The following is a 144179-nucleotide window of genomic DNA, read 5'->3' as shown; positions in this document are numbered from 1 at the left end:
CATTGAGCCCCGGGCCATGCTAGACCTGACTCACGTTCTGTGTTCATTACCAGCCAGAGAGCTCTCTTGCATTTCTAAAGCCCGGCTGAGGCTGGGGTTCAATCCCTGGGTGTAGCACACAGACGTGAGCAGCTTTCTAGAATTCTGAGCTTTCACTGTTGCTTAAAGGGCCACCTCCATCCCTCAACCTGGAGAGATTAAAATGCCAACCAGTTGCTGCAGATCACTGATTTCTAGTTCCAAACCTGAAAACAAGAATTAAGGAAGAGCACTGATACACTTGAGAGAAAGGCACCTAACCCCATGCATAAAACAGTGTGTGGGAGAAAGCATCAGGTAAATGGGCAAGCTATGGATTTGGGGGGCCCTGGACTTGAACTCAAATCCTGATTCTGTCACTTCCTGCTCTCTTTGAGCCACAGTTTTCTCATCTCTTAATGAGGGATGATTCTACCTACCTCATTAGACTTATGTAACGGTTAGTAATATACAAATATGTATAGTACATAATAGGAACTTCAGAAGTATAAAATCCTGCCCCTGCTCCTTTTCCTCATATTCTGGGCCTTCATGAAATAATCTCAGTTTTAGCAAAACCTCAAATCAAGCAGATCATGTATTTCGGTTTGAACTGTCCTGAGATGAGTGTGCTTAGGGGAGGAGCCCTGTGTCAGAGTTCTTTGCCAACTAAGCATAAAATATTTGAATTCCAGAATCAGAAATCATCTTTCTCAGAGCTTGTCATAGCCAGGATTCATTCCAGAAAGTAGAGCCAGAGACAAGGGCTCGTATGCAGGTAGTCTGGGGAGTGACCTCAGGGAATGGGACTAGGGGACTAGAAAGAGGGGAAAGAGAGAAAGAAGGGGAGACAATTCATACGAAGTTCACAGTCAAGTTTGGTCCCAGCTGTGGGAAACCGGGGCCTGATCTTCCTGGGACCACCTGAGAGCCATGAGGAAAGCATCTCAGAATTGTGCACTCAGGGGACACAAGTGGGGCCCACAAGCTCCCATTCCTAACTGGCCAAGGATCCGCCCCAGATGTTAACTCCCTCACACTGTCAGGTTTGCACAAGTGCTGAGTTGTTCTTGTAGGTGTCCTAGGCCAGGTGTCTGAGAAGCCCAGGCAAGCACCTAGCAGGAGTCAGATGTGCTCAGGAAAATGGGAGTAAAAAGCGCCAGAGTATGTGAAGTGAACATGGCCAGGCCCCATGCTGGGGTCAAAGGAAATGCCAGCCAACAGGAAGAGGAGCAAGTCTGTTTCTTCCCTCAAACCTCAGATATTTTTACTGTTTATGAAAGTAGCCACTGGAATATTCTTCAGTGACCTCCCTGTGGCATTTGTAGCCTCACTGGTCTCTTGGTTTCCTGAACTCTAATTGCATGGACAGAGTCAGTAACTTAGCCCTTGATGATATATTCTCTTCCTTGTCCTCCAATTTCTTTGTATCTTTGAATTGTGTCCCTCTTCCCCTCAGTCTCCTTGGGAAGCTTGGGATGGAGTCTTCTAATTCTTTTTTATCCAATCAGCACCTAACTGTGCTCATTAAAAACCCGAAAAAAAAAAAAAAAGAAAAAAAAACCCCACAAAAAACCGTTGACTTGAATTCATTTGACAGATGATAAATCCTTTCTCTAGAAGCACAGTTATCCTTTCAGGGGCCTGTGGAGTCTATTTCCTAACTATACTGAGACCCTCGCCAATTAATGGGTCTGGAAAGCAACATCTTTAATGAGGGGCAGGGAGCTGGGAGCACGATGCTAGTGCCTTGGGGTGTTGTAAGGTTTTCATAAGCAATTCATTTTGCACTCCTTGTATTTGGTTTCATTCCAATTGTTTCACAGCCAGTGGCACTCAGAAGGGACATCTATTTTGACTAGACATCAAGCCTCTTGTTGAAGCTTTCTGTATGTAACAAAACATAGATGCACTGGTTCTTTCTCTGCCTGTCCTTTTCCCTCTGCTTCAGCCCTTCCCAACTGTAGATGCCCAGTAGATATGAACAGTGACTAGGACTTGGGGTGGGTCAGCAGGGAACTAGTATTTGCTGGATTCTTTTAGACAGCAAAAAGGGAACGTATCCAAGTTACCTTTAATATTATATTTCTTAGTGTGAACTTGGAACCACTTATATGAGAATTATGGATAGCTGCCATGTTTAGCTGGGCAAGTTGTGCACTGCACAACTCTCAGGAGGCGCACACATCATAGTCAATATGAATGTGTCCCCAGAGGAGTGCAAGGAATAACTCGTGTGGCCACAAATAGCGGCCCTATCTGAGGCCCTACTCCAGTCCTGCTGAATCAGAATCTCTGAGGAGAGGGCCCAGATTCTACATTTTAACACATTTCACAGGCTCTTATTAACACTAAAGTTTGAAAATCACTGCTTAGGAGGTAGGTTTTTTTTTTTTTTTGTGGTACGCGGGCCTCTCACTGTCGTGGTCTCTCCCGTTGCGGAGCACAGGCTCCGGACGCGCACACCCAGCGGCCATGGCTCACAGGCCCAGCCGCTCCACGGCACGTGGGATCTTCCCAGACCAGGGCACGAGCCCGTGTCTCCTGCATCGGCAGGCGGACTCTCAACCACTGCGCCACCAGGGAAGCCCAGGAGGTAGGTTTTAAGACAAGCGTACACCAAAAGGAAAAAAATGTGGGAAATTATCTCAGCACATATGCCATCCCTAGATCTTCTGCTTCCCAGGCTTCAATGTTCAGCTGGCTTCATGGATAACTTAGTGAATCATTGCCATTCAGAATATGATCACCTCATCAGTGATCTGGTCATCTCTTCAACTGCTTCCAAATAGACCCCTATTGCTTTCTTTCCTGTGTGCTTTTATATCCCAAGTTTCGGAGAGAGAAGTTCTGATCAGGCTGGGTTGTCACCACCCAATATGGAGTGCTCCATGTAGGGAGCATCTCAGGTCAAGTCATCTCCTGGGCAACAGGTCTTACTCATGTGCATCTTACATACACATGTATTGCCTTTGGCCTGGGCACTCATTTTTGACTCAGTAACCATTAGCTTTAGTATCTCTCTTTTTTTTGGTCAGGCCACGTGGCTTGTGGGATCTTAGTTCCCCGACCAGGGATGAACCCGAGCCCTCGACAGGGAAAGCATGGAATCCTAACCACTGGACCTCCAGGGAATTCCCTAGCTGTGGTACCTTCATGCAGAAAGAACTGCTCATGACAACTTTCCTCTGAAGGGGGATGTAGGTGTGGCCAGAATCCAGTGCTTCATTGTTTGTTAGGACAGGAAGGGGATACACTTATTTAATACACTATTCACATGCCATGTCTCATAATGATAAGAGCTAATATGCATTGAGTACGACCTTAGGCCAGACATTTTTTCTAAGCACTTGATTAACATTCATAATTGAACCTTCAAAAACAACTTTTTCTGGTAAATGCTATTATTATCCTTGTGGATTAAAAAATTGAAGCATAGAACTTCCTCAGCAGTTTTTATATCGTGGAGCTACAATGGAATTGACACAATTTAGCTCTGAAGTCATTTCTTTTTATGACTATTTGGGGGTCATGACAAAGGATCCCTCTGTGTGTGTGTGTGTGTGTGTGTGTGTGTGCGTGTGCGTGTGTGTGCTTGGGGTGAGACAGTTTTAAGAGAGAGAATGAATGCAAGGCACAAATTAGGTCAGGAAAGCAAGAATGTGCAGAAACCTCCACTGGTGCGTGTTAGGGGAAGTATTTGAAAGACATGACAGACAGATGTAACAAAGCAAAAAGACACAGCTGGGCTTGCCTTGAGAGCCAGAAATGATTCTGGCCCAAGACGCTGAGGGGTTTCTCTTACTCACTTCTTCCCTTTTTAAGAATAAAAAGGAGTAGAAATGGCGTCTAAATGTCCATGATTCCTTTTAAAAATAATAGCATATTAAATACTTCCTTTGGAGCCATAAACCTCCATCCTAGCCAATAGCCCCTGGGTCCTGATGCTACTTGATAGACAAGATTCGAGAATTTTGGTTTAGACAGGAAAGTTTGGATTTGAGTGTATTTAAGGAGAGAAAGTGGAGGGTGGTTACATGTACATTGCCCAGGAACATGAAGTTGGCAGTAGGAATGTGGAGATGGGAGACTCCTCCACCATGAAGAAGTCTCTTAAGGTCCAAGCCAGAGCAGCTACCAAGCAATAATTTAGTTTCCACTAAAGACTGAGGCAATTATTCCAGTGATTTAGGAGGAAGGGGAGCTATTGAATTACTAGAATAATCATCTCCATTTCCTTTCTTTTTTGTTCACGGAGAGAGATGTGGTCTGCTCTTGTCGATGTGTGCCACCTTGCTGGGTGAGGGCAGCCTCCTCAATCCTTCACTTTTTAGTAAAACACAGTAATCCTTGAAATATCATCTTCTTGGGGCTTCATGGGCCTTGACGAGGTCTCCTGGGTGCTTCGGAGACAAAACCTTTCCACCTTTCATTAGTTACGTTTCTCTTCCAATCAGTAGCTTAGGAAGTAACAGGGGATACTTGACTTGAGAAGAAAAGGGCTATTTAGTATCTCATATCATTTCCGAGTCACAGTGGGGTTCTTGTAGGTCAGGGGTGATTTTGCAAAGTTCTGACTGAAGGCAGGGGAAGGACGAGATGATCCTTGCTCTCCCAAATTCTGAGCAGGCTGGAGGGCTGTGCGAGGCGTGGGTTCTGGCCAGTACTTGGCACACTGTGTGACATGGGGATTTATACATCCAAACCAATAGGTCCTGGGGCTGAGAGCAGTATTTGAAGGACGGTCAGTTGTTCCTCTGAGAAACACTCACAGAGATGTTCTCTGTTTCAGGCACAATGATTACTCCAGAGACTTGAGGAGTTTCAAGACAACTGAATGCAAGATAAGAAAGGAGATAGCTTGGGGAAGATAGACTGCTTATCCCTACTGGGACTCTTCTGGAAGGCACATTATTGACTTCAAGGCAAGAGGCTATGAAAGTGTGCCTTTCCTTAAGACAGTAAGCTCTCTGTTTTCTGAAGCGAATGGAAAAAAGGGGGCGTTTTGGTTCCCTATATCAGTTTCCAGAAATGAGTGTATTGTACAATGTACTTGAATCTACAATGCTACCGAATATAACTTATTGTTACTCAGATGATTCAGAAGACCCTCTGGGATCTCATTAAGATAAACAGCAAATATTTTGTGCTGCAGCTGTATAGACAAGCCATTTCCCAGTGACTTCTAGCAATGAGTCAGAAAAATAAAAATAAATGCCTTTCTGTATTGTCACGTATTCTAAGCCAATCATTCAATCAATTGGAATTTATAGTTTACCTCTTAACTGTCAGGGATTATACAGGTATGTGGGGAATATAAAGGAATGTCAGTGGAGGACTCATTGGTTGCAAATAGAGTTACATCTACATAGGTTCTTTGTCGGAGCTTAAGACTAGAACTCAGTATTGGGATTTTGTGATGGGTTTGGTAGATCTGCCCCCAGTGTCCACCCCACCTGCCTTCTGCCACTTCCTGCACTGTAGTGGCTGGAGAGCCAAACACCCCATTTCCCAGACTCCCCTGACCTCAGGATGTGCTCTGGATGTGATTTAAGTCCAGCCATTACTTGGCACCAGTGTAAGGTTTGGAAGGCAGAAATGAGCAGAGGCCATGCCTTTGCTGCTTCTGCTTTTTCTTTTAAAAGTCTGGTTGTAGAGGCATTTGCATTTTCTGTGGCAGCATTAGCAGAACTTTGTGGGTGACAAGAGCCAGGTCACAGAGGGCCCATCGTGCAGGTGAGGATTGAAGCATGTCTGGTTTGGAGCGGAGCCAGCTTCCTGTCCCTGAGGGCCTCCACATTGCGGTGGCTTCCTGACTTTGGCTGTCATACTGTGTAGAAGATGGCAGGTTCCTAATCTTGGGATAACCAAGAGCTCCCTTGGTGACCCAGTTTGACTACATGGTCTGGGGAGTCATTTCTGAAATCTCAACCTCAGTCTGTTACACCACCTCTCCCAATGACTCAGTGAGCTTTTTAATGCCCTATGATAAACCCTTTCGTGCTTCAATTTGCTAGGATGGCTTATGTTCTCTGCAATTAAACCCTGCCCATGACTGTGACTGGTAGAGGAGAGTTACAGGCAACAGACTCTAAAGAAATTGGAAATCTGGATTTATTTTTTCTGACTTGATTAGGTTTGAGAGGAGCAACAATGATGTTAGCATTAGAATATGGAATACTGGCAGTGCGTGACATGGAGTGGTGAAATCGTTACTTAATATGTGGGTCACTTGGAATGAAGTGTACAGTGCAGGCAAGGCTTTGGTGCACTGGGTCCCTGCTGACCACTATGGTGAGAATAAGGCATACAAGCACTGTGGAGCTGGGTGGCTGTTTTCACCTACATTAGAGAACTTAAAGAAAAAATGATCTGCTTAGGATTTTAAAGTTACTGTTGTAAGGCATGATCAGAGGACAAGAAGTGCCTATGAATTTCTACAAGAATCATTTATTTCATGTAGCTGCAGGGCTGATACATTCTAACATCAAATGCAGTCTGATCCTGTGGGTTGATGATTGAAAGATAATCTGAACTCACAGAATCACTAGGTCTCTTATGCAAAAGTTTGAGTATTGATTGGAAGAGAGTGAGACCATATGAATTGGGACCATTTGGGTGGGTTCAACTGAACCTGAGTACAAAGATCCCCCAAACTCCATTGAACCTCTGTTGCCAGTAGAAGCATTTCCTCTGGCCATGATGTTTGATGAGGCTGGTCCAGCCTTTCTTAGAGACTCTGTAATGACCTTGCTGAGGGAGTTCCCTTGCAAGGGAGTGCCAGTTTTCCTCTTACCACAATTCCTATCACTCATTGGTCTAGATCTATTACTAGAGTCAAACACCATCATGAATTCAGAAGAACAAGTACAATGTCTATCTTAGGAGGCAAAAGTTTACACACCTAGGGAATGGCAAGATTTTCTCACTTATATCAGTAGAAACCTAGGGAATATATGTGGGAATAAATTATGAGAATCTAGGCTAGAAAATAAGAAACATAATTTTAAATCTGGCTTACTTTATTGGTGTGGTTACATTTTCTAGAGATTCTGGATTGTTCTAGTTGGGGCAAGCTGGGGTTGTAACTCTTGGCCTGACTGATTGACTGGAAATGGAGCTCAATGGTGGCCTACTCGAAGGAAATTGAGGTATCAGAAACCTATGGTGTAACGTAGGGGGAGGAATCCAAACACTTAGGAGAAAGGACTATCGGGGTAGGTATTTCACATATAATCCAATAACCCACTAAGAGGGCCAGGGGACTGACTTTTCACCAGAGCACTGAGAAACAAAACTGTGAGAAGTACATCCTTGAGAAGTGTTGCAGTGAAGTCATCTGTAAGTCAGGAAGGTGAGAGATGCTGCTTTTGAAATGGACATTTTGATTGCAGTGGGTCTGCTGAGAACCTGGAGAGGCAGAGAACAAGTAGCAATACTTAAATGTTAGAAGCAATGTGGAAACATCTTCTGGCAGCACAGCCAGAGCAGCAATCTGATTTTTGCTGGTAGTTAATTGACCATCTGCCTTTTAGGAATGAAGAGACGGCCGTTCTGTCAGAATCCACTTGTTGATATATATAATCAAAAATACTGTGCATCTGGAAAGTCATAGGCCTTCAAGCCATTGAATGAAGGGGAAACCAGAGCCCTGAGATCCTATCAAGAAAATGTACCATAAATATTTCTCCTATTCTTCCTCAAAGAATCCTGTAGCTATTTAATAACTTAACTCTGCTCTAGGAAAAGAGAACCACCAAAACTGATGAGGGCTGATTGGATTCTAGCTTTCATTAACATGAATCACCTAAGACTCCAAATACTACTGTGGTCCTTTAGAGGTGATAAATGAAATTTGGGTCTGAGCTTGTCTCTCAGTGGTCCTACTGAATTTGTAACGCCCTCTTGTAATTATTTCCCTTACTCTTAAATGTGTAGTTGGAGTATACATTTCAGCAACTGAAGAGTAGCCACGTTGGTTTTGTGGAGTAAAAGCTATTAACTATGAAGTGTCCAGTGGAAGCTGGAGTAACCCCTACCCATAAAAATAGTAAACCAAACCAATCCCCCCCCCAAAAAAAAACTACTGCAATCTTGAGGAAATCACAGAGATTAGTGTCATCATAGAAGGCTTAAAATAGTGCAGGGATGATGATTCTTCTCATATCTACATTTAACTCATAGTAGATATACAAGAAAACTACGGGTCTTGGAGAATGACAGTGGATTACTGTAAACTTAATCAGTTGGTGATTCCAATTGTATTTGCTGTTCAACATGTCAAATTAACATAATTTCTAGCACCTGGAAGGGACCTATACATTTAGCAAATGCTATATTTTCCTTCTAGTTGGTAGAGAACACTAGACTCAGTTATATTTTACCTCACAGAGATAGTAGTATACTTTCCCTGTTTATCTCTGGGCTAGGTCATGCATCAGATGCTCAGACATGTTTTAGTTTTCAGGGAAGTTGATCACACCATGCTACAGAACATCATACAGGTCCACTATGTTGATGACATCATTCAATTGAGCCTGGTGAAAAAGAAGTAGCATGTGTTCTTGGTAAGATGTATACATGACAGGATATTTAAAAGATCATAAAAATACAAGGGTCTGTCACTTCAGTAAAGTTTATGGAAGACCAATAGTCTGGAGCATTTTGAGATATCCCATCCAAAGTGAAAGACTAACTGTTGTACCTTCTGCTAAGAAAGAGGTTCAAGCTTGACAGCTTTCTTTTGGCTTTTGGAGACAGCACATACCACGTCTGCAGGTGCTACCTGGACTCATTTACTGAGTAACCTTAAGCTGCCAGCTTTATGGGGGGCCCAGAGCATAAAAAGGAACAGAAGCAGACTGCCACTTGGCCTAATAATCCAGCCGATCTAGTGGTGACTTGTAAAGGAAAAAATTCAGCTTTTTTCTACTGCTTAGGGAAAACCCCAGTTCTTCCTGACTCTGTGTTTCTTCCCTGAGAGTTTCCTTTTCTTTTACATAGACACTTCAATTCTGACACTTCTCATCACCAAATGGATGGAAGTTTCCCCCCACACCAATCAATTCTCTGCAACACCAGCTGCGTATCCTACCATTTAACTCAATTCTTACACTATCTCAGTTCCATAAGAACCACCCCCCTTCAGATGCCAGTTAACACCTGTGCTTCTGACCAACGGGCTATAGATCAGAGGCTCCAAAACCCCCCCCTTGGGTTTGATTAATTTGCTAGAGCATCTCACAGAACTCAGGAAAACACTTAATGACTAACAGTTTATTAAAGGATACAGATGAACACCCAGATGAAGAGATACATAGGAGGAGGTCTGGGAGGGTCCTCAGGAGAGGACCTCGGGGACATAAGCTCTGGCGCTGGAATTGGGGTGCGTCACCCTTCCAGTGCGTGTGTGTGTGTGTGTGTGTGTGTGTGTGTGTGTGTGTGTTCATCAACCCGGGAGCTCTCTGAACATTGTACTATTGAGATTTTTGGAGGCTTCCTCACATAGGCACAATCAATTATTAACTCCATTTCCAGCCCCTCTCCCCATTTTGGAGAAGTGTTGGAGGGGGAGAGGTGCTGAAAATTCCAAGCTTCTAATCATGGCTTGGTCTTTGTGGGTGACTGGCCCCCATCCAAGAGCCATCAGAAGCCCACCCAGAGTTGCCTCGTTAGAACAAAAGATGCTCCTACTGCTCTTACTACTTAGGAATTGACAAGGCTTTAGGAGCCCTGGGTCAGGGTCTGGGTCAGATATAAATACTAGAACACGAGATGATCCTAGTGTTCTTATCACTTAGGAAGTTACAAGGGTTTTAGGAGCTCTGTGCCAGGAACCCAGGGCAGAGACCAATATATATATTTTCAACTATCTCACATGACTGGAGTGTCTTTATCAGATGAGGATGGTGCATGGAACCTATAGGAGTATGGAGCCTCTACAGGAGAGATACAGTACACATCCCTAGAGTTTGGAGCAAAGTTATCCTCTATTTGTCAATTGATTACTCTCTCTTTGAGAAATAGGCCTGGCTTGCTTCTCATGGTCAAGTGACCACGTGACCTGAGCTGTCCGTCATGGGCTGGGTGTTACCTGATTAACCAAGCTATAGGAATGGGTCTTCTCATTCTTCATTCTCCAACACTTTATGATTATGTGGTCTTGAAGGATGAGTACATTGCATGAACAGAGGGCTCACACTGCCAGGGCATCACCCACTGCTGCATTGCCCTCTCCCTCAATCAATACCTGTAGATCCTTGGGGCGAGCCCAATGAAGAAGTTACCCTAGAAAGAAAAAAAGTCAAGCCTGGTTTATGAATGCATCCATATGATGTGCTTGCATCAGCTGAAAATCAGCTTCTGTAACATTACAGCCCCACTCAGCAGTGACCTTGAAAAACAGTAGGGAAAGAAAATCTCTCTGTGGGAAGAACTTGTCAGTGTTGCTTGAAAATAAAGATGTTCAGATGTCCAGGTCAACATAGATTCATTGGTAATAGATTCATTCTGGATTAGCTGGATGGCCAGAGATTTGGAAGGAAAAAGATTGGAGGACTGGTATCAGACTGGGGTGGAGGTGTGCAAATGAACTCTTAGGATGGGTACAAAGAAGGAAGATATGTGTGAGCACATGTTTGTTCAAAATAGGGCATATTTTGACGAGGAGTTGCTGAAAAATAAATTGGACACATTGACCTGTTTTGTGGATGTCTGTAAGCCTCCTTCCTCAGTCTGATGGATTGTTTCCTCATGATTAGATTCAGGTTATGCATTTTCAGCAGGAATACTGCATAACTAATGTTGTATCCTTCTCAAAACATCAGGAAGCACGTGATATCAATTTGTTCTGTTAAATTGGAACTTTAGATTGCTATTCACCATTTTGGCCACCATGTGCAAATGAACCAACAGGCAAAAGAGGGGTCAGTACTATGTCAAAGGAGTGTTTCAGCCCAGTTATCAAGAGGAAATAGTGTTGCTGCTTTACTATGGGAGCAGGGAGAGGTATTTTTGGAATCTGGAAGATCCTCTGGGACACTTCACAGAAGTGCCATGCCCAGTGGTAAAAGTTAAATTAAATTATATATTCAATATGCATTTTAATTTAATTTATATATTTAACGATAACTTTTAGTGGAAGACTACAGAAATCTAGTATAGTCAGGATCCCTGAGGGTTTAGATCCACCAAGAATGAAGATCCGGCTCACTCTACCAGCTAAATAACTTGGCCCAGCTGTTATGCTGGCTGAGGACAAAACAGGCTGGGGAGGAAATAAGTTGTAAATACCAACTGTAGACTTCCAGCTGCCTCTGGAACTATCATGACCACAAATGATTTCTTCCTTGTTCTGTTATGTGCTTTTATACACATTAACCATTTTCCCTCCTCCCTTTCTATTTTTCTCAAAACTTTATAAATGGTCTACTGATGGTGGTTAATTTTACAAGTTAATTTATATAGCATGGAATATCATGATGGAATTGTTACTGAACTAGAGAAGGAATAAATATCACCCAAAGATAGATACGGAGACTTATGGAACTTTGGGTGTTCCCTTTTGAGGGGAGGTGAGTACATTTGTTTTTTTTGTTTGTTTTTCTTGGTACAGGGACAATTATGTTATTGTTTGGAAGTTTAAATATGGAGAGAAGGTAAGTATGGATGTTGAATACCCAGAGGAAGGGTCTACGGCATTTATGGTGGATTGGTGCTCAATATCCATTTAAGTTTTCTTCTGTGAACTTTCCCAATCTGCAGAAGTTAGAAAGTAAAAAAAGTTTCTGTTTTTTTTTTTTTTTACCTGGACTCTCTTGCAGCTAAGGTTTTGGAATTTGTTAGGCTGGGCCAATCAAATACACTTGTGCAAGATTTGGAAGGCAGAGTGGAATGGAGGCTGTATTTCTGCTGTAATTGCTTTTTTTTCTAAAAAGTACAGGCATGGAGGGATTTTTTTTTTCCCCTGAGGCAACATTAACATAGGTACCAGTGTCTAGGAACTCAGTTGGTTTGAGTACTAGAAGGCAGAGCATGAGGCCTCCCTGCTGGTGTGTATCACAGCAGGGATGGTGCAACTTCCTGATGTGGCAGGTTCCTCATTGTAGCAGCTTCCTGCCATAATTCTGGAGCCAGCTTCTTTCTGACCACAGAAGAGGCAGAAGCTCCTTTGGTGACCCATTTCTGCACTGAGACTTTTTGTTCTTGAAAGCTTGTCATGGAAGTTCTTTCTTCTGCTTTCCCAATGATTCAGTAAGCCTTTACCGTAAGCTTGTAATAAGTATTTTTCCTGCTTAAACCAGCTACAATGGATTCTGTTCTTTGCAAGTAAACCCTGATCAATATAGGGGCTTAGGAGCCCACTGTCCTGTGCCAATAGTTTACATGAGGAGCAAGCAAGGTTCAGGTGTAGCTTCTCCACTACTGCTTGTTATGCTTCTATTCTGGAGAGAAATCTATCACACCCTCTACGACAGCAATTCTTAAGCTCAGCACATTAGAATTATCTGGGGAGTTTGAAAAATTCCTGGTTCATGAACTGTCCCCAGAGTAATTAAATCAGAAATCTCTATGTGTGGGGCCCAGCATTCAGTGCTTTTTTTTTTTTTTTAAAGGTTTAGTGTTATTTATTTTTGGCTGCGTTGGGTCTTCGTTGCTGCGCGCGGGCTTTCTCTGGTTGTGGCGATCAGGGGCTACTCTTCATTGCAGCGCACTGGCTTCTCATTGCGGTGGCTTCTCTTATTGTGGAGCATGGGCTCTAGGTGCACAGGCTTCAGTAGTTGTGGCTCGCGGGCTCTAGAGTGCAGGCTCAGTAGTTGTGGCGCACGGGCTTAGTTGCTCCGCAGCATGTGGGATCTTCCCGGACCAGGGCTCGCACCCATGTCCCCTGCCTTGGCAGGGGGATTCTTATCCACTGTGCCACCAGGGAAGTTCAGCATTCAGTATTTTAAAAGCTGCCCAGGTGATTCCAATGTGTGTCCAAGTTTGGAGAACCACCGCAGTCTGGAAGAGAGAGGGAGGTGAATTCTCAGGTTATGTATGAGTTGCAGTGGAGGAGAAATAAAACACCAGTAAAGTAGCAAATTTACCATCTCACAGTCACAATACTGAAATAGGTCTCACTGGGCTAAAATCAAGGTGTCTGCAGGGTTGGCTCCTTTCTGAGTACTCTAGGGGAGAATCTGTTTCCTTGCCTTTTCCAGCTTCTAGAGGTTGCCTGCATCCCTTGGTTCTTGGCCCCCTTCCATCTTCAAAGCCAGCAAAGGCTGGCTGAGTCTTTTTCACAATGCTGTCTCCCTGGTTTTGACTTTTCTGCCGTCCTCTTCTGCTTTTAAGAGCCCTGTGATGACATTGGGCCCACTGAGACAATCCAGGTTAAACTTCCCATCTCAAGGTTAGTTGATTAGCGGCTTAATTCCACCTTCAACCTTAATTCCATCTTGCTATGTAACTTAACATAGTCACAGGATCTGGGGTTTAGGATGTGGATATCTTTGAGGAGGCGTTGTCCTGCTTTTCCTAAGGAAATAAGGAACAAGATCACTGGGGAAGAGACACCCCAGGGATTCCTTCCCCACACTTTTTGAATCAGAGAGGCAACTGGAGAGGCCAAGGAACTCAAAAGCTATTACACTATTAATTTAGACATAAGTGGGAGCCTGGTACACTGTATATTCATACTTCTGTAAGAAGCATGGCTAGCCAGAATGGACTGCTAAGACGTTAGATTATAATTTGAGATTGTTTAGTCTTGCCACTTTTCTCCTATTTGCAAAATTATGTTTCAATGATTTGAAGCTTCTTTGCAATCCCCTGGTTGCCCAACTATAGATAATGGGAAAATACAAACAGGTAAGCCTTATAGTTTGTTGACCTCTGGTTAGGAACCAAGAGGCTTACCACAAACAGGTGGTCCTGCTAGCTAATTGTTTCCCCCTCTTTAAGAGCCATTCTACAGTAACCATTCTAAAATAAAAAAATTATGCTTTTGGCAGGTGTCCTTCAAAATTATTGCTTCATATCTGGCAACCGCTGCGGCAGCCTAATTCATCTAGTTCCTCCAGGGGCACACTGTGCAGCTAATTCATCCAGGCAGGTTCACTGGGAAGCTGACAGTATTTCTGATATGGTTTTTTATTTATTTTTTTGACCTTGCTGAATGATTGGTCACACTTGCTTTAAGCGTAGTCCATGCCAAGAGCATTGGAGCCACGATCCGTAGTATAGAATGCCACAACCTTAGCCTTTGCTTGTTGCCATGCCAGAGTAGACCCTGGCTCTCAGGAAAATTCCTGGCTTTGTCCTTGGTACCCTGCAGGTGCTGCCTTAACCACTTGCTCGTCTGATCTCAAAAGCACCTGGGTCCACTTTTAACCAGCATCTTGAATTATCTGCACACTGGGTCCTTGACTGAAAACTCATAATCTGTGCTTCCCTGGGGCCACACTAAATAGGAATGGGCGTGGAGTGAGGTTGCAAAAATGCAAACAAAGGTGGGCATCTCTGGCTCACTGTTTTCTCCCAGTCCAGACTGGCAGGCCCGTCAGCCTCACCCTTGCCTGCAATTCTCTTTGTAATTCCAGCGGCCCCTGACATTCCCTCCTCTCTGGGCCTGAGGTTGGCCTCATGGGCCCCGGCTCCTAGGTTGCTGCTCTAGCTGCCTGGAAACTTCTCTCTCAAGCTAAATTTGAGGCACAATTATAGGCCCTATAGAAGCTGTCATGGGCTTTCCTCAGTCTCGACTTTCTATTTTTATTTATATTGTCTCTGCTGCTGATTCTTTCTTCTAACTTTTATTACATCACAATGTTATTGTACGGGTTTTGGTGAAAAGCTCTTCAAATCCTCCACGGACTGATACAGAACACAAATTAGTATACAGAATAGTAGCACTGATGTCCCTGTCACCATCGAGAGACTGGGGATGGTGTCAGCCGTGTATTTTATGTCTCTACATTGAAAGGGCAGAGGGGATGGTGCCAATGTCGCCTACTCCACTATGTGGATCAAAGAGGTCTTGGTTGCCTTGGTCAGAAAAGGGGAGCTTTACCCAATCAGGCAGTTTTTCCAGATATTCCAGATAGACAATGATCAATGAAACTATAACCCACCAGGATTTAATCTCGGGACTGAGTAGGTAGGAAAAATGATCACCTGGGCTTTTCATTTTTGTGAAACAAACCCACAAACCACCCTCCACCCTCAACAAAAACAAAAACAAAAACCACCTAAATATAGCTAACTGAATTTTCAATCTTGGGAAAACGTTTTTCATAAATAAAAAGCATAAAATTTTGGCTCAATTGGCAGCATCTAATAATCAAATTTAGGAAAAGTCATTTTGGGTGGTGCATCTAGGGTAGAAGCTATCCTGAGGAAAACTTGGAAAACTTGTCTGTCTGACTCTTGGTCTCTCCTGGTCTCTCCCCTTTCTCTCCCTCCCCACCTCTTACTGCACGTTCCTCCTCACTTCTCCTCCCTTCGCCTGACACTGGATGGAGTTTCCATGCGGGCCCCACTGTGGTGCTAATAATAGCGATAGCTGCTGTTTATCAAGCCTTTGCCACTTGTCAGGTGCTGTGCGAAGCGCCCTAGATACATTACCTCACTCATTCCTCCCGCAGTCCTCCCAGAGGATGGGCATATTTGTGTAATGAGCCTGGACAGACATGGTGCCTAATAGCTCCATTATATCCTTTGTCAGCACTCCAAATAACAAAGTTATTGGTATTCTTGACTTTTTCATGCTTGGTTTAAAATATATTGGTAAATATGATGCTGGCTACAGAAAGGAACTAGCAGGCAGGCTATAGGGAATTGGGGTTAGGCTTTACATATTTTTTAATCCTTTCTCTGAGCAGTAATTACTGGTGGTAGATGAGAGTACTGGGAGCTGTTGTTTCATATTGAAATTTAACTGCTTCCTTCCCTGCAGTAAAAAAAAAAAAAAAAAAAAAAAAAATACTGGTACAGATGATTAAGAGCCTAAGATGTAGGAAAGTGCTAAGTTTTGAACTCAACCTCTCCTGACAGGCTCAGTATTAACCATTATTTTCAACGCTTTGTCATATGAGAACAAAAAGTACCATGTCTCCATGCTGTATATTTTGCAGGCAAGATGTTCCAGGCTGTCTCTGGAGGGTCTGACCTTTTGGATTGGAGCAAATGAGTCTGGAGAGGATGGTAGGTCAGTAGAGGCTGAGATTTTTGTTTTTTCCTCCTCCTGGACCGTATATCACCTTCCTACCTTCCTCACTGTCCTAGTGATCCCACCAGAGTACAGAGTTTTCCAGAGTTCCTCTGCTTCACAGGTAAAGCCCTACAGATTGCTTTTAAAGTCAGAATCTTTGCGACTTCAGGGACTGGCAAATGTTGCCCAGTCAGGCAGCCCTGTTCTCAGACAGGGGCACAAAGTCAACTTGTTGGGGCCTGAGGACGCCAAGGGAGCACAGTCTTGCATCAGATGCTGAAGATCTTTCATCATATTGCTCTGACAGTGAGGCTAGAAAACCACAGTTGAAAACGGATGCAACAGGATAGAAGGGGCTGGTAGCACTGGGAGTTAAGTTACCCTTGATAAAGGGAAGACAGAAAGGAAAATTAAAAACAGTATCTTGAGACACTGAATTTAAATGACCAGCTGCATATTACCTGAGACCATTCCACATCTTTTAGGATGACCTAAGGGAATATAATTATGTCACTTAGAAGGAAAGTGATGAGTTATGTTAGAGAGTCATCAGAATGTCAGTTTTATTAACATGAATAAGGTGTAGACAGCAGTTTTGTTCTTGTACTTGTCATTCGTGAGTGAAAACTTCAATTAAAAAAATAAATTACTTCGGGGCTTCCCTGGTGGCGCAGAGGTTGAGAGTCCGCCTGCCGATGCAGGGGACACGGGTTCGTGGCCCTGTCCGGGAAGATCCCACATGCTGCAGAGCGGCTGGGCCCGTGAGCCATGGCCGCTGAGCCTGCGTGTCCGCAACGGGGGAGGCCGCAACAGTGAGAGGCCCGCGTACCACAATAAATAAATAAATAAATAAATAAATAAATAAATAAAATAAATTACTGTAGTGGGCTGAATAATAGCTCTCAAAGATATCATGTCCTAGTCCCTGGAACATGTAAATGTTTCCCTATTTCGAAAAATTCTTTGCAGGTGTGACTGATTAAGAAACTTGAAATGGAGGAATTATCCTGAATTATCCATTGGGCCCTACGTAATCACAGTGTAATCCTTTTAAGAGGGAAATAAAGGGAGACTTGACATATAAGGAAGAAGAGGAGAAGGCAATGTGACCACAGAGGCAGAGATTGGAGGGATGTGGTCACAAGCCAAGGAATGCTGACAGCCAGCAGAAGCTACAAGAGGCAAGGAACAGAATCTCCTCTAGAGCCCTTGATATTGACTCAGTGATGCTGATTTGGATATCTCACCTCCAGAACTGTGAGAAAATAAATCTCATTGTTATAAGCCCTCAAGCTTGTGGTAATTTGTTACACCTGTCATAGGAAACTGATACACTTAACTTGAACCTAGGGAGTTAGATTCTTAAGTCATGAACATAGGTCTCTCTACTGAAAAATATGTCCATACCTGTATGTGCTTGTAGAGAAGGAGACATAAGAAATTGGCAGCAATGTTTGCTTCTTGGAAGGGGAACCAAGAGAGTAAGTGTCTAAAGTAAGAGGCAGACTTACTGTTCATTTTATATACTCTGATTCTATTTGAATTTTTTCAAATGCATATATTTCTTTTTTAAAAAAATAAACTTTTAATTTTAGGATAGTTTTAGATTTACAGAAAAATTGCCAATATCGTACAGAGAGTTCCCATATACCTAAACCCAGTTTCCCCTATGATTAGCATCTTACATGAGTATGTTTCATTTTTCACAATTTGTCACAGTGAATCCATATTGATATATTATTATTAAGTAAACTCCATACTTTACTCAAATTTCCTTAGTTTTTACCTATTGTCCTTTTTCTGTTCCAAGATGCCACACAGAACACCACATTACATTTAATTGTCATGTCTCCTTGGGCTCATCTTGGCTGAAACAGTTTCTCAGACTTGCTTTTGATGACCTTTCAAGAGTACTGGTCAGTACTGGCTACTAGTCAGTAGAATGTCTCTTAATTGGAATTTGTCTGATGTTTTTGTCATGATTAGACTGGGGCATGTATTTCTTTTTCAATTAAAAACTAGTTAATAAAAAAGAAAATATATTATTAGCACACTAATAATACTTATGTAGATTACTGTGAGGATTAAAATAGTGTGTGTGTGTGTGTGCATGTATCTTAGGTAGGATAATATATACAAATATATATATTTTGGGTAGGATAATGTTGTAAAGTCAGAAAGATCAAGGTTACACTCTTAGCCCTGTCACTTCATAGTTCTGTGATCTGGAGCAATAACCTCTCTGAGCTTCAGTTTTGAAATCTGTAAAATGGTGATAATAATATATGCTTAATAGGGTGGTGATACATATTTAAAAATATGTGTAGGGCTTCCCTGGTGGTGCAGTGGTTGAGAGTCTGCCTGCCGATGCAGGGGACACGGGTTCGTGCCCCAGTCCAGGAAGATCCCACATGCTGCGGAGCAGCTGGGCCCATGAGCCATGGCCGCTGAGCCTGCGCGTCCAGAGCCTATGCTCTGCAACCGGAGAGGCCACAACAGTGAGAGGCCCACGTATGGCAAAAAAAAAAAAAAAAAAAAAAAAGTGTAAAACTCAAATGCAGCTATAGTAAATTTTGTATTGTTCTTAAGTATAATACAGGAAGATAAACTATATGCAAGGAATTGTGAGTAATTTGCTTGTAATACAGGGAATGTATAAATAAAGGAGCCAAGTTATTGCTTTAAGTTAGCTGTATGTAGCTGTATAAACATCTGTGCCTTTCTCTGTTAGCTGTATAAACATTTCTGCCTTTCTAATTGTGATGTTTTATCCATGAAGTACTTATTTAGTGTCTACTAGAGGTGAAATTTTGTGCAATACAGAATTATACAAGACACAGTGCTTGCTTACAATCTAACCAGGGCAGGAACAAAATGACCCATGAGTGCAGAAGGAGAAGGGGTATTCCTGTCAACTGGGGCAACTTTGTCTTGAAATATAGGTGGCTAGAATTTTATACTGTATCTTCTCTTGATTATCAACATATTGGATGTGCACTGCAGAAAATTTGGGAGAGTATAGAGAAGTAGAAGAAAAATATCCAAACATAATTCTATTTTGACATAGTTCCTTCCAGTATTTTTAACCATGAATTTTTAAAAAAACTGCTGAGATCATATCTCATATATATATATATATAAAATCTAATATCCAGTTTTTTTCCACCTAATATATGATAAACATTCTTTCATGACATTCAAACTGCTTCTTAAAGCATCATTTTAAGTAGTTGCATACTATTTCCTTCTGCTAATAGGAAGTAGGTTTGGCTGTTGTGAAAGAGACATGGAACAATAGTGGCTTAAACAAGGTAGAAATGTGTTTTTCTGTTGTGGCATTCTGAGCTGGTGTGAAGCCCTGTGAAGTTGTCAGAGGCTCAGACTCTTTTATTGAATTGCTCTGCCATCCCGAGGTGTAGCTCTTGTCTGCATGGTCCAAGATGTCTCACCACCATGTTTATGTGAAAATCAAAAAGGGGAGGAAAAAAGGTGGGGAAGCATGCCTCTCGTCTTTAAGGACACAACCCAGAAAGTATGCCCATCACTTCTGCTCATATTCCATTGGCCAGATCTACTCATATGGCCATAACCAGTTTCAAGGAAGGATGGGAATCATAGTATTTATTCTAGGTGATTATATGCCCAACTAAAATCCAGGGCTTCTACTACTTTAGAAGGAGAAGACAGATATTGAGGGTCAACTAGCAGTTTCTGGCACACTTTACCTGGCTGTCCTCTGCTTATATAAACCATGTACTATTGCTAGAGATTTTTGATATCTCCATTTTCTTTTGCTTTAATGATAAATCTTTATATTTTTGTGCTTACCAAGTTTCAAATGTTTGACATATCAGTTCATTTAAACCTCACAATAATCTTATAGATAAATACTATTATCCCTATTTTAAATTGAAGAGAGTAAAGTTAAGGAATTTGTTCAAGGTAATATAATTAGTCAGTGGAATGGCCAGGATTTGAACTGAGAGTCCATATTCTATAACTACCACTATGCTTCTCATTTTTTACCATGTACTGATGATTTCCTTAGAGAAGACTTCTAGAAGAGGAATTAGTGGGTCAAAGGGTATGGACTTGTTTTTTGGGGGGCTGTGTTGAGCATCTTGTGGGATTCTAGTTCCCTGACCAGGGATTCCCTGAACCTGGGCCCTCAGCAGTGAGAGCGCAGAGTCCTAACTACTGGACTACCAGGGAATTCCCAAGGGCATGGACAATTTAAAGGCTTGTGATATATTTTTCCCAATTATTTTATAGAAATTTATACTAACTGACCATTCCCTCCAATAGAAGAAAAGATGTCCTCCCACTGGTCCAAAATAAATCTTCCTACTTGGTCACATAAGTCATCCTCCTAGCATTTTCCTAGAACTGGCCCCATGAATCAACTCTTCTCTGCATTTTTGCTTCAAATGTGGTAGTTGTGCTCGTAAATGGGCAGTGGTTATTTTACACACATTTATACAACCACAGTGTCCAGCCAAATATAAAGGAGCTCATTGCATGCTTATTGAGTGGACACAGGTGACACATACTCCTGTGGAAGGTAAGCCCAGTGCCTGGCCATGGTAGGTGTTCCAAAATACTTCTTACATGAATTTACAGCCTCTTCCCATGTTGAAACGAATCTTTCCTTTGGCCCCCACTACTTCTGTAAGCTATTACCTCATCACAACATTTCTTTCACAGCTAAATTTCACAAAACCACAACAGTACAGCTTTCAGTCCTCCTTCCCATCTACCCTCCAACTTCCTGACATCTAGCTTCCATCCCAGTGGCCCCTCCCAAATGCACTTTCGAAACAGAGTTCTTGGAATCCCGATGTTAATAGCAAGAGAAGGCAGTACTGTATGTTTAATCCACCTCTATATTCCTCTAGCCCAGAGTAGATCCCCAGTAATTATTTATTAGATGAATGAATATATCTAATGGCTCCTTCCTAATTATAAAATCATGAAATCTTTGATCTAGAAGGAATCCAGCAACCCAAAACATGGTACAGGCATAAAATATAAATTGCTTCAGGGAAACACACAAACAGTTATTTGTGCTGTCAGTGGGGTGGGGAGTGAGTTAAGGAGGTGAAGCAACTTCAGTGGTTTACTCTGTATGTTTCCCTGTCATTCAAGTCTTTTGCAAGGGAATGAATTCATGTTCTATTTTTAAAAACATAAATGTAAGCAAAAGAATTTATTATATCTCTTAAAATAATTTAGAACAAGTAATGGCTGCAGAGCCTTAAAGGTTTTCTAGTGTATTTGTAGAATACAGTCTTGATTATTTGAGATTGACATGAAGAAGGAAAGGAGTCTTCCATTAGGCTGTAATGAACTGTGTGAGTCTTACCCAGTATGGCCATTTTATTGTCAAATATATGTTTATTTCAGATTTCTAACACAAACACAAGCTCCTCCCTTTTTCCTTCTTCCCCCTCTTCCTTCCTTCTGCAACAAGTGCAGGACTGGGCTAGGTACCATGTGAGATGTAAAAAACATATACTTGGCTCCTGCTTTCAAGAACATTACGTGGGCTTCCCTGGTGGCGCAGTGGTTGAGAGTCCGCCTGCCGATGCAGGGGACGCGGGTTCGTGCCCCGGTCCGGGAAGATCCCACATGCCGCGGAGCGGCTGGGCCCGTGAGCCGTGGCCGCTGAGCCTGCGCGTCCGGAGCCTGTGCTCTGCAACGGGAGAGGCCAGAGCAGTGAGAGGCGCGTACCGTAAAAAAAAAAAAAAAGAACACTACGTATTGGCTTGGGAGATAACATAAATGTAAAGGAAACAGATGATCTGTTATGGAAGAGATAACACCAGAAGCCCAACATGTATGTGATTAAGTTCTTAAACTGTAAACCCATAGGAAATGTTATGAGATGTCACTGCTGATGCGGATTAAAACAGAGCTGACCATACAAGTGTAAACAAAATATAGCCCTGCTTAACTCTTTTCAATCATTAATTGTTCTGAGTGGTCACTTCAGTATTGGTTACCTCCATTCTCAAATTGTTACTGTGATGTTAACTAGCAAGTGTTTATCCTTAACATCAGAAGTGTGAATGGAGTCCTACCAAGTGATTTTGCCAATAGTTCCCGTTTCTGCTAAAAAAGTGGTATACTCAGACTTAAGCTGTCATGTGTCCACACTCACCTGTCACTTGGGAAGTCCTCTCTCAGAATGCCATGTGCCCAATATCACACAGCCAGGAAGAGGCAGAATCAGGAGTTGAACCAAGCAGTCTGCCTGTAAAGCCTGTAGGCTTAGCCGTTGTCTTAGGGAAAGGGAAGGGAAACCTAACCCCTGTTGAGTATCTACCATGTGCCAGGCGCTCTGTTAAGCACTTTCACTTACACTATTTCATTTAATCCTCATGAAAATACTTAGAAATAGCAGTTATAGTCCACAGTTCTGTAGATGAGGAAGAAGACAGAGGCTCAGAGAAGTTAGGTAAGTTGTTTTAAGTTTAGGTAAGTTGTTTATAGTCACACAGCTGGTAAGTAGTAGAGCTGGGATTCAGGCCCAAGTCCTTCTGACTCCAAAGCACATGCATGTTCTATCATTTCAGGTAATAATGATAAACATCTTTCAAAACATAGTAGTGGGAGACTAATAAAAAATGGTGTTTGGTGATGTTGGGAATCTATACCCTCTGCTAGTCTGGCTCCATATTGGGCTTGTGTTTGTTAGCAATTCTACTCTGACATTTCTCTCCAATCCCTATAATCTCCCTCTGGCATCCTCTCCTACCCTGTGGTCTCCTGTTTCTTCCATCCTTCAGCCACTTGATACTTGTCATCTTTAATTTCCATTAATATCTGCTGAGCATGCCCATAGCTCTCTCATGATATGTCCCTTTGGCATTATAACTTGTATAAGCATAGTTTTGTCATGTGTATTTGTTGTTTTTGCCCTACCCTGAATATCCTGAGGACAGGAAATACATCTCATTTATTCATCTCTGTTTCTCTCAGCTTTGGTGCTCACAGAGTAGGCAATCAGCGATTATTTTTTGACTTGAATCTCCCTCTGGTTGCCCATAAACGTCTACTTCAATTCCTTTTCCCCGACTGTAGTCCTCATGTACCAGGTGGTTCCCAGTTCCCACCCTTCACTATCAACCTGCAGTGTCCTGAGCTCAGAGATAACTCAATAAATAAGATCTTCTGCCATGATGGCCATGTCCAGTATCTGTGTTGTCCAACATGGCAGCCACTAGCCACATGGACCATTGAGCACCTGGAATGCGGTTAGTGCAACTGAAGAACTGAGTTTTACATTTCATTTCATTTTAAATAAAATCGACTAATTAATTTAAATAATTGACTTATTTTATTTAAATTAATTTAAATAACCACCACCATATTAAAGAGCACAGCTCTTCAAACATGGAAGAAACAAGCTCCTCCGTCCGAAGCTCAGATTGGAGAACAGGCTTCTGCCAGAATTCTGTGGAAGGGTATTCTGGAAATACAGAAATGAGGGCTGTACAGTTCATTTCCAGACAGGTAGTTTCTCATGTTTGTTCTCAAGTTGTCTTGAACAAATCATCATGCAGTCAATCTGTGGCAGCTCCATTAAAATAACGTTCATGTATGTAGGGTAAAATGGGGGAGACATCTAAGTGGTCTGTTGCTGAAGGGTCCTAAAATCCCTTCAAAGGCACTGAGATGCTAGCTGGAAAAAAAATTCCCTCTTTCTCCCGCTTCTCTGTTTCTCTCAAATTTAATTTTCTTGTTTTCTTTTCCTGGAACTCTAGTGGCTGTCTAGAATGTATTGCTGGGAGCCAAATTTGTCATTTCATCTTTGGCAGTTGAAGAACTTTAATTTTTCTTTCTAGGGATAATATAATGCATCTCCATTTAGAGGATAGCTAAGTGAAAATGCACTCCTGAAACAAGATTTGTTCTGCTGGCTTCCTTCAATTTGTCAAAAAGACAAAAATCTCACCAGCCTCACTTTGTAATAATGCCCTGAAATTACTTGGAATCATCTTCCACCTACTTTTCTTGTTGCTGTTACCTAATACGTGTGGCAGGGAAGGCGAAAATGAACACATTTACCATCGAATGTTCTGCTTATATGTGTATTGTCAATGCTAATTGTTTTAGGCAAGGTGTTCGCTTTCCCAGTTTAACTGGGTATCAGTGTTGAATATTCAACATAGCTTTCAAGTCTCAAAATCTCAGCACCATCTTCAAAGCACATAAGGCATCTCCTGAAGCTAGCCTTTTGCTCACAGACCCGCTCCTTGCCCTGGCAACATGACCAACAGTTTCTTCTTTCCAGATTCCTCCTGCCTCTTCGCCCTTCATCTCTGTCGTGAGCAGACTCATCAAGACAAGGCTATTGCTGGACAGCTCACTGTCTCCCAAGAGGGTCTCAAGAGAGCCTGCTAAGCACCAGGTCCTTTCCAGAGCTGATCTTCATTCCTCACGTCAGCCCTGAGAGCAGGTGTCCTTTCCATTTCACAGACAAGGAAACTGAAGCTTAGTCAAGTGCAGTGAATGGTCTGTGATCTACCTGATAAAAGGAAACGAGAGCTCAGAAGTCCTGCTATCCTTTGGCTCTAAAGCACCACACCATGCTGCTTTACTGTTGAGAGTAAAGGTTCACTTCATGCATGTGGAGCCCAGGCCTTGTAGAGCTTCCAAGTACCGCTTTGTTAGAGAAGCAGGGCGCTAACCCGCAAAACTCTTCGTGGGAGGAAACCTGACCTGGGCTTGTGTGGCAGGTTGAAGTGTGGTCACCCAACGATGTCCATGCCCAGTTCCTGGAGCCTGTAAAGATGTTACCAGACATGGTAAAATGGACTTTGCTAACAGTCTTGAGATGGGGAAGTTATGCTGCATTATCTGGTGGACCCGATAATCACAAGGGTCCTTATGAGAGGGAGGATTAAAGTTAGTAGTAGGAGATGTGACAGCAGAAGCAAGAGGTTGGAGTGATGCAAGGAAGGGGCCATCAGCCAAGGAATGTGGACAGCATCTAGAAACTGTAAAAGGCAAGGAAATAGATTCTCTCCAAAACTCGCAGAAGGAATGCAGCCAGGCCAACATCTTGATTTGAGACTTCTGACCTCCAGAACTGTAGGAGATTAAAAACTACAAGAGAGGGGCTTCCCTGGTGGCGCAGTGGTTGAGAGTCGGCCTGCCGATGCAGGGGACACGGGTTTGTGCCCCGGTCTGGGAAGATCCCACATGCCGCGGAGCGGCTGGGCCCGTGAGCCATGGCCGCTGAGCCTGCGCGTCCGGAGCCTGTGCTCTGCAACGGGAGAGGCCACAACAGTGAGAGGCCCGCCTACCACACACACACACACAAAAACTAGAAGAGAATAAATTTGTGTTGTTTTAAGTTAGTAAGTTTGTAATAATTTGTTGTAGCAGCAATAGGAAACTAATACAGCTTACTAACAAAAAGAAAACAGTCACCCAAAGATTGGGTTGGCTGATTGCAGTCCCCATGTGTTGGCCCCAGTGAGTCCTGCCTTTTTTTTTTTTTTTTTTGGCACAACATCCCAGGAAGGCCTTTTATATCAAAAGTGTCATGAAGTCCTCAATTTTTAAAAAGTTGCTAAACTGTTCTCGTGTTAAATATGCCACCTGGTGAGGGAGCATCTTCTGCGGGCAAACTGCTTTGTCTTCGAGATCACAGGCTCGTTTGGGAGACTGAAACCACTTGAAAGTCTAAAGGAGAAGAGCGGTTAAGAAAGACCTAAGTCTCTAGAATCAAACTTAGTTGGAATGCCAACTGTAGCATTTGTTAGCTTTGTGACCTCAGGCAAGTTATTTAACCTCAGCTTTCTCATCTGTAGAATGGGGATAATGAAAAAAACTATCTTATAGGGTTTTAATAGAGATTAAATGAGACAAGGTATTAAATGGGGGGGGGTGATAATAGTTTCTATTTCAGAGGGCTAAAGTGACTTGATTTTAACCACGTAAATCTCTTAGATTTCTCTTAGAAAGCTCCGGGCACATAGTAATCTCTCCAGAAATCTATGTTATTATTTTAATTAAGGCAAGAAAGCCATGATGGGAAAGAAGTAGGACTCTAGACTTTGAAAGACAGCTAGTGAGTGCCTTACCTAAAATGACAGAGGGGGAAGAAAACCAGTATTTTTGAATGCTTAGTAAGTATCTGGAACTTAACATCAAAGGAGATATTTCGAGGCTTAAATAAAATGATACTCCCGTGCCCAGTGTAGGTTGTAGTTTTCTTATCCTGATTTTGCACCTGAGTCTTCCAAAGTTTAAGTAGTTTACCCAGGATCCCATGACCCTGGTATGTTGGAAGTCCCTGTCCTTTCCCTCCACCTTGCTGCATGTAGCTGCAGGGAGAAGGGAGGCGAGTCAAGACGGGTGTGGGGACACAAGGAATCAATTCGGCTGCAGTCAGGCTTGGTACCTGGTTCCTGCTCTGGTCCCTGGCACCGAGTAAACACTATATATACCTATATATGTAAATTTATATATATTTATATATATACCTGATGAATTCCAAATGGCCGACCGAGATACTGGGTTGCCGGCCTCTTGACAACCACCAGATGTCAGTGCTAACAAGGCATTCATTCCTCCCCTTGGTTCTGTTTCCAGAGCTAAGTGTCAGAGTGTACTTACGTCTTCATTTGGGAAGCAGCACCTCTTCAAGTCCGGAGAGTGGAATGATTTTGGAGGACTGTGTCATATATTTTAGCAGAGCCCAGAACTGAATTTGGAAAGTATATGGTGGTAGAACACTTGGGTCTTTAAGATAAAAGTCCAAATCATCACATCCTAAGGAACTCTTTGCACTTTTTTTCTTTTTTTTGGCGGCGCTGCGCTTGGCATGCGGGATTCCCCTGCAGTGGAAGCACGGAGTCCTAACCACTGGACTGCCAGGGAGTTCCCAAACTATTTGTACTTGGAAGATGAACTTTCCTCGAGGGTAGGCAGTTGTGGAAACCAAAAGGCACTCAAACCCTTAAACTCACGAGGTGAAAAAGTTATGACTGGGGACTGGTTATTGATCAGCAAAAGCTTGGAACTGTAGTTTTAACCTTTTAAACCATGAAATGTAATTTACTCATGATGCAAATCTATACACATACTTTTATAATTAAACTAAAAATTTCCCCAAACAATATTTTACTACATGTGGGGCACTCTGATATTTTCTCTTCTATTCTTTCCTTAAAAAATGCTGGTTGGGACCCACCAAACCGATGACCCACGGTTTGAAAAACACTGACCTGGGAGATTATGCCCTAGTAGGTTTTAGATGAGGTCCTGGGTTTGCAGTGCTTCGTCAGAATTAAATTCCAGGGTTAGAGGAGTCTAGCGGGGAAACCCATGCTTTGGGTTTGGATCTGGACTCAAATTGCAACCTTGCCTTGAGTAAGTTACTTATTCCCTGAACCTCTACTTTCTTGTATGTAAAATGGATATAATAATGTCTCCTCACAAGACTGTTGTGAGTGCCTGATATATAACAGGTTTTCAACATATGCCTTGCCCTTCTGTACTTGAAGGGTCTTATATTATATGTGCTTAGAGAAATTATAATTTAAATAAACCAGGGCATTCTAAAGTGGAAGGGAGGTTAGATCCTAAAACCAGTTCCTGGAAATCCTTAAGAATAGAATCATCCGGGAGTTCCCTGGTGGCCTAATGGTTAGGACTCCGTGCTTTCACTGCTGTGGCCTGGGTTCAATCCCTGGTCCGGGAACTGAGATCCTGCAAGCAACATGGGGAAGCCAAAAAAAAAAAAAAAAAAAAAAATCCAAAAAAAAAAAAAAAGAATAGAATAATCCTGTGCCTATAGTTCAGGCATAATCGTGCTCAGTTAGAAAGCTGGAATAATGCCTCTTAAAGTTTTGGGGAGAGGATGACATGCCCTGTTTACAATGATGCTTCCCTGGAATTCCCCTGTCTGACCCTCTCTTAGAACTTATCACACAAATATTATTACTCATTTAATGATTTTTCCCTGTTAGGATCTGTGCTTGGCTGGTAGACAGTAGGTGCTCAAAATATTGCTGATATTAATGCAGATTTATGACTGAGCCTGGGACTGTGGGTCAGACTTTCTATCTGGAGAATTCTAGCCAAGGAGCCCTGTGACATGCCGAGGGGGAGCTAGGAAGACTTTTTAATTTTCCACGTAATAAATACTGATCACAAGTGCACTATGATTTGTTTCCTAATGAAACTGCCTGTATAGATTTTTTCAGTCTGTGAAAGCCTCCAAGTTATGTCACCTGAGGAAGAGACTGATTTCCTAGCACTTCAGCTCCTCTGAACCCCTGGTGTGAGAATCCGTAGCACCGTTGGCAGTGTTTTCTCGGGATGTATTCATCTCTCTCCTCTCCATTGGATTATAAATTCTTTGAACCTGTTTGATGACAATAAACCTCTTGTTTGGGATTACCTGCTCTTCGTGTGCATGACCACCTACCCTCACAGCTACCACAGCAAGGTAGATGTTGTTATATCTCCATTTTACAGATGAGGGGACTGAGGCTCAGAGAGGGTATAAAGCTTCCCCAAGGTCACACAGTTAGCCAACAGCAGAGTGAGGATTCCAACTCACCCCTCTAATGCCAGAGTTGGGGTTCATAATAAATACGTGTTGACCTCATACGCTGCTGGTGGGAATGTAAATTGGTGCAGCGCTGTGGAAAACAGTATGGAGATTTCTCAAAAAACTTAAAATCGAACTACCATATGACCCAACAATTCCACTCCTGGGTATATATCTGAAAAAAAAAAAAACTAATTCAAAAAGACACATGCACCCCAGTGTTCATAGCAGCATTATTTACAGTAGCCAAGATATGGAAGCAACTTAAGTGTCCATCAGCAGATGAATGGATAAAGAAGATGTAGTGTGTATATATATATATATACACACACACACACACACACACGGAATACTACTCGTCCATAAAAAGAATGAAATTTTGCCATTATGCTAAGTGAAATAAGTCAGACAGAGAAGGACATATACTGTATGAGATCACTTATATGTGGAATCGAAAGGATACAACAAACTAGTGAATGTAAAAAAAAGAAGCAGACTCACAGATGTAGAGAACAAACTAGTGGTTACCAGTGGGGAGAGGTAAGGGGGAAGGGGAAAGATAGGGGTAGGGGATTAAGAGGTGCAAACTATTATGCATAAGATAAGCTGCAAGGATATATTGTACAACATGGGGAATATAGCCATGATTTTATAAGAAATACAAATGTGGTATAACCTGTAAAAATTGTGAATCACTATATTGTACACCTGTAACATATAATATTGTACATCAACTATGCTTCAATAAAAACAAATAAATAAGTAAAATATGTGTTGATGGTTGATGGGTTGATAGACCCAGGACTCCGAGGTCTGTGTTCCCCGCCTGTATTGCGGTGTCCAGGTTGGAACTGAGTGTTCCAGGATCCTGGACCCGGTTAGTGGGGCATGCTTCAGAGCACAGAGCCAGGGGAGTGGTGATGCAAAAGATAATGCCTTAGGGGGAATAGAAATGAAAAACTAGCAAGCTGAGTCCTTGGTCTGAGGGCCAGGGAGAGAGAGAATGAGAATAGAGGGGTAAAGAGTGGGGAAGCAGGGAGGTGGACAAGTCGTCTGAACCACAGCCCCAGACTCTCTAAACAATGCCTGAAGATTCCCGCCTGGATGGGAAGGAGCAGAGATGGAGGCTCTTTGTGCTCCGGCAACTGGCTTGTGTTACAGTTCAGTCCTCTTTGGCCTTAGTCAATTCCAGCTATAGATCATTTTCATAGACTCATGAAACTTTCGAGCTGGGAAGGACTTTGAAGATTATCTGCTGCCATCCTGTGGTAAGATCTCTTTCTCTCTCCAGATAAGGCCACCAGGGACACACAGTGTGAAAACAAGAAGAATAATAACATTAACGATAACAATAGCTGGAGGTGATAGTGAACATACATTACAGTTGCTGAAGCATGGATGCTGACCAATCAGAAAGGACACAGCAGCAAATATCTGGTGTGGCTGGGCTGGCCACTGATTTTCAGCTGTATTTCAGCCCTGGCGTGTGTATGTGCTGGGCATGAGCTAAGCATTGCTTAATTAAATCCCCAGAAAACCCCATGAGCCCAGGAAACGTTAGGTTTAGAGAAGTGACATTAGTGTCCCAGGATACAAGTGAGTAAGTGGAGGTGTCTGATTTGAACTAGGGGCTCCTGACTGCAAGGCCCATGCTAGGCTTAACAACTCTGGGGTGATACCTGTCTCAGAAGCGCATAGCTGGGACAAGGCGGGAACAGGGAAGCATCTGCTTGGCGTTTGAGACATGTGGGTGAGGGAGTTCTTTCCATTCTGCTTAGAGAGACTTCTTGATTTTGTCCAACAAGGGCCCCCGAGAGTGTTATAGACATTCTGGTCTCTGATTCCCATTAGGGCAGGAAATGAATAGAAAATGCTGACCTCTTTCCTATGTCAAGGCTTTCCCTGGCCTTTTGGGGAGTGGATTGGGAAAGCATGTCTGTTATTTTTACTTCAAGCCTCCCTTCCACTTCAAGAGGGCTCTTACCTGAGAAAGATGGCTGGGCTTGGTTTAGGCGTGACCCTGCACCGGAAAAATCCCTTGAATGAAAGAACCTCAGTGAAATTTCCCTGCCACTAGGCCTCATCTTTCTATAATAATGACTAGTATAATAATTACATAATATTTTGGCGGGAAAAGTTGGCATGATTTTTTTTTTTGCTTTTCTGAATATACTTTCTGCCGAGCCTAGCCAAGGGCCCTCATCTGCCTCAAGAAATTAGGATAATTACAGCAGAAAGAAATCAATAGTATTCGGGTTCTGATGCTCAAAACAAGATCTTGTTTCAAGGCCATAGACTTGAGAGCAGGTATTGTGAAGAGAGGAGATTTTCTCGATTCCCTCATGTCCTTCCTTAGCTTATCAAAACCCAGTCCTGGTGAACCAACCCATAGGGTTTTTGTTGCGAGACATGCAGGAAGAGCGATGGGTGGCAGAACCCCATCCCTTCCAGTCATGGGGGTGGCTGGAAAAAGAAGGGAGGCCAGGAGAGAACTATTTTCTTCAAGAGGCAGGCGTTACATAGGCCGAGGAGAACCCCGTGGGCAGAGACCTCCGACTCCCCCCCTTTACTGTGCTGGGCTGCCCTGTGCCAGCAGAGGGTGCGGTTTGCTCATCTGAGACTGCTCTCATTTCCTGTACAGTGTGGATATCAGGCTGAGAGCCAGCAGGTCTAAACACGGACCCTGCCTCGGTGCGAGTGAGTTCCAGGGCTGGATGAAGAATGTGGAGAAGGGGACTTTCCTGGTGGTCCAGTGGGTAAGACTCTGTGCTCCCAATGCAGGGGGCCCGGGTTCAATCCCTGGTTGGGGAACTAGATCCTGCATGCATGCCGCAACTAAAAGATTCCGCATGCTGCAACTGAGAAGGCCACATGTTGCAACTGAGTCCGCATGCTGCAACTAAGAGTGTGCATGTTGCAACTGAGAAGTCCACATGCTGCCACTAAAGATCCCGCATGCCGCAACAAAAAGCCCGTGTGCTGTAACGAAGACCCAGCACAGCCAAAATAAATAAATAATTAAATATAAAAAAAGAAAAAAAGAATGTGGAGAAGAGGGGAGGGAGCAGAAAGTCTAGGGAATCTCACTAAGATGCCGAGTTACCCAAAGGAGACTATTTAGATGGGCAAAGAGTGGGATTGCCAACCCGGAGGATGAACAGAGAAGTTAGAAATAAAATAGAGGATCCCCTGCCTCTCAACCCCCAGTGGAATCCCCTCACACCTAGACTAAAATCCACAATCCTCCACATGGTCGGCAAGACCCCCCCAGGCCGGCACTCCTTTGACACCTCTCTGACCCCTTTGTCTTTTTTCCAACCACCTTGGCTTCCTGGCTCTTGCTCCCACACAGCTCATAACTGCACCTGGTGAGGGGTGGTGTGGTGTGGGGGATGGGCTGGGGGGGTTGCACTGGTTCTTTCTTCCCTTTGAAGCCACAGGCTTGATCCTTCATTCCACTTAGGTATCTCCTCACACAGAGCCTCGTCAGGAAGACTTCCCTGACCAGCCTATTTAAATAGTGCTCCAGCCCCTCTCCAGGCTCTTACCTGGCTTTATTATTCCTCATAACAATGCTTACAATTTGAGCTTACATTTTAACAAAACACCACATAACAAAATACCACAGACTGGGTGGCTTAAACAGCAGAGATTTTATTTTTTCATAGCCTGGAGGGTGGAAATCCAAGATCAGGGTGTCAGCATGGTAGGGTTCTGGTGAGGGCTCTTCTCCTGGTTTGAAGAAGGCAGCCTTCTTGCTGTGTGCTCACATGGCCTTTCCTTGTGTGTGTGTGTGTGTGCGCGCACGCGCGTGCAGAGAGAAGGGCACCAATCCTGTCAAATTAGGTCCCTATCCTTATGACCTTATTTAGCCTTAATTACCTCCTAAAAGCCCTATCTCCAAATATAATTACATTGGAGGTTAGGGCTTCAACATATGAATGTTGGAGGGGACACTATTCAGTCCATGGTGCCCTTATAACTACACATTTATTAGGAAGTATTTACTAGAATAGTCTGTACATTGCTATACCTAAATTGCCCATTACTGTGCCTGGCACATAGTAGGCACTCTATAAATGTCTGTGCAATAAATAGATGATCTACTCTGCTTATCCTAGTGGTAGTGTAAACAAGTTTATGACTTCATTATGATAACATCTCAAATAAGCACCATTAATCAAGCATATACATATGCCAGTGACTTTACCTTAGTTTCTGATCTAATCCTCAAAAAAATCCTAGAAAATAAGAATGATTATTACTGTGATAGGGATGAGTCAATAGAGGCATGGCAAGGTTAAGTAAATGGCCCAAAGTCACACAGCTTGGCAAGGCCAAGATTAGGACCCTAGTCTGTCAACTCCAAAAGTCTATTTCTTTTTAGACTCTAGACCAGTGGTTCTCAGACTCTGGTGTACTTCACAACCACCTGGAGGACTTGTTAAAACAGACTACTGGGCTCTACCCTCTGAGTTTCTGATTCTATAGGTCAAGGGTTGGATCTGAGAATTTGCATTTCTAATAAGTTCCCAGGGGATACTGATAGCGCTGGTCTGGGGACCACACTTGGAGAATCACTTCTGTAGATGTACAATACTTCAAGTTCCTTTTTCTTTCAGACTTCTGAGCTATTTTCCGTCTCTATAGCCTTTGCTTGAGTGCATCAGAAATGAGTTTGCAGTAAACGCCTGGTGTTTCCGCATTGTCTCGAGTGGCCATCCGGAGCCTAGAGAAAGACCTTTGCCACAGGGTGGCAGCAGCATCCCAGGTACAGAGAGTTTGGCTTGGAGCTGGGGACAGCTCATTAGCACACTGGCCCCTGGGTTCCCACAGAGTGTGGGCCTGACTGCCTCTCCATTTCCCCTTGGCAGGGAGGAGATGGCAGGAGGGGGCCTGGCAGAAGGGGAGGTCGTTGGCACACAGAGTGGTGGTTTTGTTCTCTGGGAGACCGGGAGAAAGCTGGGTGGTCCCCTCAGAGTGTCGAATTGTGCCCTTGACAAAATCGCCACGCAACGCTGGAGAGCCGGGCCTGACAAAGGCCGGGAGGAGACTGGCAGTAGTTGCCTGTACCCCGGGCGCGCGCAGAGGCCTGGGCCCCTCCGGCCTGGCAGTTTCTCAGGATGCCCGTTTCTAGGGGTGATTGACCCTGCAAAGCCTCCCTCGGAGGAGAGGTTGGTCTGTGGCCTCCTCGGTGAGTTCCTTCCTGCTCTGGTGGGCCCAGATGAAGCTGGGAACCACTCTCCCCTCCTCCAGCATCATCCCTAGGCCTCTTCTTTTCTCATTGAGACGGTTTTGTCCTAAATGTCTTAAGAATCTTCCTAAGTGCCAGAAGCTGTGCTGAGAATTTTATATTATCATTTATTTAATTCTCGTTACACCTCATGGTCGTCTTATACCTGTTGATGTTGAGGGAGTTGAAGTCTGATCCAACACGTGCCAAGCTTAGTTGACCACAGAGCCCCATTCAACCTCCTCCAATATATGGAAACCTGATATGAAAACTGGTTTGGAGACTTCAGGTTTCAGCCAACCTTCACATGTACAGATGAGGACATACAGGGAGACTGAAGGATTAGGTCAAGGTACCACAGTCGGTTAAAAGCAAGTCAGGAACTTGAACTCACATTTCCTCATCCAGGTAACTACCATCACCACGAATCCCATAGATTATGTTCCAGAGTTAACCAAGACAGTCCAGGGACCTTGATGAAACTGCTCAAGAATTTAGGGTTAATAGGTTGGGATTCAACCACCACTCTGAAGCTGAGGGCCTTTAAGTTTCAGGAAGCATGAAGGTGCTTTTAGTCTAGCTGTGTTAGTTTTCTAACACACATGTAGACATTCTGCTTCTTTGGTTAACGGCTCATCATCAGCTTACGTGAAACAATACCTCACTGAGGCCCTGTAGTGCCAAGGCCATGGAATTTGGTGACAGTTTTCAGACTTGTGTTGCTGACAGAACTTTTGAATGCTAAGTTCTCCCCAGGGCAGACCGATCATCATTTCCTTTTGGGGCTGAGATGACCCTTGGATGGTCTTTATTTTCTCCTGCTATGTCTTCAAGTTCCCGGCTGGCTGCCTTCAACGTTTTTTTTTTTTTTTTTTCTTTCTCTTTAATGATCCCCTGGACCTACAGACTTGGAAAGGAAATCCAAAAGTTGTCATTTGACACCCGTCTTCTGTGAGACACACTGTTGTCTTTAACCTGGCTGCACGTATGTGATTACTGGGGAAGAATTTATGATTTAAAGGGGCATATTTTGTGCTCCTTCTGCAGTACCAATTGGGCCCCGCTTTTTTATATCCTACAGCCTCAGCTGAAAGAAGGGGCTTTTGTGGGAATGATGCCCATTCACGGAGGCTAGAGTTCCCTCAAAAGACTTTGAAAAATGCCTCCTTCCGAACTTTACAATGACTGGAAAATGATGGTCTTTGAGTAGCACAATATGAAAAGAATATGGGTGCATTTCTAGAAAGAGCACCCCAAATGAAAAAAATATGTTCACATTGGAAAACAATATGTGAATGCCAAATTGTTCAGTCCTGTAACGGATTACAGAAAATATTTTATGTTTGGAGTTGGGGGGGGTGGGCAAGGGAGAACAGGAGGAAGGAGTGAGAAAAGGAAAGGGGGAAAAAAAAGAAAAGAAAAACAGATGTGAGTCTTAAAATATTTCAAGCATGGATAACTGAAACATTGTTTAATCTATTTAAGATCGTTCTGTGAAGTCTTAAAGGTGATCGATCAGGCTTTTTAAATGCAGCAACAAGATTTACAAGCACATAGTGAGTGATAACGCCCCCAAAACAAAGAAATAGTAAGAAGAGTCCCAGATCTGGACTGTCTTTTAAAGCATGTTTTTGTCTGCAAAGAGGAATTAAAAATTAGGATGATTATTTTTAATAATCACACAAACTCACCTATAATAGTCTCTTCATCGAAGCAAACATAAATTGTCTTGAATTCTTCATTTTGCTTGTACGTAGGGTTGCCAAATTAACCAAAAAAATACAGTATTTTGGAACATACACTAAAACATTATTTGTTACTATTCATATTTAACTGGTGTCTTGTATTTTATCTAACAATCCTACTTGTTCGTGTATGTTCGGTAAAATGAGACTGTTTCCAAATTGAAGACTGAGACACCAGTTTTGTGGGCATGATGAGGGAAGACCAGCTAAAAAAATGTTACCGAGCCGCTTACTGAGAACCTGCTCTGTGCTTAGGAAACGTAAGTGATGGGATGGGAAGATAATTATCTAGAACAGGATGGCATCAAAAAAGGAGGTGGGAGGGGAGAGAGGCAGGGCACAGGGGAGAGGAAACAGAGAATACCCAGAAATGAAGGGGCTCCTGGGAGAGAGGACTGGAGAAGCAGGATGACCAGAGGGAAAGGAGAAATGGGGCGGGGAAGAATTTTAAACCCCTTGATGGCTTTCACATACTGATCTTCCCTCTGCACGGCCGACCTTGGAATTTCATACTGAGCTCATCCAAGCGAGTTCTCTAAGAGGAAGTTCAGTTCCTTCCTGCGGAGAGTTCCGGGCTCCCCCCGGTGGCTATTGTGGGTATCGCTCCCCCAGACCCTGCCTCATTTACCCCAGACATTTCTCATCTCTCACTTTCCCTCTTAGAACTCGGCCCATCGGCTTCCTCCGCTCTTCCTTCCCTGCTTTTTCTGATGGCTTTATTCATTCCGAGACTGCTTTCGGCATGGCATGACACCTCCCAACTGCTCTGGCCCCCGGAACAGGCCACACAGAGCTGGTCATTGTTGCCCCAGTTCTGGGACCACCCGAGCGGGAGAAGGGGCAGCGCGCCGCCGCGGAGGCCGGATGATTGACAGCAGCCTCAGGTCAAGTGCCCGGCGGGCCACCCGGAAGGAGGGCGTGTGCTCCCCTCCCCCTCCCCCTGCCCCTTCCAGCGGGAAATGAGCCCTTCCTTCAGACGCACGCAATTAACGGCACCAAAACCTCTATTTTCAACACTCTGTATATGAATAAAGGCTTACCAAAAGAAAAAAAAAAAAAAAAAAGGATTTTACCGGGAAAGGGAATCCTGCTTGGGGTGAGACAGTGCTGCTGAAGGCATAAATATGGGAAGCACACAGACCCCCAACTTCTCACAGTGTAGGATTTTAAAAAAATTGTTAGCGTATTTACTCATCAGAAACGTTAAAAAAACCCGTTAATCTGAAAATTTTCCAAAGTTCCATTTCTGAACAGATCTGTGACCTACCGCACAGAGGGATCTCTGCGGGCTTCCCCATCACCTTAGTCACACCCTGACAGGGCTGCCACGTCCCTCAGCCCTAATGGCATCACCAGATCTTCCACAGGCTGATGAACAGCTTCGCAGGCGTGACTGTGGTCATAGGGGGTGTGGAGGCAAAATGCAGCTTCGGCTGCGACTGGAAGGAAACTGGTGATTGCAGGAAGAAGCACTTCCTAGGGCTGGACTCAGTTTCTGGTGGCACCTCCCCGATTGCTTCTTTATCCAGAAAGTCCCATAGATCGGGATTTCCTCAGGGTGGTGAGAGCTGGTTTGATGCCCTCAGGCTGTGAGCGTTTCCCCAGTCAGCCAGTCCAATACCATAGATGCCTTGTAAAAAGTTAATCAAACAGTGATTGGTAAATGTTTTGGTCAAAAGATCCTTTAGAGAAATTGATGGAAATTAAGGATTTCTCCCCCAGAAAAAGGCAAATGCACAAAACTCTCCCCACACTTTCAAGGGCTATTAGAACTCACTTTCACATGGATGATCTAGGGGTTTGTGGATCATCCTTAAGAGCCCCTCCTCTAGATGGCTGTCACCTGCTAGTAGAGGGTCAGATTAAAATGTCTCTAGACACAACTTCGGTCTGGGCATTTCATGATATTGCCTCTCAGTCCTCTGTTAAAAAGCATGACAGAAAAAAAAAAAAAAGCAGTTGTCGTAACTCGTGCTTTATGAATAGAACGGTTCACTTGCACATTGGCTGTTTCTGAAATATCCCTTGAGACCTTATTCAGCTCTTTTCACAAATGGCAGCAGTAATCACATAGATAAATCTACCTACCTAATTTGAAGGTCAGACAGGAAATTACTTTTTTTGGAAGAACCAATGGTGGCATTACACTTTTCTAATTAATCCCAACATGGAAATGATTCAATTTATTGGAGAAATCTGAATCTGAGGTGAACAAGTAAATGCATGCTGTTACAGCAAAGTGCTTCCCTCACCTCCTCCTGTTTCCAGTTCTAGGAGTTGGGCAGGGAGAGTGTGTCCTTATTTATTTTCCTGTGGTTGGCTTCCCCAGCTGGGCCTTCCAAGATTTTACCTAGTAAAATCTTAAAAAAAAAAAAATATCTGCATGGCATCCTTCCCAGCATTGTCCTGAACTCATTGCAATACTTCCATGAATGAAAATTTTATTTTCCTTCAGGGAGAAGAACAATAACAACATGCAAAAGTATAATGTAAAACTAATTTTTTTCTTTATTGAAAATACATCTACAAGGTAATGCTTCTCAGTCCACACTGGGTGCATGTAATATGCAGAGCCTGTGATGGGCTGGCAAGAGGGTCATCCCAGAGGACCTGCTTTCCATAAGAGATGGTTAGTATAAAAAAGATCACATTGTGTAACAGTTAATTTGACACGATTAATTTTTACTCTACTGGTGTCATGACAGCCATGTACATTAACTTTTGTAGTGTATTTCCCAAATAGAGCCTTGACATTAAATGGTTACTCCACCACAGCCTAATGTTAACTTTTGTACACATGTATGTAATGCTCGCGATCTACATAAAAACATCTCTAATTGTATATCAGAGGATGTATGTCTAGATTTTCAATCTGTTAGCATAATTAAGTCCATTCCTCACCATTTTCAGTCAGAAACTCAAACACAGCTGGTATTGTCTGACAGCTCGCACTTCACATCTTTGACTGGATACTCCTTAGAGGGTAAAAAAATAATCTCCTCTAAACCTGGTAGCTGCCTTGCCTGAAACTAATACCCCTAGTGTTTTTTTTTGTCTTGGAACCACACTGACATGACTTCATACTGATTCATCTTCTACGGTTTCTCTCAGGGACGCAAACCAAACCAAACCAAACCCCACTTCAGCTGAAGGTTTTAAATGATTTGGTGAATGGAGTTCCAACACAAAGAAATATCTTGTTTCTGTCATTCTAAGAAATTTTGATGATAGTCAAAAACCTTTTCAAATAAGAGACCACCCACCCGGTTCATGGACCTCTAGTGGAGAGAGAGCTCATTCATTTGACTTCTTTAAAACGTATAAGAAGTGACCTTATATTTTGATCTGCAGACTTCCTTAAGGAATGATTTTTGAACTGAAAAGAAAAAGTGTTTCAGGTTAAAAAAAAAAAAAAAAAGAACCTCTCCTTTTAAAAAAAACCTTCCTTAAAGATGACTTATAATCTTGGTGTTTTAAAATCCTCTCTTTATAATGTCACCCATGCTCCGTTCTTTCCTGGCGATCTTTAGTGTTCCATAGTAAGACCGTGAGCACCCTTGCTAAGTTGCTAGTCTTACGTTTTATTTTCTAAAAGTCTATGGTCAGTTGAGGAGTGGTGGGAGATATCCTTCCCAAAGCAGTCCCTTTAGTTTGTGAAGAGTAGGAAAGAAGGGAATACTTCCCCTGTTGGGAAGAACTAAGCAGAGTTTCATGAACAATTCCACTCCTGGAAGGGCCTCCAGCCAGGTGACTTGTGTAACTGACATTTTGGACACAGGACCTGGTAAACCACACAGCCATCCTGCCCCCACTTAGAAATGTTCATTCCCAATAAATGTCTATTCTGAAAGTCTCACGCTCCATGGAATGATACTTGCTACAGGATGTTCTTTGGGGAAATGGAGGGCAGGCTCTTTTACGGTGCCACAGGATTTTTGGGTGAGAATCGACCATAAAGGCATCTAAGGAACTCGCTCATTTTACAGATGGGAACACTGAGGCCTAGAGATGAGACGTAACTTGCCCATGGCCACATGGAAATTTCACTTTCTGTGCCTCCTCACAGCTGTGCTGGGTGTGTATTTGTATTGTCCTGCTACTAATAAAATAAGGACACAAATCATAAGAGAAAGGAAAAAAAAAAACCCTTGTAATGACCAACCGATAACCCATTGCTGATCAAGTTGTTTTGTTTTGATACTAAAACTGAATTGTATTCTGAAGGATTCTTAAATTCTGAAAGTTGATTTAAAACCATGTTTTTAGCCTAGTATTTGTTTTGACTCTTTAATTTGTAAGAACTATCACATTTACAGGATTGCGTGCCACATAAACTTGTAAGATCTGATCAAGACTATTTTTGATCTCAGTACCTTATTAGATAAGACTAACATGAAATGACTTAAAAATTTCAAACATGGGATGAAAACTATACATTTTGGCCACTGCAAAATCCCCCCTTGTTTTTGGATGAATATTTCCCAATCCTATCAGGGCAGGGAGGAAAAGGGAGGTAAAGGGCTGACTGGAGAGAATGAGTTGAAATGAGATGGAAACATTGTATAATGGTTTTCAAACACCTGGTGCTCAAGGAAGCATTTCTTTGTGTTAGTCTACATCTTGGTCTCACTATCAATGGATTTCTCAATTTCGCTTTCCTGGGCAATCAGCTGATATGGTTTCTTCATTTCATTCTCTTCAATCACTGAGTTACCCATTTCGACGTCCCGGTTCTTCAGTTCATGTCGTGACAAGTGTTCAACAATGCCGGCTCCCAGGGAGTCTCCCAGCACGTTGGTGGTGGTACGAAGACGGTCCCTGGGGAAGGGAGGGGTGGAAGGAAAAGCGAGGCTCCTGTGAACATCACGGGATTTCAGCTCACGTTTTGAACCAGCTGGCTAAGTCACTGGGGGCATCTCTTAAAATTCTGCTTGGTGTAGCCACCCACTGCATCATTCCATAATAGACACATAACATTCAAAATTGTAGTTACTAATATATATCCGTATAATTAATAACTTATATAACTTATAACTAAGGATATATATTAGTATTAATTTTCAGTTACTAATTAGAGTACCAACAGTAGGAATGACCCTCCCCTTTCTCCTTTTATTTAAAATTTTTCTTTGGTTCTCTTTCCTACCACTCACTTTCCTTTTACCAGAAGGTCTCAGAAGTGTGATCTAGAGACCGCTGGGGGTCCCTGAGGCAAAAACAATTTTCATAATAATGCTAAGATGTTATTTGCCCTTTTCCCTCTCATTTTCTCATGAATGTCTGTCTAGTGGAATTTTTCGAACAAACAACACAACACAACACCAAAGATAACACAACAGATTGAATGCAGACGCAGTTAGTCTTGTATTAAGCTAGACATTAAGGAGATTTGCAAAAATGTAAAATGGTATCATTCTTTTCCCTAAATTTTTGGTTTGGAAAATGATATTTTTCCATAAAAATGTTATATATGTTAACATGTAATGAATGGATTATTGTAACCTTTAAATGAATTTAACATTTAAAAAATGCCTAAGTTTTTCTAACATGATAAATATTGATAGATATGACCCACACAGATAAAAGCTTTGGCGGTCGTCAATTTTTAAGTGTAAAGGGGTTGTGAGACTAAAAACTTTGAGAACCACAGCTTTATATTATAAAAGTCTTCACATGAGTCAAGTAGTGGCTGTGGGCCAGACAGTGAGCTGAATGCTTTCCATGTGTCAATGCATTTAATTCTCACAGCACCACCGGGAGGTAGACGACATTATTGACTTCATTCTGCAGAGAAGGAAAGTAGGGTGGCTGGGTAATCTGGCCGGTGCCACACAGGGGCAGGACACAAACCCAGATCCAAGTGACCATGGAACTCATGCTCTCAAGTAATTATCTTCCCCCCACTTATTGTGCCTTGAGAACACTGAACTTTTTGTGGCCATTAGATCTACCTCATGGAGTCTATGTAGACTCCAACACCTACTGTGTCCTTCTAGGCTGTCACCTTGGGCATCCTGGGGAGCAATTGTAAATGGAAGGAAAAGAAAAGAGGCAGAGAATGTTAGCTGGAAGGGTGAGGGGAAAAGGGCAGAGGGGTGGGCCCTAGAGGTTATGGTCTAAGGGTGCTTTTCTTGAAACTTTCCTCAGAACCAAAAATCAATTCCACTTAATGACGCCAGCTCTCTTCCCACTGTCTGCACAGCTGCCCCACTCGCTGTTGGGGTCAGATGGGAACATCTGCACTATATTATGCCATTGGAATGGGAAGACAAGAAGAAAGCCTGAGGCAGCCTGGGAGGCCCGCTGTTCGGTCCCAGCCGCCATGGGGATGTGTTGTGCAATTCAGAAATGGCTTTGCTGATTTATGTTGGCTTTGTAGACAACGGGTTTCCCAATCCCCAAATGGTTTTATAGAGCGAGAAGCGTAGCAGCCAGATGTGCCCCGAAGGCTGATAAGGGAGAGTGTGCATGGCGCCTGGGGCTTGGTGGCCAGATGATGGCAGGGATCAGGCAGGGAGGACAATTTAATTACAGGCCAAGCCTCCCCTCTTCATGGAGCCCTTTGGCAGGGGCGCCAGGCTGCCTGGTGCCCTAGGATGACAGAGGAGAGCCCCACGACAGCAAGCCGAATGCAGTCCGAGCGTACTCACAGGAACCAGTCCACTGCGATGATGAGCGTGATGTCGTCGGTGGGCAGGCCCACAGATGTCAGCACGATGACCATGGTCACCAGGCCCGCCTGGGGAATCCCAGCTGCCCCGATACTGGCAGCCGTGGCTGTGATACTGTTAGAGGAAGTCCCCAAACAGAAAACATTTGTTTAAATCTCCCGAGATAGAGAGCAGACCCTGTAAAACATGCACAGGGGCGATGTCTGACTTGCCAAGTTAACGTAAGACGACGTGCTTTAGAAAACTGTAAGTGAGATGGTGTAAAACCCATTGAGCTAATAATCATATTAACTAATATTTATCAAATGCCTATTACGTGCCTCCTGATTTGTTAAGCATGGATTACCTCATTTGTTTCTCACAACAACCCTTAGGAAGTTGGTCCTGTTCTTACAGCTGCTTCTAAATGAGGAAACTTGTGCCTATATACTTTTTCACGTACCTGGAAGTATTTTGCAAGGTCTAAAATACTGTACAGTTACAAAAACAATTTGTTTCTAATAATTCCCCTAACCAAGCAGAGGATTGTAAAGATACTGAACTTTACAGTATGGTTACTTCGGTCAGAAAAAAAATCAAATTTATTAATTCAAAAGCAAAATGATTTATGAACAAGGTTCTGTAGCACTAGCAATATATATATATATATATATATATATATTTTTTTTTTTTTTTTTACTAGCAATATTTTTTATGGAGGCAGTGTGAACCTCATTTGTAAGGCACATAACCTGTCTGGGACTCAGTTTGTTAAATATCTATTTGATAGGCTTATGTGAGAATGTGAAAATACTTTTTGAATAATAAAGTATTACCTAGATATAAAGTGGTATTCATAAAGTAATAAGTCTGTGGAAGAGACTTCATGGTTCCCCCGCATTGTTCCCCTTGTATAGAGTGTACTAGAATGTTTAGCTGGCGTATGGCCGCCCACAATGAAACTATATTTCCCAGCCTCCCTTGGAGCTTAAACTAAGTTCTGGCCAATAAGACATAGGTGAAAGTGATCAAGCAAATTGCAGGTTGTGTCATTCCTCCTCCTCCCACTGGCTAAAATTTGGAGGTGATGTTGAGCCATCCTGGACCACCTGGATGAGGGTGATACCCCGGGGATGATAGAACCACAAGTTTGGGTCCCTTACACTGTAGAACACCTACCAGCCTGGAGGGCTTTGTGGAGTGGAGCTGCTCCACATGAGAGAGAAGTACAGTTCTATCTTGTTGAAGTCACTATAATTGTTATTATTATTTTTAACTCTGACACACGCAAATGAAACTTTTTCATAATGCAGGGCTTTTCAACCAGTATGTCAAGGTATGCCCGAGAATAGGTTATAGTGAACTGAGATATTGAGCTCCCAGCCCCAGTTTAGCTAGACTGGGCCTGGGGCTCCCAGAACCTCCAGGTCCGTCACCTCTGGCCATGATCAGCCCCATCATTTTTATCCCAATGCATCCTACGACTATTATCATTTCCCAATAGTACAAAATATGTATACAGAGTCTGACATAAATTATTTCTAAATAAACATATATAGACATACGCACACAAATGTGAGGGAACTGATAGAGATTTAAAAAGACTAAAGTGACATAAAAACCAAATACAAGCCGTAAACCTGGATTTGATCTTAGTCTGTGGAAAAAGCTATACAAGATATTTTGAAACAACTGGGGAAATTTGAATATAGGCTGGATATTCCAGAAGTGTTTTTAAGAATCTTACTATTGTGGTTATGTAGGAAACTATCTTTATTCTTAGGTGATGCATGCTGAACTATGTACAATGAAAGAAGCAAAAATGGCAAAACGTTAACAGTTGTTGGTTCTAGGTAGAAGATGTGTGTTGTAATATTCTTTAAACTTTCCTATGTATAAGACAATTTATAATAAAACTGTTGTGAAAAAACTAATTTATTTTGATTTCCAAATTGAATTGTTAATAATAATTAAAACACACACACACACACACACACACACACACTAAAGAGCAGGGTCTGATCTGGATTGTGAGATTTTGTCTCCATTATACTCATTGGTCTGTTGTGCACGATGACTTTCATTAAGGAAAAAGAAGGGACAATATTCACATGTGCACATGGATATGCCTGGACTGTCTCCAGAAGGATACAAAAGAAACCAGCAAGCAACAGTGGTTGCCCCTGGAGAAGGAAACTAAGAGATTAGTGGAAGGTAGGAGAGGGAAAATTACCTTTCACTAGACAGCTCAAATAATAGTTAAAAAATAGGGCTTCCCTGGTGGCGCAGTGGTTGAGAGTCCGCCTGCCGATGCAGGGGACACGGATTCGTGCCCCGGTCTGGGAAGATCCCACATGCTGCGGAGCGGCTGGGCCCGTGAGCCATGGCCGCTGAGCCTGCGCGTCCGGAGCCTGTGCTCCGCAACGGAAGAGGCCACAACAGTGAGAGGCCCGCGTACAGCAAAAAAAAAAAAAAAAAAAAAGTTAAAAAAATAGTCCACAAAAGGAAAATTCTCAACCTATTTGTCAGTGTGCTCTGTCATACATACTGCCTAAAAGTTAACCCAAGAGAAAATGTTAATCCAGTTTTTGAAATGTATTTTTATTTTCTAATTTTTTTCAATAAAAGCTAATGAATAATAAAAGCTAAAATTTCAATGCCTTTTATTGAAGTTTAACATTTTTTAAAAAGAGAAATATCCATACTATGTATTCTACAGATTTTAAAAAGAAAGAGCTGGATATGTTTATAGATGGTATACGGATGAGTAAATCAATCAAGTGGCAAGCAGTATGTATGGTATGATTCCATTAACTAAAAAAAAAAAAATGTGTGTATGTCTGTGCATTGGAAAAGGTCTTTGTACACCAAACAGTAACCCTGGTCACCTACAGAAAGATGAGGAGTCATGGTGGCAGACAAGTTTCACTTTTCACTTTATACATTTCTGTATTATTAGAAATTCATTATTAATAAATATGCACATCTGTAGTTTAAAAAAGTAAAAATCTCTAAATATCAAAAATAACACTGTTCCTATGAAGAGTCCCCTCTCCCAGTTTCTTCACTCAAGCCCTGATCACCGGCTCATCATTTAAAGTCGTTCTTAAGAAAAGGTCGTATAGAATGTTCCTTGTACCTGATTGTAATAATCTGTCCAAAGTTCAGGTCGAAGTTGTTAACTTGCGCAATGAAAATGGCAGCCAAAGCCTCATAGAGGGCCGTCCCATCCATGTTAATGGTGGCCCCTACTGGGAGCACGAATCTGGTGACACGTTTGTCCACGCCATTGTTCTCTTCCAGGCACTTGAAGGTGATGGGTAGGGTGGCAGAGCTGAGCACAGTAAAACAGGACATGTCAGCTGACCATCCTGACAGTTCAGACTGTGCCTGTCCGTTTTGGTATTTTGGACAGAGAGTTCCTTCCTTTCCCATATCCTAAGTGAAAGGGAACTAAGTCAGCACTAGTATAAATAGGGGAACAGGGCTAGGGACAGTGGGTCCCCTCACGGGGTCATTTGGCAGCTCCCCTGCTTCTGGAGTCCTCTGTGAGGCATCACTTGTGATTACTCCCCATCCCCCAACAAGAGCCTGTGCCAACGCTCGGCCATCTCTCCCTTAGGCAAATGGCAACTGGACGAGGAAGATGAGAACGGGCAGGAAAGGATAGCTGATTTCCATTTTGTCCCCTGAAAGGGTATATAGCCAGCTCGTCTTTGAATCCCAACTAGGTCTGACTAGCATTGGAGTCAAAAAGCCAATTCCTATGTCTGGACATTTAAAACCTGGAAAAACACACCCCCGCCCCTCAGTCTGAAGGTTCTGGTTCAAAGTAAAGTTTGAGATACATTTTCTGATAGAAATAAGCCACGGATGTATGCGTACCTGGAGGAGGTTCCCAGAGCCGTGATGAGCGCTTGCAGCAACCCGCCGATGAAAACCCAGGGGTTTTTCCGTGTTACCAAGAAGTAGAGGAGGGGCAGGACAATGACCGCATGGATGAGTAAGCCCACGATGACTGTCACTGTGTACATGGCAAGCTGCCCGCCAATGACTCCCATGTCTTCCATCTCAACAATTTTCCCTGCAATCAGGAAGAGGATGCCCAGAGGGGCGTACCTATGCAGAAGCAACACACGCACAGTTGGAAGTCTGATTTCCAACAAGCTATTCCACAGAAATTACCAAGTGATAAGAAAAAGTCAGAGGGTTGACTTCCAAACTTCTCTGCGCAGAATACTATGAGGACTTGCAGAAACTATGAACTTCTTTCTTTTCTTTTTTAAAATATAAATTTAAATATAACTAGTGCATAATTAGGCTTTCCTCTCACTCAGAATTTCTCTAGGTCACAATTCTTTTCTTCTCCTAAACCAGAAAAAAAAGGCAGGTTCAGAGGTTTTGCTACTCACCTCTTTTTTTTCCTAAATAACTGTCATTTCACCACACCTGGGTCACTTTGGGGGTCCTCAGATGCCACCATCCCCCCATCCTGCTGTCTCCTGCTCCCCTGCTAAGTACTCTGAACAGTCAGAATCCACCAAACCAATATCCGGACTTCTGGGAGCATTTCCCACGTCGGAGCCTGACTCCCAAGCTAAAGCAAGATGCACACGATGGCATTTCAGTGTTTTAGATTTGCAGACAGCTCTCTTAATCAAGGACAACTTTTATTAGTTTTTCCCATATTACACACTACGTACAGTATTACTTAGTATCAATCTTTTTTTATTTAAATAAATGTACTCTAAGAGGAAATTGTATGTTACAATGCAAATGAAAAACTAGCACCATTTGCCATAAGTAGAAGGCAATCATAAAATAAATTCAGAGCTATCAAAGTTAATAACATGCATGTTTGTACTACCACAATCAGGTTATGGGTGTTCTAGTTAAGTAATTATTACCCACAGGCTGCTACTGCCATTTGTGATCTTTCGCCTGTAGACTCGAAAGAATGAACAACGGAGACATGAAATGTCTTGTACACATTGAATCAAGGCCCCGCTCTCTTTGTCCGATGTGTGCTGTAAACTACAACCCAACTCACATTACCCAAAACAGAGAAGCTGATCACCCTTCAGGAGAAGGGTCTGCTGGGAACTGTGGAGGACTTATTTCATATTGAAAAATACAATGGTTCTTTTAAAAGTCCTTTAAAAACACAGGCCAGGAAATTATAAGAGTACCTGTTTTCAGAAATGTAATAACTCAATGCTGAGTGTGCAGGCAAACGTACAGCTAGAAAAGCTACATGTGAGGTTCATTCAGCAGCCTTGAATAGGCTTCTTTCATAAAAGAGGTGAAAGGTGGAGGCATTTTAATAATATGAAGATAAATGTCCACTTTCAGCTCTGCCAAGATTTCCAAGGAGGGCCCCCAGCATTTCAATGGGGACTCCTGGGGAGACGACATTCTGATCATCTTTGTGCCCCCAAGTTCATATCCTTCTTGAACAAACTCCTGAAAAATGGATTTCTCTGGGCTTTGGGGGCAATAAAGACAAAGGATATTTTTAATCATGATGGTGAGGGCTTTTCTTAGAAATGGATGTTTTCCTGCCTCAGGTGCCAAGAGGGAGTCTGGATTTAAAACAAAGGAAAAAGGGAAAGCAACCCTCACAGGAGGCCTAAACCTATCACAGGGTTCTCTCCCTGCTGGGAGAGTTTACTTTCCAAGGTCAATGTTCCTCTGTGGATTTAGTCTTTTCCTTTGTCTCCTGCTCTCAACTTTCTTTGAAGGAAGTTGTGTTATAAATTGTGGCTTGGCCTTCCATAATACTTCCCATGAGTCCTTCAGGCTTGACGCAGAATGGCCATTTACACTTCTTTCTTAGGACTGAAATGGAGGAGAGCAGAGCTCGGTTTTTCTGATGGTCTAGGGGCTTTTCCCTCTCCTGGGAATGCTCTTCTCTCAGTACTTTGTATGGCTAGCTGATCACCCACCTCCTCAGAGGCCTTTCTGTCCCATCCAAGGCAAATTTTAAGCCTCTGCCCCAGTCACTTTTTATCACCTTACATCATATTACATGAAAGAAAACCTCATGTTTTATTATTATTTTTTTCCATAGCACTTGTGACTAAAGCACATGGATGATTTGTTTGTTTGTTTAAGAATGTAAGATCCACACAAGGTCCTACAGTATAGCACAGGGAACTATATTCGATATCTTGTCATAAACTGTAGTGGAAAAGATTTTTATGTAATTTTTTTTTTGTTGTTTTGTTTTTTTGCGGTACGCGGGCCTCTCACTGTTGCGGCCTCTCCCGTTGCGGAGCAGAGGCTCCGGACGCGCAGGCTCAGCGGCCATGGCTCACGGGCCCAGCCGCTCCGCGGCATGTGGGATCCTCCCGGACCGGGGCACGAACCCGTGTCCCCTGCATCGGCAGGGGGACTCTCAACCACTGCGCCACCAGGGAAGCCCGGAAAAGATTTTTAAAAAAGAGAATGTAAGATCCAGGACATCCTTGTCTGTCTTCTTCATTGCTATATCCATGGTACCTGGCATTAAATGCTTGGTATACAGGAGACAATCAATAAATAGGAGACAATCAATAGGAGAATGAATAACTAATTAGTTATCAAATGGAGGGATGAGGAATGGTATCCCATCAGTGCTGGAGTAAGGGAGTTGACACCTTTCAAAAACAAGGAAGCAAACTTATGCAGACAGGCTTGCAGATATGTTCAAGGCCACTACCAGCCCAGAAAGTTACTGATTTTCTTGTGCTTACCCGAATGAGATCATTGCAATTGGCCATCCTGCCTGGTGGCATCTTCCTCAGTACAGAACACAAGTTGATGGCAATAAGCATCTTCTAGATAGCATACATAGCAAATGGAAATACATACCACATTATCACCGCTACCAATCTCATGATGGCTTCGTTAAGAGAATCAAAGAACTCTCTCAGGGCCTGGCCCTGCTCCTTCATGTTTCCAATCACAAATCCGAAGCACATGGAGAAGACAACTAGTCCCAGGGCATTGACCCCATTCACAGACCCTGGCACTGGGACTAACTCCTCTGTGATCCTCGTCAGAGTCTCCATGGCCTCTGACACATTATTTATCACGGCACCCACAAGTGTTTCATTGGACTGGATGGGCACTTTAAAGCTTCTCTTCTCATAGTTGGTTTTAAACTTAAAAAGAAAAGGCACAACAGGGATTAAAGGTAATTTTTGCTTTCTTCTTTTGTACTTTTTGCTCGGATTTTCTATAATGATATACATTACCCCAAATTCAGAGAAAAGTGTTACACAAAGTATCTATCTACCCTGTCTGTCTATCTATCTATTTATCTTCTATCTATTTACTTCTCATCTATCTAATCTGTGACAAACCTCTAATACTTCCTCAGCACAGACAAACACACACACACACTCAAATACACAACAAACCATAATAGGAAAGAGGTTGAAGATGGAGTAAACAGATACAAGTGCTTCTGCTTTTTTCTGAAACCCTAATAAAATGACTGTAAATTCAAATATTCACAATAATCCCTTTACCCTCTATGGGTTCATGTTAGGGGATCATGGACAAATCACCTAACATCCCCTTGCTCATATTCCACAGCTGCGAAACAGGGGTAACTGTGCTGGTTCTACCTCACAGTGTTGTTGTAATGATCAAATTAAACAGAATATATGAGAACATCTGGTAAACTTTAAAGCACTATGCTAATGTTGGCTAGTGGCGCTCAATAACAAAGCCCTTCAGGGACTAGACTTAGTTGGAGACTTCGGTGAATATTAAACAATTTAACATCCCCAAAACAACATTCTTCAAAGTATTCCTGATAGTATTAGTTCTTAAGAATAGTTGCGTGAATAATAGTTGAGGATGACAACCCCGTTCTCAAGTCTATAGAAGAGTCTCCTCTTATTCAAGAGATGGTCTTTTCCCTATAGCTTCTGCAGAGAGGCCCCAGACAGAAAGGGCTGAGTGTATTACTGTGGCTATTTGAAACAATTAAGCCCATCTCTCTATGATTTTTAACGAGAGCAGAATTTCTGGCCTTCACATTGATGGAGATAAAGCACCAGAGAGAGTAATAATCTACGGATGTTGACTGGATCTACAGTCTAGGTGAAGAAAGCACAGCTGTACATGAAGGGCTGGGCCATTTCTCTACCAAGAGTAAATGGGAGACTTTTTTGTCCAGTGGGAAAGCACTATTCCCAAACAAGGACATGGCCAGCTGTCAATACTGTAGACATATTCCCTAAACAATCAGTGGCACTGACCGTAATTTTAACAAAGAAACTGACACCTTTTTGTCAGTCAGCTCTCCAATCTCTATTCTACTGGGGTGCTTATGCATTTTATGGATTGTCTAGGGTGAATTTTCAACCCCAATTAGCCTTTCCTACACCTCCAACTCTTTCCCCTTAGACACAGTTTGCAGCCTACACAGAAATTGCAACCTCATTTGCATTCTGATCTAAGACAAATAGATCTGGGATGATACATTTGCTTCCCTTTCAAAATCCTGTAAATGCAATCCCAAACCAAATACAATAAATCTTCCTGAGTCAGCACTTTTCCCAGCGTTGCTAGAAATCAGCATTTTTGATGTCACCTAGTGCCAGCTGACTAACTGGAATAGTCAGCTCCGTGGTGCTGGGGTTGGCTGGCTGGGTTGAAAGGGGTTTATTATTTATGATTAGAGTTGTTTTGAATAAAGAGAGTTAGATTTTGCCCTTGCAGGCTTTTTTTGTTTTTTTTAAATAAAGAAGGAATTCTGTTTGAATTTTGCAGTGCGCACATGCATTACCTATTAAAAATGGTCAATACAAATTTTAAAAAGGGAAAAAAGCACAGAGTGTAAAACCTGGTCCTCCATGAGTTCGGAGTTTGATTTTGTTTGTTTTACAGATCCCAAGCACAAGGGTTAGGGAATTACAACAAGGGTGAAGTGACACCATCTGGAGAAATGTTCGGGAGCTATTATTTAACAACTAGAATGTCTAGTTGTTTCCCTTTTAACATCTTGGGCAACAAAGCTTTTTTGTTCAGGTGACGTTAGAATGAACTTTACTAATTTTATCCCCTAATAGTAAAATGTATTTGTGTCTTCAACACAGAGAGCCAAGAGTTGCTTGGATTTGGGGCTAAAGGGAACTGGATTTCACTATGGCCTCCTGCTAGGTGTCTCATCAGCCTGGATACCCCTTCCCAGGAAGCAGAACAGAATGCAGAAGCAGAAAGAGGATGGAATTTGAAATCAACACAATGAATTTGAATTCAGGTCTGCCATTTACTACCTGTGAAATCTCACACCTACTACATAACCTCTCTGAATTATCATAGATAAGTTGTCTCATCAACGAAATGAAGACAATGATACCCGTCATATTTATGTGAAGAGTAAATGTAACATTAGTGCTTGGAAAAGAGGGGACATTCAATACATGATGGTGGCAGTGCTTTCTGATGTGGTTCCTCCTTTAGAATCTCTAAGGCCCTTAGTAGACTTTTAAAAAAACAACCCATTGATTTTTAAAATCAAACCCAGAAACTTGAATAATCTCCCTAATCTTTAAAGCAAGCTGTAAATATATCTTATACTGGAGTTTGCTTGCTTGGTGAGCTTTTGTTTATGGGCTATGGGGGAGAGGAGAGAGAGTCTCCTGATTAGCCTTCTTAATAATTAACAGAGACTTAATGAGTCATTTGTATGCAAGACATACAGTGTCTGGCAACTAATTAAGCCTTCAGTACAGGGAAGACCACCCCCCTCCTCTCCCAATTCCCCAGAAAACTCTAGTGCTTTCCATCCGCTTGGCAAGAGAAGTGTTTCTTACTACAGAGAAATGGGAAAAAATTAAATTAAATTAAAAAGAGAACCCTACTCTGTTTGGTACACCAAAGAGGAATTTTAAAGGTGAATTAGTAGCTGTGTTTACCTGTTTAAAGCAAGCTTCCACCAGATTTGGAGGGAACATATTCCTGCAAAGAAAATAATGGTCACTTGAAAAATTCCCAAATAATAAATTAGTTCCTTAAATACTTTTTCATTGTGTCTAAGGTAAAGATGGCACTGAAATAAGCAGCAAATGGAAAAAGAGAAAGATTTTGGTGGATCTTATGCAATGGGACATAGGTCATCTCTCAGTGTGGCCCATGTAGTTCAAGGAAGTCCCGAATTCAACTCATCTGTCCTCTTGTCAGACAATGGGATTTTTCATTCCAACATCAAACCCTGCTCCTAGGAAAAACCCAAGCGAGAATGGAAATGCCTTTATCATAAGCATTCTGGTTAACTGAGGTATTATTCAATAATGGCCATTTTGGTATCACGCCATGTGTTTAAGGACCAAGTGCTCCGAATCAAACGTCACGGTTAGACTGTTCTCCACAGAGTCCTCCCAAAGGCCCTCTGGGGGATGAGATATTGACTCTGAATTGCTAGAGCTTCTGAGGCTCTTTGGTGACCAACAGGGAGAGGGCCCACAAAATTTGAACTTGAGGCCCATGTGGCAGGGTTTGTTACTGCCTCAGTGCAGTGTTTGTGTTCATGATGGGGAAGAAGTAAGGGGCAACACTCTCGCTGGGGAATCTGTAGCCAGCTGTATGACCTTGGCTAAGTCATGGCACCCATGTAGGTCTCAGCTGACTCATCTGTTAAAGAGGAGATTGGATTAAACTATCACTAGGGCTCCAAGACTAAAGACTGCGGGAGAAGGAGACATGACCCAGGCAGCTGGAGAGTCTGAGATTCCAGCAGGTGTGTGTCATCAATCAGATTTTAGGGTTATAAACTCTGGTTTCCTCCTACTGCCTAGACCAGGGGTCCCCAGCCGCCGGGCTGTGGAGCAGGTGGTGAGCAGTGGGCCAGCCAGCAAAGCTTCACCTGCCGCTCGGCATCGCTCGCATTACCGCCTGACCATCCCCACTCCCCAGCCCCCGTCCGTGGAAAAATTGTCTTCCACGAAACTGGTTCCTGGTGCCAAAAAGTTGGGGATCCCTGGCCTAGACCATCCTGTTTCTTTGTCCTTCCCATCTATGCTCTATGGGTCTGTTTCTACAAACCCTGAGAGAAAAGTGAGTTTAGGAGATTCCAAGATAAATGCTCGAACCAGGTGTCTGGGTGGGGACAGGTTAGTCTTACACTTGTCACTGGGGCAAGGAGGGGCAGAAACACACCAGACAGAGAATGACAAGATCCCAATTCTTTAAATAAGGAGTAGAAATTATACAGAAAGAAAATATAATAAAATACCCCTAATCCAAACTCCCTGAGGGTAAAGTTCCTGAAAAAAAAATGGTGAAAAGCCTTAATTAATTGTACGAATTAAATAAAGTCATTATCATTGGGTGCCAGCTTGGTATGAAATAATACAGACTGACTTGTTACCTTCGGATAATTGCGATTAACTCCCTGAAAAGGGCTTTCAGGAAGGTACCGTGGGGCTGCCTTGTGCTTACATACAGATGATACAAAGTCACTCATGATAGGTGCTGCTGAAGAGACCCTTTGTTGCCCAAATCACTCTTGAATCTACCAGCCACAGACCCATTCCTTGAGATGGCACGTGAACTCAAGTCCCTAGGAGGAGGTTCTCTCAGATAGTCGGTGGGGAATCCTTAAGAGTAGGTATCTAGGATTGGTAAGCCAGTCTGCAAGTACGTTGTAGAGAAGGGAGGAAAGGGCTAGGTTTGGGGAGGACAGCCTGGGTGGGCTACTTGCTGGAGGAATGCTAAGCAGGTGGGGCACTGAGAGGTCCGTGCTGGGATATCTTCCATTTGCCTTTCTCCATCCACTCTCCATCCTGCTCTGTGCCTGGGAGGCTGACCCCTCACCTTCTGGCTTCCTGTTGGGTTTGTCCAGTGTGAGGCGCTGACAGATCACAGGGCAGTGGGAGGAGAGAAGTGGATGTATATATTCTTCCGGCTCTCTCTCTGGCAGGTTGGGCAACAGCTTCCTCCCTCCAAATTAGAGCTGTAGCCCCTATCCTGAGGGTCCTTTCCCTCAGGACACAGCCCGTCCTGACTTCCAGTAATGGCTCCCTTCCTTTCCTCAGAGCCACAGGTGGTAACAAAACAGCTTCCTATTGCTGTTAGTCCTCTAGTGTCTCACCATCACTTGTAGCTTCCCTTTACCCTGCCCACACCTTTGCAAACCCTGTTCAGTGATCCTTCTGGGCTCGCAATACGCTTCCTACGAGCAACTGACCGATGCAAAGGCAAGTGTGGAGAGAGAGCAGGCAGGGAGGTGCCAGGCTCAAACTTGGGCTTACTTCTCAGTTCTGTGTCCAACATATTCTATCCTCAAGTCTGTTTCAAGTATTAGATAAGCTAATTCGTGATCAGTGTACTGTTTGTGTATAAAACAATGCTAAAGAAGCCATCCTTTAGTCTTTTATTATTGATCTGCCAAATCCTTTCTTCACAAATAGTACAAAAGGAAAACCTTGGGACAGGTATGATCAGATGATCTCTAAAGTCCCTTCTGGAAATAAATTGTCGTGTACAATGGATGATGATACAGATCACAAGTTCCACATTAGAAGAGTCCAATGAACAGGCTATACTTGAAAGAAAAGTAGCCTTAGAGAGGAAGACTTGAGAAAAGTAGGTCAAGAATTATTGAAAGGCATTATGTTAAGTGAGATAAATCAGACAGAGAGAGACAAATACTATATGATTATCACTTATATGTGAATCTAAAAATACAACCAATTAGTGATTATAACAAAAAAAGAAGCAGACTCACAGATATAGAGAACAAACTAGTGGTTACCAGTGGGGAGAGGGAAGGAGGGGCCAATATAGGGGTAGGGGAGTAAGAGGTACAAACTATTAGGTATAAAATAAGCCACAAGGATATATGGTACAATGCAGGGAAGAAAGCCAATATGTTATAATAACTATAAATGGAAGATAACCTGTAAAAGCTGTGAATCACTATATTGTACACCCGTAACATATGTAATTGTACAGCAATATACTTCAGTAAAAAAGTCACACACACAAAAGAACTAGTAATATTGCAAGGTGAGCTGCACAGTTGAGAGGATGACTGAGTGCTCAGATTCCGAATCCTAAAAGCAGGGCTCTTAAATCCTTATCTTCTCCTTGCTCTTCTCACCTCTTTCACATGAGATCAGAAAACGGACACTTACTTCAATTTCTGTTAGAAAGAGGTAAAGATGTGACCTTCATTTCAAGCCCAGCAGAACTGGTTGAGTCAGATACCTCTTCTAGGGTTTGATCAGCTCCCCCAATAAGAGGAGTTGGGTGGTCAAAATATACCCAAAAGGATGGGCTTACAAGGACGTACCTGATCAAGTCCAGGAAGGCGTCTGCAGCTGTCACTTGTACAATTTTGCCTTCTCTGTGCATGTTTTCCTTTGTGCCCTTCCCAGGATGGATGATGATGACAATGATTATGCCAATCACCACGGCAATGATGGTCGTAGTCATGTAATAGACTACAGCTCGCATCCCCATCTTCCCTGACGCCTTACTATCTAGGGCCGCCATTCCTGGGGAAGGCAAACAGAAGGAGATTTTCAGCAAATCAGTTCAGGGAATTTTCCAGTGGAAGGTCACGGGAAGAGCATTTCCTTCACCACTCCCCTACCCTCTCCCACCCAGCAATGGGATTTTATACATGTTATGAGAACTTGGCACCAAATTTAATCAGGCCGTCAACGAAAGGTGAAGGGAAAAAGCCATGGAATGGCTAGGCATCAGCTGTGTCAGCAAACACGTGATCACCTATTTTCTGCCCCAAGAATTGATATCATGTGGCTCTCTGATGGTTTGAAGGGGCAATCAAATTCTTTCCTAGGTTGCTACTAGTTGGGGAAGATGTGAGTGTTAATTAGTGAGTTTTGTGTGTGTGTGTGTGTGTGTGTGTGTGTGTGTGTGTGTGTGTGTGTGTGAAGAGATACCTTAAAAGATTTCTGGCAGAATAATCTAAGCATATCTCAAGTTCTGAGCACTGTGCAGACTCACACAGATTAACTGTCATTAAGTTCTTTTATAAGAATTATTATTTTATGTATGTACTTGGGAGTCTTTCTTTTGGGATATATTTACGTAAAATTTCAGCTATTCTAATCACCTACTGATTTATCTTCAATTTACATTTAAAGTAGGCCAAAGTTCTCGAATAGCTTCTCTGTTGTTTCATTTTTATCTCATCTCATCACAATTTTTTAAAAAGAATCATGTTGGTGGGGTTCTTCTCATTTTTGCACTCTGTCTTCCTCCACCTTGTCCCATAGGCCTGGAGTATCTTATCTCATGTGAAACATTCTTTCCCTCATTTTTAGGACATCTTCAAAATCTACCTCAGGCAAGGCATTATCCCCTGTGAGAGAGGAGGTATGACTTTGAAGGTTTCCCTAACTGCTCTAGCCAATGGAACACATCTCCATACCTCTTGGGATGGAAAAAAATTGGAAATGACCCAAAACTCTCAAGAGATTAAGTCATCTTAATAATAATATGGGCTCTTCTGTTTCATTAACCATTTCCTCACTTCTCTTCCTTCTTCCTCCTCCCCAAATCCACTAAAACACTAAAATCCAATTATAGCATCATCCAATTATAGTTAATCAAACTATTTTCCTTACTATTTAAAATCATGATTCTCTAAACGTATTAAAAGTTTATATTGTATTTCAATGATCAGTATCAGATTCTAGTAGTGGTTCAACATGTAGGTAGTGACCCTGTTCATACCAATGTATTGATATTTAGAGTAAGGTAAAGTATTGAAAAAAATAGTGTCCATGATTGCCAGATACCTCGCTGGGTTTGCCCCCAAATCTTGATACAATGGTAATGAGCTCTATGGGAACTGAAGCCATGACCTTCAACTTATAATTTCATGTGTATTTGAATCATATCATTCATAATTTTCATAATAAGCACTTAGTACCTGCTACGTTCTTATTTGTAACAATTTATAAGGCAGATTAAAAAACAAATAAGTAACTTTCTAAGGTCTTAGTTAACACCAAGTAAAGTGAAGGGGGAACTTGAACCCAAATCTTGTGTAACTGAATTTAACGTGCTTTCTCCCCCTGAGAAAACCAACTACAGTCCCACAAACAAGGAGGCCAATTTTGACTTTAACGCATGAACTTAGCTTCTTTTATCCTTGCCCTGGGTTTCTTGAAACCCAGGATTAATACCCACTTATGGGGGAGGCTCCACTCCAACACTTCACCATCATTAAAAATGGGCTAATCTGTTCTCAGTCCAAGTGGTCCCATCCCCCCAGGTTCATTCTCAGGTCTCCATCATATCTCAAAACATCTTGGCTTTTCTGTGCTTGAAATCATTTCTCCCAGAAGGGGCCCACTCTCTTTCCCACCATTGCCTGAGCTTGTCACCACTGAAGCCTGCAATTCTTCGGTGGGCGAGTGGTGTGGGCACAAAAGGCCGGATATCTCTGCTAGGGGTACCAGGCGGCAGTATTTTCTTCCTCCGAGATGCTTTCTTTCCCTCTCGCCTTCTATTCTGTGGTGCTGTTCCGTTCTCTCGCCAACTCTTCTCTGCTGCTCCTGCCCACTATTCCCGACCTATAGCTATTCAGAGAGAGCGCTAAGTGGTCAAGGCAGAGCACTGGAAACCAACGTGGCAGACAAAGGAGGAGGCTTAAATCTCCCTCCCTCCCACCATGGGTGAGGGATGGGGAAAATTATACCAGAATCCACAGCTACAGGGCCATCGGCTCCAGGAAACAAAGTTTATAGGTATTTTTTTTTAAAGAAATAAAGTTTAAAAAAAATGAAAACCGATAAGAAAGTATTTTCTCCATATGCTCTAATTCTGAAATAGATGAAGACAAACATTGAGGCATTTTTTAGCAATGAGCCCAGGAGAATCAACAGTCAAATGAGAGGCCTCACCAACCTCTGCATATTGACCTTGTTCCTCTGAAAGAGGATAAAGCAGCAGCTCCGATCGTTTCAGCGGAAGAGGGAATGCGTGGGAGTATCTTCATTAACCGATTCTCCACGTAGGTCCTTCCCCTAAAAGGGGTCTGGTGTCCCACAGCGGGGCTGCCTGCCCACTTCTGCTCAGGGTACCCCAGCATCCCCTCTCCTCCTTCCAATTCTAACCACTCCCCTTTTCTCTGAGGCAGGCTTGTAAAACTAAAGGGACCACTAGAAGCAAAGCCACACACTGTCATCAGGGCAACAGCAGGATGGATGTGGACAATCTGTCACAACACCGGGCCTGAAAGAGAATAGCCTTGATGCTGGTGGAGTCAAGAAAATGGAGGAAGAGCTCTGGAAGGTGAAACTCCACATAAGCAAGCTGTCATTCTTCCTGTCTCTTACCCAGACTCTGTGACCATCTTCTTTCTCCCGCCTCCTGAAATTCCAGACAAAGCTCTACGCTAGAGATGACACGCGTCTGGGCACAAGGGTAAAGTACTAAATCACTTTGTAGAAAAGGGAACTCTGGTAGGAAGTGCCCTAAATGTTTGAGAAGGGAAAAGTTTGCATTGAGCCTTGTCACTTTAAAATACATGGAAGAGGGGCTTCCCTGGTGGCGCAGTGGTTGAGAGTCCGCCTGCCGATGCAGGGGACGTGGGTTCGTGCCCCGGTCTGGGAAGATCCCACATGCCGCGGAACGGCTGGGCCCGTGAGCCATGGCCGCTGAGCCTGTGAGTCTGGAGGCTGTGCTCCGCAACGGGAGAGGCCGCAACAGTGAGAGGCCCGTGTACCGAAAGAAAAAAAAAAAAAAAAAAAAAAATATATATATATATATATATATATATATAAGAAAAGGGCACTGTGGTGAGGGGGAAAGAGGTCCCTTGGGTATGTAGGTACTTGCGGGAGTATGTTATGACAACTATGTGTTCATCTAAATACGTATTTGAGAAACACATTCCAGAGCAAGTAGTAAAGATAATGATCTTGACTGGTCCCTTTTGCTTCATTTGATCTGGGCTTAGCTAAACCAGCTCCATTCAAGACATCCTGACATCTTTATTATGAAAACAATCTGTCATCAGAATTGAGATCCTCTTGAAACTCAGAGAAATACTGTATTGTCTATTGCTACAAATTCTGTGAGAGTTCTTCCAATTACAATGACATGTTTGTAAGTTTATATGTTTTGTAAATATTCAGTTAACTTTTGTGCTGGTTCACTAACTCACCAAATTCGCCCTCTGATCAATGGCACATATTCATCTAATTTCATGATAACTGTATGTTGTAGATATTGTTGACACCATTTGAAAGGTAAAGAGACGAGGCCAGAGATGTTAAGTAACTTGCCCAGTGTTGCACAGCTAGTAAACAGCAGTGGTAGGATTCGTACCCACAATCTCAAGGGAGTACCCTTTCCACTATACCTCAATTCTGATGGACAAGCTAGGAGTCACCCACATTTCACTTGCTTGTTATCCATGCTAACTTTCTTGCTTTTGAGTTCAATATTGAAATAAGCCACCTGACTGGAAGAAAATTTGACAAAGGGAGGTAACTGTGGAAAAACTCTGACCTTCCCCACCCTGAGGGGAAGTAACACTGGTCACTGGAAGGACTAGCCAGAGAGCTGATCAATCAGTTCAAATTCCTCTCTATTCCTAGAAAAACAGCCCAGAGCATGTTCTAATGGAGGGTGGAGGGTCATGGATATTTGCTGACTGTGGGCACATGGTCTTACTTTCTTTTCTAAAAATCAACCTGTCAATAACTGGTCATCAAGAAACTAATCCATCATTCATTCCTGAAAACCTATTATATGTTTACCAATGAGTATGGCATCTAAGAAAGATTGAACAAGACATTTTCTACAATGTAAAAGATTTAGACTTTTCTTCAAAATACCTGGGTATTTTAGGCAGCAGTCACTCTGAAGAGAGAGGAAAGGAAGAGAAGAGAGTTTCTTGATACAAATGGGTCAATATGTATTTACCTGATTATTTAGACAATCAGTTCAGCACAACAGATGTGCACCAAGTTCACGTTGTTGGGTGGGGTGGGGAGGGAGTGTTTCCTAAATATGTGTATAGAACTCTCTAAGTCTATTGTAAATTAGATTTCTTCTGGTATAATATTGGTATGACTTCTCAGATAAATGAAATATGTATTCAGTCAAGTATGAAAGGGTAACATCAATAATGTCAAGTTCCCAAGGCTCTATTATTTGCATGGATTTTATTCTCCCATCAGCTAAAAATCTGTCTTATACATTAATGTGTCTCAGTCTATTCCCCCAATAACTCCTATTTCTGGTTTGAAATGTGAAATCTAAAGAAGCAGCGGTCTGTTATGAATTGTCTTTCTACTCGTCCTCGTGGTGTTTCATTGTTCTTCCAGGGCCACTGGATCAGCCCAGAGAGGACGGAAAAGGGGGGATGGCAACAGCTGATTCAAGAATATTGTTCTGTCTCAGTTGTTATTTTATTTTACATATACTCCTTCTCCACCATGGGCTTCTCAAACACTCATCTAATGAAAGCCGCCTGTTCTCAACCCTCCTAGAATTTCAAGATGGGCAAACTTACAAGGAAGTCAAGGATGAGCTCTAGTATGTACCGTATTCATTTGAATGATTTTTTTTCATAAGAAAGTTAAGCTCTAGAAATACAGTATACTTCGTATTTACAGACTGAAGAATGAGCTCTTGTGTCCTAAAGCAGCTGCCCATTTCTGGAGCAAGGGCACACTGGAACCCTCAGCAATGGACAGTGAACAGGAGAGCCACCAAGCTCCGAGGAAAGGCGGTGAGGGGGAGGGAGTGAGTGTGAAACAAATGACTTTAAATCTCTGTCTAAAACTATGCGAAGGTTTTTTTCACTGAAATATTGTCTCTGGCTTCTTCATAGACTAGATTGGAAAAAAAAAAGTTCTATGATTCTAGGGGTTCTGGAACAGAAGGCAAATCTTTAAAAGTTAGGTTAGAAACAGTATCATAAGGGGCTTCCCTGGTGGTGCAGTGGTTAAGAATCCTCCTACCAATGCAGGGGACACGAGTTTGAGCCCTGGTCCAGGAAGATCCCACATGCCGTGGAGCAACTAAGCCTGTGCACCACAACTACTGAGCCTGTGCTGTAGAGCCCATGAGCCACAACTACCGAGCCCGTGTGCTGCAACTATTGAAGCCCATGTGCCTAGAGCCCGTGCTCCGCAACAAGAGAAGCCACCGCCATGAGAAGCCTGCTCACCGCAACGAAGGGTAGCCCCTGCTCGCCGCAACTAGAGAAAGCCCGTGCGCAGCAACAAAAACCCAATGCGCCCAAAAAATAAAATAAATTAAATAAATAAATTTAAAAAAAACACAATAAAGAAAGAATTCTTAAAAAAAAAACTATCATAATTTTGCATCACAATGAATACGCTGGTTATAACCTCAGAATTTCATCGAAGAGACAATATTTCAAACTACTTGAGGCCAACCTCAGGCATTTTTAGAAGCACATTCTTCTTCTTCTTTTTTTTTTTAAATCTGGCTCTTTAATTAATTAATTAATTTATTTATTTATTTTTGGCTGTGTTGGGTCTTCGTTTCTGTGTCAGGGCTTTCTCTAGTTGTGGCAAGCGAGGGCCACTCTTCATTGCGGTGTGCGGGCCTCTCACTCTTGCGGCCTCTCTTGTTGCAGAGCACAGGCTCCAGACGCGCAGGCTCAGTAGTTGTGGCTCACGGGCCTAGTTGCTCCACGGCATGTGGGATCTTCCCAGACCAGGGCTCGAACCCGTGTGCCCTGAATTAGCAGGCAGATTCTCAACCACTGTGCCACCAGGGAAGCCCCATAGAATCACATTCTTCTTAAAAAATGGTGGTGCAGTGATTAAGAGTTCCGGCCCTGAAGTTAGAATACCTGGATTCCACTTCTAGCTCTGGTAGCACGTGACCTCTGTAAGCCTCAGTTTCCTCATCTGTAGAATGGGAATAAGGAAAGCTCTCTCACAGGGTTTTCATGACATTAAAGGGACTTCTGTACAGAAAGCACTTAGCATAGTGCTTGGCACATAGTAAGCATTCAAGAAACGTTAGCTGTTATTATTATTAATTAATCAGATAAATAATAAGCTACTCTCTAAGTGTTATTTGACCTGTCTGAGCCTCCATTTCACCTAGACAAGAAGATAATAATACCCACATTGCAAGTGTAGGGAAAACTTACGTAAAGAATCTGTACAAAATAGGTCCTTGATAAATGTTAGTTATGATTATTATATGACTCCCTCTACTAGAATTTTAGTGCCAAGAGAGCAGAACCATATGTCTTATTCATTGATGTAGCCTCCTTGCCCCAAACAGTGTCTGCACAGGAAGGCGCCCAGTAAATGTTTGTTGAATAGTCATTCTTACCACCACTGCGGCTGTTATGCCCGAAGGAGGCCACACACTTTTTTTTTTTTTCTTTTTTTTTTTTTTTTCACACACTTTTTAAAAAAGCATTTAGATTAGGCTCCTGTTCAAATGGCGAGCACTAAAGTTGCTCTTGTTTAAAGCGCTCTGCAATGCGGACTCACCAATTTTCATTGCTCTTCCCGCCAATTAATCCAAAATAGTGAGGTTCCTTCTATCTTGAAGAAGGAGAGACAGACCTTGTGGGCAGCGACCCGGTATCACCTGGAGCTTTATCTCCAGAGCTGGGAGGTCATCAGAGCAGGGCAGGAGGGGCGGGAGGCTGGCACAGCTCCATGCAGAGAAGGGAATGGAAGAGGGGGTGGGGTCTAACACGTGCTTAAGTGGGTCACGGCTAGTATTTTTATCCATTAATGAAAGAGGATAGAAAACAATAGAGTGCATACATGGGGTAAAGGTATTGTTTTGTGAAACTTTTTTCAGCTCTGTGTGTGTATGTCCGTGTGTAGCCAGGTCACAGTGTAAAATACATTTGTGGGTTCTGGTAAAAAAAAAAAAAAAGAAAAAAAGGTTTGCAAACACTGGTATCTACCCCCTTTCAGTTAATAGTAGAGGCTTTAACAAGGAGCCACGGGCTATGGGCTTCCCTTCCTCTCACCTTGCTTCTGATGCCCTCGGGCTGCCCACCCACCATACCCAAGACCTCATCCCATCTCACTAGCGGGGACCTAGGACAGGACAGTGCTGATTTCTGGAATCTGGTCAACTCATTTGAACAGAAATTCTACAGACATTGTAACAAGGGAAAAAGTTTTAGAAAAGGTTTTTTTCGTGGAATATTGAGCAAAGAAAATTCTTTTACTTTAATTCGTGATTCTTTTGCTTTAATCAGTGATTCTTAGTGAAGAGAGTTAAACCATCTCCACAAAGAGCTGACAATGATTGTGTGGAATTCACAGGCAATTAAATCACAAGTATTCTCACATGGGTTTTCACCCTGGCCAACTTTTCCTTCCCGTTAGGGCTGTTCACAGTCTCACAGAACTTGGCATTTCATTCACCTATAACACCACTTAGTTTCATGAAGTTATACTGCATGAGAACGACAAGGAAGCTTCCTTACAAATTTACCACTTGTGATGGCATTTGTCAGGCAAGTTGATTTTTTAACTTGACCCTTACAACTTGTCAATGAGTCTTTTTTTGAGCTCTAGTGTGCATTAGTAGAATGCAGTGTGGAAAGGTAAAAGGGAAACTTCCTCTTTCAAAAGAGTGTTAAATAGAAAAGCTAGCAGAGCAGACACTAGTATCATTGGCAGAAAAAGTCTTATCATAAATCACCTTTTATTCTCAGTCTGGTAGGACTGAGCAAACGATCCCTTTTCCCCGGCCATAGACATCCTTGAAAATGAACTTTCACAGAAGGAAGCAGTGAGGGGAAGCAGAGGCCCAGCTTCAACGGCTGTTACCTCTCGTGTCCAAGAGCTTCTGGGTCCTTCCCCTTAACCTTTGGCGGGGGGTGGGCAGGGAGGGGGACTGCTTCTCTGGGGTACCAGCTGGTGAAGCCCTCTGAGTGGTCAAGCTTTGCTCTTCTCTACACTGGCCTTAACCATCCAATAGCCTCATCACAGCCTGACACAGCCCTGCCATGAATGGTTCCAGTAACGCGGGAACCTACCGCATCGACCTCCTCTCTCTCTCAGCAAGGTCTCAGGAAACTCTCAGAAGGGCCAGCTCTGAGTTTCACGTCTCACAGCCCATCGCTGCTGGCGCGAGCCCCACGGAGAGGTGACCGTTCACCCCACACACTAGCCCATCCTTCACTCACGGTATTGGAATGTGCCACACAATACGCTTTTTTTGAAGAGGAAGCAGGGAGTCGTTCATCTTCTTTATGTGCGCTAAGCAGAGCAAGAGGGAGAGGCGAGTGGGACCCACGATGAGCTGGGGAGTAGTGATTAGTAACAGCTGACAGCCTCAGACCGAGACCCTTTCTTTGGTTACCTCATTGTGCAGCAGCTGAGCACAAAGGAATGACTGTCTTCTCGCCAAGACTTAGAAACCCAGGACCACAGAAAATAGCAGCTAAAAGAAAAAGCGTGGGTTGGGTGGTTAGGGCAAGGGCCAATCAGACGACTCTTGGTTATACCTGTGAAGCCTGGCTTTGAAAAGAGACCCCTCTGATGTGGAAAGTCATACCCACAGGCAGTGGACCTTCAACCAGCCCCCGCCAGGAGCACTGATGTGAACGGGGAAAGTAGGTGACTTCACTCACAACAGAAAGAGCACGCAGAGAGCAGCAAATTGCTCTGGTTTAATGAGAGGAAGTTCTTTGAGGGCCAGAGCTCCAGCCCCCTCTGCCTTTGCAAAAGAATCACGATTTACAACCAACCACCGGATGAGTTGTTTGCGATTTCCGTAACAGCCCTCTTTACTTGGGGTTGTCTAACGTGCCACGGAAAAGACCTTTATGTTCTGGGCCTCGTGCAACTTTCTTAAGAAGGTGGTGAGCAAAACAGCACATTTTCTAAAATAGCTAGTGGGAAGCAGCCGCATAGCACAGGGAGATCAACCCTAGAGGGGTGCGATAGGGAGGGTGGGAGGGAGACGCAAGAGGGAGGGGATATGGGGATACATGTATGCATATCTGATTTACTTTGTTATACAGCAAAAACTAACACACCATCGTAATGCAATTATACTCCAATAAAGATGTTAAAAAAAAAAAAAGCACATTTCTAGCTGGCAGGATGCTGAATGGGACTGAGTTCTACCACTGGGCCAGACTTGTCCCAAGTTAATCAAAGGGCATCATGAGTTGACTGCAGAACATGTCAGACTCAAGGGGTGCTCTATTCTTCCCATGGAAGGCCTGTCCCTTGCAGGGAAAAAAGGAATTGAAAGCCTCATAGAAACTGAAAGCGACATATGGACATTAAAACCCAAATCCATCTGGCCCAGATTCCCAGAACAGTTGAAGCAGGAGTGTGACTCCAGGCCTTAAGGAGGCTGGGAAGCAGCAGAGATTCCTGGGGCCAAAAGTGTCGTACAAACTATGAGACCCAAGGTCCACCCCACCCCTCCAATTCCTTGCCATCAAAAGATTCTGGAACCATAACCCAACCTGAAAACTCTGCAATGAACTGAGGTTAAGTTCTGTTGCCTGAAACTGAAATTAAGATATTTTTAAAAGGTATATTTCTTAAAAAAAAAAAAAAAGAAAGAAAGAAATAGTTGAGAGTAAAACATGTTCACCTCAGCTATTTTCTGAATTAAATCCAGAATATAGAATCTTATATACTACATAAAAGAATAAATTAAAAAAAATTCAAGTCCACATAGTATGAGTGTGTTTCGTGGTTGGTAATTGCAATCATCGTTGCTTTTGTTGTGGTCATCCATTTACAATGCTTGGTGTCAGTTTATTTATCTCTTGTAAAAATAAAATACAGTGTGTGTGAGTGAAAAAAAAAAAAAATTCAAGTCCATGTTTCGACCAGTTAAGAGAGTGTACAGAATTAAGTCTTTGGGGATAGAGTTGGGGTTGAGGAGAAGAGGATGCTAGTGGAGATAAGAGAGTTGAGGAATGACAGATAAGAAAGGAGAGAGAGAAAAGAGAAGGAAAGGGAGACTTAAAGCAGAGACATATGGGATGGGGAAACAGTTCAGAAGGTGATTTTATCTCAGTCAGCATATTTCTTGGTACGGCCAACACACCTCCTTTCAGTTCTGATTAGTTTGCTCAGCACTTAAAAGTTCATCAATTGTTCTTATCTAATCTATAAAGGAATAGTTGCACCCAGGGAGTGGGAGATTATGCCCCCAACTACCTGACCCTAACAATAAAGCAGTATCACTTCGCAGAGTGAAAAAGACCGTGAACTCTAGAATTGGTTGGCTTCCCTCATCTCTGCCTTACATAAGTCAGAGAACATTCCCTCCTTGGAACAGGAAAAGCTGCATTTTTGCCCCCAGGGCCAAGGGCGACAATGGAATTGAATTATTCCTGATATATTCCACTAGAAGTGGTGCAACACTTTACAGCTTTTTTCCTTCTACACAAAGAAGTTAGTTTTGCAGCATCAGTTTCATATTTTGATGTTTTTTTCCATGGGGTATTTAGGAATTCCAAAAAATTCTCCGAAGAAAACTACAGGCAGCCCCTTATATCGAATTTCGCTTATCTTGAGTAGACTTCAAGGAGCTGGAGGATGTCAAAGAAAAGATGTGGAAATGACATTTGGTTGATTTTGAGACTGACGGTGCATGCGTTGGATTGGTAATATTATTCTTTAACTTGGGATTTAGGGAGAGGGTGGGTAACGATACAGTCACCAGTGTTTGGAAAAAAACACAACTAGTGGATGGGCACATTGGAGTAAAATTTGGTAACACAGAATGGCAAAGAGAGAGGGGGAGGGAGAGAGAGAGAGAATATGAACTGGGGACATTGTCTTTAACAAGGAATATGGGATAAAAGATTTATAAATAAAGTAAAGAAAAGCAGGTACAAAATATTGATTTCAAATGACTAATTCAAATGACTATGACTGTCCCATCACAAATAATGGAAAGTGGCAGTAAGGAAGTGAAGTTATATTAAGGGTAACTTACTTCTTTTGAAAGTGGCTATACTAATTGCTTTCATAGTTAAAAATTTCTCACTTACGTGTTCACTCACATTTCATTAAGGACCTTCTCAATGCTCTGGCCAAAGACATGATCATTAAGGCCCTCATGTATTTAGTAAGAAGACTTAAAAATATATTATTGTGAGACAGCCCTGAATAAATGAAATGCATAAAATTATCCAGCAGAATGATTTGAGATGGAATTGGGAGGAAAATAGGGAAATTTTTGGCATATCCTGGAAGGAAATGATTGTAATAAACTGAAAGGTTTGCTTGATTTGAATCCTGGCTCCCTTACTTATTAGCTTGTGACTGGTCAAGATATGCAACCTCTCTGTGTCTCAGTAAATGAGGGATAATAATAGGATTTACTTCATAAGATTGTTCTGAGAATTAAATAAATTCAGCATGTGATGCCTTAGAACAACATCTGGCACATATCTTAGCCATGATGATGGTCATTTTTTTTTGTTTGTTTTTAAAAAATATTTTAGGTCTGAAAGACTCCTTGCAACACTACTGTAAAATGTGAGATCTCAGTAGGTAAAATTAGACCTTATATTCCTAGGCACATGCTAAGTGCTTTATCTGATTTAATCCTCTCACATGACTTGCGTGGTTGGGACTTAACAATGGTCAATAACCATTTACAGATTGGGAAACGGGGAGGTGACACCACGTGCTCTGATCACACAGCTAGTAAGCGGCTATTGTTGGCATTTCAACTCAAATCTTTCTACCCCCAGAACTGCCCTGGAGATTCTTTGTAAAATAAAGTCTTCTCTGCACTGGTCTTGTATCAATTGTTGATTTGCATTTGATTCGTCTAATGGGGAATTCTGACAAAAATCTGTTAAATTCGTATTTGAAAGGATGCCTTACATCATAGTAAAAAAGTCTTGGTGCACGTGCTGAAAAGTAAAGCAGTGATGATGAGTGGCTACTGTCAAAGCAGTGGGCAGCCTGCATTAGAATTAGTCCAATACCTTGTTGAACTGGAGAGTCATAACATGCCAGCTTTATTCAGAAGTTGATATACTAACAGATATCCTAAATCAAAGAGAAAAAAGAAACCTCAACCATGGGTAACTGCACATTGCAAAGGCCTTTGGGTAATTCCTGGAACTCCCAGGTCTCTTGGTGAAGCTGCAGTATCCCCTCCACCCCATACCCTTCAGAGTGGCAGTTATCAAACCTTCTCTGACCCCATCCACGATGGCACTCACCACCTCCTAGGCTAACTCTTCATTGTGGGGCAGCTTTGATTTTTAAAAACCGGTGCTTAAAAAGAACTGAAATCTGGTTCTTTATATTGCCCCTGAGATACATTTTTGCTTCTGGAGGAACACAGAGCAAGTCCGGTCCACATTTATCAGAGAGACCTCGGTCTTCTTTTCTCCAGACTAAATACACATCATTTCTCCAACTGATTCTCATGTATCACTGTTTTCAGAGGTTCATCAACCTGTAATCCTTCCCACTGACTACCGATCGGGGCCCTCATGCTCTGATCCAAACCTTCTTTTCTCAGCTTCATTTCCTACGAGGGCCGATTCTACCGTATTCTTCTGGGCAACCTAGACTACTCAGTATTCCCTAGACACGACTTGAGTTTTCCTGTCTCTGCATCTTTGCTTTTAAGGCTTCTTCTGCTCTTGTCCTCGTTTCCTGTGGAAATCCTCCCGCCGGTCCAGCTCCTGAATTCCCAGAGCACTCTTTTTGTGCTTCTCGGCTTCAGAGCTGGCTTTGTTTTACAGTCATGTCTGTACCTGTTGGGCTCTCCATTAATATTTTCAACTCCTTGAGGCTAGAGACTGGTAATGTCTCTTCACATCTTTATTCTGCACAGCGGTTAGCACATCACCTGCCCCAAATAGATGTCCAATAAATGTGTCTTGGATTGGATTCAACACCCTCTTAGTAGATACCCTGCTTTGTCAAAGGTGCTCCCGAATGTGCTTGGCACTAAACAAATACTCCCAAGGTGTTGTGACCACTGCAGAGTACAGTGAACTATTTTCCTAATTCTACCGAGAAAGCACACGACTATGTTCATTCATTTTTAGCCACCACATCCTACTGTTGGTTCACATTAAGCTTTTAGTCACATTAACGGCTGCCAAGCTCAGTCGCTCCCCATCCTGTGATTGAATCTTTTGAATCTAAAAGCAGAAATGTGCATTTATCCTCTGCTCAACTTCATTTTGTTGGTTTCCATGCAGCACTGCAGCCCGTTGAAGTCATTTTGACTTGTGCTCAGAGGCATATGCGGTTGAAGCCATTCTTTGGGGGCTTATATCATCTCAAAACACAGTGTAGGTGCCTTCTGGGTCTTTAAGTTGTTGATAAAAAAAAAAAAAAGGAACAGGACAGTGTTTTTTTTATAAGTACACTAGAGTACTTTACCAGGTATCTTTCCAGGTTGCCGTGGAGCCTCAAACACTCTTTAGATATAAATGTTCTGTCAGTTTCAAGTCCAGACCACCGTTTCATTAGGTTCTATTTTATTGTCAGAGGTATTATAGAAGACTTTAAAATTTCAGAATAACCAAAATAAATTGTATCAGGAATTCCACAGCCAAATGTTATTATAGGAAGGGAGTATTTTTAAAACATAAAGAGATTCCTTGTAGTATAGGGAACTGTCACAAGATGTTTTGTGAGAATACAGTAAGCCTGACTTTGTAACTTTAGGAAATAACTCTCTTTTCCTAAAAGAACCAGTAGTATCAATCTAGAAAATTATACACTGATAAATATTTTTCTCTATTAAATGGGAATGTAATGTCATCGGGTAGATACGTAAATATGTCAAGGATTAATACAAACATAAGTTTTTCAGGACTTCCCTGGTGGTGTAGTGGTTAAGAGTCTGCATGCCAGTGCAGGGGACATGGGTTCGAGCCCTGGTCCAGGAGGATCCCACATGCTGCGGAGCAACTGAGCCCACGCGCCACAACTACTGAGCCCACGTGCCGAAACTGCTGATCCCGAGTGCTGCAACTACTGAAGCCCACGCACCTAGAGCCCGTGCTCTGCAACAAAAGAAGCCACCACAATGAGAAAACCGTGCACTGCAACGAAGAGTAGCGCCCACTTGCCGCAACTAGAGAGAAAGCCCGAGTGTAGCAACGAAGACCCAACGCAGCCAAAAATAAATAAAATTTACAAACAAAACAAAAAACGTAAGTTATTCATATGAGAAAGAAATAACATAATAATTATTTTAGGCTTCAGGAAAGTTCACTGGATAACTCATTGGCAAACAATTCTGAATGTGTTACATTGATCATTAAGAAGTCCATTATTTAAGTGTATGCCTTTAATTCATCTTTACTTTTACTCCTTCCACCAGTAACATATCAGCTTGTGGTTTTCCAGGTTGTAGACCTCAGTTCTGAACATACCTAATGGTCTGTATTTATTGCTCTATGTTCAGTGGCTATCACAGTAGGGATCCAATAGATATTTTGTTGAACGAATGATGACTGACAAAGCCTGCAAATTCAGCAGGTAGGAATAACTAAGCCACTGTACTCAATTCACAAATCAATGAGTTATTTATGTAATATCTACTATAACTCGTCACTGTAACTAGGGCTGAGATGCAAATGTCCAAACAGTAGTTCCTATTCTCAAGGAGTTCTTTCGTTGGGTAGACAAGTCATATTCTCACCAAATAATCAAATGATCAACCACACGTGACATAAAAACTTAAGTGTACAAGTATGGGAAAATTGTGCAGAATATTTAGCTCATGTGGAGAAAAGACTTTATCATAGGCAGTAAAATTAAGGCAACAAATGCCCTTGAGCATTATAAATCGATCCAGTACAAATCTAGCGGCCACACCGCATGACACTACAGAGAGGGGGCTTTTGTGACAAATAGATCTGAGTTTGAACACAGGTTTGGCCACTTGCTGCCAGGGACACCTTGGGAAGTTTCCTCATCTGAAAATGGGGATAATAATAATGATCTTGCAGAAGGAATAACAAGTATGTGTGTTCAATGCCCAGCATGTCTTTTATACTCAGTAACTGCTAGCAATTAATATGCAGGTGAAATTTTAAAAGTCACTGACCAATCAAAGAATAAATCTTCAGTCAAGATCATCACTTCACCATTTTAAGGTAGAAGAGGGTAAACATGATCTGAATGGCAATACCAGTGTTCTCATATGTTTTCATCTTCAGATGTAAATCACACATTATTTTGCCAATTTTTGAGGAATTACCATGTGCCAGGCTCTGTCCCAGACTAAGTAAACCATGTAGCACTGTCTCTAATTTGCACACATCTTAATGCTACGGAAACTTGATTGTAGAGAACACAATCCCATGGGAGAATCTGCAAACACCCTTGGAAACCAGGTCTGTTATCAAAAAGCCAAAATTAAATGCTTAAAACTGGGGCTAGGTCATGGCTAAGGAAAGTGAGTCCAAGAAACCAAGAGGCTCAGTAATGTACGAAGTGACACCACTAGTTAGCGGTGAGGCTAGGACAGAACAGAAGCTCCACCACGAACTTTGCAAAGTAGTTTAAAGCTTTGTGTTAGCACACCAATTTGAAACCGGTTAAGTTTACAACAAATAAAGTTTTCCCAGTCCTGGAAGGTCATGAGCTTTTTTGGCGAATGGGTTTTTTATTCTAACGTAGAAAGTAAAGGGACTTTAATGGTTTACTCAGGGTCATCTACGAGCAGTTTCCTTGCTCAGAAATATTGACAAGCTGCAGCGAGCATGTCTTAGGAAGTAGCAAATCAGCTGAAAGGAGGTGGAGTAACACACAACACGATTTCTGAAACTGGCTTCCAATTAGTGACAGCCCAGGCATGGGTCACTGATGAGGCCCGCGCCAAGGCTGGGGAAATGATCCTCTCTGGTCAGACGCGAGATGCACAAGCAAGGAAGGGCCTTTCACCGAATACTCTCCAGCAAGGAAGCCAAAGGGCATTTGAACTTGATGTTTACAGTATCAAAGCAGAATCCCAAAGTGGCTGTAATCACTAACATCAGTCCCGTGCCTGCAATTCACACAGAGTACCCTCACAGCCACGATCTCAGCTGAGCTCACCTCAGGGTCCCCCCACGTGGCATGGACAACAAGTATTTCTATTACTATCACTACCGTTATTTCCACTCCATTGGTAAGCCTTGAATGCCAAAGCAAAGACTTCCCCCATAGCTAAACAGTGCTGAAAAACTAGTCTGGTATGAAAACTAGTCGGAGAGTTCCAAAGTTTGTGTTCTTAAGAAGCAAACAGGGATTACCACGGATACATGCAGCCGGAGGGAGCCTCCTCTCCTTTGATCCTATACTCTGCACTGCTCAGTTGGCCCCTCTTCAAGTTTTCAGAATTAAACATCTCATCTCTCCACAGAGCAAGGACATCCAGAGCCCGGAGTCCCTGTTTAACAGCTCTGTGACTTCCTTCTTCAGCACCTAACGCAGCTGACGGGAGGAGCTCAATACTGAATGAACTAACAACCTCACCTAGACAGTAGCCAAGGTGCATGACTCAGAGCACAAAAGCAGTGAGGACACGGAAGGGAATGAAGCATAAAAACATATGGTAGATGCTGTCAGGACCTATTTGCCGAGTATCCAGTGAAAGCACAGAGTCAGACGAGGTTTGACAGGGAAAATAAAGGAAGCAGTAGAGCCCATGCTCCCTGAGAAGTGTATCGACAGCCTCGCTGAGGCCGCAGCACGTGAAAATGCCTCATGAGGGCTTGTGGGATAACTTCCAGATGAGTAGAGATGCAAAGTATTTCAAGTAGGGAGATAAATGCGTAAAGAAGGGGAACAGAATAACCATTCACTGGGAATCAGCACACAGGATACACAAACGTGCTCCTTAATCCTCCACCGGGTGTTTGGAAGCATGAGAACATTTCCACTGGCTTATCCAATGCACTGAGGGTTTTCTGTCTGCACAAAGTTTTCTTTACGCTCCTGGCGGGGCATAGGAACCGCTTCCGAGGAAGATTCTGACATTGAAGCTGATTAAGAAGGAAACAGGAACATTCTACTTTTTCCTTGGCGAACCATCCTTGGCTCATTTGAAAGAAATTTATTGAGCACTTATTGTATGCCAGGCCCAGAGCTACAGACAGAGCTCCAACCCAGGGCTGGTCTTAATGCTCACAGGCTGGCAGGCAGAGCAGTGCTGGGGGAGCCACGTTCTGGCAGAAGAAAAGAGGAGCACTGTGGAAGGGGAGCTGGGGAACTGTGATAACCTGTAAGATGGGGTCCTGGCAACGCTTGCCTTTGCTGTCAGGACAACTGGAAAAGCACATTTAGAAAGAAGGAGCAATTTTAGTGCCAAATCAGATCTGCCTGTGCATGTTTACCAGATTGGACTCTGACAGACAAGGATTTAGCAGTGATGTCGTCAGAACTAATAAAATAGGTTAAGAGAGCTCACGAGGGCTAAGAGCGGAGTCAGGTTAGGTATTTCTGTGAACGCTGGAGCACATCGAAGGCATACAGGCTGTTGAATTTCTAATTGGGAGACATGAAATAACCCAAAATTTGAAAACTAGTACCCCTCCCCATGCTGCCAAACACCTAGCATCTGTTCAAATCTATTATAAACCATTTCCTCAGGGAGGAAGTGAAAGAATTGCATGTAGCTGCCGAGAAGTGTGCTAGCGGGGGATGCCGCTTCCACGCTGTAAACTTATGTGTGAACTTATTCATTAAGGAATGCCATTACTGACCACGGACCTGCTGCAAAATGGACGAGGAGTTCAGTCACAGAGCACATGTGAGGTCAATGCCCCGAAGACATCATAAAACAACTTAGGAAGTACGTCTTAGAAAATGCATTAAAAAGCAAACTAGCAAATTAATCTCACATTTGGTTTGTGAAGCTGTAGCTATGCTCTCCAGTGGAAGCATTTCAATTTTCAGCACCCTCTCCCTAACCATTTCAAAGCCTGCAATTCTACAGTAGCCGAGTCAGTTGTTCTAATCGGACTTTTTAAGTTTTTAACTTTGTATGGTTTACTGGTACCTAAAAATTGTTCTTGGTGAAATTTTCTTCCACTGGGCATTTACCTCCTAGAGTCACTATGGGAGGAGAATAATAAAGTCATGTGATACGGCAGCGTTAGCAACACACAGCTGTATTGGGTTACTTTCATTTTACTAAACATTTTAGGCCAGGTCTTGCTCCCTGGATAACTCTGGGAATCCTCCACAGGCACGCAGAAGACGTGAATCTAGCTCTTTGTGTCTGTAACTGTACACCTGCTATTGATGCAAAGGATGAAAAGAAAAACACCCAAAACACATTGTTCTATTTTTAAGCTGTTGTACTCAGATCCTGGGGAAGGAAAGATGCCCTTTCTCCCCTTGAAAATTACTGAGAGCCAGCTATTCTGCTGTAGTGTAAATTCAATTTCCAAACGTTGAAGACAGATGATCTTAAGCACTGAGGGAGAAAGTATGGAGTGTGTGTGTATGTGTGTGTGTGTGCGCGCGTGTTTGTAGATGTGCGCGCATACCAGTTGGAGCTGGGGATGCCAAAATAAATCTTTCCTCACATCCGGAAATGCCTATCAGGGAAGCAAACTAGCTGGCAATCAGAAACTCCCATGTAACGTTCACTGTTTTAAACGGCACACACTCTCATGTCCTAGGGCAGAATTGCATGCCACGGCTCTAGAAGGCACTCCACCAAATATTAACTGAAGGATTGAATCAGTGAATCTTTCCAGAAAAAGCATGTTAAAGCTCTCTTTGCCTGTTTAAAAAAAAAAAAAAAAAAAAACACGCCAACTGCATAAATTGGCAGTAGGGTGCAATATTTCTCTAAGTCAGGAGTCCAAATGTTGGCTGTTCCGGTCTGATGCTACTCAAGGACACAGTGGAATAGTTTCAGAAGGAGCTGGGTCACCTTGGAACTTTGATGCTTCTTCCCTCCCGTATTAACCTCTCTGAAAAATGGTATGCAGGGTATAACACTTTTTTGCATCCGAAAGGAGACTTTCATGACTTTTTCTAAAATAACTGAAGACTCTCTGGGATCTCAAAAAATGATTGTTGCCAGCCCCCAGGGATGGAGTGCCAAACAAAATGGTCCCTCGCTTTCCTGAAACTTACAGTTGGCTGGAGGAGGTGGAAAATGACAATGGGGCCACAGCACAGGTAGGAAAGGGTTCCTGGAGGAAGTGACATTAAAGTAAGAACTGAAGGGAAAGGAGGGGTTTCAGGTAAAGGGTCAAGGCAGACATGGGGGGAAGACAGTGAGAAATGAGATGGAAAGAGACAAGCAGGAGCCATGCTCAGAGTTCTGACCTTTATTTCGAAAGCAAAGTGGGGAATTTTAGCAAGATCATGCAGTCTTCATGTAAAAAAGCAGGTCAGAAAACGGCAGGTCCCCATGGGGAGTGGGGGGAAGGCGGGGAGACTAGCGATGGTGTTGCGGCTGCAGATTGGGTTTGAGACGGTGTGGTCTGGACTTGGTGGAGGGGTGGCCACAGTCAGAAGTCAGAGTTAAGGAGGTAGAATCAACAAGCCTGGGGGTGGGGAGGAGTGGGAGAAGGGTCGAAGTTTCTGATTTAGCCCCTCCTTTCTGCATTTCCTTTGATTGAAAAACAACAACAAAGTTTCAATCGTTTCCTACTGTTTCTAAATATAAAATAGCTGAATTCTCCTCCACGTTTATGTCCTTTCACCAGGAATACATTTATTCTACGTGCACTCACCATCTTCATAATAATGAACCAGCTCTGTAAAATCTTAGTGACTTGAAAGGGACCAGTGGGTCCTTTTCAGGTGGGGAAGCAGGCTCAGAATGATGAAGGCTTTACTGTGTCTTTAAGTTTATTTTGCAGGTAATTCTAGTTTGCATACAACTGGGAACACATCCAATAGCTCTCTCCCATCTTGAAACAAAAGAAGAATTTTTGAATCTAAAGGAGTAGCAATCACATTGTCAAAGCTGGCGTAACTCGGGAGCCTTTGGCCAGCTGTTTTACCAGCTCCTGAAAGCTGTGGATCCTAAGGCTCTTCAAGGCCTCTTTCCAATACAGACTTCTACTGCTTGTATCTACCTGTGACTCTCTTGACCAAAAAACCATGGTCTGAGGGACAGAGGAAGATGTTAAGCAACACTAGGGAGATGTAATCAGCAAAATCCAGAACGTGGAAAACTAATTTTACGTGACAAACAATCTGGTCTCTTCAATAAACTGCAAAAGGAAAGGATGGGAAAGAGAGAGACAGAGACAGAGAAATAGAGACAGAGACAGAGAGACAGAGAAAGAATCTATAGATTACAAGATTTAAGGGATATGCAAAACAAATTCAATTTATGAATGTGGCTTGATTCAAACTGACACACTGTAAAAAGAGAGGGAGAAAAGAAATGGGGAGTTTTGAAACCGATTGGATGATATTAAGAGGTCACTGTTAATTTTTAAACAAATGATAATGGACATTACGGTTATGTTTAGGGAAAATAATTTTTCTCTTTTTAGACATAAATGACTCCTACGGAAACCACACTTTCCCTCAGACTATAGAAAGTCCCTAGCCTGTATCCAGGAAAGATGATTTTCACTTTCATCCCAGAGCTAGAGGTCAGGGTAGAAACAGTGGACAAGTTTCCCCAACAGTGAATTTACTTTCCCCACCTGCTTCTACACTAAGAGTTGGATATTCCAGATAAAAGCAGTAAGGTAGACTGACATTCCCAAACTCTACTTTCACATCTGCCTAGCAATTTAATCCTGAAAGTGAACTGAAAGTGAAATCAATGTTCCTAAAAGCTTGAGTCAGATTTTAAATATACTAAAATAATCCATGGTGAGTCATTTTATGATTTATTATTTTTGGAAAACACTTATTCTCAATAGAGAAGGCACATCTCCCTCAAGGGTTGGGGAGTGGGGAAAAATGAGTTTAGAGCCCTTTTTTTTTGTGTGGTACGTGGGCCTCTCACTCTTGGGGCCTCTCCCGTTGCGGAGCACAGGCTCTGGACGCGCAGGCTCAGCGGCCATGGCTCACGGGCCCAGCCGCTCCGCGGCATGTGGGATCTTCCTGGACCGGGGCATGAACCCGCGTCCCCTGCATCGGCAGGCGGACTCTCAACCACTGCGCCACCAGGGAAGCCCTAGAGCCCTTTTAAACAACACTTACAAGGCTCCTCCTGCTTCTCCTCATACCAATAAAAACAAAAACAAGAGATTAAATTAGTTACTATTAATCACTAGGAAGAGTGATTTTTCTCTCTCAAGTAAGTTGGGGCTGGAAAAATTTTGAGAACCGTTGATCTGGACTTCCCTTTTGGGTATTTTCTCAAAGTGAAGTCTACCTTGATCTTTCAACACAGTCAGGAATTGTTCTAGAAAAAAATCTGTTGGAATGAAGTTCCTGAAAGAGATAGGAATACCTTTCTTTTTTTTTTCTTTTTTTCCTTTTTTTTTTGTGGTACACGGACCTCTCACTGTTGTGGCCTCTCCCATTGCCATGCAGACGTCCTCCCATTGCCATGCAGATGGCCTCTCCCATCCCATGCAGATGTCCCCTGCATCGGCAGGCGGACTCTCAACCACTGCGCCACCAGGGAAGCCCTACCTTTCTTTTTAACAGACAAATAAGCAGCAGAAAGGCCAGAGCCTTGTTCTTTATGCCACTTTTCTCTTGTGGTCCTGTCAACCAACTGAAGTTAGGACTGTGTTTTTATTTTGGGAAGGCTAAAAATAAGAATTTAAACCAACTGTCCATTCTTCATTATAGAGAAAACGAAATCCTCAGAGAACCTTTTACCCCTGAGGCAATCAGATAAATTTATTCAGCTAGGATGGACTGTGCCTTTCATAATTCAACATACATAAGGAATATAATAACTGTACTGTACTATTAGAACTGCTCATTATACTGATATGTAGCACAAAAAAGTGTATCTGTGGTGTTTTCTTAAAACAGTTTTTGTTCTCATATTATTTTCTTTTATTGAAATCTTAGCAACTCTTGAACCATAGGTCATGAATGCAGTTAGAGTCAAGAGAGATCAAATCCTGCTCTTTTCTCCACTGAGTCTTTTCACAATGTCTGTGGCTAGAAAGAAAAACAGAGTGATTCACTATCTCTAAAGACCAGTCACACAGGGGGTCTGCTCATGCTTAAGAAGTCCTTTCCAAGCCTTTCTCCTGGTGAGGCTGCACTTTTTGAAAGTGGATTTTGACTGTACATGTGGGAAGTTGGGATCAGCAGCTCAGTGTCACAAGAAAGCCAAGGGGTTTTATCTACAAGAACACTGTGACTGTGAACAAAGCCCATCAAAGCCATAAATACCTTCCAAGGGCAACTGAAGGTTGTAAGAGCCAAACTCTCAAACTACTCAGAGGAGACAGCATGAAGTGTGGTACAGACTGCATTTGGAGGTTGTCCAAAGAGCTGATGAACTATGGGGGCAAAAAGCGTAGATTTAACTTAAGAACTGTGTTCCAACTTATATTAGTCATCAGTAAGAAAAGGTTTATGGACACAAATCTCAAATTTCCTTGAGAAGTTCCCAAGTTAAAATTTTGAAACCTAAGTTTGTTGCTCAGAGTGGCACAGTCCTGGCTGTAGATAAAATAATCGAACATACAAACCTTAAAAATTTCCTTTTGACGTTCAGACAGTGCAATCATTTTAAAAAAATTAATAATGGAAAGGTATTTGGCAGAATAAAATACAATTTCTTGCACACTTATGTGGTTGGTCCTCAAAAAAAAAAAAAAAAAAAGGAAAAAAAATGTGCCAAATGGTAAGTTTAATGCTGATTACTGCTTTAATTAAAAGAAAATTCTAAGTGATCACATAGAAATGCAGAGAATGCTCACTACAAACTCACAGCACCCAGAGCTCATTTTAGCCTTCTCCACATAAGGGTTGGGATAAATTAAAAACAAGGCATAAAAAACCCATGAAGTTACTCTGATAAATTTCGATAAAAGAAACTGATCTCTTTTAAAGAATAATAATTGTTGTTGGGGCCCTTCCTGATGGCGCAGTGGTTGAGAGTCCACCTGCCGATGCAGGGGACATGGGTTCGTGCCCCGGTCCGGGAGGATCCCACATGCCGCGGAGTGGCTGGGCCCGTGAGCCATGGCCGCTGAGCCTGCGCGTCTGGAGCCTGTGCTCCGCAATGGGAGAGGCCACAACAGTGAGAGGCCCGCGTAACCCCCCCCCCAAAAAAAGAATAATAATTGTTGGAATGGCTACCTTGTCTCAAAAAATGATTTCAGTTGTAAAAATAAAATAAAATAGATGATCAGAGTCTGGATATTTAAGGAAACAGCCTTGCAGTCAGAATTTCACCAAAATCTGACTTTTTCTAGTGTTGACAAAAATCTCTTTCCATGAAAGAATCACGGATTCTGTCTTAATTTTTATATGTACTCTTTGGTGTAAGTAAATCAATGAGTAGATTGGCAGGAATGTGTCAAGTAAAATTAATTAAATTTCCTTAATACATCTGCTCTCTCTCTCTTTCTCTTTCTCTTCTCTGAGCAAAGTTTGGAATCATTTTGAACGCCAAAGGAAATACTCTACTTAATGAAAGATATATTTGAATTTGAGTGTATCTTGATTGAATGTCAAAAATGAACACTTATTTGGAAGGATGAGTATGCTTTGCTCCAGAGAAATTCATGGCAGCTAATTTTGCCTTTTGTATATTGAAAATAATTAAATTATTTCATTCAAGTCCTTGTAATAAGTTGCATTATGAGCGGCACGTGGCTGAGTATGGAAATTTGTTAACAGTGAGTGTTAGTTGAGTACCACAGGACTCATAAAGTATTTTAAGCAGAAAATGGTCAAATTAGATTCTTACTTGAAACTACAAAAGAAGAACTACGTATTTCCAATAGGGTAATTAATGAAAACCTAAAACTTAGTTATGCAGAATCATGCAACTTTCTCTGCACCACCTGTGTGTATGAGGTGAGCAGAGTCTAATTCCATTGCAACTCTCACAAATATGTATTTTATAATGCTATGGTGTCATGTGGAACCTATGTTTTATTAGAATAGATGCGTTTTGGCCATGGATTTCAACAAGAAACATCCCAAGGGACCAATTCTACCTCTGACCCTTACATCCCAATACTGTAGCACAATAAACACGGGTGGATGTAATGTACTTTTAATTCCTGCCCACGCCTCTGCTTCCCTCATATAGCACTATTTGTACTCCACGGAGGCAGGAACTTTTGTACTTGCAAAGCTTCAAGAAATCTTTTTTTTTTTTTTTCAAAAATACCCCTTTGAGCGTTATTTGGGAGGACTCTTGAAATACTGAAATAGAAAGTTTTCCAAGACTTAGGAACCACTTAGAATTTTCTCCTTTAAGAGACCACAAATATGAGACCACAAATTGTTTTCCTACTAATATCCAAATCCCATTTCCCAGCCGGGAGGTTAAATTGTCATTGTCAACGTGTACACACAGTTGCACAGCACCGTGCCAATGTGGCGCCTTTGGGGGAGCTTGGCTGCAAAGCTTAATCAGAACGGAGACACGCTGTCTGCCTTCATGCAGCTTGCACTTGGAGAGGACACTGGCCCAGAGCCACTGACAGCAGATCACAGGGCTGGAGGATAAAGCCGACCCACATACCACTGTGGTTTGTCCAACGATGGAGGGGGCAGACATGACTGAACAATGTCTAATATTTAGACTTACAAAAAGCTTGGGATATTTTGTTTATTTTTTGAGGGTTTTAAGCTCATGCCCCTTGTGTGGATTTCAACACAGAAAGGATAATCTGAAACAGCAGCATAAACAGAGGAAACCAACTGTCAGTGAAAAAAAGCCAGCCCTTGTTATCAAGGATAGTGCTTGTAATACTCTATCAGTGTTCTTTAAAATTCCAGACTTCCCTTGGTCCGACCAATAATCCATCCTGTCTCTGGCAGCAGCACCAATGCTGCCCTCCATGACGTCAACTTCAAAAGACCCACCCACCTTTAGTTTTCCCTTAGCGATATAGCTTGGTTTCTTTAAAGAGTGGTCAGTGGCTTACATTTTGCTTACACCAAAGGGTCTTTGGGATTTTCTTTAATAAACACAAATGAATGATTTATAATTAGCCTGTACATTACTTATACATTTGTAAGAGGATCTCACCATCAATGCAAGAGGTTGCTTGGGCTATAGTCCTCTTCAGGCACACAAATGAGCAATAATCAGTACCACCATAAACTAACTCACCAAGCGGAGGTACAACTCACAGCTGGCAATTCAGGAAATGGGATGGGAGCTGAATGAAACAACCCCCAAATTACTGAGTATGGTCAGTTGGCAAGCTTCGCTTTGGCTTACTGATGGTCAAAAGGCAGTAGAAGCCATTCTACAAAGACACAGTCCAAGATTTGGATTGGAGGTCTTACGAGTGCTTTAAAAAGTGGAGGGTCCTAAAAGAATGGGACTTCAGGGGCTCTTCTGGAATTACCCAAGTGCAGACACCTAAGGAAGTAAACCCTTTCCTTCTGAGTTGAAAATAACTGACCTGGAATTATAGCTCATAATGCAGAGAATTATAATGAATGTATAATTCAGTAGTATTATAAAAGATCTGAACAGAACTTTCAGCAACGGGGGACATTCTGTAAATTAAGATGTACCAGGCCACTGAGGTAGCTCATAAAGGCCACTTCATACCGGTGAGATTTGTACCAGCACTCCAGTCTTAGCACCCACATTCCTGGGAGGAAACTCGAGTATGTAATCCAGAGGTCCTCTTGCTTCTGTCTGTCTCTTCCCACACCCCTACCCTGACCCCCAACTACCTTTTCAGGGAAACCACAGGGGCCTCTGAGGAATGTCTCGATTTGGAGAGATTATCTGATTACTGCCCTCAAGACTTAACATTCTGGATACCTCAAGCATCTATACTATACATTTCCAAAAGTGAATTCCCGGCACAGGGAGAAAGCTCTCTGATTTAAGCAGTGTATGATGTCCTTTGAAAGCTATGTGTAAAAACTCTAGCTGTGGTAGGTTAGATTAATAAGCAAACAAGCATTTAGAATGCCCCTTTCAAAAGAACTGACATTAAAATATTACATCTACCTTATATTTGAAAATGTCTAATTGTGTTAAAGATCATATAACATAAAATTTACCAACTTAACCATTTTTAAAGGTACAGTTCAGTGGTGTTAAGTATATTCACATTGTTGTGTCACCTGTCTTATTTTTTTAATTAAGCTGATTTTTATTCACTATAGCTAAAGAAAGTAACACATTATATTCTAACATAACAAAAAGTTATAATTGATGAATCTACATACATTTCAAAGGATTTCAACAATTATTTTAGTATAACCAAAGATGTAACATTTGAATTTTATCTTTTTTGAGACATGAAATGCACAGTTATAATACCCAGACTACATATCTTATGACTTCGAAAATTTTAGCTAAAACATACATCTTTTACAGGGAAATGCAAAGAAAAAAAAAAAAGACATGATAAGTGTTGGCGAGAACGTGGAAAAATTAGAACCCTTTTATGCTGCCAGTGGGGATGTAAATTACAATTACACGTGCAATTACAAAACAGTCTGGCAGTTCTTCAAAAGGTTAAGCAGAGTTACCGTATGACCCAGAAATTCCACTCCAAGGTATATACCCAAGAGAAATGAAAACATAGGCCAATGAAAGTCCACAGCAGCATTATTCATAAGAGCGCCCTGCCTGCAATGTAAAAAATCCCCCAAGTCCACCAACAGATGAATGGATAAATAAAATAGGGGATGGCCAAACAATGAAATATTATTCGGCCATAAAAGAGAATGAAATAGTAACACGTGCCACAACAGGGATGAACCTTGAAAACATGAACCTTGAAAGAGACCGGTAACAAAGGACCGTGTATTGTATGATTCCATTTATATGAAGTGTCCAGGATAGACAGATCTATAAAGAAATGAAGAAGACTGATGTTTGCCTAGGGTTAGAGGAATGGGGTAATTTGAGGGTGATGGCTAGGAAGTGTGGGGTTTTGGGGGGGTTAGTAATAATGTTCTAAAATGTATTGTGATGACAGATGCACAACTCCGTGAATACACTAAAAGCCATTGAATTATACACTTAATATGGGTAAACTGTATGCACGTGAATTATATTTCAAAAAAACTGTTAAAAAAATAAAAACCATCTTGAAAATAAGATAAATCTAAGTCTACCAATACCAAGAAATAATTTTAGGGACTCCATATAAATAAAAGCCCCTCTCTATTGTAAAATAGATTTCTATCATTCCAAGGAACAAGGAACAAGGGGAAGTTAGTGGTAGAGGGCAAAGTCTGACAACAAGGATGTCTCTAGCAGTTGAAAGTCTGATACACACTGCTATATATCCAAATATGCTTATGTGCTTTATACAGCACTTTTCAGGCCCTTGACCTTACTTGGTAGGTGTTAAGTTAGTGTTCAGGTATTTATTTAATGGGAAATTATATACTGACATTAGCCATCTTTCCATAGAATATCTGTTTTCTGCTAAAATCAAATAATGATGCCACGTGTCCAGTTCAGAGGGAAAAAAAATGAATAAAGTCAATAGATTGAATTCTTTCAATTCTAAGATTTTTCCCTATAAATTTTTCATAAGTGTTTCTTGCCTCTACTCATGTGAATACTGGCAAAAAAGGGGCTAAGAATTATGAAATATAATGCCTAAGTGATATTAGAAATTTTGAAATTGTCAATCATGCTTAGATTTAATAGCTTCTACTATTCATGGAAATATGCTTGTAGTTTTGTTCTCATACTGACTAAGAGTCATATTCTCTCACAGTAAATGTGTTCCTACATCATTTAATATGTAAACGTTTTGAATGTACCCATGAGTGTTATTGTTATGAATTTCCAGTTTATTATTCTTAAATATGTTTAAGAACTACTACATTAATGTCTGGCTCTAAGCCTAAGCATGCCAAAGGAATGCTTTCAGATATGTCATTAAGCACAGGTCCCAAGGTAAGACTGCCAAATTATATTCTAAAATTTAAAACTACAGCAAGATTCCAGTATAGAAGCTACTAATGTTTCCATCTTTTTTAAAAAAATAAATACATACTGTGTAGGTAGGGTATGCTGATATTAAGGATTTTATGGTATGTATCAATTTAGGAAAATTTTGCAATATTCTTTAGGAAAGTTCGTTTTAAAATAATGAAACTTCAGCTCTTAGCACAAACTCCTTTGAGAACAGTGCATTCAAATTACAGGTTAAGGAGACATGATGTAGTTGAGAAACCTTAAAGTACAGAAAGAAATTCTGGAAAAGTTCCAAATTAAAAAGAGTAGAGGCAACAGTCAGACTGTAGTACTTTTCAGAGTCAGAAGAACTTTGGAAAAAACAAACATACAATGTTATGTGTGCACAGACCCATATTCATATTGTGCTATAATGAAAAACTGTGTTCCCAGATTTCATAGCATCAACATTTTATTGCATTATCTCCTACTAGATAGAGACGCATCGTGCTCTCTGGAAGCATTGGTAATTAATGTAAAGCACTGGTAGAGAAGTTTATACCACAAACGGAAAGAAAGTAAAGAGCTTGGTTGGCAACACTTTCTTTAAGTGACTGACAACTCTTGGTGTGTGTGGGTGTGTGTGTGTGTGTACAACATTAAAGAAACATGAAACAAGTTAAAATCGTCTTAAAATATTATTCCTGTCTTATGTGTTCTTTGCTTTTAGAAACATAATGAAGTATCTCGTATTTGCTTCAAAATAATCCAGTGGTGGGAAGGAGTATAGGTGGGGGAGAGGGTCCGGGGGTATTATAGATGACACAAGATTGTGTGTGTGTGTGTGTGTTTATTCCCCCCCCCCCCCCACCCAACAGCACTGACAGGTCCTGGTAATATAAATATCATCTCAACAGGTTGGATCTAGGAGGCCTACAATCATCTTGCCATCATGCTCTTACAGAATTCTTTCTAAATGATTAGCCAGGAGCTTCTTCTGACTTGTTTACTTGTCCCCAGCACCACAGAGCTCAGACACTGGCCTCCCTTCATCCAGTGCCCTGTGAGAGGAAACCCCCTTGGTAATTTAGGGGAAGTTTCTTCCCTCTGAGGAAAACTCAGATGGAAACTCAAGTAATTGTTTAAAAAATTAAATAGAAAGACAGCAAAACCTATTTCCCCATACGAGGGAGTGCAGGAAATGGACATTTGAAAGCAGTACTAACTGATAATGTAGATGTTGCTGGGTTAGCAAAACAAGTGCAATTACGGGTAGTGCGCTGGCCTCCAGCCTGGGGATCTGGGGTTATTACAAAGATCTCCATGAAGAAGCTAAAAAGAAGATTATCTTGCCTAGAGAAATAAATCTGCACAAACATAAGGCTTGAGAACCTAGATTCTACCCAGACTCAGAATCGGCTGGATCATTCCAGCAGATCAATCCTTCAGCAGAGAATACTGTCACCCCAAAGCCTTCTTTCTGCTTATCATGAAATACTCACTAAACACGGAACAGAGGGAAGATGGCGTACTGTCCCCTGCAGACATACAACCCATGGCGTTGCCACAGAAAGCCTTGTCTGGCTACAGAATCTTCTCTCTCTCTATCTCTATGTCTGTCTCTTTCTGCTGGTAGAAACTCCAGCATCTTTTTACTTGGCTTTATGGGACACACAGAAGTCTTTTGTAATGGAATGCAGGTTCCTAGTCATTCCCAAGGTGAGCAGTTCTCCTAGCAGAAGTCCATTCAAATCAAAGTCCATAGACTGGGTGTCTGTGTGGGTCCTTAAGCACAAATCTCCAGTCAGAATTCATCAGGATCCATCATTGCTCTACTGAAAACCATTATCACATCAGCAGAAGAAAAGCATCTCTTTCCAACACGGCCCACAGACCTGTAGTTCCACAGTAGTTTGAAAGAAATCACCAAACTGGTAACATAGGGGAAAAAAATCTTATTTTTCTTAGAGAATAATTTAATTTTAAAAGAAGTTTTAACTTTTTCTTTCTTGTTAATTTTATTAAAGAAACTTTCAAAAATGTCTTACAAACCAGAACCGATCAAAACCACAGGCTACATTGAAGCTGCTGAAATTCACAGATAAAAATTCCCAGGAATTCCCTGGCAGTCCAGTGGTTAAGACTCCGTGCTTTCACTGCTGAGGGCCTGGGTTCAATCCCTGGTTGGGTAACTAAGATCCCACAAGCCGTGTGGCCAAAAAAAAAAAAAAAAAAAAAAAATCCCAGCTCATAGAACCCCAAGCCTTCTGGAAAGTCAAATCTCACACAAAGCCTTGAGCCTGGGGCTTCTGATCTTTCAATTCAAGAACTGTTCCATTTTTACCACAAAAGTTTTTCCATACACGTTCAATTCTGAGGGGTTAGGTTAGCACAGGCTGAACCCCTCTGAGCCAGTGGTTTGTTGCAGCTGACCCAACCCCAGCTGGTATTAGCAGAGGATTGGTTCCTGGTGACTCTCCCTACCCAGTCACGTGACACCTGGAGCTCTGGGTTCAATTCTGAGGAAACAATGGGATTCAGGAGAGGGCCACCCAGTTGGTAAGGGGCCTAGAAGGACTGGGCACATGAGAAGAACTGGGAGAGAAATTCTAGGCTGTGCTCAGATGCCCTCTTGAAACTGGCTGAAGAACTGTGCTCCGTGGGGCACAATTAGCACCACTAGGTGGACCTCGCAGGAGACAAGTGCAACTCAAGTTCGGACCACCTAAGCATGAAACTTTCAGGAGGCAGCTGATGGCCACCTTCCGGGGTGCTGGAGAGGGGGCTCCTGTCCTGGGCGTCGGGATGCATAGCGTCACCTCTCTCTGCCTTCCAGTTTGGACAGCCTCAGTCTCCTGCCTCTCCTCCTGAAAGCTGAGTGGCTCTGCTCTGAAACGGAAAGTTTCTGTGACTGAAACCCTGTTAGGTGCCTCTTCCCTCTGACTTCCCATCTGTGAGGCTATGTTCCCCGGGGTTACTTTTGCTGGGAACGTCACGGGGCACCCCCCTCTGGCTCTTACCGTGTTTAACGGTGAGCCAGGTGTGAGGAAAGCAACAACAAGCTGCTGACTGGGGAGCCTGAAAACTGGAGACTCAGGAAGAGGAATGGCCTGATACTCAGTCCCTACTTTGTCCTCCACTGGGCTCTTCTTCCCTGGGTCACTGTTCCCGTGACGCTGCAATCATGAGTCTATCTCCCAACCAGACTCTGAACTCCTTGAGGTCAGGGGTCTTGTCTTCCTCATTTGGGACCCTCAGGTCCTAGAAAAGTGGCTGGTACGTAAAAAAGCTCAACAAGTGCTTAGTGAATGAGATTGTCTGCGACAGAATGGTAGACATTTTCTGGGACAGCTAGACTTAAATAAATTTGTCTATGCTTTACCAAAACCCAAATCCACTAAAAATAAATAAAAAGCATTTAATTTCCCAGATTTCCTTTCTATAGGATGCAAAAAAGCCGGGTGATCTCTTTAGCCCTCAGATGGGTCTTCCCATTAGATCTTACAACCTCTCCCTCTAGAGGGATGTTATTTAGCCTCCCTTCCCACGTTTGTAAACAGATGGAGATAGAAAATAAAGCGGGGCCAATGGTTGGCTTCAAATGAGCTGGGCTGAAGCTGCTTTCTCGGTACCTTGTTTCCAGGCTGCCATGAAGTGTGTTCGAGGGTTGAGACAGACTCAGTTTGTCAACGTTTTGATTAGCTGGGAAGGCTCCGCTTTCGGTATGTAAGCAGCACGTGGAATTTGCTGCCCTGTGGATTCCAGGGTGCCACACACTGGGGCTAAGTTTCTCAGGAAAGACCGGGCAGTTGTATAACCAATGATAATATTTAGAATTATGCAGCTGTGATAAGGTCATCCCATCCCTCACTGCAGGGCAAAAACCAATCCCTTCCAGTAGAGAGGAAGGAATTTTCCCGTGCTGTTACTCCATTACCCATGGTTTCTTTAATTTACCTTTAATAGGAAACTGATAGCTGTAAGGATCACAGACATACGAGACGTGAGGAATCTGGAGGCTTAGTTACATGCCCCTGAACTGAAGCTCTCTTCTTCTTCTAGAATTTTCACTTATACAACGTGGACCAGGACAGCTCTCACTGCTGCTACTCTGACTGCCAATAACTACCATTAATTGAGCACATACTGTGTGCCAGGCATAACTCCTCAGAACAACAGACCCACGACATAGGTACCATTAACACCTTCGTTTTACAGAGAATGAAAAGGAGGCCCAAAGAAACTCCTCCCTACCCGAGATGGATATTTTTTTTCCCTCCTTCAATGAAATGTATGTGTGGGGGAAGAAAGCAAAGAAATCTACAGTCCCTTTTCTTGTACATAGATCCTGGGCTATTTCACAAAGGCCTCAGCTATATCCCTGAGTCATGACAATGAATAGTTTAAAATATTAAATTTTTCTTGTGTGATTTTGGCTTTCATTTTTGCAAGGCCTTCGCAAACCTTTCACATGTCCAAATACTAAGAATTGCCTAGCTCATTTTTTGCCCTCTTGTGTTAAAGGAAATGACAAAATTTTAGATTATTTTTATTGTAACTGTCATTTCTCTGACACTAAGGGCCATACTTTGAGGTACGCCATTTATTGTCTGTACTTTCATCTTCTCAGGTAAGAGAGCCTTTTGCTGAGTGTAGCTTGTTGGCTTCAACTACAGTTAAGTCCCACATTCCATTGAGTTCATTGGTCTATAGATTTGGAAGATGTTTGTCCAAAGGGATGCATCCCCCTTCCAGAAAACTGGAGACACGGAAGATTCCTTTCGAGGTAAGTGATTGAGAAGGAAGGCACACTTAGAATGAGAAAAGAAGAAAGCACTAGTTTTCTGAAAAAATTCCAAAGTAAGGAGGAGGTGATGGTTACGCCTACACAGAGCAACCTGAAATGGAGTTTACTTATTACCTAGTGAATTTCATCAGGGTTAAGTCAGCCGAGCCAACTCATAATTCTGGCATGAAATATCTAGTCTGGCTGCTTATCTTGACCAAATCAATAGAAATTGGTGCCAATCCCCTATTTTATTGTGCGGTATGTTGGCATACAAGTATTCTTCTTGTTCAAAAAAATAGGTACTTGAGTGCAAATCTAGCCATTAGGCTTTCTCCAGCTTCTCTCTGGCAGCTTCTGGAATGCTAATACACACCAAGGATGTTTGGAAGGATTGAAAATTTCAAATTCAGAAAAAGGAGAACATGGCTTACAGGGGGTCTAGTGCCACAATTCACCAACAGGGATGTTCCAACTATGAAAACGTAACTTCAATGTCTCAGAGTTTAAATGTGATTAAATGTACAGAACCTTCTAAAACAAAATGCCAAATGGAAATAACGCAATAAGGGTTTCATGCATTTCAGCTTCTGTCTGCACAGACCCTGGGACTTTTGAACTTAAGAGTGCTGAGTTCTCGTGTTCTTGTCGGGCGCAGAAAAGGCCAACGTGGCTAGGACACAACGTGGTAATACCCAGAAGGTGGAGGAGAAGTTTTCCAACAGTTATTTGTTTAGTAGACAATACATGTGGTGTTCAGTAGCTGATTCCATGTTGAGTTAAGCTTCGATATGGAACTGCCAACAGTGGAATGAGGCAACATATGAAACCCAGAGATAGCCTGATGGGAGCACAAATCTATCAGTGCATTTCTTATAATTAATAGCACTGACGCTGAAACCTGAGTTCCAATATTGGTAGCCCAAGGGATGGACTGAGCCTGCAGATGTTAATTATGTCAATGTTTGAAAATCTAGGTTCTTATCAATTTTTGGATTTCTGGATTCTTTTGAAAAATTGGAAGATCTGGCCCTTGCTGACACATGGCAACAATTGGCTGGAGCTGATAGTTTTCAGGTCACAATCTTGCCTCCCTTTGTCTACGCTATTCTGCAGCGGGTCACTTTCCATTTATCATCACACTCATCTCTGTTACCTCTCCTGTCAAAGAGAAATATTTCTCTGTATCCATGACTCTATTAAGTAGGAAAACAAAAAGTGGCCTGAAAGGGCAGCTTCATGTATATACGTCGCCCGCTTGGCCACTGGAGGCATCTGAGTTTGCTTTTCCTTTCTAAAATAGTGGACCCTGACTTTGTTGTCTCCCAGCACATTCTCCAATAATGCTTCCCAACACACACAGGGATCCCCTGGGGTGTGTGTACTTTGCAAAAGTCCCCCCCCCCCTCATTCACACCGAGTCACACCCTGCTTTGGTTTAGAATCCCTGTACTTAAAACCATGAAAGAAATTCTTATGGAATCTATCACTCATTCCAGTTGATCATGAATATCTAAATTACCATGTAGCTTGGAAATTATTCCTTTGAGACCAACACCTTAAAAAGATCTTTGGCAAGCTAAATTAAGCCGCTTCTCTTAACAGTCCTGGAAAAGAGCTGACACTCTTTTAATGGTCCCTAGTGGCAGCATTCCCAACTTGCAATTAGGTTACATTTTAAAAGTTCATTTTATACTGGTTGTTTGCAGCTTATAATTCCTTTCTCTTTAACACCAATATTATAAATGTTGATAATTTCTCCAAGGTTTACGCACAATTTCTTTTTAACCATGCAGAGGGATTGCATCATAGTGGGTTATCTTTTTTCCCAGAAAAATTACTCAACGAAAGCTCTTATTGCTTCAACAAAGTTGATGTATTAAGTATTAGAAAATACCAGGAAATTCCACTTCAAATAACTGTTAACTCGGATTGCTACTAAAGGGAGCTAATATTTCCTCTAGTTGTACCAAATGAGGGCTTTCCTCTTACAAAACCCACTGTAGCACAGTGGGACTTTTAGCACAATTGCCAGAAAGCAGAAACCTCTAAACACTGTTCTCACCCTTGAAGAGACAGTATAAAGGAACCCAAAACCCCACAGTTTGCATCCAGAAAAACTGCAGGTACTCAATTCAGACTCCAGCCAGTAGGGATGGTGGGAAGGGACTCCCTGTACCATTAAACAAAATAGTGGATGTGAGCTCTGTCCTCTAAGTGCTTCTGCAAGAACTTGTTTCCCAGGAAAATGGCAGCACATAGATAATGAGGATGTGCCCTCACATCAGCATGAATTTAGCTTCTCTGATAAGAATCGTGGCCGCTGTGATTACCTCTGGTCAGCAATGGGCCAGGCCAGTTTCAAAAACAAGTGCCCCAAATCATTCTGTCTACTTGATTGTTTTATGGGCACCTCATCCTCCAATGGAAGCTTTATGTACATGCAATCACTTGTTTGAAGACCTGAACAAGTAGAAGCCAGCAGAGATCTGCAAGGCGCTGAAAAAAAAACAAACTGACATAGTTTCTGTCCAAGTAATGGCCAGCCCTCCAAGGCATAGAGCAGTCAGAATCTTGCCCCAAGACTTTTGAGTTGTCCTATGTTGTTCTTATTACACAGAGATCTTGAAAGGCGATTATAAATATCCTTGAGAACTCCCTGGGCGGGGGGAGAGATGCTCGGAGCCACAGAACGATCTGCCTAAGGGTCGGCAGTAAGCCAAAGACGGAAGAGAAAACAGGGCCAGTAATACCTGAGTTCTGGGTTTTAGCTACAAACTCAGAAACCATCCTGCTGGGGCAGTGTCTATGGACATTCCTTCTCCAAGTCAGAGATGTGCTGTGGGGAAAGAGAAGAGTTTTCTAAAACTTCTTGGTTCTGTTTGTATTCTCCAATCACAGGTACCAGTGACTCTTCAACCATTTCCCATGCAGGCGTAAATCGTTATTTCACGTTCATAGAAAATAAGAATCCTATCCTGCAAAGCTTCCGTGCCTTGAAAATCCAAGTGTCAACTGACAAAATATCTGGATGGGGAAAATCTCCCACCCCCTCCCCATTCTCCCACCAGCGTAAAAGGCAACGGGGGTGGGGGACAATGGAGAAGGGAACGAAATCATGCGGGTTCACCAGGAAAAGATACAGTGTTGGTGGCAGCAGAGTTGGTGAGTGTGTTGTGGGCATTACCTCTTGATGAGGCTTCCAAGAAGGCTCCCGCTCAAGTCGTGGTGGCTCTGAGAACAAGCATTCTTGCATCAATAGCTAATAGGCTGTCCAACCAGATGTTATCTGGGTGGGATAAGAGGGTGAGAAAACAGACCTGTTGTACGCTGTTGTCAACTACATCGCTGTGGGCAGAGAAGGCTGGTTGTGTAGTGTTTAGCAGTGCGCCTCTTTTGTAGTGAGGCAGACCAGATTACGTGGCGGTTCAAATCCGTTTCCTCTTGTGATTGGTAAAATACGAGAGTTATAATCATTCATGCATTACTAAAGCCTCCTTTCCATCATTTTGAAGGGACTTTTATTTTCTAGAACAGAGCATGCATCCAGCAGAAACCTAAAGCGTTTGTTTTTCTAAGCGATCTTTTGCAATAAGCACACATGAAAAAAACAGAACAAAACTGCATAGGGTACCTGTGACGAGACTGGAGATGATTAGTGGTAACACCAGCATCTGTAACATCCTCATCAGAAGTTCCCCGGGAAAGGAGAAGTATTTGACTTCCCGGTAGCTCATTTTGTATGGTCGGAGGGTAAATCCAAGGATTGTACCTGCAGGAGAAAAAACAAAAACAAAACAAAGAAGAAAAGTTGAGTCTTTTTCGAAACTGTAACAATCGTAGAAAAATAAGCAAGCATTTGGCCGACTATCACTCCTGTCTAAGGAGACTCGATTTATTTAAGCAGCAAATATTTGTGCCACTTTGGAGCAAGGGGTGTGCCTGTCTTTTCAATCATAGTCTGGAAGGGTCTGGCTGAATTCAGGGCTTCGAGTAGAACTTAGAGAAAAAATGTTCCTGGTCTTAGCAAATGAAAAATTTCTTTGTCTAACTTGCATGCAGGGGAACCAGTTTTGACATGGCCCAGGACACAGTCATAAAGGGGGCATATCTAGGAAACAAATCACGTATCCACACACAAGGCAATATAGGAAAAAAAAAAAAGGCTTATTATAATGAAGTTCTTTTGTAACAACAGATGTTAGAACGGCTGGCATAACCACTTATAAAGGGTAGTGTAATTTTATTTTTTACAATTAAAAAAAACCTCTTCTTGTTCACACTGTTAATCCATTTTCATCATCTCCCTGTCTACACACCACACCTTCTGTCTACATGGTCCCGATATTGCCTTGGCAACTATATTGTACAGACTTGCTAGTTGCTGGCAAAAGAAGACTACAAAATTAGCAGAGACTTTTTCCAAAAGTTTTCCCTGAAAACTTAGGGGATAATAAGGGAAAGAGAAAGCAATTTTCCCCTTAATTTGATTCTGCTCCTGGAACTTCAAAAAATATTTAAATGATTATAGGTAAATCAAATTATGCTTGGTACCTTTGGAAATGTTCAGAAATTAACAGATGTACTGAATAATTTACTCCTTCTCCCCTTTCCCTAATAAACTTTCTTTGCCCCCCCCCAAATTTTCTTATTCCATTATTGTAAATATTTTCAAAAATTTTACTAAACCATGTGAGTTATAGAGAAGTACTGAGTAGTCTAGAGGCTAGAGTTTGGGGGAGGAGAGAGAATACTGTGTAGACACAAGTTTTTCCAAAGGAAGCAAGCAGTCCTTTAAGGAAACTGAACCATCCTAACTTCTTATGAAATGAGACACAAAGTTCATTTCAATTGTTATTGCAACTCCAATTTCAATTCTTGGATTCCCGCAACATGAAGTATCCATTCTTTGATTACACACCGTGATATCCCAATTACGAGTTGAATCTACATGACTAGAAAATCCAGCTGACCCTGTTTTCAAGACCTTCAGAAAAATATTTATTGCTTTTTCCCAATGTAACAGTAATATGTTCGGGAGAGAAAAGTTGATTTGGAAAATGTAGAAAAGAGGAAGCAAAAGCCTGCCTTTATTGGTTCTACCATTTAAATAGCAAATAGCTAATACTGACTGAGCTCTCTCTATCTGCCAGGCATTGTTGTTAGTGCTTTACCTGTATTAGTATCAATATATTTAATCCTCACAAAACTCCCAGGACATAGGTACTAATTTACCACCAATTTACTGATGGAGAAATCTAATAACAGTGAAATTAAAACATGCCCAATTTCAACAGCTCTTCCATATCAAAGTCAAATAGCCGTCCATTCAAGTGGCAGAGCTGGGATTGAAACCCAGGCAGTTTGGACCCAGATCTCACATTCTTGACTGCTTTTCATACTTCCTGTCTCTTCAGTAGAGCAAAGACAACTACTGTTAGTGCTTCCCTGAGCTTCTTTCCGGAATGTTCTCTTACAGAGTTAAATACACAGAGATCACGCAGACTATACTTTTCCATATATAGTCACCATAAACATCACTTTAAGCCTCATGATAGCAGATCCAGTGATTGTATCAAAATTTACTTACTACCATTTTTGTTGTTGAACACTTGGTTGTTTCGCAGTTTTTACTTTTATGAAAAACACCATTATGAATATATGAAGGCTGGTTTTTACCTAGAGATATTTTGTTTAGTGTAGTTCAGGGAAAGGAAACCAGTGCATTAAAGAATCTGGTTACCAGCTGCGGGGAGGAGAGAAATAGGTGAGGGAGATTAAGAGGTATAAACTTGCAGTTACAGAATAAATGAGTCATGGGTATGAAACGTACAGTGTGGGGAATATAGTCAATAATTATGTAATATCTTTGTAGAATGACAAACGGTAACTAGACTTATCATGAAGATCATTTGGAAATGTATAGAGACATGGAATCACTATGTTGTACACCAGGAACTAACATAATGTTGTAGGTCAATTATACTTCAAAAACAAACAAACTCATAGAGATCAGAATTGTGGTTACAAGAGGGGGTGTGTGTGGGGAAAGGAATTGGATAAGGCAGTCAAAAGGTATAAACTTCCAGTTATAAGACAAATAAGTACTAGGGATGTAATGGACAACATGACGAATTAACACTGCTGTACGTTGTATATGAAAGCTGTTGGGAATTCCCTGGTGGTCTAGTGGTTAGGACTCCGTGTTTCCACTGCAGGGGGCATGGGTTCAATCACTGGTCGATGGACTTTCACTAAACTTTTTGTGATAATCATTTCATGATGTATGCAAGTCAAATCATTATGCAGTACATCTTTGTGTGTGTGTGTGTGTGTGTGTGTGTGTTGTTGTTGTTGTTGTTGTTTTTTTAGCTGAGCTGCAAGACTTGCGGGATCTTGTTCCCAGACCAGGGATTGAACCCGGGCCCTCAGCAGTGAAAGCTCAGAGTCCTAACCACCGGGCTGCCAGGGAATTCCCATGCTGTACATCTTAAACTTATACAGTGCTGTATGTCAATTACACCTCAATAAAACTGGAAGAAAAAAAAATAAAGCATATGACTACCTCAATTCATGTTATCAAATTGCTTTCCCAATGGATTGGCCCAGCAGTTTAATACCCCATTAGTGAATGAGAAGACTTTATTTCCCATACCTCTAGGAATGGAATATTATCATAAAAACTTGTTAAAAGAAGCAGAATTTTTGAATGAGTAAATAGTCTGTATATTAGTTTTCTTTTGAATTTACTTAATATCTGATGACCATTCCTCCTAATTGTATTTTCACCAGTCATTTACTAAATCCTGATAGTTTAGGAGTTTATGTATGTGTGTGTATATTTGGTATAGATTCTTTATATAATAGAGATAATTACCCTTTGCCTATGTTTAAAATAATATTTGCTATAGATTTTTTTCTAATTTGCTTGCCATATATTATTACTTAAAATATACAGGTGTTCTACAAATAATGTCTACACATCTTTTTTATTAAGTGATTTCTTCAAGAGTTATAAACTTTAATTTCCCTCACCCTCCCGAGTTTGAGAAATCTTCAATACACTTTTCCTTTTTCGATAGTTTGCTTGGTTTTAAAATCTTAAATCTTTAATCTCCCTGGAACTCTGTTTGGGGTAAGGTATTTAATTTCAATTTTCAGTGTGCATTATTCAATACAACAGTATTAACAGCACATAGGAATTATAAAAAGCTCTGGTTATATCTGGTTCTTTCCTACTTGTTCATATAAAGGTCAAGTTACTAAAATCTGTGCTTTATCTTATAATAAGTATGCAAGGAATAAAATAAATATTATAAAGTTTACTTCCAATCAAATGTATTTTCACTGGCATTGGTTATGTTTTGTGACTTTTATTTACATGCATTAAAATGTTTGTCATTCAATTGTAACAAAAAATATGCACAGTAAGCCCAAGAAACTCATTTTGGTCTTCTGGAATTTGACCATACCACTCTAGTAGGAATTTTAGATATCCTTCAAATAACAATTTAAGAACAAGCTTGGTTTTACAAGACCCTTTCTAAATACAGTTTTAGAAATGTATTTACTCACGTACAACAATATTTTCAAGGGTGGGTAGGATCCTGCCTAGTCCAGAAATACCCATTTAAATTATAATTCAGAAAAAATTGGTAAGATAGCTGCTCTACTAATGATACAGAGCAACAGAAAGACAGTCAAGGAGGCAAAGTCTCAAGAGGTGGTGAAATTTTTCATCTGTCTCCTTCCAGTCAAGATGGTCTTGCTTGGAAGTGTAGTCCTGGCATCTACCCCAGAATGTCTCTGTTTCTTTACCGTCTCCGATACAGAAACCACATTTTCTAAAAGCTCTTTTTTATAGTAGGAACTGCAGAAAGATGACATCATTTATTTATAAGGGATAGTTCTAAGTCCAGTGCTTTGAAGAGACGAGTTGTTTAGAGTGACGGCACATTGCAAATATACTTTGAATCCGTTTTGTCCCTGACTGTGCTTTGGTTTTTTTACCGTCTCTGGGTTTATCAAGCGAGCCATTTCTACTCTTAGGAAAGATTATGTGGGGAAGGGCAATTTTTATTGAGCTCTTGCTATGTGTTAATGGTGATGTGATCCTCATCGCAACTTTATGAGGTAGGTATTATCGTATCTATTTTAAAGATGAATATGCTGGTGCTCAGGAGTTAGCTAACTTGCTCGAGGTTACAGAGCTAGTAAGTGGTTGACCCGGGGGCTTCCAAACAAAAGCCAGTGCTCTTTCCACTAGCTTGCTTGAAGACAGTTCTCAAATGCACCTGGCCTCTGGGTCTTCAGCATCTCTAACCCCCCAAATCGTAGAAGCACTTGAGTACTAACCTTGGATCTGCTAGAGATGTCCCAGAGGCACCTTCGGAACCTTCCACAGGTCCACTTACTTTTTGAGGATCCCACGATATGGTTATTAGTATCAAGCCACTGTTTAAAATGGTTACACCAAGTCCCTTTTCATGGAATGATTTAACTAAATGTATATAGAATTTACTAATTAAAGTAGCCTGCCTTTTCCCTCCAGTGCACACATTTTAATCCTTGGAAACCATCAGTAACAAAGGTGGGAAAGACATTAAATGAAAACATGCTTCAGGTTCTCATGCTTAATGACAACAGCGAACAGTCTTCAGCACATGCAAGATGCCAAGTTCTCACAAGCACAGATGCCATGGAAGCCAGGACTGGTACTACCCATATCTCACAGATGGAGAACCAGTCACTGACAAAGTAGGTAAACTGCCAAAACCACAAACCTGTATAAGTCGGAGCCATAGTCAGCGTAGAGAGAGGTCAAGCTCTTCTCAAGGTCAGCTGAGTGGCTGAGGTGGGCTTCATACCCAGCTCCAGGGCCCAGACCCTCACCCACTATGCTGTACTCATGGCCTTTCAGTAGACATGGTGCGAATTTAAAGAGCCTAAGTTAGGACACAACATTTTATCTACATTTTCATTCTCTTTTGAATTAGCTTAACTAAATAGAGAGCTTAAGTTGAGGAAGGATTTTGTTGATTTTACTTAATGAAGTCCACATCTAGCTTTTTTTCAGTTCATTTGTTAAATGACTAAACAAAAGCCATTTTTTTCTTCAGCTTTCTGCTGGGACAGGCAGTGTTAGAGGTGAAGCCAGTGTGCTGAGGTCAGCCAGCTCTCAGCATCAAGTTAAGAGGAAATGCTCTGCATATGCAAAGATGGCTTTTCTGGGTAAGCAATTCAGGTTTCTGATTACAGAGCCCAGCAACGAAAAGAGTCTTCCCTGAAAACGAGTTCTCACAGCCTGATACATAGACTTCTCAGAGCCCTCTCCACTCTGCCCTTTCGACCAGTTAGAGGGAGAAGGGTGGAGGGAAGCCTGCTTCCCTTCAGTAAAGCAACTCACTGCCTCTGCAGAGCTGAGTTCCATTAGTGGGCACTTATTTAAGCACATTGATTGATATTCCCAGAACTAATAAAAACTTTTATGGCTATCAGATTTTTAGTGCAAAAGAACAGATCCTTTATTATTGATTACTCTGCAAAAATAACCATAAAATCCAGAAGAACTTCCTAACAGGATTTGTTAGATCCGAAGCAAACTTTGCAAGGTTGGCATCTTGGTGACGTTATGTAATACATAGATGTCACGAGCAATGTCAAAATTGCTCGTTCTCAGCCAACTATCTCATAGTATTCTTATTTTGGTATTTTAACAAGATTTCTAGAATCTAGGAAATATCTTAACAAAAATGTTTACGGTGATCAAAATTAACCGTCCTTGTTGAATGCTACAAAGATGCATTTTTTAAAAATACTTTTTCTGGGGCTTCCCTGGTGGTGCAGTGGTTGAGAATCCGCCTGCTGATGCAGGGGACGCGGGTTCGTGCCCCGGTCCGGGAGGATCCCACGTGCCGCAGAGCGGCTGGACCCATGAGCCATGGCCGCTGAGCCTGCGCGTCCGGAGCCTGTGCTCCGCAACGGGAGAGGCCACAGCAGTTAGAGGCCCATGTACCGCAAAAAAAAAAAAAAAAAAAAAGAGAGAGAAAAAATACTTTTTCTCCCCTAATGTGGAAAGCTCAAGAAAAGAGTCCTTCAGGGGTTCACTGTTTCTCCCTGGGGAGTCTATACAACAAATACTTCTTTGGAAGATTAAATATCACTTCACTTTCTAAACTAAGACACAATGTGCACCCTGGAGCCTCAGAAAGAACACATACCTGGTTCACTGTTTTTTGTTTTTTTTTTTTTGCGGTACGCGGGCCTCTCACTGTTGTGGCCTCTTCCGTTGCGGAGCACAGGCTCCGGACGCACAGGCTCAGCGGCCATGGCTCACGGGCCTAGCCGCTCCGCGGCATGTGGGATCTTCCCGGACCGGGGCACGAAGCCGTGTCCCCTGCATCGGCAGGCGGACTCTCAACCATTGCGCCACCAGGGAAGCCCTGCTGGTTCACTTTTGAAGGCCAGACATTCACAAGTTAAAGCTAAAGACCTGTTTTAAGAATTTGGTTCATATCTAATCTGAAAAAAATTATTGAAAATATTAAGAAGCCAGAAAATATTTAAGAGTAAAAGAATGAAGCACAATCTGAAGTAATGTTTAGACCAAATCACCCACTTTAACTTTTGGTGGATGTTGGCGTTTGAAATAGTAAAGTTTTACTAACGTTCCCGCCCTATCTCCAAACTCTGTCACGAACAGATTGGCAGACCAAAGCCTTCTAGAATTATTACTCACAATGCAAAATTCTCCAGGAAAAGAGACGATGGCCCCCAAAGAGCTCAGATGTCAAAAGAGAATCTAAAAGTGATATTGGCATTGATCTTGAGAGGAAGATCTCACATTCTGAGGCCAGCTGTAAGAAAACTACCAAAGGCCCACCACCCAAGGTGAGCTAACTAGCTCTTCTAGCATTTACATTGCAAACCAGTCAAAGCCCATTCAAACTCCTACTGGGAAAAAGCTTGGCCTGCGGATCTTCAGCCAGAAAGGAGACCATGCTGTCTGCTTGAATGCAAGATGGCTCAAAGATATAATAGTATCAAATATTTTTGTTGATAGCACACCACTGGTTTTATGTGACAAAATACTATTCTTTCCCAGCTAGGGTCTTTTCATTTTTGTAGTAAAAAACCAAACACACAAACAAAAAACTAGCACTACGTTGCCTCAAGTTCACAACAACCTAATGTATGATGTAATAAAATCAGAGGTGTGGCATCCATTGACTTTGCCATATTCTATTGGTTAAAAGCAAGGTCACAGTCTCCACCACACCAAGTGAGCTGCACAGGATGATAAGGGCTTTGTCTGACCTGCACAGTCTCTAGGCCTGGCCCCCAGCTGCTGTCTCCCGAACAGTTTCCCGAGCAGAGGAACTGCTTAGTTGCACCGTGAATCCGATTCCCTCCTGCACTCCAAACTCTGATTTCTCTCGTGATGTGGGAAACTGGTTCTTGCCTGAACTATGATTTCTCATATGCTCAGGTTTCTAAATTCACAAACTAGGAGTGATAGCTCTCGATTCCTAATTCTCTCACTAGACAGGTTTTTGGGGGTATGAAAGACAGCAGGTGTGATGCTGTATAAAGATCATAGTCTGGGAGTCAGAGATGAGGGTTCTGGGCCTGAGGCTGCCAGTAAATTACGCTAGTAGATACTTCACTTAAATGACTGAATCTTCATAGCAAACCTACAGGACTTAATATCACCATCTTATAGATGAAGAGACTGAGCCCTAGAAAAAATAAGCCATCTGTCCAGGATTACACGGCCAGTAACTGCTGTTGGCAAAATGGGGTTTCAAACTTAGATCTGCCTATTTCCACAGCTAATATCTTCAAGTCACATAATCTCTTTGCCCTCCCTGCCCGCTTCTTAATCTGAATAATGGGAGAAATAGATCAGAAAAGCAGTATCTATGATCTTGAACTTTAATATTCTCTGCTCCATATTCTGAGCATTATCTTAGCTGTTTTATATGCATTCATCTTGTTTCTTCTAATGAATTCTAAAGTTCTTGATAATGCCTACGAAAGCTTGTAGTAAGTCATAAAATGCTTTATCAATTTGGCCATTACGGTTATTATGGCAGGTACTCAATAATTATTTGAGATCAAATAAAAGTTTCTATTTCAGAACTTGGCTAGATCGTGGCCCAATTTGGAGAAGTTAAAAGCCTGTCTCATGCCAGCCTGATGAAGCTGCTGGATGTAAAGTTCCATTAACTCATTTTTATAAAGAAGCCAAGGGCAAAATGGAGAATTTACCTGCCCAAGAGGTCTGCTGGTCCCTGGCTTTTTGTTTCAGCTCAAACTTCCAGGCATTTCCTGGTGAGAAGCTACTCTGTGTTTGAGTCAACCTTTCAACCCTCCCCCACTCCTCTGTTCCCACATCCTTCAGAGGCCCTGGCTTGGCTCATTCTTTTGTCCTTTGGTATTTCCTGTTGCTGGAGGTGGGAAATACCTGTTCCAGCCTTGTTCCACCAGTGGTGCCCAGATAACCAGCCGTGGGTGACTGATGACCAGGCACGGTACAGATGCAGACTCAAATCTGCATGGTATGCAACACTGAGAGACAACTGAACCGGAAGAACCTTGGAGTTCTGAAAAGCCTGGTGCTTTCTTCTTAAAACTGCACTAACATAGACTATGTGAAAGGGTAATATAATTTATAAATAATCCTACGGGTCTTTAAATGTCCAATCCATTGTCATTAAAAAAAATCTATTTTAGAAATAGTAACTGAAATCACCAGAATCTCTTGCCTTCCTTTCTGGGTAATATATACAGTTGTGAGTAGAAACTGGAAATGAAATATATTTAAAATTTTCCAAGTTCTCCCTGTGCCTTTGCTTGTCTTTCATATGCTTGCCAGCCCACACAAACTTCAAAGACCACTCATCTCTACCTGTGGAGGCAGCCCCATTGGGGCAAACTCTTTTAAATCTCACAATTTGGAAGAGTAAATGACTCCAACCCCTATGGGGTATAAATTAGCTATACAAAATCACACATGGGTATACCCTTAGTCTCAGCAATTGCACTTTTAGGGATGTATCCCACAGATATCCTTTACCAGGGTGAAATAACTTTTATCCCAGATTATTCATTATACCATTTGAAAAATGATATCAAAGTGTTGGAAACAACCTAAGTGTCCCATCAATGGGGAATTGCTTAAATAGAGTATGGTTCACCCATACAATGTAGCCTCGAGAGAATGAGGTGGTTCTTTATGTGCTAGTAAGGAATGGCATCCAAGGGATACTGTAAAGTGAAAAAAGCAAAGTATGAAGCGAGCTATATATACTATGGTACAATTTGTAAAAGGCAAAAATAAATAAATAAATAAATATGAATTTATTTTTATGCTGATAAAATAACTCTAAAGTCACAGAAGAAACAGATAACAAAACAATTTGGACCCCTGGGGGATCTGGGTGGGTGTGACACTTTCATTTCATTTCATTTTTGTTCTTTTTGATTTGGGGCAACGTAGATTTATTTATTTCATAAGTAAAATAACAAAATAAATATACACACAAACATGGCCCACAATTAAAAACAAAATCTGACTGAATTTTATTTTACATCTTTTCTGCTAAATGCCTGAATCTTTCTAAAAACTCACTCTGGGTCTGGGTGGCTTGGTCCTCAATCTGCTTTAATTTGCTTTAACAATGAGTTTCCTTAATTTGGGTCATGGAGAGGGGGGACACTAGCGTGTTCAGATTTATAGTTGAGTGGATCACTTTCTGACCAAAAGGCTTTTTTTCTGGAGACAAGGAAGTGAATCTGAAAAAACTTTGAACTCAGTCGTTATAGGCTCATGTGCTGCTTCACCCAATTAGCCAGAGTTACAAGTATACCAGAGCTGAAAACTCACATTGTAAACCACTCAGCAAAGGTATGCTCTTTCCTCATCTGTCATGCTGTGGAAAGCATCCTGATGCCAGAACTTACAAAGCCCTGGCAAGTTTATTGAGTCGCAGCTTTATGCACAAGTCTACTTCATTTGCCTTAAAAAAGCAAATCTAAGACAAAAGTAAATAAATAAGAAAAAAGAAAAGAAAGCAACTTGGGTCATAGGCAGTCTCTTCAAAGACTCGTAATTTCCTTCTTGATGCCTTTACCTTCACATTCATCAACACACTGAAGAGAGCAGCAAGCACATGATCTCTGGGGTTTTGCCTTTCTTGCTTTAAAAATGGAATTTCCAGTGATGCAATGTGTCTAAAAGAAGAGCCCATCTTTTCAGGGTGAGAAGGGCAGTAATTGTCCATCTCTACTCTCATTAGGGACAAATGAGCTTCATCTTACAAGATTTTGAATAGAAAGGCTCTCACTAATAGCCCACTGTTTTCTCTCTGAGAAGCAACAGCAGTTTGTGACCTGGAATCATTGCTGGAGAACTGGAGAAATCTCTTTGGGGACAAGAAGAATGAAGTTGTCCTCTCAGGAGACAGGGACTCAGTCTTGAAATTCAAAACTTAAGTGTACCTTTCAACTCTCTGCTCCTAAATTTACCTTCAACTCTTTGATAAGATACGCAGAGGGAAAAAAGGAGTGCCTTTCCCCGACATTGACTTAATTCAGCCAGGGTATATCTTCCTTTATCTAGCCTTGGGGGTTTTATTCTCCTCTTTTTGGTTTCAAAACCACTTGAGTGCATTTTTTTTTTTTTTTTTTTTTGGCTGCGTTGGGTCTTCGTTGCTGTGCATCGGCTTTTCTCTAGTTGTGGCGAGCGGGGGCTACTCTTTGTTGAGCTGCGCGGACTTCTCATTGTGGTGGCTTCTCTTGTTGCAGAGCACGGGCTCTAGGCACGTGGGCTTCAGTAGTTGTGGCACATGAGCTCAGTAGTTGTGGCTCACCGGCTCTAGAGTGCAGGCTCAGTAGTTGTGGCTCATGGGCTTAGTTGCTCCGTGGCATGTGGGATCTTCCCAGACCAGGGCTCGAACCCGTGTCCCCTGAATTGGCAGGTGGATTCTTAACCACTGAGCCACCAGGGAAGCCCTTGAGTGCATTTTTGATTGGGTCTAGTGATGGGAATATTCTTGGTCTAGGGAATAAGCTCTGGGCCATTTTGATAGCACTGAAGCTTGACATAAAACTCATAATTTTTATCCTCGGTGAGCACAATGGCTAAAGTGTGTGCCCTGAAGTGCTCTGTGTGTTTCCACATCTCACAGCAATGATACAGCTCACCTAGCTGTCAGACCAAATACTTGGTGAATGATGGTACCCCAGCGTTCCATAAATATCAAGAACTCAACACCTGGAATGTAAAGCTTGGAAAAGACAGTGCTTAAATTCCAGTTGCCTTTTCCAAATAGCGTAGGCTCTTGACAACCTTGTTTACTCTATAGCAAAAACAAAGGCCTGCAATTTTCACCCCCTGATTTATACAGAAGATGGAAGGGCAGGAGTGGCTCTGCAGAGGTGTGCCTCAGTTGTGTCCTCAAACATTGCTTAGGAAACATTGGCCACCACACCCAGAGGCAAGAAATTGACAGTCAAGAACTCAAAGCAAGAGAAGGCAGCTGCTTCATAGATTTGAGAGACTGGCTAGAATGAGTTGGGAGATCATGAGTTCAGGAAAAAGGTCCTTGCAATGGTACAGCATCATGGGCTGAAAAGAAAACCCTCATGTATCTTATTCCGTATTTTCAGCTTTAGAGGAAGACAAATTAGACTTTAAATGATAGAATTTTGGAGTTGGAGGCAGACATTAGTCCAAATGTATTTTGCTGGTGAAGAAATATGAGGTCCAGAGATTTGTCTTAAATCATAAAGGGAGCTGATGGCAGAGCTGTGTCTGTAAGCAGGACCTTTAGACTCTCAGCGATTTCTCAGCTGTGTTCCAGACATTCACAGATACTAATCAGAAGGGGGGATGAACTGGCCATGGACTTACATTGCTATAGAGGGCAATGGGAAAGCACTCTGTAAACTGTAACACAGCCACAATGGAAGATATTATTATTGCAGGTAATTGTCCTGAACACACATACTTATTTGATTACCTACTTGAAAAAGAAACAAATTTGAAATTGCCTGCTCAGTTTTCTCATTATCTGAATTAACAGGAAGAAAATAGAGCAAAATAAAATCCAGAGACAATCTTAGAACAACATTAAGCCTTCTACCCCCTACTTCAAAATAACCTTTGCCAACTCTGTTAGAAACCAGCAACATTTTCTCCAAGTTTCTAGAACCCCTCATCTTGCTTGGCTCCATTCTGATGGGGGCAACAATTAATGAACAGTAGACACCAAAATGCTGGAGAAAAGGAGAAACCAGGGAGGTGGTGAACTCTGATGGGTCCTGAGTGGTACGAACAAAAATGCACTATTCAGTATGTTACAACATTTATTGAAACCATTTTCTCAGCAACTTCCCATTTTCCTGAGACATCACTCCCTCCATTGAGCAGTCTGTGTTGTGATAACAGCTGCCTGGGGATTACTTTCTGCTTGGCTCAAGAGGCCAGGTAGGTAAGGGACAGATAATGACGGTGTCACTTACACTGAGGCTTTCATCTCTGCCTCTCAAAGCCGTTTACAACTATTAAGTCTCTTCCTACGACTCTCTTGGCTCCCTCCTCTAGCCAAGGAAATAGAAGACACTTCCAGACCTAAAGCAGGTGACCGTCTTCTCCCCTTCCCACACCCGGTCCTCCCTCACCCTTGGCTCTCAGTCCTCTGGCCGAGCAGCATCCTCAAACCCGCGTGTATTTTCACTTGACGCCCTAGCACAGATGGAAGCCAAAGACGAAGGGCTGACGGTTTCTTCGGACACTTTGCCCGCCAAGCATTTAAGGACATTATTTAAGGTTACGTGGTCGTAAGTGGCAGAACTGGGATAGAATCTTGGCACAGAGGTGTTGTCATGATTCCATTTTACACATGAAGAAACAGAGGATCAGTTCCAGAAATGGGACATAAACCTAAGCTTCTGACTCCAGAATCCGTGGCTCTGATCTACTCCCCTATTCAGTCCTGGACTCTATCCCCAGGACAGGAGGCAGCTCTCTGGAGTGCTTTTGGAGACGGTGGGAGGGAGGGCTGGGATCTAATGCAAGTCGGCTAGTTGCTATTGCTGTCCCCAACAATTTTTCTATCCCTATGTCACTTCTCCAGAGCAGAGCATTATGAATCCACTGCTTCCTAGCTCACCCTCCAGCCCAGCCCTCTGCCCAGGGAGTCTCTGTGAGTGACAGTGACTAGCTGGGCTCTGGTAACACCAGGGGAGGGGCTGCCCCGAGCTTCTGGAATCTCCTTCTCTTTTCCAGGAAGTGTTGAAGAAACTGGAAATCTGAACCCAGAAATCTGTTCACCATTCTTTGGATTCTTGTTGTTCAACCTGGGTGGAGATGCCCTTCTCTTAGTAAGCTGAAAGGTGTCAGCATGGGGGCGACTAACTCAAGCAGTTGGCTAGTTGGGTCCAGGCAGCAGCTGATAGTTCACCGCATTAATGAACCTGTTTGGCTGAACTAACTGACTCGGCTGGATATTGTATTACATGTCCAAGGCTCAGGATACCACTACAGCATTTCTGGGAGATTATTCCTTCTAGTTATAAAGAAGGGCCCCAGAGTTAATACTGCTCTCAGAATAGACTCACTTACAGAGTAGCTTATGCAGTAGGATAACCCGATGCATTGATCGTTATTCGTTTACCCTCAAAGACAGAACCTGTCTTCATTCAGTCTGGAGATGGTAAGGCTACCTTCCAAATCTTTATTTATGGTGAGCCTCTTGCACTGTATCTCCACTGCCGTGGCAGCCCACATCTCAACCTCAACATGTCCGAAACTGACATTATTACTTCCCCCGTCTTCTTCCTGTGTTCCACCATGACTGATGGTACCAAAGCCACCCGGTCACCCAAGCCAGAAATCAGACCATTGACCTGCAATCCACTTTCTCTGTCAACTCACATGCAATCAGCCACCAGGACTCAGGAGTGACCCTTGTTCTGAATTCTCAATTCAATCTCTCCTTTCCACCCCTCCTGTTGATGTGTCAGTGCACATCCTTAGCTAATTGGTGTAATATAACAAGAATGGACATTTCCTGAGAGGAGGGACCAAGCACCCAGAACGCTGTGGTGGGTAAGAGTATGAACTTGGAGCCAAAATGGTGGATTTGAATCCCGGTCAAAACGCATCAACTGTGGGATAAGTATCTGAGCTTCGGTTTCCTCATCTATAAAATGAGAATAAAAATACCTCCCTCCCTGGCTTGTTGTGAGGATTAAATAAAGCTAACGTACTAACCACACTTACAACACTGCTTGGCACCACGTAAGTGTCCACAATATATATTATACATGTAACGGTAGATGAGGAAACTGAGACTTCAGAACAGGTAAACACCTTCTTTAGGATCACACGGTGATTAAGTACGGCCGGCATATGAATCCAGATCTATCCTTCCTCAAAAGCCACACTTTAAAAATGTTACCACGTGGCACACCTATGGTTCCACATGTGGTTGTTAATAACAAAGTAGAACGTCTAAAGTACCAACACAGAAAGACACCATATACGATATAGAACACTGTATATACAATATAATCTCATTTCAAAAAATGTTATGAATTTCTCTATTACTACCTCTGAACCCCATATATTCCTTTGTCATCTCACTTTTCATCCATCTCTCCCACTAAACCACCTGAGGGCAGAGATGCCACATTGTATAGCATAGAGCCAGATACACAACATCCAATATTTGTTAAATTGCTGAATAGCATTGAATCTTTTAAAAAAAATGTATTTATTTAGCAGATAATAGATGAGTGACATTCTGTGACTTGAACATGACAAAGGATTTTTCTTTCTTTCAGGGAGATGTCTGAGGTCCCTCTGACACAACTGACCACAGTATGAAGTAGAAAGTGCTTCCCAGAGGAAGAAAGGCAGTGACCACTCTTCTCAGTGTGTTTTTTGTCAGACAGCTTGTCTGCTATAGCCCTGGAAGACACTTCATCAAATGCTTTAATGATGAACTATCTTAAAGGGACTTAGCACTTACCACTGCCTTCTTTCAAGTTGCTAGCCTGCTCCCGTTACATGGGCTTTGCAGTCTGGCACTTTCAGACTTTGACATGGCTTAGAAATGACATTAGAAATGTCATTGCATAGAAATGACATCACATTGCACATGTGGTTCTATGCCTGTGTTTGTAGAGGGATTGGTAGTGAAATATCTACAATTCCCTACTTTTTTTGAATATATGGATTCAACATGTCTCTACTCCTCCTCTGTATTTCTAGCTTCTATTTCCACACACGAAATGCACATTTATTTTATTTCAAAAAGATGAAAGAAAACAGACTGAACAAAAAATTCACCCCACTACGTAGATTTTCCCAGTCATTTTTAGTAAAAGTGATCAAAACCTAAGAATTTGAAAATGAAGTAATTGGGACTTCCTTGGCGGTCCAGTGGTTAAGATTTCACCGTTCAGTGCAGGGGACATGGGTTTGATCCCTGGTCGGGGAACTAAGATCCCACACGCTACAGGGCAACTAAGCCTGTGTGCTCTAGAGCCCACATGCCACAACTAAAAAGAAGCCCATGCACCACAATGAAGATCATGCATGCCACAACTAAGACTCGATGCAGCCTAAATAAATAAATAAATTTTAAAATAAATAAATAAAAATTAAAATTAAAAAAGAAAACCAAGTAATAGCTATAGTTCTTTCTTGTCATTTCATCTTTGGAGAAAATAACTCTTTTCTTCTTCCTTCCTAGCGTCTTTCCAGTTTTTCCTTGTGCTGCAGCAAATAAATTTGAGAGTTGATGTCCCAGACATGTCCTTTTCCTATTATTTCTTTTAGGGTTGATGTAGACATGGTACCCAGTGGCAAGCTAAATGAGCCTTTGTTTTCACTGGGCCCTCAGTGGAAGAGGCACCAAGAGATAGCTGAAGGCTTCTTCCTTCTCTCCTAAATCTGTTTGCTACTAAGTTGCGATTCCAAGTCTTTGGTGTAGACTCAGTGGTCTGACTGTCAATGAGACCTCTTTATTTGTTTCTTTGTTAGTGCCTTCTTCTTGTTACTTCTACCTCCTCAGTTTCCATTAGTAAAGCCAACCCTGAGGGCATCCTGCCAAGTTATCTACCCCAGCTCAGCCAACTCATCACAATTCTCACAAATCTTAGGGAAAGTCCTCTTTGGGCTAGGAAATGATCCCAGAACTCATAGAGAAAATGGACTCTTAAATCCTGCCACTATCTTCCTTCTATCAGAGATATTATTTCTTTGTAATCACTTAAGAACTTCCTTCCCCATTGATCTGATTTCCATGTTCAGGTTTTATCACTTTCCATTTCTGTGTTCTTCACCTGAAACATTTCTCTCCCAGAAATGGAACTCTTGTGTCTAGAACACCATTTTGAATCAATGTTTCTGCATCTTTTCCAAACATACTCCAGTATCACTGAGCTCTATTATTATACGTATAGGGTTGCAAAATAAATGGGTATTTGTTAAATGAAAGAGGAATGCAGCTTAATCATTTGTAGGAGAATTATACGTTTTCTGCTGAGTTTAACTGAGTAAATCATGTAGCAAAATGACAAAGCTATGTGAATGCATGTAGCATTGCTTGGTAATTGGCCTCTACCAAGACATGGCAGCATTTTTCTTCCTGGCAACTCTCACAAGATGTCAGCTAGTCAGGAGAGCACTGAGCTGGGATGGCAGAGTGGTTAAGAGAATGGCCTCTGGCACTAGACAGCCTGAGTTTGACTTTCACCTCTAGCATTTACTAGCTGCGTGACTTTGGGCAAGTTGCTTGATCTTTCCATGCTCAGTCTCCTTAACTATGAAATGAGGATCAGAGTAATCATACCTACCCACTGCCTTCATAAGGTTGTTTAAGGATTAAGTGAGCTAATATAAGCAAAACACCTAGAAAGTAGCTGGAATAGTGCTGTCTAATCACTCACAATTATTATTACACAGCTATTACTTGGCTTGACAATGACTGTAATTCAAAGAAAAAAACCGAGATGAGAATACTGTATTTTACATCAACTTCCAAGACAATGATACAGCACTGAAATACTTCTTCCGGGAAGATATTCAAACCTGGAGACCTAAAGGAAGCCATTACTTCTCTGAGTCAATCAGGAAACTTTCTTTTTGAACATCTCTGGAATTAACTGAAGAGTCATTAATCACCAACAATTACTAAAAGGAGCCAAAGATGTTGAAATGGAATATATCTAAAGTCTTGTGACAAACTACTCTTCTGCTATATTCCTATTTGTCTGCAATCTAAGAATCCTATTTTTGGAGATAAAGTTATAATTATATTTACATGCTACAGAATTTTCTTGGTTTTTATTGTCATTACCTCTTATATTTGATGGTGATCTTGGCAAACTCCAAGGTAGAGATTAAAGCCTTCTCTAGGTGGCAGATTAGTAGAAATTTAAGTTATAGTGTTTTTTACAGCATGACATTGGCTTATCTGTTTACCAGCCTAAGGATTTCTATATTGGTTCAAAAATTCTGAGTAAGTAGGTTTTTCAGCTATATTTTAAAGGAAGATTAATGCTACCTACAAGTAGCAGATATAATTGCTAATTATAATGAACGATAATTTCAGATACCAATAAATCAAACAAAACAATAATGTTTTATTTGTACAGATTGCTGTCAACAATGCTAAATTAGTAAGAGACTGAAATGTTTCAAAAAAGGTTTAGCTACTTATGGCAGACACTTAGAGGCAATGAATGAGGGATCTGTGTTTACATTTCCCCTAATTTACCTTTCCCAGTCACTGGACGAGACAGTGTACAAACAGAAAAGATTCGGCCTCTATGTCTGTGTTGATATTCAGCTGCAAGTCAGCGCCAGTTAGAATATAATTACTATTAGGGACCTGTGTCTCATTCTGGGTATACCAATGGTGTACATTAGTTTTAAGTGAAAGTGACATTGCATAATGATCACCTCTTGGCCAAATCTAGAGCACTTGCTTGTTTCTATTGTTACTTAACTGCTCAGGTCTTAAGATTAAATTATCCTCTTTTATCCTTACGTGAGATGGAGAAACATTTGATTTATTTCCCTTCTTCACACAATCAATTGATTTGCATAATGCCTAATGAGATTCTTTCAGATTCCCACGTGTTTTACCACATGTTGCTCCAAATGTGCCAACAGACTGTCATTTAAAGGAAAAAGAGAATCTTCAGATTCAGAGGAAAGCCTGGGCTATCCTTTTGAATACCTACAATCAGTTCATCTGATAATATTCCCAGGCAGTCAGATGCCCCCGAGAAACAAGATCTAGTTGTGTTTTTTTTTTTTTGCCAGTTATCAAATGACTTACCCACAATGACTGCAGTGACAGTAAGCAGCACAAAAGCATTCCGAAACAGGTAACTTTTAACATCTTCCTTTGTGATGTTCTGCACTTTCTTCTTGGCCAAGAGTGTGCGTTTACGGACCCCTTGCTGGAATCTCTCCATCCTGCCTCCCATCCTGGCCTCTTCTCCATTGCTTTTAGTCATGTTTTACTTCCGCAGAGTGTCTCTTCTTTGAACTTCAATGTCACGGAATCAGCCCCAGAAAGCCAGTCCTCTTTGGTGTTCAAGAACACAACTAGACGAGAGAGAAAGAGACAAGAATTACAGCCTCCAGGGGTGAGAAATCAGGGCTGCCCGACACCAGGGGAAGCTGTTGGCAAACTGCATAATCTCAGTAGGAATCAAGGGCTGGAGAGTGGCAATGCCAGATCTCAAGGCTAGAATGTGCATATTTTACTGAACCACGTGTGAGACATGTGCATAAATCCAGAATATAGGAGCAGGTACTTGTGTTACATTTTTAAACATTTGTCCTTCCCTCTCCGGTGAAGCTTATAAAAGGGCTCATCAGAGCTGGGTGTGACTGAGCACCGTTACCCCTACCCGATCCCCCAGAACCTAGCCAAGTACTTTGCACAGTGTTCGCCCTCAATAAATGTCCAATTGAATTAAACGCACAGGAAACGCTCAGTAATTATACTTAATGGCTCATGTTGTATACATGGCAAAGGCATAACCAGGTCAATGAAATGAATTAAGATACTGAGATTTCACAGTCAGAGGTTGCTGTTATATATAATAAAGTAACTACTTTATGCATTAAGAAAAAAACCACGATAATATCAACTAGTAAATATGCTTATGAAAAGAACACAAGTACCCACAGGCCCTGGGAAATACATTTGACCCTTTCACGTGGTAACTTTTCTTTTTTTTCATAAAATAAGCTAAGTGCACTGGGCACGTTTATAAATTATCTGAAATCATAATTCATCTTCATTTTGGTCCCAAGTAGAAGTACAAAGTAGCATTTGTCTTTGTGGCAAACATGCTGGCGTCTTCTGAGGAAACTATCACCCACTTCTCAGTATTTTAAAATTTAGGATTTCTAGAATAGATGAGGAGATTAATTCAATTTTCATTCCAAACGTTACAGCGTGTGGTTTCTAGTTTCTTTAAAGTGCTCCTAGGTTATTCAAATATATCTAAGTAAATCTCTCCTTGGTGGAAATCAGCTGTTTTGAAAGATCAAGGGATTCCTCCTGCTGTTTTACAAGATTTCTAATCTGTAACCTTTCCCATGATAAATCCAAGTAAAAAATCAAGTCGTGCCTGTGGACGTGTGTATCTGGCAACGCGAAAAGCCAGTGTGTGCGTCCATGTAGGAGGTAGCTAGAAAGCAAGAGACTCCTCGGAAGCTTTTGGCAAATCCAGGTGCGGAAAAAAAAAACTAGTCTTAACAGTTTTGACTTTTAAATAAAATTGCAGTTTGGGGTCAGTGATAATAAGACGTACAGCTCGCTCAAGACTTCACAGCAGATTAAAAGTTTAGGGAGAAGTGAAGAAGAGGAGACGCGAGAGACCACATTTTTTTCTCTCCTACTAATCTCTGATTCCCTTTACCAGTCACTTTAAAACAGACCAGCTCAGCCTTGATTCTTTTCTAGAGCTCGAACCACAATCTGCCCCCCATCCACCCTGAATGACTCAACTCCAGATTAAGGGAGGACACGGCGTAAATAGACACCACACGCTCAATGCATTAAATTACTAACATGGACTTTATCTACCAAAATGGCTAGCTTTTACTCTCGCTACTCCTCTGCTCGGGAAACAAAATACACTGGCAGAGAAATGGAACGAGAAATGTAGCCCAGCAGGAATACAGGACGTCAGACTTACCTTTTCTGATTTTGTAACGGGTGGAAGATACCCCAGGCAATGACAAGGTGAATTCCCAGCAGGTACAGCGGAGCAACAAAACGCAGCGAGCAAGGCGTGCATGTGCTCTGAAACTGCAAATTACTATCGGGGCAACTTAAGAAAAGGGGCGGAGTCTGTGCCCGGGAAAGGGGGAGTGGGGAAAAATGAAAACACCACAGGGAAGGAGGGGGGAAAGCCGAGGTTTCTGGAATATTGATTAATCTTGGCGCACCAGAGGCATGCTTGCTGGCTTTGTTTTGCTCCTTAGACCACTTTTCCAGCTTTGTCAGTTCACTTTCATTAGAAATGCAAAACCGGGACCAGGAAGAATTGAAGAATAAAGCGCACACAACACTCAGAAAGCTTGAAGTCTTGATTAGAACGTTTCAAAGAAGACTTTTCTGAGGCTAAAGTTAATTATCTCACATAATGGCAGGTTTCCTCCCCTTAAGGAAACACGAGAGTGTGCTCTTTTGCCTGGTTGTACAACTGTTATGAAAGAGTCCCTCTTTTTAGAATTGGGGAAATAACTGACATTTCTTGGGAAGACCCGGAACGCAATCAAGTATAGAGAAAAAAAAATACTTACTGTAATTCTCTAACCTTGCCTAAACTTACTCAAAACACAAGCTGAAACATGCCTCTATTTTAGCAGTTTAAACTCTATTATAGCAAATCTAAGTTAGCTCACCGTCTGTGTTGCAAAGATTCAAAAAGGTAAGAAGCACAAAGATGCCAGGATCTTTGCTAAACTACTCAAGTGAAAAGCATTTTAAGACCAAGGGTATAAATGCACACTTGAAGTTTGGTAATTTCAAAAGATAAGTTGCTGTGCAGACAGATGCCTCAATTTTAAAGGAGGCTAAATGTCCCCCACACCCCCTCCTGCCCCATCATTTTTAGGAACTAGAAAATTCTCATTGCCTTGAGAATATAACTTGCACTTGTAGTCCACCTTTCTTAAGAAGGAAATAGATTGTGAAGTCGATTTTTAAAAATTAAAAAAAAATTTTTTTGAGCCTGACTCAACTCCAAAACTTAGAACTTGTTTAGTATGAAGAAAAATGTTCAACAGAAACAAAACTCATACCAAAAATTACAGAGTTCTGTATTCCTGTTTATTAAATCTCATATTCCCCATGCAAAATCTGCTTAATTCTTGTGTCTGTTTTCCAGCAAGAAAGTATGTCTTTTTCCCTTATTAGCAAATCCAGGGAGATTCTAAAGGTATGTCTCCTGCCAAGCTTCAACTGTTGCATGTATATACTCTTTTGAACAGCTCCTGGTTGGAAAGCAACGGTGAATCATGTAAATGCTAAAATTATAAATTAGCAGCAATTATAACAAGTTTTAAACTTGCATCATTTTAAGAGATTATTGAGAATATCTACCTCTGCCAGTCCCACCCCTCAGCAATCTTTCTCTTCCTCTTATCTCCTAGGTCACTTAGCATCCATATCACATAGTTTAACACATAGTTCCACTGTCTCCTACTGTTCCTTTCTTTTAAAAAATCCTGTTAAATTTTGGCTTCTCAACTAAATTGTAAGTTCTTTGAGGGCAAGAATGGGTCTTATACCTGATACATAGTTAACATTAAATTCAACTATGAATGAATGACATAATATAAGAGTATTAAACAAAACACTTTGCAACCTTCCGTGTTAAAACAAAATCACTTATTTTTATGTTCGCGCTTCTGGCCTAGGTACATGGAGCACATGTCTTTTCTCAATGCCATGACTACATTTTAAAGCATTTATTTACTACACTAAGTCCTCTCTGAGCCATGGGTTTAAGACTAATTTGTTCACATTTCTTGTGGAAGTGACCTGTATTTCAAGAGAACTTAAAAGAGAAATCTTTATATGATTTTCAATGGAGTTTCAAGTCAGGTGGCATTTTCGTCTTTAATTCTGTTTTTTTTTATAGGCAAGAAAAAGCACTAGAAAAACCACACTTTGGTTAGCATAGAGATGAGAAGGCCCTAGTGCCCCTTCTTTTTTCCTTTTTTCTAATCCCCAAAGCTTGGTTAAAAACCACTTCATTATTTTAGTTTGCACAGACATTGTGGGAGTCTGGTGAACCCCGGAGAAGGGAAATAATTCACCACTGAAAGTTTTGTTGACTGTAATAAAAACCCAATGAGAAAAAGAGATGCAAAGAGTTTCAGTTCAGAGTTCATCTGAATTACAAGGTTTTAGTCTGGGGGACATATTGGGAACTACTTCTTTTAAGTACCACTTTCTCTTTTGGAAAGCTATAGCAATAATGCCCTCAGGAAAACTTGGGTTTACTCAACACATATTTCTTCCTTTTCCTCTATTTTATAAATAAGACCCTTGAGCATTCAAACATTTTTTCCTTCTTAGAAATACTAAATAAGTGAAACAGCAAGAAATTATGAACATGTCTCTATATGTCTCTATATGTATTTCATTTTAAAGCTACTCTGGGTAGGAGACACAGAGCTAGGAAATCACATTAATTTTGGTATTTCAGAGTTAAAAAAAAAAAAGATGTGGCAAAAGCTGCTCCTTTTAAAAAATTTTCCAAGAATTTTCTTTGAAAATGCTATTATAAAGTATGCTGTAGGTAAATTCATTTGGGGGGTTGGGGAATGTCACCATAACAGGAAACAACCAAATCCAACCTAGCCTTGAACTCCATTAGTTTCAAGTATGAGGGATCATGATTAACAAGTAAGTGTCGTAACATAGTACAGAACAATCACATTTCAGCAGTCAAGATAAGGGAATTCTGGAATTTGAGGAAGAATATGATTAGAAATCCTTTTAACCTTTATTGAATATTTTCCACTTTTATTTGTAATTTCATGGGAGATTTTTTCCTTCCTTCTTCAAATAGTTTACATTTTAGAATCACCATAAGGAACGTCAATTTTCCTTCTACAATTTGGAAATTGTAGAACGTTAAGACAATGAAGGGGACTTGATTTAACCCCAGGGGAAGCACTAGAGGTAGCAGGAGTAGACATAGTACTTGTGGTAGTTGGTCTTTCATTTTGTCTTAAATTTTTTCCTTCTTAGGTTTGAATGTAAAAAGCAAAACAACAAAAAATTGATGGTGAATTCTGGTTAGGTTTTTAATGATTTGGGTTTATCTTAAACCTATGTGAAGCCTGAAAAACCCAACTATAGAGGTGAACTATAATTAACCTTTATCCTACTCACTCGTTCAACAAACCTTGAGCAAGTCCTGAGCTCCAAATACCAGCCCCTTTTCTCTAGGGGTCCACAGACACATCTGTAGTTATTGCACAGTGGGCAGTAGGGGGGCCCCACAGAAAGTTATGGGAACTCTGTGCTGGAGCCTATTTACCAGGTCTCCCTACGAGGACTCAGAGATCCTTGGAGGACCTGTTCCTGGCTCAGCCTTGTACGTACAGAGGACCCAAAACAGCAAATGAAAAAACCTTGAACTCTATTCCTAGGCAAGAGGGATTTAAGCACTGGAGTGATTTTAGTTTTAGGTTGATGCAAACCCTTTGAGAGAACAAGACTTTAGTTAGGAAGCCAAAGGGGCAGAGGAGCATTTACAAACGGGGGTAGTTCACGCTCACATTAAAAAAAAAAAAAAAAGATTCTATTGAAGAGTACAGACAACCTCATGGTATTGAGCCCCAAGGGATAGGCTGGCATTGAGTTGAGACCACCTCCACTAGAGGTGCTTCCTCTCCAGGTCACCTGACCCACCCACTTCACTTGTTTTAGTTCCCGGTGTGTTCCTCTAGCACATTCTAATGTTGTGACCTCTGAATGGGTTTAAGAAGTGGTCTGAGTAAGGGTAGAGGCCTAGGGAACTCCAACATAATAGGTAAGAAGAATAACAGGACCCCCCTCAATAGATCTGCAGGTGGTGAGAAATTATACCAACCGTTTTATCCCAAGTTAGCTAAGAGTTGGACATAATGGCGGTTTAAAGCAATGTAACACATTTTCTTCATACTAAAACTAAAGAGGGTCTGCTTTTTAATGAATATTTCACAAGTGTTATTGCTATTAATTATGACTCATGTTGTGAAATGGCTCTTTTCCCAGTTCTTCAAAACGAGCCAAACCTCCGCAGGACCAGAATCTTAGTGTAGCTGGGAAAGATCGGGTAGGTTAGTGGGAATGAAAGGTTTTGGCACAGTGTGAGCAACAATGATGGTCGACATTTTTATAGGACTTTATATTTTCATAAATACTTTTACACACACTATCTAATTTGATCTTTGTGACAGTGCTTTGAGGAACATGCTATTATCACTAGCCCTGTATTTCCAGATGTTGACATGGAGTTCCAAGGGATTGAGCAATTTGCCCAGCATTACAGTCAGTGAGTGACAAGAGTTCCTAACAGTTCACGGAAATTTGGTTTCTCATCTTTTTCCAAAAGGGTCTCCAGTAGCTTTTATTAAGACAAAGAGAAAAAAGAGTAAAGAATATTAAAGGGAAGGCCTACCATCTGTTATTTCTTCTGGAAAGTCAACCCTAAACTTCTCCTGTTCCCTCTCCTCCTCCAATCCCTGACAGCGTTGATTGCCCTTCCTATGTGCTCCCAAGACTTCCTGGGTTTAAATTTCCAGAGTGATTACCACCCTGTTCTGTAACTCTCTCTTTCTAGACTGTGGGCCCTTTGAGAGCAGAGCCTATCTTTATAACTACTACATACCCAGTCACCAGTAGAAGGTTGCTTGGTTAAGTAAGAGTTGCTGCATGAATAAATGGACACATCACAGCCACAAATATGAGAAATTGTATCAGTCCATCTCCAATCCTAAAACTTGGAGAAAGGACATCAGTAAACATCAAACTTAAAAAAGGGGAGAAAAACTAATGGATTCCTTTTTCAATCATTACAATATAAAAGAGATCCAAGTGGAGCTGCTCTAATGGAACGGGTGGGAGGTGGCGGTCAGAAGCTATCTCAGTGTCCCCCTCTTCTCTCCCTCAGGGTTCCCCCTCATCAATCCATGGATTCCACCCATCATCCTTGAGAACAAAGATGTGTTTTGTTTTGTTTTTTTGGCTGCGCGGCATGTGGGATCTTAGTTCCCCGACCAGGGATTGAACCTGCGCCCCACTGCAGTGGAAGCATGGAGTGTCAACGACTGGACCACCAGGGAAGTCCCAGAACAAGGATGAATGAGGAAGTCATGTCAGCTTGTGCCAGGATTCCTTAGTACTAGGTCCAGGTTTAGAACTTAGGTCCCCCCATTCCTGCCCCCATCATGTTTTCAATCACTAAACCACAAGTTCCTCCTCTCCCAAATTTGAATGTTGTCTGTAAAATGAGGTTAGGCTACCTTATTTTGCTCCAGTCGCTTTCTCTTTCAACCGTCTATGATTCTAAATCATGTCATGCCAATAATAGGCTTGCTCCATCCACTTCGATATATTTAGTTAGTGTCACAAATTTTTATATGCACTCAGTGATTAATGGCTTCTCATTAGATTCCTCTGCCACAAATTAAACACAAACATATAAACAGTCACCAGAGGAAGCTTACTGAAGGGCACGGATTTTATGAAGCACAGCGATGACACGAATCTTTTATAAGTGTTTGCTGGTATAGAATCATAATTACAGCAATCAAGACAGATACACCTCTTTTGTAAGGAAAAAAAGTAATTATAATTTAAAGGCGCACAGCTCAAAGTTGCCATCACAAAAACGACTATTATAGCAACTATTTCGCATTTGGACATTTTTTTGGCAGGAGCTCTGGGCATTGTTTATTGTGAGTCAGAAACAGGCACTGAGAAAATATGCAAATTTTTTAAGCAAGAGAAAATGCAGCTTTGAGTTGAGAAAACAGGGTGAATGGTGCAAACTGTCTGGGTCTTGCACACAAATCAATCTTAGAGGCTGAAATAATTTTTGGTCATCGGATGCTGTGAGAGTAATTTGGGGTAAGGTCAGAATAAAGTTATTTTATGCTTTAACATGTACATTCAAGATTTGTGCCATCCCCTGGAATCAAAGTCAATCTTCTGCTAATGCCACATCTATAGCTTGATTCTAAATTGAAAGACCAAGGAAGAAACCTCCGGAACGCTACCGATCCATTTTCCTTGGCTGGGCAGAGGAATGGCTCCGGCCTCGTGAGGCAGCTCACCTCTGGGTCACAGAAGTGGCAAAGCCAAGCGTCCTCCCTCACCCTGCTGCCTCCTCACACAGGATCACACCTGAAGAAATAAAATTCACTTGGGGTAACAAGTTCACTCCTGTCGCTAGACCTCAGTTGTACATGGGTGTTTCTATCAGAGTTGCATGAGTCCAGTACCAAAATCTCTTAATATCAACAGATGAAACGAGGGGAGATAATATAGCCTTGGAGAAAAGTACACTGAGGCTGGGGTCTGGTGGTGGAAGCTTGGGTAAATATTGGGAGACTCCCCCGACTCCAAACAAAAGGTGAGGCAAGAACTAAGTTTCAAACTTTTTTTAACCTGATAAAGTTAATGCGTGTATGGGCCGATGTCACGAATCGAAACCTCAGACAGCCTGTCAAGGAAACCTAACACACTAACTCCAGTCCTCCCACTCTGCTTTAGCTAGCTTACCTTACCTAGAAAATAGGACCTGTCGGCCTTATAAGGACCTCTAGCCAATCATGCCGCCTTTCAGCGTGGCCTCTTCTAACGCTCTACAAAGTCACTCTGGCCCCAAATCCCTCGGGACGGTTGCTCCACTGCATGTGAGGGACTGTGCTTCCCCAGTCCCTGGGTTGTTTTCACTGAATAAAGGACATCAAACTCATTTCAAAATTGTATTATTTTTGTCGTTCGATAAACCCTTTGTTCAAATAAAATCTCATGATGAAACAAATGGTAATACGGCACATCAGGGATAAGCCTAATGTCCGGGTGGGATGCCCAGAGCCACTAGATTTATACTTCCTCTGGTGTCCCATCCCTTCTCCCCACCACCAGCATCTGGACCCTGAATGGGTTCCCAGGGCAAGATATGGAAATGACTGGATCGGGTAACTCAAAGTACTCAGATTCTGAGAATAACGTTCTCATAATCTGGAATAATCTCAGAGGAAAAGACAAAAGATTTAAAGTAAACTCTAAGGACCCCACGGTGCTAGTGATGTTTCAGTGAATAAATCTTATAGAGGCATGGTTTGTTTTAGTAAATTCAACCACAGGTAAGATGTATGGGAGTATGTTTTTCAGGTCTCACGCCCAAGCCTGGGGTGGGCGGAGGGGATGATGGGTGGTGATGAGACGGACTGGACTGAGCAATGGGTCATAGTTTTTATGTCCTTGTGACCTAGTTAAGCTCTAGGATAAATGCAGGAAATGCAACAAAACCAAATTAATGGTTTGCCCAAAGTCAACTAAGTGAATGTCGAAGTCAGCACCAGAAGCCGGTGTTCACACTCCCAGCCCTGATCATTTTCAGACAAACATACAGTGAAAGCCTGGTAAGACGTGATTCACTTATGAGACAAATATTTTCAGCTCCAGTGTTATAAAGCTATTGTTGTCCAATATGGTAGCCATTGGCCGCATGTATTGGAGTGCTTGAACGTGGCTACTGCAAATTGAGATGCGCTGTAAGTGTGAAGTATATATTGGACTTTGAAAACTTGATCCAAAAAAATGTTAAGTATCCCATTAATAATTATTCATATTGATTACACGCTTGTAATGATAATATTTTAGATATTGGGTTAAGTAAAATATATTAAAACTATGTTAAAGACAGTTTCACCTGTTTCTTTTTTGCTTCTTTTAACGTGGCCAATAGAAAACTTAAAATCACATATGTGACTCTCATTGTCTTTCTGTTGGAAACACAGCACCGTTATAAAGTGATTACTCTTTATAGAGGCGTTCTTGGACTTGGTAGAGCTGGCGAGACCCCCTCTCCAGTCCATTCTCTCCCAATTTATTTAAATAGATTAGCGTGTGGTGAGAATATTTTGGTCTCTGCTAGAGGTTTAATGCTAATGGTCATAGTAATAATAATAAAACAACTACCATTTATTAAATCTTTTCTGTGTGCCAGGCACTGTGCCAAGTGCTTTACATTTGCCTCCTTTACTTGTCACAGCAAACCTATTGTTACTAAATTTCATCATTCCCACTTTACCAGCGAAGGAATTGAGGTTCTGAGAGGATTAGCAACCAGCCAAGGTCACAAGCTGGTTAAGTGGCTGGACTGAGATTCCACCGCAGGCCGCTTGCTTTCAAAGCTCAGGCACTTGAGTGCCACACAGTTCCGCTCTGCGAACGAACACTCCCAAGGAAAACACTGTCCTCCGAATTGCACCAATTCCCACTAGGTTTGAAGGCACTGGAGGGAAGGTGGGATACCCAGAGAAGGGCAAAACGGTTGCGGTCCTCAAGGATCTTCCAGTGCTGTAGGGAAAACAGATGCACAGTGAGATAGATGACCAAATAAGACCTGATGAAATTGAAAAATAAAACTCTCTAGACAGTTTGCAGGGAAAAGGGAGGGTTGCACGGAAGAAGCAGCATTTCAGAAGGAGCTCTGTGGGTGAAGTTTTTTGCACACTTAGGAATAGCTAGGGAGAGTCTTCCAGGTGGAAGAACCCAGGAGCAAAGACACAGCACGGACTCAAGAGCGGCTATTAAAACATGGTGCAGCCGAAAGAAAAGACCGACGAGGTTGAGTACACGGTGTTTTAGACAAGTAGAGAGTAAGAAGGTAGAAACAGCTTGGATACCTTGCTTTCTTTTCTTTTTAATTGAGGTATAGCTGATTTACAATATTGTGTTGGTTTCAGGTGCACGGCAAAGTGATTTGGCTACACATACGTGTGTGTGTGTGTGTGTGTGTGTATTCATTTTTTGGATTCTTTTCCATTGTAGGTTATTACAAGATATTGACTATAGTTCCCTGTGCTATATAGTAAATCCTTGTAGTTTATGTTTTATATATGGTAGTGTATATCTGTTAATCCTAAACTCTGAATTTATCCCTCCCCCACCTTTGCTTTCTTGACAAGCATCTCTTGGGTTGAAGAAAAGTCTTTGGGTGCGACTTTCAGAATCAAAGATAGCTTTGTATTAATACAGTGTGTAAAATGCTCAAGTCTTTTCTCTAGCATCTGGCCAAATAAGCAATCACAGCTACCGCCACAAAATCAGCCCCAAAACTTTCGGAGAACCACCCAATCTTCATGAACCAGAAGGAACAGGGTATCCAAACGTAACAAAGACGCCACAGGAGTGATCCCCTGGTGGCCCACGTTCTCTCATATTCCAGGATCTTTATCAGCAGAAACGAAATGCCTTCTCATCCACACCCCTGCCTCAGCCCCACCCCAAATCCACACTCGGGTCAAAATCCTCGTTTTCTTCAATTCCATGATGGGAAGGTATGTCTCGGAGGCAGTATTTCCACAAAAGGATAATAATTGCTAACACTTATGAGGCAGACAGAGAAGACTAGAAAAGGCAGCTTTCAGCAGCATGTAGAAGAGAGGGAATAACTTTATTAGATAATCTATGGGGATCCCTCTTTAGACGTCTGTTCAGTTTTTCAAATGTAAGTTTTAAGACAGAACCGCTCCTCACATCCTTGGCAAGGTAGCCTTCCTCTGCTCACATTTTTTTTCCACAAAATCCAATGTGGCTCAGAACTACCGGTCCAGCTTCCAAATTCTTCCAGGAAACTGGAGCCACCAGGTGAGGCCTATTGTTATGGAAGAGTTTGGTGATTAAAACGTAGTCCTAATCTAATTTCAGCCCAGGGTTTGTCTCCAGGTTAAAATGTGTGGGGTGGAATTAGGGAAAGGAGGCCTGCCAAAGGGTAAATTTACCCCTGGTTAACTACCCTTTGCACTAGTCTTCTACTACAAATTCAGTACCAGAGCCAGGACCGAGCAAATCCTGCCCCCGAATACAGTCAGTATATGTATATATATGTCAATCCTGGAGGTACGCCTCTGGCATTCCTTTCACCCACCTGGCATGTCTGGTCTTCTCAACTTCTTATCACAGAGAATTCGTTGCTTCCTTGCTGTCTGTTTAGAGCTCTTCTTTTGGGTCTGCTGGACGAGATTGCAATCTTTATTTGATCCCGGGGCTTTACGGAAGAAGGTCCATCCTTCAGGCTAGTCTTGAGCTGCTGAGAGCTGCCTGGAGATTTAAAAATGCACATTGGACTGTATGAATGAAAACTGGTGTGATCAGGGTTAAGCAAAAGGAAAAGAACAAACAAGCAAAGGGAGTGGGCAAGGGCACAAATAATCCTCAAAAGGGGAGGAAGAGGCTATGGTGCAGCTGGGATTCTGACTCTCATTAGGAAGTCAGTGCGGACTAGAGGAGGGCTCCTCTCTGACCTTTCTCTTAAGGTTGATGTGACATGTTCAGCTTCCTCAGCTCTACCAGCATGGGCCCTGAAGTTTTCTCCATTTTATTCTAGTGCCCCTTCAGTGCCTATGGCGAGCTTATATTTGTTAACATGTTTACATAAATTATCCCCCCCTGAAATTTTTGAGGCTTTAGGTCTTCAAAATATTTTTCTTTACAAAAGAGTAAAAATTATAAAGTAAAATGTGTTTCCCTTCTACACTTCTTCACACCCACAACCTTTGCTCCACAGTCAGCAGTGTATTTTTACCCTTTTTAAAAAAAGTTGAAGAACAGTTGATTTACAATGTTGTGTTAATTTCTGCTGTACAGCAAGGTGATTCAGTTATACATATGTACACATTCTTTTTTATATTCTTTTCCATTATGATTTGCCACAGGACATTGAATACAGTTCTCTGGGCTGTACCATAGGACCTTGTTGTTTATCCATTCTTTATGTATTAGTTTGCATCTGCTAACCCCAAACTCCCACTCCAAGTCTATTTACACTTCATGCAACAAATTTCTGAGTCGCAACTCAGTGCGCGACACTGTTTAAGGCACTGTGGGTAGAGTGGTGAAGAAAGGAGAGGAGGTCTAGACTCTCCTGGAGCTTATATTCTAGTGGGGGAGACAGACCCTAAACAAAGAAATGCGCATGGCTTCAGGAAAGGGCTCTGGATCTCACTGGCTGGGATAGGAAGCCACTGTAGGGCTTAGCTTAGTGCAGAGGGGTAAAGAGTGAACTCTAAGACTTCCCTGGAGGTCCAGTGGTTAAGACTCTGCACTTCCACTGTAGAGGGCACGGGTTCGATCCCTGGTTGGGTCCTGCATGCCGTGTGGCGTTGATTTCCGGTGGCCTTGGCCTGCAGAGGCTTGAAGCAGGGTTTCAGTTCCTGGTCAGCGATTGAGGTCGGGTCTCGGGGGTGAGAGCACCGAATCCTAGCCACTAGATCAGTGGTCAGTGACAAGACCCTGGCCCTACGGCTTTGTAGAGAAAGAGTTCCCACAAAGACAGAAAGTAGTGAAACAAGTATTTATTAGGAAAAAAAGAAGTACAGTACGTGTGGATAGACACATGGGTGGGCTCATAGAGAGAGTCATACCCTCGTGGCAGTTTGAATCACTTTTATGGGGCATTTCTTCCAGGTTTCCTTGGGCCAATCATTTTGATTTACCTGGTTTAAAGTCCGTATTTGGTGTATCTCAGGATTTTCCCATGCGTGTGCGTGCACTTCTTAGCCAAGATGGATTCTACCGAAGAGGCCTATGGGTAGTGAGCGTTAGTTAGCATTACTCTCCTTTTGACCTCCAAGGAGGCTTTCTGTGCATGTATATTCGGGGATGTCTCCTGCCTTTGAGAATGAGGAATATGTGGTCTCTTCTATCTGGACAGGACCCAGCCTCCTCTCTCAATTGTCCTGCTATTCCCATCTCGGAGTTATCGGTCCACAGAGAGCGAACTCAAACCATTTGCCCTGAGGGCCCATCTATCTCTTGCCTCAGCGTGGCCAAAAAACAAACAAACAAAAATAAAAAAGTGAACTCTGGTTGCTGCATGGAGAATGGTTAGTAGGAGCGAGAGACTAGATAGGAGGCTACTGGAAAACCCCAAGGAGAGATGATGGTGGCTTGGATTAAGGTGACTAACCAGAGAGGTGATGAGCAGTAGTCCTATGAGAGGATGACTTTTGAAAGAAGAACTGTCAGGATTTGATGCTATTTGGACAAAGGGTGTGAAAGAAAGAGTAGTGAAGGATGGAACTAAAGTTTTAGGCTTGAGGAACTAGGTAAGTAGAGTTTAACTGAAATGGGGTTGAAAGCCTAAGGTTCAGGTTAGGTGTAGGTGAATGAAGAGCTTTTGGATCCTCTCACATCTCCAAATGGAGATGGCCAGGTGGCAAGGGCATTCAAGAGAGATGGAAAGCTGGAATATTTGGGACTTGCCACACAAAAACTCCAGCTGCAAGGGCATGCCAAGGGAGTGCACAAGTGTGCATAGAGACAGAACAGAGCCTGATTCATAACTGAAATGGAATGGAATAACTAAAAATTAAATAGTCCAGTTTACTTTGCTTAATATCCTACATGCTCAAACACTGTTACAGAGGCTGAAATTATATCTAATGGAATCTCTATTATTCTGCCCCATTTTGTTAGCCAAATTTTTTATAAGCATGTATTGGCTCAAAAAGGATGACACCAAGGTTTTTGGCCTGAGAAACTGGAAGACTGTGGTTGTAGTTTACTGATTTGGGGAAGAGTGGGAACAGACTTGTGTGGGGTGTGGGCAGGGCAGGAAATTAAAAGATAATCAAGTGGAGATGTTGAACAGGCTGTTAGACATAAGAGAAGGAACTCAGGGGAGAGGTCTGGTTGGAGATTAGATTTGGTGTTATCAGCTTCTAGACAGTGTTTAAAGCTAGGGCACAGTTTAATATTAACAACACGGATTTCATCTCCACAGGGTGTTAGTGTAGCTAGAGATATATAAGCAAGAATTGATCATCAAGGAGTGGGCCGGGGGCTCTCCAATTCCTAGACATGGAAAAACTGTGGAGGAATTGGAAGGGAGACCACGTGGTAAGCAAGGAAAAAGCAGAAGTGTTGTCTAATATGCCACATTATTTTAAATATTACAGGTACTTAAAATATCAGAGTCAGAGACTCTTATGAAATTTAATGCAAGCATAAAATACCTTAGGTGTTAATTACATGGCCTCTGTATTTAATTCTAAATCTCCCCAGGATTATACATACTTGCCTGCTTAGAAAATAATTATGTTATCCAAAGGATCGGGGAGGGGGTTGCTTTCCCAAAGGAATATTCTGAAATTATGTTTCTAGCTGTACATTCCCAGCTAATCAGTGTGGCATATTGACCAGAGATTTTGACTGGGTGTGATATGTGAAGCAGCAGACAGCAGGGCATGGCTTCTCAACTCCTGACTGCCATGCTGTGAGATGCTCTTTAAGTCTCACTGTCATGAATTTGAAGGGTAGAGAGTGGGGTGGTCACATAAGTCAACTCCCAGGGGATGAGGTTGGAGTCTTTAAGCAACCACAGGGGAGCCACATCCCTTGACTGGACTTTGCATTTCTTTATTTTTTGAGATTGTGTCAAGATCTTTCTGTGGAATTCTGAACCTGGGGTTGGAGGAGTTGTCCAAAGGGTCTTCTACAGATAGAACCCAGGCATCTGTGAACTTGGATGTGAAAAATATTACAACTTTATTTTCATTAACTTTTCATTGAAATTCAGCAATTCCTTCACTTATGAGTGTAGGCAACAAGCCATATTAATATTAGCAGTATCTGGACTTTGTCACCAATAGAAAGGATAGATGTCACCAATAGAAAGGATAGATGTTATTATATTGCCTTACAGTTGTTTCAGATATCTCAACAATACTTCAAAATTGCAGTAGATATTCGACCTGACACTATTTTTTTTATTGTGTTGGTAAAGAAGCATATATATATATAACTGTATTTCAAGATAATTGTTTCCCTTTGTAATCTTTTGCTTTATACTTACATGTTTTTTATCTTATTGTGAGAAGGGACTTAATTAGATAGCCAAAGGGGACAATGGTGCAGAAAGGTGGAGAACCCCTGCTGTCTCTCAACTTGTGTCTTGAATTCTTGCCATGTACTTCCCACTTCTTGACACCATACCACTCCTAAAGACACTGTAATGATATTCTACTGGATATCTTGAGGCTTTGGTCAATGACATTATCATTACTTATGGTGTCTTTTCTCATCTGAAGTTTGAAATTTTAGGCAGTGAAGTCTGCTATTGTTACATTTTTCTTCACGGCTTCTGGTTTTGAGTATTTCTTGAAAAGACATTACCCACTCTAAAGTTATAAAAGTACTGTACTCTTCAATGTTTTCTTCCAGCATTTTAATAGGGCTTTTATTTTGTCTTTCATCTAGGACTTTAATCTAATTGGAATTTCTTTTTATGTCTTCTGTGATGTAAGAATCTAACTTTTTAATTTGTTCTCCTAAAATGGTAGCCAAATATTCCAACACCATTTATTGAATAGTCAACCTTTTCTTCATTTACCATATATTTTTAGCAGCTTTATTGAGAGACACAAGGTGTTAGGTTGTAAAAAGTTTTTTTATTACTCATATCCAATCCCAGGCCCAGTTGTTCATTGCCCTCTCTGGAGGGCAATCAGTGTCATTAGTTTCTTTTGTATCCTTACAGAGATATTTACTTATGTGTATATTTATTATTTTATATCAATTATACCTCAGTAAAAGTACTAAAAATATGATAAATGAGGAAAAGATCGACTCTTCAAAAATAGAAACATTTATGCATATATAAGCAAATACGTGTACACACACACAATAATATATAATATGCATTGTTTTTCCTTATCAATATATTTTGGACATTATTCCATATCTGTATTTAAAAATATTCTTCATTTTCTTTTACTTCAACTTACAATTTTATTGTATTGATATGCTCAACAAATATGTATTGAAAACATACTATGTGTGAAGTACTTTTCTTTTTTTTAAATAAATTTATTTATTTTATTTTTGGCTGTGTTGGGTCTTCATTGCTGCGCACCAGCTTTCTCTAGTTGCGGCGAGTGGGATCTACTCTTTGTTGCAGTGCGCGGGTTTCTCATTGCGGTGGCTTCTCTTGTTGCAGAGCACGGACTCTAGGCACGTGGGCTTCAGTAGTTGTGGCACGTAGGCTCAGTTGTTGTGGCTCACGGGCTCCAGAGCACAGGCTCCGCAGTTGTGGCACACAGGCTCAGTTGCTCCGCGGCATGTGGTATCGTCTCAGACCAGGGATCGAATCCGTGTCCCCTGCATCGGCAGGTGGATTCTTAACCACTGTTCCACCAGGGAAGCCCTGAAGTACTTTTCTAAGCTATGACATATCAGTGAACAAAACAAACACAAATCTTTTCCCTCATAGAGCTTACTTTCTAACGAGATTGATCATAGTTTATTTAACCAGTTTAACGGATATTTCATTTTCAATCTTTTGATATTATAAACAGTGCTCTAATAAATACCTTATGTATGTCATTTTGCACATACGCAAATATATTGATAGAATACAATTCTAGAAGAGGAATTTCTGGGTCAAAGGGTGCGTACATTTGTAACCGATATGATCAAATTATTCTTGGTAGAGGATGAATCAATTTATACTCCCAACGATAATGTATTGACAGTGCTGGTTCCTCCATACATTGTTCTATGCAGGTGTTTTTTTGTTTTGTTTTGTTTTGTTTTTTGCAGTACATGGGCCTCTCACTGTTGTGGCCTCTCCCACTGCGGAGCACAGGCTCCGGACGCGCAGGCTCAGCGGCCATGGCTCACGGGCCCAGCCGCTCCACGGCATGTGGGATCTTCCCGGACCGGGGCACGAACCTGTGTCCCGTGCATCGGCAGGCGGACTCTCAATCACTGCGCCACCAGGGAAGCCCTTTTTTGTCTATTTAATAGGCAAAAAATGACAAGTCATTGTAGAGTTATTTACATGTTTCTTCTGAAGAATGTTACTGGGTGTCTTTTCATATTTCTAAGAACCATTTCTGTTTCATATCCTTTGCCTGTTTATCTATTGAGTTGTTAGCCTTTTCTTGCCGTATAGATTGTATATATTAGGAAATGTTGGCCTTTTTTTCTGTGATTTAAATTTCTAATATTTGGACCAGTTTGTCATTTATTTTGATATTTGATGGGTTTTGCTATACATACATTTTGATTTTTATGTAATTGAAATGATCAATCTTTCCTTTTGTGGTTTCTGGGAAGTTGTATGGTACTTAGGATTATAAAAAGACTCCAGTGATTTTTTCTTGAATTTATATTATTTCATTTTTTGAATTTAAATATTTAATCTATCTGGAATTATCTTGCCATAAAGTAAGGACTCAATTTTTTCCCAGATGACAGCTCCAACATAATTTATTAAATACTTTTTCTTTTCTCTATTGATATTAAATATCATCTCTATAACTACTAAATTTCCACATATATTTATGTCTACGTCTTGCCTTTCTACTCTGATCCATTGATCTGTCTGCATACTCAGTGTGCCATTACCACAGTTTTAATTATTGTAGCATTATACTGTAAAGACGTTCTTTCATTAGTTTTGCTTTTCACAATTGTCTTAGCTATTCTTCTTTTTTTTAAATAAATTTATTTATTTTATTTATTTATTTTTGGCTGCATTGGGTCTTCATTGCTGTGCCCGGGCTCTTCTCTGGTTGCAGCGAGAGGGGGTTACTTTTCGTTGTGGTACGCGGACTTCTCATTGTGGTGGCTTCTCTTGTTGCGGAGCACGGGCTCTAGGTGCGCAAGCTTCAGTAGTTGTGGCACGCGGGCTTAGTTGCTCTGTGGCATGTGGGATTTTCCTGGATCTGGACTTGAACCTGTGTCCCCTGCATTGGCAGGCAGATTCTTAACCACTGTGCTACCAGAGAAGCCCGTCTTAGCTATTCTTGCTTACTTATTTTTCCACATGTACTTTAGAATCAGCTTATACATTGCAATCTCTCATTATTTTGTTCAGATTTCCCAGGGAGCCCAATATATAGCATTTTTTTTCTCTGTCCAGGTTACGAGCAAAGTGAGAAAAAAGGTAAAGAATTAAGCATGTGGGAAATCAAATATAACCATTATTAGAGACACGGCTGAGTTGGATAGCTAAGTATACTTCCAAATGGCCTTGTGAACAGAATCTCAGGACTAGGCAGATATGTTTCTGAGCCACAGACAACTTTGGTCTGGGGATGGCCTCTTGAGGTGGGAGCTGTCCAGGTGAGGCTCTTGAAACCATCATCCTTGTGGCCCACTCACTTCCAAGAAAAAGGAAGGAATAAAGCCAAGAAAGTCTACTTTATTCTTCCCAAATTTGCTAGAGAAGGAGAAGGAGGAGCGAGTGAGAAGTGTAAAAGAGGCCTTAAAAATCCTCTGCAGGAAAGAAAACTGGGCCTTTCCCTTCTAACAATTTGATGTTGGGTGGAGTAAATTATTATTCCACTTTTTTCGGTGAGATACATAGTACACAGAAATGTTGAGAAGAGACACAGAAACCTCCATCTTCTACTTCAGTTAACTCCTTACGCAAAGCTTTCGTGGCCTTCGACAGATCCCCTCAACAATCCCTTACATTAATCATTGGTATCTTCTCTCAGCCCAATGTAACATGAGAGAAGTCATAAAGATAAATTTCTCCATTATTTTTTTCTTCATAGTTTACAAATAATACTTAATACAGTCTCACAGTCAAATAATCCTCAATTCAACCTTGAACTGCTTCCATTTGGAACTCTGACATTGAGTTCAATTTTTTTCGGTTTCAGGACAGCATCATCTATCTTTCTTGGCATTTACCACATAGCTTCTTTCTGTCTGACTCTTATCTCAAATTAATTAACCCCAAAATAATGTCAACTTCCATGCCCAGTTCCCTCTACAAGGTGTGTTTTTCATATCCTTGATGCTATCTATGGGATTATTGCTGTGGACCCTAAAACTGAAGGAGAAATACCCTCAAATCATCTCTGATTTTCTGAAGTTGAAGCTAGAATCACCTACCTTACATCCATTCTACTCCTATCCCCTGGGATCTGGCTGCACTAAAACTGATCAAACATGGTGGATCAAGCATGCCTTTTCAATGATCACTTAGGTCTTCCTAATCTACATATTCCTCTGGGTGGTAGATCCCTCTTAGCCCTCCAATGCCTGCACCCCACCCCTGAGACACGTGACTCTGTGGAATTCCAGGGCAGGGACAGTATACCCAAACCTATGTTCTGAAACAAAGTAATGCGTACTTTTAAATAGACAGGTTAATACGGTAGGTCCCCATAGGAAGAGAAAGAATAATCTTAAATGTACATCATTATTGGAATCCAAAGAGAAGAATGTACTGATGAAAAAGAATTCAGCTTTATTGCATAACCTGCTAAAGAGCTAATGCAAGTCATGATTACAACGTTTTTACGGTGTTTCTCTCTGTGTCTGGTGGGTTTTTGGTTTGTATTTTTTTTAGTTCTAAACATCATTCTCTGTCTTAGTGCTACTGAGTTCAAGCACACTCCACTGAAGAGCATGTTGTTAATGTTCATCATGGCATCTGTGCTGTATTTTGGGAGGTCCATGGAACTTAATTAGAAAGAAAGTCGGCTTTAATTTCTTCTTTTAGTCCCCCCACTTGAAAAAATAAAGCCTGGCTGTTTGAAGACCCATTTCAGAAAATCATTCTTCAGTTTCCTCTTGATTTGTGTTTATTGCTTAAAGTTTTCCCAGGGGAGGGCTGAAAGCAACCTTAGAACAGCTCAGGCGTGCTCTTGTATTCCTTTTCTATCGCAGGGCTCCAGATAAGAGCCTTGAAGAAGGGAACATATTCAGCCCTTACAGCAGGATGTCAGTACTTTATAATAACCTCTTCCACAGCCCCAAGCTCTCAGCACTATTCACTTTGTACTAGTACCCTTAACACAGCACAAAGGAAGACTTTGAACATCCCTGAACCCCACATCCCTGCTGAGACCCCGGGATCCAGGATACTGCACAGCAGTCTTCAAAAAGCCCCCTAATTTTATTTCTGTCTCTGATTTCTGGGCCAGAGTCTTCTGCTTGAACAAGGGGAAGAACAGCTGTGTAAATAAATACAGATGACTACAACTGGCTGCATGCTTTCCCCAATTGCGTGCTGCACTCACAGAGGCTCTCTGTTGATTGTGTGTAGGATAGATAAGGACATGGACCCAAAGTGTGGCACTATATGGTATTTTAAAAAAATTTAATTAATTAATTAATTTTTGCTGCACTGGGTCTTCATTGCTGTGCACGGGCTTTCTCTAGTTGCGGCGGGAGAGGGCTACTCTTCCTTGCAGTGTGTGGGCTTCTCATTGCGGTGGCTTCTCTTGTTGCAGAGCATGGGCTCTAGGCGTGCAGGCTTCGGTAGTTGTGGCACTCAGCCTCAGTAGTTGTGGCTCTCGGGGTCTAGAGCTCAGGCTCAGTAGTTGTGGCGCACAGGTTTAGTTGCTCCGTGGCATGTGGGATCTTCCTGGAGCAGGGCTCGAACCCGTGTCCCCTGCATTGGCAGGCAGATTCTTAACCACTGCACCACTAGGGATGTCCACTATACGGTATTCTTCAGAGAGAAAATTGTCTGGTATTAAGCAACTGGGAGAGTGTTCTGTATAAAATATGGATGCAGGGCTGCTGGCTCACCAGAAACAGTTAACTGTATCATACGATTGTAGTTAGGAACTTCCAAAAAAGCCTGTTTTCCTAAAACCAATTGATCATTCATTCAACAAACATTTATCGAGTGTCTACTACATATGAAACATTTTTTTCTAAATATTCATGGGGACACCTGGCAAACCTTGGTAAGGTCTATCTATGCCTTTAAGGCTGTGAATCAGAGCAAAGGGATAAGTAGTGATTAAAGGTATAGTTTCTGAAAGCAACTGGTCTAGGTTTCAGTTCTAACTCCATTACCTACTAGCTGTGTGGCCTTAGGCACGTTGCAAACCCTTTCAGAGCTTCAGTTTCCTCATCTCTAATACTATTTTCCTCATGATATCATTGTGAGGATTAAATGATGCGATGCACAGTGTCTGCTGCATGATAAACTCTCAGCGATCATAGTAGATAGGATATGGACTAAGCTATTGTAACAAGGAGACCCCCAAATCCAGTAGCACAGCATAATAGAAACTGATTTTCTCTGTTCATAGCTAAGAGGTCTAGAATATCTCTGCCATTTTCAAAATGTAGTTTCATCTCTAAGGCCAAGATGGTTGCTCCAGCCCTTATCACATCCTCGCCAGCAAGAAAGGAAAAAAGCAAGGTGGGTGTTGGGGGGACATGCTTATTCCTTTTGAGGGAATAACCTAGAAGTGGCACATTCTGTTTCTGGTTACATCCCATGTGCCAGAACTTAGTCATATGACTGTGTCAAGCTACATTAGAAAGGCGGGAATTGTAGCATCCAGCTGGCAGCGTTGCGCAGCCAAGACTCATAGCTTCTGCTGTGTGAAATGGTTGGCCACGAACAATCTCAGCCACAACTATCACTGTTACCTAGTCATGGGACCAATGACAATCGTGCTGTGGGAGCCTCAGGAGATCACAAGACACATGGGGTAAGAAAAAAAAACACATTTTCAATGGAGGGAGAGAGAGCTCGGAGGCATCTAAGAGGGAGCATGATCAGAGCATTTTGAGAAGTTCAGATTATCTGGAGTGTAGCATGTAATAGCAGCATCTTGTGGGAAGCGAAGCCAGAGCAGAGGTTAGCAGCAGACCCTGAAGGGCCTGAGATATTTGGACTGTACTTCCAGGCAGTGAAGAGATAGTACAGCTTTTTTTTTTAGCTGGGGAGGGGAAGATAGGGGATGTAGTTTAAGAACATATATCTGACAGTGGTGAATAGGCAAGGAGGTGAATGACCAATTGGGGAAGTCATTTCAATAAACCAGCAATGAGATTTTGAGGGCCTGAACTGGGCCAAGGTGGTGGTGGGATTGGTCAGATGGAACCAGGTGGGAGGCACATTTGGAAACAGGATCAACAGGATATCATAACTGATTGAGCATGGGTATGAGGAAAATGGGTCAAGAATGACTCAAATTTTTCATGCTCAGTTTTTGTCAGGATGATGATGCCATTAACAAGGACAGGGAAGCTGGGAAGAGGGGAGATAACAACTAGGATGGGGTAGTGCTTTGTGAGCCCGGAAAGGAGAAAACTTTGTGGTACCCTTATAGTTGAATTTATGTTTTTGGATAATTGTTTGATGTCTGCTCTAGGCATTAACGCATATGACTATAAACTCATTTGTAGGTGCATAACAAACCATCACACACTTTGTGGCATAAAACAAAAAATTATTTATTATTATTGTCCTTCATGGTTCCGAAGGATGACTGGGCTCAGCTAGGTGCTTATCACTCAGGATCTCTCACTCAATTATAGCCAGACAAGGGCTGGAGTTGGAATCATCTCAAAAACTCACATGTCTGATGGCTGACAGTGGCTATCCACTGAGACTTCAGCTGGGACTATTGGCCAGAACACCTCCATGTGAGTGTAACCTCTCCACGTGGCCTGGGTCCTTCACAGCATGGTCACTGGGTTCCAAGGACACACATCCTAGAGAAAGTTAAGGAGAAGCCGAACAGTATTTCTGCTAATGACGGAGTCACACAGTGGCATTTCCACTGCAACCAATTCATTAGAAGTGAATTTCTAAGACCGGCTCATGTTAAGGGCTTGATGGGAGGACTGTTGAATTTGTGGACATGTTTTAGACCATCACACTCTGTGAGGACAGGGACCTGACCTGTCTTTTTTTAAACCATTATATTGTTCATGCTTAGGGAAAAAGTCACATATTGGGTGGTCAATGAAAGTTTGTTGAACAAGTAAATGAAGAGAAAAATGAATGTTTCAGTACCGCAGATGATCCCGGCTAAGGATGAGGGAATGTTGGCTCTTACTGTTTTATTACTAGCTAGTCACCTGTGTGGCTATCACTTCTACACGGGGAACTTCAGTTTTTAGCAGCTGCCACTAATACAACTGGGAGAGTGAGAACATCACAATCCTTTTTTATTGGGCCACTGGCTTTTGAGTATGGAACAAATGGATCTGAGAGGTGTTAAAAATAAAATGAGGCGTATTTAAAAATTTTAGAATTTATTTGAGCAAAAATTGATTCAAATCAGGCAGTATCCAATCTAGCAGATAGAAAGGAACTTCAATTAGCTGTACAAAACAAAAGACTTTTACAGGCAAAAGGCAGTAGGAAAAAATTATATGAAGCAAAAAGCAGGTTGGTTATTGCAAAGTTATTTCCTTTAGGGGATGACAGGAGTCTATGAGCCAGATTACCCAACTGGTGCTACATCAGGTGATTCCTGGTTGACTGGTTTAAGATTCCACTTCTGGGAGAGCTGAGACTATAATTAAGTCTCAGTTTGGTGACATGGGTAAATCTGTGTTCAGCAGTTAATGTTTCAGTATTTTATTTTTTGGAAATGATCTAGATAGTTAGTGAATACCCATCATTTAATTTATCTCACTGTAACTTTAAGGTTTCAAGTTACCAGAAGATTTTGGAAACTATTTTCAAGTAGACTTATGAAATGGAGCAGGACCCTGTGGGGCCCTCTCAGGCACAAATCCTTTCCATGTCCCCCATTTCTCATTTGTAGGAAAAAGGCTTCACCTCCTAGACTTTCCTGAATACCAAAGAGCAGATTCAACAGTTGTTAATCAGGGAAGCAAGGGAATGCAGAAACAAAGGAGGAGCAGTCAAGAAAAAATACTGCAGGAAATTCCCTGGCGGTCCAGTGGTTAGGACTCTGCGCTTTCACTACCAAGGGTCTGAGTTCAATCCCAGGTCGGGGAACTAAAATCCCGCAAGATGCTGAGCCAAATGAAAAAAAAAATTAATAGAATTTTAGTGATGGGCAAGGTCCAGTTTCCTCCTCAAGGGATATGCATAACAATACCTTTGAGTTCTTCTAGAACTAAGGTACCCCACCCAGGTTGAGGATGGTAACTTCAGGCTAAGCCCAAAATTCCTGGAGCACCATCCTGTTACTACACCACCAACTAATTAGAAGAATGTCACACACTCTGCAGCCTTTGCCCCAAATTTCACCTGTAAAAACTTCTCCCCCAGAACCATGGAGGAGCTTGGGGTTTTTGAGAACGAGCCACCCATTCTCCTTACTTGGCCCTACAATAAACCTTTCTCTGCTCCAAACTCTGACATTTCGGTTTGTTTGGCCTCACTGTGCATCAGGCACAAGAACTTGCATTTGAATAGGCAGAATAAAAGTATTATACTTAATACTGATAACTCTAAAGACATGCCTATTTTAATTAAACCAACAAACTTAAACTTGCTTTTATTTACTGAAGATTATCCTAGATCACATGAACTTGAAAAACGTTTGAATTAATTTCTACACTTCTGAGAGTATACTTGATTTATATAAATGCTTGCTTGTCTTTAAGCTTATTTAATAGAGCTCTTTACAAATTAATTTTGGCAATACCTTCCTCTAGTGGAAAAATTTCACACATCTATAAATACATACATAGACATACATAAACATACAGACTCAGAGGTCTTATAGCTGTTGTTTTGAAATTTTAAGCATGAGATGGGTATGATAGTACAAAACTCACTAGTTTAAAAAAGAACAATTAGATCTAAACTGTGTTTCTGACAGCTGGAATAAGTTAATATTACCTGTTTTTTACTAATTTCTGTGAAAGAAATTTTTAGTTTTTTATTGGCCTACTTTGCAAAATACCCTTTCCTCTTTTCTTCTCCTTCTGATAAGAATTACCCTGGTTCCTGGAGAAGACCAGTAGAATACTTACATATCAAAAGATACAGAGAAAGTGGGCTTCCCTGGTGGCGCAGTGGTTGAGAGTCCGCCTGCCGATGCAGGGGACACAGGTTCGTGCCCCGGTCCGGGAAAATCCCACATGCCGCGGAGCGGCTGGGCCCGTGAGCCGTGGCCGCTGAGCCTGCGCCTCCGGAGCCTGTGCTCCACAACGGGAGAGGCCACAACAGTGAGAGGCCCGCGTACCGCAAAAAAAAAAAAAAAAAAAAAAAGATACAGAGAAAGAATGCAAGTTCGACGAGGAAGGACTTTTGTTTCCTAAGTTCAATTTTTTTACAATATTTGCAAGTCTTTTAAGATGAATAGGGGAGGTTTGGGGATTGATAAAAAGGATAGATGGGCTTTGAATTGTTTCTAGAGTCACACTTCTGTTCTTATAAAGACTCAATTGTAAGATAAGTGCTGTTGTTTTTAATTCCTTAAAGAACTGGGTTGCAACCTGAATGATATGGAGGCTGCCCCACCCATTCAACTAGTCATCTTCAGTTTGCTTCTTTGTATCAAGGAGAAGATCTTCAACTAAGATGAAAAACAAAAGACTCCTATGTTCCAAATTTAGAGCTGTGTCTAGATTTAGTGTTTTTGGAATGTTTTAGTAAATCCTTCCACAAAGGCTTCAGAAAGTTTTTCTTTCCCTCCCAGTACATAGTTTGATTTTACCTTAGGGGAGAAAGCCTCAAAAAAAGTTCCTACCAGGCGCTCAATATCAGCTTCCAACATGGCCAGCTTCTGAACATAGAGATCATTAAAAAAAAAAAAAAAAAAAAAGAGAGCGAGAGAGAGAAAGAAAAACATCCTTTCAAATATCTTGTCAGGTTTCACCTGGTAAAAAGAGCAAATATTCCTGGCTGTATTAAATGACTCCATGAACACAGAGGAGTTTCTGAAGAGGGTGCAAAAGATACTACATTTCCAAGATCTAGAGCTGTTAACGAAAGTTCGTGTGCCCGACACACAGTGAGGCCAAACAAACTGAAACATCAGAGTTTGGAACAGAGAAAGGTTTATTGCAAGGTCATGCAAGGAGACAGGTGGCTCATGCCCTAAAAGCCCCGAACTCCCCAAAGGGTTTCAGCAAAGCACTTTTAAAACCAGGTGAAGGACGGGGGGTCACAGGATGTGTGATCAGCTTGTGCACAGTTCTCTGATTGGCTGATGGTGAGGTAGCAGGGCGGTATCACAGGAGTTAACATTATCAGCCCTTAGGCTCCAGGAGGCCTGGGGCCATGTGCTCATGGTCGTCAAGTAGTTAGCATTTTCCATTTGTTGGGGAGGGGGGAGTTTCACATCTGCAAAACAACTCAGGAAATGTGCATCAAATGCTATTATCTAGGTACTTCAGAGGAGCTAAAGCAGAGGATATGTGGGAAGCCTGTCCTAGGAAGGCCCCATGGAGTCCTGCTGGGTTACACTTCCCCCCTTTTCTTTGATACTCCTCAATCTCAAGGAGAACAAATTTTGAACAAGAAAAGGAATAAAGGTTCAGAAAGGAGGTTAATCATAAACTTGACAGAGGTACCCACATTCTGGCAGACACTGATTTGAGAATGGCTGGTGGTGTCTGAGTCTGACACAGCTACTCCATTTTTACTTCCAAATGCATTTCTCTCCTCAACGGCCAAAGCAGATGTCACCATTAGTGATTTTAATGCTTTTCTAGATATGAGAAGATGCAAGAATTTGGGCTCTTAAAATCTTCTGAAAATATCTAACTATATGAAGACCTGTTCTGCCAGTTTTTCCCAGAGCACAGAGTGCCTCATTCCTGATCTCCATCCTGAACTCCTTTCAGGGGGTGTTGAAGGTCAGCAGCTGCAGGGGAGAGGTAGATGGCAAATGCCAATTTTCAGCCAGCAGGGCCCCTTCATGGTCATACATTTGACCATGGTTTTGGGGGGCATTTCATGACCTTTTTGTGCTAGGAATACTCATTCCCAGGTATGATGAAGAGCTCATTGATAGGCCACTCAATGTGCTATCACTGGACTAGGCCTTATTAACAGCACAAAAATCTCCGGACCACCTATCTTATTAGTCTCTTATTGTCCAGGAAAAGATTCCCTCTTGTTGCTTCTTCCCATATCTAGAATTACATTATTACAATCATTGAGCTACATATTATCATTTTATCAGAGGCTCAGTCACACATTTGTTAATGCAAGAAACAACAACAAAAGAAGACAATATAGGTTATAAGTTGTTGCAAATATCTCCTAGTTTTGGCCAGACTCAGGAGGGGATGTGTTAATTTCTTCTTTCCTGCAACCATTCACAGGTGGGCTGGGTCAGGATGTTCCCTGTGAGCTGAACAAAAGTATTTTAGTTTAACATTCGAGCATCAGGGCAGGGTTCCTGAGATGGGCCATTACATATACTTTAAGCTATAGGCAACACCCCTTTAGTGATTAACTTGTAGAAAAGCAATAGAATACAAAGGTTAAAGTAAAAGAAACAGATGTAATATGGAGTCAGATTTGTTCTTCCCTACTACAATTCCCAATGGTCAATGCCCATTCCACAGTCTTGTGGGGAAAGGGGCAACAACCACTCTTGGCTACTTCCTGCTGTACAGGGGTGATGAAGGGTGATTGTGGAATGGAATTGATCAGCCTTAGGCATGGAATATTCTTTAGAATCTTTAGTAAATAGAATAATTCTCTTCCTTTCTTTATCTATAATTATTCAAATCTGATGAAACTCCTTAGCCCTGTTGGTATCTAACTTGTAATTTGACTTAGGCTTTTGGTTCCAGTTCCCATACTTATCTATTAAATTTAACTTTCTGACTGTGTCATGACTATACTTAGGGGGAAAGACTTCCTTACATTTGGAGAAACACAGATTAAAAGCCAGTAATATTTCAGGCAAAACCAAAAAATTATAACCATATTCACCAGTTTACACAGTCCTATATACTTAATCCTTTTTACTAACAGTTTTATGGAATCAGAGTTTCCATTAGACGTTTAAAATATCTTACCTAGTTTAGCAGTATGATTTAAAAGTTATCAGAAACCTGTTTTCATCAAAACATCCTTTCTATGACTCTTCTTGAAGATGTGGCAATTTTGCAAAGCATCAGCTTCGCTGTCTATGAATGATAAAGGTCTTAAAAAGGCAAGGTTAAAGATCTGATTACAATTCTTCTTGGCAAAGAAGCTTATCCAAGTTGTTGTGACATACAACATTTTACAATAACAACCAAAATTATAACATTATACCAGGATGTATACAAATTTCAGAAATTTTGCATAATTTCTAGAATGTCTATATTAATAACATTTATTCATAATGTATAATCACTCATTTGACAATGCCTTCTGTGTAATTTAGCATACCAACTAATTCTAGTCAGTTTAATATATATATTTTATTATTATTAATTAATATTAATATATTATTCTGAGGTGCCTCAGGAGCCCTCTGAAGCATCTCAAAGCTAGCTGAAGTCAAAAGAACTTTAATTAGAATTTGATAGGAAGTTCATCAAAACTATCAAAAAAAATTTTTTTTAAACATTTGGTCATATAGAATCATACATAGGTCACTGTGAATATTTAAAAACAAATACAGATCAATGAAAGGCAAGGAAGTTCACACAATCTGTCCTCAAAAGCAGCATTCTAAGTAAACTTGTTTTCTTAGCAGAGAGGAACCAAATCTAGTCCTGCACCTGTCTACTTTTAATAACAAAATTCATTTACCCAATTAAGTTTAATCTAATCTCAGCCTGACCATGCATAAAACTCCTTTTTTACTCAAAATGTATATCCCACTTTCCTACTGTATAGTGAAATGTTTTATTATTTTTAGTAGCTTTAATTACATATTTAAATTAGAATCCCCAACTCTTAAAAACCTTAATTTCTAGTGAAAATCAAGAGGTAAGTAATAGTTACCAAAATCTGGAGAGACTATTTTAGATATTTTTCAGAATGTAATTATTCCTATAGAGTTTACCTAAAAGCTCTTATCTCATTTGCATTTAATTCACTCATAAAAACTTCATCATACCAAGTTATTTTTCTTGCTGACAAATTTTCAACAGATATAACAAGATTTCATTTAACTTCTATTAAACCTAGGTGCAGTGAAAGTATTATACTTAATGTTGACAACTCTAAAGACAGATCTATGTTAATTAGATCAACAAACAAACTAACCTTAATACCAGGTATTAATAGAGTATTTCCCCTTTCACATGAACTTAAAACTCATTTTTAGAAGATTATTTATTTATTTATTTGGCTGCTCTGGGTCTTGGTTGTGGCACATGGGGTCTTTAGCTGGGGCATGTGGGATCTAGTTCCCTGACCAGGGATCGAACCCCCTGTATTGGGAGTGTGGAGTCTTAGCCAACGGACTACCAGGGAAGTCCCTTGAAACTCATTTTGTCTAGCTTCTTTTATATTTAATTAGTTCGTGCTTAAAGTCAATTAAATAGAGGTCTTTATAAATTCAATTTTTAAAAATATTTGTTTATTTATCTTTGGCTTCAGCAGTTCTTAGTTGTGGCATGTGGGATCTTTCATTGTAGTGAGTGGGCTTCTCTCTAGTTTTGGCACGTGGGGTCTCCAGTTGTGGCGCACAGGCTTAGTTGCCCTGTGGCATGTGGCATCTTAGTTAGATCTTACAACCCACATTCCCTGCATTGGAAGGTGGATTATTAACCCCTGGACCACCAGAGAAGTCCCTATAAATTTAATTTTGATAATACTTTCCAGAGGTAGAGATATCTCATATGTATAATGTGTACACAGACATATAAACAAACAGTACTAGAGATCTCATAGCTGCACTTAAAAAAAAAAACAACTCAGTTATGAATCAGGTATTACAATATAAACTTACTAGCTTACAAAGAACAGTTGGAATATATTAAAATTGTTTGCTCAGATAACTAAGTCTTTACTATTTGTTCTTGATATCCCTTATGAAGCTTATGAATTAAAGTTTGGCTGAGGGAGCGTTCCCAGAAGTTTTGAGGTTTTTTTAAAAATGTTATTTCTGCATCCTTTTTTTTCTTCAGTTCTAAGCAACACAGATTGATTAGATAAGCTCCAGAGAGGCCAGATAGATCATTTACATCTCAAAGGCACAGGAAGAGAAATGTGAATTCTTCCTCTAACTACTTATACAAAACCCAGCCATCTTAGGCTATTTTCAGGGAACTTCCTTTTTTCCAGTTCCCAAATATCCACTGCAGTTTAAACAAACAAATGACAGTAATAAATAAATACAATAAATAATACATATCATCTGCTCACATTCGTAGGCCCCTTTTTCAGCAAAACCAGGAAGAGAAAAAGGGATTTGGACTTAGGTACTGAGACACTCATTCACATACATACACATACACTCCCAATATAAAAGCAATTGCAAAAGACCCATTTTGATATAACAGCCGAGCCATTAGGGCCTTTGCCCTCCAGATCTCAGGGAGTATTGAGGCATTTCCTTTCATTTAGGAAGCATAGCTAAAGACCTCTTAGTTTTGCAAAAGTACCAAGTAAGATGGAACAGAACTCTGATCATACATACTTAATTATTCACAGCAAGTATTATCAAATATCAAGCAAACAGCAATTCAAATTGGTCCCTCAGGGTCATGGTTCCCTAGTCCCAAAAAGGAAAAAAATCCCAAACAATGCTCTGCCACAGGCAAAACCAGTGCAATAGGGAAGGATACCCTGTTATTGTCACACATGAGTCCCATTATTCACCAAAGATGTCTCAACTGGCCAATGCAAATACTAACACACATACAATTCCTAAAGCAAATAATCAGATGAGGCGTAGCCCAGAAATTCCACCTCCATTCGCAGATGGAGGCTCCAGAGTGTCCTGGCTCCCAAAAAAGAATGGACCACGAGTGGCTCACCCCAAAATGATACACACAAAAACACAAACAACAACTAAGCTATGGTCACACAGACAGAAAATCAGAGGAGGTGTAGTCTAAAATTCCACTTCTACTCCCAAATGGAGGCCTCCAAACAAATTGGCCTAGCTCTAAAAATGAACCAGTTCCCAAATCGGGTGAAGTCCAGCAACAATTCCCCTCTCCAGCAGAGTACCCCAATCAAACAAGATTTCCCTTAGAGGGAAAGCCCAAATTGAGGGGGGTAATTATTCCCAGTTGTACACACTGGAGCGACGTACCCTCAAGCAAAGAGAGTGGCTCACTTCCCACAAGGGAAGCAGCCCATATGGAGTGGAGGGAATTCCCAGGCTGCGTAAGCTGGAGCAACTCACCCAATAACACCAAATGTGGACCACAGCTCCAGGTGTTTCTTGGCTCCAAACAGCCTCATGCCATGGACGGCCGGTGCCTGATGGGGGCAGTCCCTCTGAGATCCCCAGAGCGAAATGGGCTCCGGCAGCTGCTGGGAGCTCAGGCAAGGGGCTGCCCCAGGCTGGGCTTGACCTGCCGCTGGCATGGACTCCTGTCTGGCTCACCAAAATTGTTAACAAAATGTGCCTGACACACAGTGAGGCCAAACAAACTGAAACGTTGGAGTTTGGAATAGAGAAAGGTTTATTGCAAAGCCATGCAAGGAGATGGGTGGCTCATGCTAAAAGCCCCGAACTCCCTAGAGGGTTTTGGCAAAGCACTTTTAAAAACCAGGTGAGGGACAGGGTGTTGCAGAGTATGTGATCAGCTTGTGCACAATTCTCTGATTGGCTGATGGTGAGGTAGCAGGGTGGTGTCACAGGGTTTAACACTATTAGTCCTTAGGCTCCAGGACGCCTGGGGCCATGTGCTCATCGTCATCAAGTAGTTAGCATTTTCCATTTGTTGGGGAGGGGGGAGTTTCACATCTGCAAAACAACTCAGGAAATGTGCATCATATACTATTATCTAAGTACTTCAGAGGAGCTAAAGCATAGGATATGGGGGAAGGCCAGTCCCAGGAAGACCCCATGGGGTCCTGCTTGTTTACAGAGCCACTCCCAGATAATCAAAAAAGAGACTCAGATAATTCCCCTGAGAGTTGGCAACAGTTCAT

General features: G+C 41.8%; 1 protein-coding gene across 1 annotated transcript; it reads right to left on the bottom strand.

Moving 5' to 3' along the window:
- Nucleotides 1-38283: 38283 nt before the first annotated feature.
- On the bottom strand, nucleotides 38284-113420 carry SLC1A3 (solute carrier family 1 member 3). Its single transcript, XM_082652311.1, has 10 exons — nucleotides 113364-113420; nucleotides 111485-111756; nucleotides 92758-92895; nucleotides 55698-55902; nucleotides 52321-52363; nucleotides 49259-49551; nucleotides 46292-46525; nucleotides 45546-45740; nucleotides 42407-42541; nucleotides 38284-40574 (listed from the first exon to the last, which is right to left on the bottom strand). The coding sequence occupies exons 2-10, from the start codon at nucleotides 111663-111665 to the stop codon at nucleotides 40370-40372; spliced, it is 1629 nt and encodes a 542-aa protein (XP_082508437.1). The 5' UTR covers nucleotides 111666-111756; nucleotides 113364-113420; the 3' UTR covers nucleotides 38284-40369.
- Nucleotides 113421-144179: the final 30759 nt, after the last annotated feature.

Source organism: Grampus griseus (assembly GCF_964374135.1).
Source record: "Grampus griseus genome assembly, chromosome: 3".
Classification (NCBI taxonomy): Eukaryota; Metazoa; Chordata; class Mammalia; order Artiodactyla; family Delphinidae; genus Grampus; species Grampus griseus.
This window is presented reverse-complemented; position numbering and strand designations above follow the sequence as displayed.

Coding starts and splice junctions, on each gene's coding strand:
- SLC1A3 (XM_082652311.1), bottom strand. CDS start 111,665: ATGACTAAAAGCAATGGAGAAGAGGCCAGGATGGGAGGCAGGATGGAG. Junction 42,542..45,545: donor GGACAGATTATTACAATCAG/GTACAAGGAACA, acceptor TTCCTCTAACAG/TATCACAGCCACGGCTGCCA. Junction 40,575..42,406: donor ATCGCAGTGGACTGGTTCCT/GTGAGTACGCTC, acceptor TCCCTTCCCCAG/GGACCGTCTTCGTACCACCA.